This window comes from Haemaphysalis longicornis, unplaced genomic scaffold, assembly GCF_048455015.1.
Source record: "Haemaphysalis longicornis isolate Haplotype H1 unplaced genomic scaffold, Haemaphysalis longicornis Haplotype H1 scaffold_9, whole genome shotgun sequence".
Taxonomy (NCBI): domain Eukaryota; kingdom Metazoa; phylum Arthropoda; class Arachnida; order Ixodida; family Ixodidae; genus Haemaphysalis; species Haemaphysalis longicornis.
The window spans coordinates 128,777,684-128,905,137 of NW_027526460.1; the positions used below are offsets into that span (position 1 = coordinate 128,777,684).

Sequence of the window (127,454 nt, forward strand, 5' to 3'; positions counted from 1 at the left end):
ATCGACCTCAATCACGCCCCCAAAAAAGGCTGATTCCACCTCTACTTCCATTATTGCACCTGCAAAGTCGGCCCTCCGCAATCCCCTTCCCTCCACGCCTAAGCAACGAAAAAGTCGCATTACTATATATAGTGTCAAGCGTACCCCCACCTCGCAAAAAGCGACCAACACGAACGATATTATGGAGATTCTAAAATTTATTCGCGCTGACATCCAGCAAGAACGGCGCGCTCGAATGGCTGACATGGACAACCCAAGCAGCAGAAATTGCCAAGCCCAAGCATGGCAAATCATCAGTGGCCAATGTGTCCGAGCTTGGCAATACCTCGGCCGCCAATATTGGCTGGTGTTTGGGAAAGGTGACAAGCCAACAATTGGCCAAGCCCTGGAAGGCCAATATTGGACAACGCTTGGCAAAGTATCTTGCCATGATAATGCCAATGGGTGGACCCCACGCTATTTTCATGCACATTTTTGGCTTTGTGGCCAGTCCTTATGACCAATGCTTATTTTATGAGTTGCCTCGCGGCCCGATTTCTGCTTTATACATGCCAGTATACAGGAAATTATTAAACGAGTGCGCATTATTTATTTAATGCGCACTCATTAAATAATTTCCTGTACAATGGCATGTATAAAACAGAAATGGGACCGCGAGGCACAATAAGCAAACTGCATCAACTTTGCGAAGCAATTATAGATCAGTGACTTGCCAAAAACAATTGAGCAACACAACACACCGGGCCTCTCTGTGTAGCCTTTTTATTATGCACATCAAATATACGAGAAACCTGGCTTAACAGTGGCAAGAATACGAACACATACATGAAAGCAAACACAAACACAACAGTCGAGAAAAAAATTTAAAAAGCGCTGCTCATGAAGCGCGAACCGATTATCATTCGTTTAACTGCTTGAGATGCCTACAAAACAGAAGCATTCAGGTAAATGAAAACAGGACCCTCATTCCCGGTAATTCGCCGACGTGCCAAGATCACAATATGTTGTTGAACAGCACTATTGTAGAATAGCCCAGCTTGGAAAGCTTGTCACTGCTGCACCCGCCACTTGTCCACGGGAAACACATGTGCGTCGTAGCGCCTGTAATAAGTAAAAAAAAATAGTTCACTATAATGCTAAATTCACGCTGCTTACTAAATACAGCACCTATACAAGCCTTACCGTGTGAAAATATTCCGTGTGAAAATATTCAGCCTAAAGTTCTAGCTTGTTAACACTCGCTATGAAACAAAACGTACTGCACTATTCATTTTTCAATACTGCGTTTTACGGTAGCAGTTACTTGGCTCGTTCTTGAGAAAACAGTCCGGAATTTCACCGAAAATGGGCTTCACTCGTATTGCAGTCGCGCAAGGTAATATAAAAAGTGCAATAGACAAAGCAACACGCCAGCGGTTCCGTGAAATTTTGTTGTGCCTTCGCTCACTTCTGCCCCGTCGACGCGCAAGACGCGAACGGAACCGACGGAGAAGCCCAGCGGTAGTGTAATTACTTTGTCGCTCGACAATACCTTTACGTTGCCCAAGAAAATAATGAAACGAAAGCTTCATTAATAGCTAGAGTTTAATTAAGCCAGCTTGATACATCCGCAACTCTTATACTGCACACGAGTCTTGCTTCAACGCATGCTGAACGTCGTGAACTTGCAGTGGGAGCACGGCTGCTTGTTCGGAAAACACAAAGCCGGAAAAAGGATAGCTAGAACTGGCGTCACACAATTGGAAGCACATGTATGTGACCACTTTTTTCTTCGCAAGTGCTGTCGTTCGCGAGCGCCAGAACTCGCGAACGACAGCTGAAGTTTTGGCGGGAACGAGCGCGAGCACTCCCGCACCGCGAAAAAATGAAATGGTGACTTACGTTTTTAGCGGCGGCCGTAGCAGGCAAACGATGTTATTACACCAGTCAGGTATACTTCACACAGCCACCGACACCAAAACGCACCTCACAGACACGTACAGGAGTACTACCGCAGTTTCAATGCCACAAAAGAGACGGAGCCGTCGGCGCAACGCGTACGTCCAGCTAGTCCAGCGGCCCCGCCGCGGATTCAAAGAACGCGCAAAGGCACAACGCTGAAGTAGTCCGACGTTCACCGTTGCGTTAGGACACACAAATGACCAATTCCTACTGAACGTTTAACACTCTCTCTCACGCTGTTTTGAATAATCTGCACTTTAGTTTAAGTACGCTTTGTTTCGTGGCACGGTGCCGTGGCTCTTTAGGTAACTACTTTTTGCTGCGTTTTGGCCTGTTCACCGCGCTCTAACCGTCATAATCCGTCATGTTGGGGAACCGCCGCGGGACACGACCGCAGTGCTGCCCTCGAGTGGTGCTGCTTGCGCGCCGGGTGCGCATGTATACACGCAAAATAACGCACACGAGTGCTCTACAGTGACACTTCATGCAACGGTATGCAACAACAGGTAAGGCTGTGGGCATTTGCACCTGCCAATACTTTTTATTTAAACGTGATACTTGACACAAGCTTGAAAATGATTTGGAACTACTTTTTGTTGTGCGCTGCGCGTGAAAACAAATTCAAAAACACGGCAACTTCAGTAATATTTTGAGTGAACTTGAGTGGTCATTCAACTAACAAGAACATGCCAAGACGTGTGTAAAGGCACTCATAAATACCTGCGTCGCATATAGGCTACTAGTCTTCATAAAATTTTATGATCAAAAATTACGTCTGAATGAGCGCGCTGTCCAGTGCGATTTTTCGCGCACCGGCCAATGCGTGTCCTCAAGGCCGGTCGTATAGCGCGCGTTGTCCACGAATGGCTTCTGCGTACAGGCCGGCGTGTGGCCAAGCTATCGGAAGCCAAAGGGAAGCCAAGGGGCGTCCAATGATTGGCTATCGGCCAATGCTGCTTGGGAAGCTTCGCACCTTCACAGAAAAATATGCTGAACAAACTGTATACGGCCATGATGAATTACCTCCAAACCCGGTCGACCAAATGAAGGCGATGAACCGCCTAGAAAGATAACCCTCTGTGCTACCCTTGGACAATGAAGCGGTCCCTTTGCGTTTTACAGTGGAACTGCCGTAGTTTCAATCAATCGGCTTCTATTCTGTCCAGTCGAGTATCCCAAATTCTTCCTGTTCTTATTCTCCTACAAGAAACCAGATCCATGCCCAAACTTAGAGGATACACCAGTTATTCAGAACCATCAATAACTCACCGTGGCAAGACCACACCACTCTCCCAGCCTCTAGTGGTCGAACAAGCAGCTGTTTTGGTACGATCGGACCTAGGTTGCTGCAAGCTGTCCGTCCCAGGTCAATGCTCGAAGGATCACGAGGTGGTTATCGTGCAGGTTCGCCTACATGACGGGAAACCAATAATTGCAGCATCCGTGTACTACCGTCCAGTCACCGGCTCGCAAAAATCCATCAACTATAATTGGCTACACCACCTCATTTCGCAGTACCCCCGCACTCCCATTATCATCGGCGGCGACTTTAATGCGAAAAGTACCACATGGGGATATGCCTCTACCGACAGCCGAGGCTCCTGCCTTGAGGCGACCATTGACGACTATGGCCTCTCCCTTCTCAATTACCCTACATTACCCACGAGGGTGGGTCTTCATCCCAAGCAAAATAACAGTTCACCTGACCTCACCATCTCTACTACTGGGGTGGTTCGTGAGTGGAGCACCTATACCACCACTTGGGGAAGCGATCATTACCCGATCCTCCTTACTCTTCGAGGAAAGCGCTTTCGCGCTCGTCAATGCCTTTCGCACATCAACTGGACAGCCTTTCGAAGCAACGTTGATATCCCTGAAAATGCTACCCTGTCGCAATTCACTGCGTCTATACAGTGTGCGAAATTGCAGGCTACAGAGAAAATCATTTGCGACTCTTCGACATCTGCCCTGGACGCACATTTCACTAACCTCTGGAAGCGCGTGCAATCTCTCACCACTCGTCACCTCACCAACGGAAAACGTCAGCAAGACCTGATCCGGATTCGTCGCCAATATCAAATCATCAGGGAATACCAACGATCCCTTTCCAACGAGCATTGGCATAGCCTTTGTGAGAAGCTTGGTAAAGAACGAGGACTTTCCAAACTATGGAGCACATTTCGGAGCTTGTCGGGCAAGTGCAAGCAAAAACCCACGTTGTTTGCTTCGCTCACTCTCCGAGACACGCCAGAGGACGTTGAGCGTCGCCTTATTACGGCGTTTTTCCCTCACGCCTCTCTCAGTCCCCACCCCCCGCTGCCGACCATAATGGTTCCAGACGTGGATAGAGATCTGGACGCCCCATTCACCATGGGGGAGTTTAAAGCGGCTCTTCACCAGGGCAAACCACATTCTGCACCTGGTCATGATGGTGTGACATGGCAGCACCTGCGTAACTTGGATGAGTCGGCGCACTTAATACTGCTTGATATAATTAATACTTACTGGGCCTCGGGTGACGTTCCCAATGACCTCAAACTGACGCTAGTTCATCCGATACCCAAGCCAAACAAAGACTCCTCTGTCCTGACTAACCTTCGGCCAATTTCACTCACGCCCACCATTTGCAAACTTATTGAGCGCCTAATCAATAACCGCCTTCAGTATTATTTGGAATACGTGCGTCCGTGGTTTCACCCGTCTCAAACTGGATTCCGTCCTCACCTAAGTACGCACGACTGCCTTTGGCTGCTCCGACGTGTTCTCAATCGCACATCACGGGCTGGCAATCCGGATTACGTCCTCACTTTTGACGTGCGAAAAGCATTTGACAACGTTAGCCAATCGGCGATCCTCGAAGAGCTCGCTATGGCCTTCCCCAGCCAAAGGGCCCAAAACTGGATACGAAATTTTCTTGAAAATCGTCCAATTCGGCTCAACAGCACGCATCCAGGATGGAACCCAAGAACATTTTATCTAGACAGGGGTGTTCCCCAGGGTTCTGTCCTTGGACCCGTTCTTTTTAATTTGGCTATGGCACGCGTAGCCCGCAACCTGGAACGGGACACTGCGGCTCGTTTTGCTATCTACGCTGACGATCTAACAGTGTGGGTTGAAGCCGCCGACTACAAATGCACTGAAGACATGGCTACAGAATTGCAGGCGGCGGTAAACAGCCTCTCAACCACTCTACCAACCCTCGGCCTTGAGCTGGCACCAGAGAAGACAGAATTTCTCCTAGTCCACGGTCAGCACCGACCGCCCGCCAACATGCATCATACTATCTACATCGGCGACACACACATTGCCTCACACTGTGGCCATATCCGTCTACTAGGTGTTCCCCTCGCTAGCCACAACAGTGCTCGGCAATGGATAACGCAGCTGCGCAAAAATTGGAAACCGATGCTGCGCCTAATCTCTCGCCTTTCCAACAAATTTGGTGGCGTCAACCAATCGGCGTGTCTCACACTCTCAAGGGCAGTAGCCGTCGGTCGTCTGACTTATGGCGCCCCGGCTTATGACCTCTCTTCGGCTCACAAGAAGCACTTAGCGGTGCTTTACCGGGCCATGCTTCGTACGATCACCGGACTTCCGAGGCATACTCGCATTGACGCTCTTGAACGAGCTGCCCCTGTCCCTCCGATGGAAGAGCTCCTTGCGGAAGCCGTGCAACAACATCGGTTTCGGCGGACACTAACACAACAGGGGACTGCACTCTGTGCGTGGGACGAACGTGTACCTCCAGTACTTCCATCGGCCTCACCACCCCCTCCCCTTTGGGTAAGCCCGCCGGTTACAGTTGCCCACCAACGAACCGGAATTCCGCGCTCCCGTCGTACCGCTCGTGAAAGGGCCCTTCAGCGCGTCCTCGCAGCGAAATTGCCGGACGAGGTCGATATTTTCACGGATGCTAGCCTCTCCCCTTCCCATATGGGTCTGGCCTGGCGCTGCCCAGCTCGACCGGACCTGGACGGCTCCCTCACACGTCACGCTTGTAACGCGTCCCCCCTGGAAGCGGAACTCCAGAGCATCCTTAGCGCACTGGATCATTTGGCCTTCACCATTGCAAACCCGCCACCTCCACGCATCCGCATTCTCACAGACTCTCACCAAGCCCTCCAAGAGCTGCGCAAACCCTTCACCGATCATCCAACAGTGCACAGAATCCAACATATGACCGCCATTTTGTCGCGTAATGGGATCACTACCCGTTTGGCATGGGTTCCGGGTCACACAGATCCGGATGGGGGCAACCAAGCTGCACATGATGCAGCACGGGAGCGCCTTGATAGTACACCTCCCCTGGTTGACAACGCGTCGCCCTCCCCCCCCTGCCCTCGCCTTCAACTTGATCACGCACGCCAGGCACGGAAGTGCCGTCTTTCTTCCGTTACCCCTCCTGGCTACCTGGCTCTGGCTCCCCCGATGCCTCGCTCTGCGGAAGTATTCGTCAACAAAGCTAGAGCCAACGCAGCTCTCATACCCCACATCACAAGAAAATGGATTTATCCGACAGGGTCTCCACCTCCTTACTGTCCCCACTGCCGAATGACCGTATTCGCCACCCTTGACCACCTAATCTGGCGCTGCTCCGCGTTTTTGCTGTACCGGCCTATCCTCACCAATGCTATGCCTCCCGATGCCTCAGAAGATGATCCTCCATTTGAAGATCCGAATTTTATCAGAGCCCTTGGGCTGTTCGGCGTAGAGAGTGGTCTTTCAAGATTAGTGTAGAATCGGGCCTACTCCGGTCGTGAAAATCCCCTAATGGTAGATCTACACCTTAGCCTGACCTCCGCGGTCTGAAGGGAACCCCTGTGCCGTCTTCATGGACGCATCATCTTTTTAACTGGGCTACTCCTCCCTTCCCCTCCTTCCCCTACCCCTATTTTGGCCGCATGGCCTTCTCTTGCCTAATAAAGGACTACAACAACAACAATTCTCTGCTGGGAAGTCACCATGCCGCAGCCGTCGATGATTGGAGGGGCCAGGATGACGTCGCTGTAGACAGGAGCATGCAGACCATCAGCTGATGGGGCGATGAACAGGCCAGGGCTATCTTCAGTGAAGTAGATAGGGTCGTCCAGGCCCGTCCAAGCCGAGTTGTCCGCGAGCAGAAGCGTTGTCGAAAAACGGTTGACTATCACACTGGCATCAGGGCGAAGAATGCGGGTCGGGTCCGGCACGGGAACAACAAGGGAGGCAAGAAGCTGTGCAAAAAGCAGAAAGCGGTTCAGCATCACGCAGCGCGGCTGTGTTCCTGCCCACTGAAGAAGGTAGCTGCAGGGCGCTTTTTTATTCTCTGCTGGGAAGTCACCATGCCGCAGCCGTCGATGATTGGAGGGGCCAGGATGACGTCACCGTAGACAGGAGCATGCAGACCATCAGCTGATGGGGCGATGAACAGGCCAGGGCTATCTACAGTGAAGTAGATAGGGTCGTCCAGGCCCGTCCAAGCCGAGTTGTCCGCGAGCAGAAGCGTTGTCGAAAAACGGTTGACGATCACACTAGAGAGTTTTAGTATAGCGGCTCCCGTACGCTACGCTAAGGTTAGCGGGTAGCGGGAGCGGACTGCGCATGCGCGCGCGGGGAGTGCGAGGAGGTTGCCCCTCAGCGGAGGGAAAGAGCGGGCATGGCGAAGGGAGGCCGCGCGGAACTAATCCACCCCACCGTGACGAATTTGCTCTTCCCAGTCGCGCCCCGCTACCCGCCGCCGTAGCGTTAGCGGACGGAGCACGCTATGCTAAAACTCTCTACTGGCATCAGGGCGAAGAATGCGGGTCGGGTCCTGCACGGGAACAACAAGGGAGGCAAGAAGCTGTGCAAAAAGCAGAAAGCAGTTCAGCATCACGCTAGCGCTGCTGTGTTCCTGCCTCGCTTATGATAGAATCAGGGGTCTCTCCGAAGTTCTCACAAAAGCTATATGTTCACGCGTGAAAACAGAACAAAAGGCACGGTTTAGGCATTGGCCGAATCTACATCACTGAGCGGTTTGTCATTAATACCGGATAAGGTTATCGGCAAGATTTTTCTTTGGTTTATTGTTTGCCAGAATTTCCTGGGGTTATTTTTGAGCATGTCTGGTCGTGTTGTTCGAAAAAAATCGCGTTTCCCGTTTTGAATGCTAATCGAGAGGCATTTTACGGACTCGGAATATTCTTTCCATAGGGACGGTTGGTTCGTTTTTTCGGGACGTCCGAACATTCGCTTTTTCCGGTTTATCAGTTTTTTAATCGCGTTGTTAAACCAAGGGGTGGATGTTTTGTTCGTAATTTTTATGCTTGGTATATATGCATCAGTTAGTTGGTTGAGTTTTTCGACTAGCAACTTCCAATTGTTTTCTATGGTGAGTTTGTTGAATCCCTGTTCGTATGAAATGTAAAATTGTTCAAGTTAGGTGTTAATTCTTTCATAATTGCCACGGCCGTAGAGTTTTATCTTCTTTGGTGTAGGCTTATCTTCTGTAAAGGTAAAACTGAAAGATCGAGGCAAGAATAATTTTGTGATAGCTTATTTCTTTAAGGTATACTGGAGAGACTGCAGGCTTCTTGGATCCGACATTAGAATAAGGTCTAATATATTAGATCTGTGTGATGTTTCTCTGGTGGTATGAGTTATTACTTGTGCTAGTTGGTAGTTTTCTAAACAGGCTAGGAATTCGCCGCATTCACCGCTGCGAATGGAAACGTTGTTTGACCATTTTATAGACGGATAATTGAAGTCCCCGCAAATTATGAACTTTGCACGGGGATACATTTTTTGCAGACTGTCGAGGGTGTCGTTAAAATTGATGTTAAAGTTGGGCTTTGATTTGAGGGGACGGTAACAGACACCTAGTATGATCAGCCCACGGGAACTTTCGCAAGCTACCCAAAGGGGTTCCATTGGACTGGTAATGCTAATAATAATTTAGTGACGGATTGTATGTTTAATAGCGATGAGCACGCCACCACCTCGACCGGATAAACGGTCCTGGCGAAGCAATGTGAAATTGGTTAGGTATGAAAGAACTTCAGAATCTTTGATGGACCCGCCGCGGTGGCTCAGTGGCTAAGGCGTTGCGCTGCTGAGCACGAGGTCGCGGGTTCGATTCCCGGCCGCGGCGGCCGCTTTTCTGATGGAGGCGAAAAGCAAAAACGCCCGTGTGTACGAGATTTCGGCGCACGTTAAAGATCCCCAGGTGGTCAAAATTAATCCGAAGCCCTCCACTACGGCGCGCCTCATCGCCTGAGTTGCGTCGGCGCGTTAAACCCTACAATCAAATCAATCTTTGATAGAAGGTGAAAGCCATGTTTCTGTCAACTTCACGACGTCATAATCAGATTATTGAATTATGGTACATATTTCGTCGCGTTTCGGCATACTTCTTATGTTTGTGTAGAGAATAGAAAAGGTGACGTCATTTGTATGTTTGGTGAGGTGATTCTGGATATGGCGAGAGGGTAAATGGCGATACATTTACTGGGATGCGAAATTGCAAGCTGTCACGTGGAAAAATTTCTTTGACTTCTTTTCGGGTTGCATCATAGTGGTACGGTTTTTTTCCGATAACCACCTTCTTGTAACGAAGCTTGAAGGGGCCGCCGTGCTCACGTGCGAAACGTAGAAGCTCTCTCTGGGCAGTGCGGGTTGCAAAACAGTAATCCTGAGCTACACTGTACGGCGTATCTTTCAGTTTGAAACCGTTAGATAAGACTGCTTCTTCTTTTTTTTTTTTGAACTGGGAAAAGTTAACAATTACTGGACGTAGTTTTTCCGGTTGATTTTTTCCGATTCTGTGCACAATTTCGATACCGTTCGGCTCAAGGTTAATTTTGATGTGATTTTTGCAAATGTCAGCAACTAACTCTTCACTGTCTGCCCAAGTTTCTTCTTGTTTTTTGGGGTTTCGATAAAAAAAGAAGATTACACTGACGCGATCTATCTTCGGCATCATTCAGCCTGCCTTCCATGTCGGAGAGCTGGATTGTTGCGTCGGTTGATGATTTTGTTAAGTTCCTACGCTGGAAAGGAGTTCCGGGATAGATGCGCACATTTCTTCAGATTTTGTGATACGAGTTGCAAGGTCTGTTAATGTTTCTTCAGTTACTGCTAGTCGGTCGACAAAAATAAAATATAACATGTAAACATAAATGTAAATAAATACGAATATAAATACAAATCTATATATAAAATATAAAAGAGTAGTGGATTTTTATTTTTTATAACTTCAATGGGAAACCATGCACATCACTTCGCATATAGCGTATATTCAGACAGTGTTGCGCTTCGCGAGATTCGCCTTTCGTTGCACCAGTATAAGAGTAAGCCCGCAGTGATGTCCACTAGGCGCCACAGCAGCTGCCGCGAATATCAAAAACGCATCTCGGGGCAGCGAGTGACCAGAGATGCCTGACAATGAAATAAGCACAGTAATGCACAAAGTGGGCCTGGTACGCAATTTTTGTGAGCCAGGCCTCGAAACGGCAGTCTGTAGATCTTGCAAACTTTTGCGGCTGACCACACGTTGAGCTGCAGCAACCAGCAGACGACATAAGACAAACCTGATGTTAGGCCTAAAGTTGGGCCATTGCATGTTTGCATCACCCACTCCCTCCACAACTGCGCAGCAACCTTTGAGCACGCAATACATCATTGCTGCCGGGAGACTTATATGCTAGCTGATTCTTACAATCATTTATCTGGCCCTGCCCCTAAGGAGCATAGTTTTTTTATCCTTCGTTAATTTCCAATTCTAGAGAACTCTTTTTCAATAATTGGACAAACCTCAAGCCATGGCCAGTCACTCACAGTGGGTACGTGCCTTACCAAATGGAGAAGAAGAAGTCGGGAGGCTTTTTTGAATAAAGCTTCAACCCGTTCACATGAAATTAGTTGAGGTAGACTCTTCGCACTTTCCAGCAACGGTGGCGCCGCCGCGCGCCTTTTTTCCGAAGCTATTTGTAGATGATCGGCGTCCCGGGCGAAGGCAGCCGGAGCGTTCGGTAACGTGGGGATTGAGAACGCAAAACCAAAAAGCAATCGAATGTGCTTTGTACCGCAGTATAGAAATTACTCATTGCCGGGAAAAGCCAACGTTGATACCTTTCCCAGAGATAAAAAAGCCGCCCGCATCTTCCCACAGGGGGAACTCGAGTAAATGCGTCGCATCTACTCGAGTCAAGCAAAGCGTCACGTCAAGCGAAAGCCAAGCAAAGACGTCCTTGATTGAATTCCGAACGCGCGCTCCGCCGCTTATATACGTTGAGGGGACTGCGTAAGCCGGTCCCAGTCGATGACGTCGGCGTACTTGTAAAGCGGCGTGGACTCTAGGTGTTTGAGCCAAGAGCGGATGTTGCTTCGCCGGAGAACGGCACACCGGTTATATGCGCAGCGCGCCCGAAGGAGAGGAAACCGCGGAAGAGAGAGTACTGCACATGCGCCAGCCCCAGCGCGTCTGCCGCGGCTATGACGCAACGTGCCGCGGCTATGACGCAACACAATCCACTTTAATCCAATCCAATCCAAGCCAATCCAATCCAATCGAATCCAATCCAATGCCCCTCGCGAGAGAGTGTTCGAATCCAATCCAATGCCCCTCGCGTGAGTGTTCGCTATCGCCTCGACTCGACGCGCAGTGAGCGTGCGGACTACGGACGCCAACGCGGGTGACATCGTGAGTTACTGAAATGCTCTGCATTTAAAAAGCCCGAAAGACTTGGATAACTATGCTCCGCATTGGAAAAGGTGTCAGCAACACAATGGGGTTTGCAGTAGACTACTTTCACGAAAGCTGACTTCTTCTCGAGCAATATCCGTAAGTTTAGTTCGCTCTCTCGTTATTGATGATGTGTTTTCGTGCTAGTTGAGTGTGTCGTTTATTAGTAGATGGTCTGCAGATACTGAAACCACGGTTGAAGAAAGGCGCCGTGCCGCCACATAACATTCCTATGCGCACGCACGAGAAGAAAGTGAAGCCAAGAACCAACAGGAGAACGTCATTGTTCTTTTATTAACGTGCTGGTTTCTGCTAATAAATGCTGCGTTCCAGTTGCATTTTGTGCTTTGTTGGGTTGTTTGTGCTTCGTTCTCTTTTTAGCATTATGTGTGAATACTGTTTTGAACTTGCGGCTTTTTTTATTTCTCAAACCCGCCACAGGAATGGGCGATGTAGGTATTTGTAATAAACTAATAAATTTGTTATGCGGCATCGTCGTTTCCGACAGCGCGCTGAAAGCACAGCGCAGCTGATGCAACAGGTCATGCCTTTGATATTTAGTTTCGGTATTTTTATTATTACCTGTAAACTATATACATAAACGCCGTTGGATCTTTCCTTGTAAAAACCGCCCACAAAATTATAATTGACTCGCATTATTCGCACTTAACCCGACACAATTGCGCAAGTGGCCATAACAAAACGCTGTGCTCGGTTGCGCCTACCGAGCTGTGCTTGGCGCCTAATAAACATTCGTAAAGTGTGCTTGAACAATTTTACGAGCATGGATGGAAGTGTAGCATCCTTTATAGAACCTGCATTGCCAACAAACGTTCACGCAGTGCGGTTGGCTGGTGACGCCATTCGGTTGCAGGCACAATCCTTCGATGCTCAGCATGTCATCATCGGTGGCCTCCCTGATGCCGCAAAACACTGTGTGACTGGCGTTGTAAACTGCTTCGCCTTCGACAAAGCACCTTCGTGTCTCATCGGCAAGGGAAAAGATGGTCTCAAGAGGAACTAATGGGCCCGAATCGGCTTTTTCCTCCTGACGCGCGCTTACGCGACGCCCCGATCATCGTCCCGTCCTCCATTTTGGATACCCCGTCGCGCCACCTATATTCGCTGGAAAGTGCGAATTCCTCATTCACACAGTCGTCACCTTCCCCGTCACTGCATCGTAACGTCAAAAAACCGCGACGGAGAAGTAACGGAGGAGCGTTCGTTCTGGAGCTCTCCGTTCGTCTGCCTAGTGATCAGTTTAGCCTAGAATTGAGCGTGCTTAATCTGAAAAGCAAAGAAAATGGCTTAGATTTTTACATGTGCTCACTTTTCGCTAAATTTAGCCATTTGTTTTCTAATTGGCTCGTTTACCACGGAGCGTGGTCCCGCTGCGTTGACGGAACAAAAACGTAGAGCTCGGCTTCCCATCACCATCGCACCGTTTTCGGCGAGAAATCACCCGAGAAACCGTCGCCCATGAAGGAAGACGGTCACGTCGGGGTGAAAAACGGCTGTGTGAATGATCCCTAACACTGCTCCCGAACTAGAACACAACACAAATCGTAGACGTGCACTGCAAAAATACAACCAAATATATAATTTCGAAGGACCCCTAAGCACTTCGCACAAGCTGTAAATGCGGAAGCATCCGTTTGACTGCCATTGGGTGACCCATTGAGTTTTGAGATTAAATTCGTGCTAGTGATGTCTTAGACTTTTTACATTAGCATGTTAGTTGTCGATCAGAATAATTTGGGCATTGCTGAGAATTCTACTGCCGCACAGAGCGGCCTGGCTCACTGGTGACTGCTGTGCCACTGCGCGAGGCTAGTACCGCATGCCTTGACGAGTCGCTGCCGCCGGATGCCAGACAACGGCCGCAGTGCCGCTGCACCCCACTTTTTATGTGGCTTGATACAACGGGGAATAAAAACACCGACCAAAAAATATTTCGTAAAATAACATACGTTTCGGCTCCCACAAGGGAGCCTTGTTCACAAGGCTCCCACATATATATTTCGTAAAATAAAATACGGTATTTTATTTTACGAAATATATATTGTTTGGTCGGTGTTTTTATTCCCCGCTGTATCATGACCCACCCCGACCAGACGGGATTCCGTCCAACCATAGATTTCTTTCCATGTGGCTCAGCACACGGCCAGCTATCATCCATCAGCGCAGTCCTGTGCTTGTGTGTCATTAGGGAGTTTTAGTATAGCGTTTTAGCTGTAGCGTTAACGTTTTGCGGGCCGCAATCGCGAACGGATAGCGCCTCGTTATGCTACGGTTAGCGTGCCCGCTAACGCTATGGGCGCGCTAAAGTGGTGCTTTCCGCTATACTAAAACTCTCTATTAACGCGAAGAATGCACCGCAGAAGGTGTTGCAGTCTTGTAGGCTTATTTTGCTGCGGCGGGTGCCACACGTTGTACGCTCAGTGGGCCATATAATGCTTTCGCATTAGAACACAACGTACAATTTTAAACTCCCACATATTGTGGCATCCTTCTGGACACAGGTGCAAACTGCAGGTACGTAGCAAACCTATTTATTTGGAGCCGCGCCTAATTGGAGAAACGAGGCAGAGCGGGCACTTGAATGGCAGCTCTCCAAAATAGCGAACTGACCAGCCACATGAGTGTGAGGCCGGGCACCTTTAGATATACTACATGCAGGGACTCCGGAACCGGGGGGGCAGGGGGGGGGGCGGTCGCCCCCCCAACATTTTTGCACAGGGGCAGGGCCCCCCCACTTTTCGACCGCTTACTCTGAAATCAAATTTTTCACAAAACCTATAGTTAAGTGTTCAAACTGGCGGTTGTGTGGTCCAATGCTTTCCAAAAGTCTCCCTTTGCGAGCTTTGCGAGTCTCTCCCCAGGCTCCAGAGGCTCTCGCACTGCGCACTGCCGCGTGAGGTCGTTCTTCACAAACGACAGAAGTAAGTCAAAGACCCCCGGTGTCACCCTGTAAAACTTGAAAAAAAAAAAAAAAAAAAGCGTGGTCGCCCTTCGCATGAGCCGCATCTGAAAAATAAGGAAAAAAGATCTGTCTGGAGGGTAGGAGAAATGTGCGGCATCGTAAAATGCACCCCCTTTCAAAATGTAGAATGAGAATAGGTCTGCATAGCCGCCGGCCAAGTTTTTTTCCGGGCAAAGCAAGTGCGAAATGTAGGCGAGAATATACTCATGCAAGGCAGAATTGGATGCATAAAAGGAAGGTTATACTAGTGCCGTCCAGTAGACCCCTTCCCGTTTCCTGGCAAGGAAAACCGGTCGGACCCAACAGCCCGGCAGATCACGTGTGACAAAGTCGCATATCCTCCTAACTGACGTTGTTGCTTCGAGCGTGCGACCATTAAAGAAATTCGCGTCTAAACACCTATCAGATGCATGGGCTTACAAATAACGAAGCACAGCAATCAAAATAATTGCGGAGGGGTGCAGCCCCAGGCGACGGCCCCCTCGGGTCAGCTCAGCCCCAACCACGCTCAGCGCAAGGGACGCCAAAGCCACGCGTTTTCGTTTGTAAGGTGAATTCCTTGTACAGAAAACTGCAGTTTTCTGTACAAGGAATTAACGGAATTCAAGGAATTCAATGTGTGGTCGGGTCACAACATACATGAAAACAAATAAATATACTCCACCCAAATACCTCTTCAAAGCTTCATAGCATAGCGTACCCTTTATCAGAACTGACTAAATTTGGCCATGAACGGCAGTTATACAGAAAATGTTTCTTTTAAAATTTTTTTCTCCCCATGGCGCACCGAAGGTCGTGCGTGGCCTTGGAGGGGGAAGCACCAAGAAAACTAATATTCAGCTTTCCCCGACTTGGCCTGAGAAGAATGCCTCGAAATAATTTCTCTCGGTGTCAGTCACCTGCGACCTTCCGAGGTATATGCGGTGGTCTTATGTTTCGCAGTGTTAAGCTAATGGGCTGCGCTGCTTGACATCAGGACGTCATTGTGTGTCGGCGGAGTCATTCCGGGAGGTTTTGCGTTTCACCGCTGTAAATGGTATGGCACTGCCCAAAGGAATTTCGCAAATAACCCCTCGCGCTTTTTCTTATGGTTTTGTGGGCTACAAGAAGGCCTTCCTTTTTGGGAATTCGGGATATCGTCTTGCTTTCCGCTTCGGCGTACACGTAAAGCAGACGCGGGGAGGTCGTCGGGAGATGGGCTTGCCTGGGCGTCATTTCCCCGCTTCTTGTAATATGTTGTGCCCGTACTGACCGAGACCCGTCTGCGCCTGCGCGCGCGGAAGGGCGAGGAGGCGCGCGCGGAACTAATCCCCCAACCGCGACGAATGCCCTCTCTAATACCACACCTCGGCGACGCTACGTGCCACCGGACATGCCCAGAAGGGAAACGCAAGGCTTCATCTCAGCCGGGAAAATTGGCGCGTCACGCTTTGGAGGGGGAAGCAAGGAAGCACTGGAGTAATTTGAGGCGGGGAAGAGAGGGACGCTTGTCATTGATTGCTGAAGAGCGTTGTGATATATTCTCCGAAGGGGACAGGTAATCTTCCCCTGTCTATGCAGCACTGCGTGAAGCACAAGCACACTGCAGCACAGGCACCGGCAGACTGTTACAATAAGTGGCCAATTAGCTCTCCCAAGCGGCAGAACAGTGATGGGTCAATGTATCCTGCAAATGGGTGCTTTAGCTGGAAGTGAGTCGAGCGCGGGCAAAATTCATGGAGGTTTTGCGGAATAAGCACGCAATAAAAGATGCCCGTGTTCGTTGTGTGTGTCACCCCTGAACCCCTCTCTCCCGTTTCTTACGAACCGGCAAGGGTGCTGTGCCCGTGTTGACTGCACCATGCGGTTCCCACATCCCCGTATGGCGGAACCTCTCCCGAGGACGGTTTTGCAGAAAGAGGCATTTTCATTCTTGCGATTGGGTAATTTTGTTTTGCTGCGTTTATCCCTAGCCTAAGAGTCTAGGGAACGGTGCTATAAAATGGGCAGTGCCGAGGCTCTCCGGTCCGCAACAACGGCAATGTCTAAAAAACAGAAACGCCTCTCCGAGTTTTTGGGAGAGCTCATCATTAAAGCGTCCACGTACAAGCGATGCCTCGACCTGTAAGTCAATTTCTTCAACTGATCTTACTTTACATTGTAACTGATGTCTTGTGTTGGCTGGCAATGTGCACAATTTTTCTGAAATATATGCATGTTGACTTCATGATGTTTACGCGAGTTCATAGTAATTTTGAAGTTCATTTATTTTGCCTCATTTTACTTGTTTCTATTCCACCACTTCCACATTCTTTTGTATAAATATTGTCATTTCCTCTTCGGAGAGACATCGCCTTTCCTAACAAACTATTTCAATGGCTTTGTTCGTGCTTTCGTTTTCGTACATGCATTTTGTATTTTTCCATGACATATCGCCCGTATACATTCTTTCACAACCTGTTTTACGATGTAAGAGGTTTTTCTCACACTTGTTTGTGTTGATGGTCATGTCTCGCCCTCAATTTTTAACTTAATGTCGTATCTTTTTGTTACACATCGCATAGCATTGTATTTATTCTCTTACTTATATTTTAAAAACTGCATTATTTTTGCCATTGCCCCGCCACCTTCCCCTAGTGGCTTTTCCACATGAGCGGTGCCATGAATGTTTGAATTAGAACTTAACAATTCTTTTCTGAACGATCGCCATCTGCGGGAGATTACAACTGCGCACGGCAAAATACAACCACAATAATCAACGTCACCAGCATAAGAGACCCGAAACGCGCTTTATAAACCCCCGAGCGGACGGTTGAACCTTAGCCCCACCCCCCCCCCCCCCCCCCCGAAAAAAAATCCTGGCTACGCGCCTGTTCACAAGGTATATTGCGTCACATTTTTTTTTGTCGCCAGTTTGATTATTAATGTGTTTATAATGACCCTTCGTATTTGTGCTTGGGCTGGCAGCAGGAAACAACTGTCATGAAAGTCAACCAGATGACCACGCGAAAGGAGCAGCGAATATTGACGGTACGTCTTTGCGATGTTTTTTTAAGTGCGAATCGACCCCGAACCTTCCGCCGTCCGCATAGCAACAGCTGCGGGTGCGCGCGCTTTTCGTCTTCCTTAGCAACGGGGGGAGATGGGCGCGCGCTGCCTGGCCGCTGACATGGCACATACCCACGTGGGAGATTGGCCAGGAATAAGTGCGAATGCACTTCTTAAGCGAGCCTGAATCGTCGCGCTCGCATAGCGCCTCCTCTCCCCCCTCGCCTACTCTCCTAAAGCCCCTTTACTACTCTCCAGCTCGCAACACCCTCTCTCGGCGCGCCAGCCAGGCCACTACACTATATATAAAAAAAAAAAAAACAGCATCCGGCGCCAGGTTTCGATCTGCGGACTTTGCGGCCGCAGCGCGACGCTCTACCGACTAAGCCACGGACGCGATTTTTTTTTTTTTGGTAACAATAACTTTATTTACAAATATATACAGAACAGTATGCAGTGATTACAGTGGTTTCCGAGCGCATCAGAACATGGCTTCACTTAAACATAAAAATGAGGCGATCGGCTATCATGCGAGGAGAGGGTCAGAATGCTTTGCCAAGTAACTGTAAGCCAATCGGGGAGTATTGCCCGCGAAGTCACAGAGCGTTTGTGAAACTTAAGTAAGAGAGATTGCCAACAGGGCTACTGTGTCATTGCACAAAGTTTGAAGTGAACGGGATAGAGGGAAGGGACAAAATAGAGCTCTTGGGTAAAGCCATTTCTTGGTATAACTGGACACCAGCGTTACCCGGGGCTAGCCCTCAAATTGCGTCCCATCTCCTCTGCTGTTGTGACTTGAAATCCATGAGTGCTCGCGTTCCCCGTTCCAGTGCGTCGCGTAGCTCGGAGTCTGCCTCATCCCCGTCGAGGGCGGCAATTGCCCATTGTGCCTTTTGGACGAAGTGTCGCCACGCCGGTCGGGGGCGCTCAGTACATTCGACGGCGTCGACTCTCGCCCTCCATAGCGAGTGGAGCCCTATTACGTGGACACAGTCGCGAAGGAGCGGGCGTTCCGAGGCCGCGTCTAGGAACTTCAGATTTGTCCAAGTGATTCTCCAGCGCGTGTTGAAGGAGCACTGCAGCTCATCCCAGAAGTAGAACGCCGTGTTCTACTTCCATGAATACGTGCTCGGCCGTTTCCCTCCCTCCGCACAGCAGACAGTTGGCCCCTCCTGGCAAAAAAAAAACCGCGTTCCTCCTGTCTTGCCTTTGTAGGCAGTATACACGTGTGAAAGCGGAAGAAAAAGTCCTTCGAGCCGGTCGGGATAGGGAGCTTCCGTACTCGCCGCAGGACGTCACTTTTCGGCCGACCAAGGGGTGGCAGGCGGTACATGGGCGGTGGGAGGGTCTGCTCTACGAGGTCCCAATACAGCTTCCTTGGTTTCACTGAGCAGAGGTATTCCCACGAGAAGCGCTCCTGTAAGAGGACCACCGCCCCCGCCACTTCTCTGTAAAAAGCTGTTGCACGGGCACCACCTAGGAGCTCCGCTGTTGTTGCGAGCCAAGGGGCGAGGTGCAACGCGCCTACATTTTGCACTGCCGCCTGGAGGAAGCCATCTCGGTGATCTCGGAAGTACAAAAATCGTTGCACGGTTAGTTTAAGCTCTAAATTAACGAGCCCAAGCCCCCCGGCTTCAGCGCTCCAGAAAACGTTGGTGCGGCGCATGGGCTCATACGTGGATCGCCAGACAAAAACAGCGAACAACCGATGTAACTTGGCCACTGAGCCTGCGTCAATGGTCGAGACTCGGGCCGCGTACAAGATGGCTGGGTATACCACGGCGTTGCAGACATGTGCCCTAGAGAAAAGGGCAATATGTCGCGCTCTCCAAGGTTCCAAGTTCCTTCCAGCAGCTGCCAGTTGCGTCTGCCACCTGGGGGCGGTGGCTGTGCGGTTTTCTAGGTTTACCCCGAGGTAGGGGGTGATGCCCTCCCTCCATCGAACTCCGTAGAGTTGTTGTGGTTTGGTGGGCCATTCCCCTAGCCATGCGCCCTCTGATTTCAAAAGATTGAGTTGGGCCCCCGAGAATCGACAAAATGCCTCAGCCAGTGCGACGACCTCCCCTGCCTGCTCTCTCGAGGAGCACACAAACGCAACATCGTCCGCATAGGCCAACACCTTGAGCTCTTCGTCGCCGAGAACCAAGCCTTTGGTTGACTTGGACGCTATTGCCATCCTGCAAAGTGGTTCAATATACAATGCGAAAAGGATCGGGGACATAGGGCAGCCCTGCCTGACTGACCTTCCGATGTCAATGGGCGCCCCCACCTCCCCGTTTATGATGATGCTGGTGGTGATGGCGGTGTAGCAAATTTTTATCCACTCGACCATTGTATCCCCTACCCCACATTGACCGAGGAGCGTGAACAGGAAGGCGTGGTCAACCTGGTCGAAGGCCTTTTTAAGGTCGAGTTGTAGGACAGCTAAGGGGTGAATGCCTGATTCCGCCACCTCACAGATGGTCCGCATGCGGTGCAGGTTGGTGTTGATGGAGCGTCCCTTAAACCCGCATGTCTGGTGAGGACCCACAACACTACTGAGGGCTGTCTCGAGGCGTTGGGCCAGGATGCGGGCTAGGATTTTATAGTCGGTGGAAAGAAGACTGATAGGCCTGAAGTCTTCCACGTTGGGTGGTGTGTTATGGGAGGTTTTTTTGGGAATGAGTACTAGGTTACTGCTCCGCATTGAGGGTGGTAGCAGTTTGGTTCTTTTGATGTTTTCAAAGACCGCCTCCAATACCGGGCTGATCTCTTCACGAAACACCTGATAGAATTCCGAGATTATGCCGTCAGGCCCCGGTGACTTATTCTTTGAGAGTTTCTTGATCGCGCGCTTGACCTCTTCTACCGATACGGGTTCGTTTAGTGTGGCCTTTACGTCCTCTGCAACCGTTGGCAGCGCGCCTGTGACTTCCGGTGGAGGAGCCTCAAGATGAGCGTGCGGGGAAAACAGCCTTGCGTAGTATTCACTGAAGGCCGTCTCCACCTCCTCGCTCCCACTAGCAAGACCACCGGCGTGGTTCACCTCGGGAATCCTTTTAGTGGCGGTCTTTGCTCGTTCGAAGGCGCCGAAAAGCTTCGATGGCTGTGCCTCGGACTCCACTCGTTGCTCCCTGCTCCGCACAAGAGCCCCCCAATACCGTTTTTCGAGCTCAGCGCGGATGTCGTCTTTCACGTTACGGATGTCTTCAGAGAATTCCCCCGGCCTCTCCTCGTCCGCTTCTACGAGGGAGCGCAGGCAATCCACCAGTCGATTTACTTTCGCCCTTCTGTCTCTCGCCTCTTGTCGCCCGATTGTGATTGCTGCATCTTTGACATGCTGTTTGAAGCGCTCCCACGCAGCTCCATCAATGGGCGCAGTGCTCATTGCTTCAATTTCACCTCTTACGCGATCGACGAAGGACGCGTGTTCGAGGACCGTGGAGTTCATCAGCCAACGGCTGCCGGCTTTTTTTCTGATTTCACGCTCAGCTCGGATGGTACATGTCACCAAGCCGTGGTCCGAGAACGCGACAGGAGTGACGGCGTAATCGATCACTAATGGCAACGCGTCCCCCGTCAAGTAAATCCGGTCGAGGCGGGCCTGTGACGTGCCTCGCCATCTAGTGAAGCGGGTGGTTGACCACCCACGCTGAAGGGCCACGTTGGCCAGGTCGCCCTCTCGAAGGACCGCTTTCAAAATCCGCGCCGACGCATCCACTACACCCTTAGCACCTGCTCTGTCGCTGGCGTTTACAACGCAGTTAAAGTCGCCCGCTAGGACAACACGGCCCGGGACCACTAGGATGTCCCGAATAGAAGAGAAGAAGTCGGTCCGCGCCTGCGTATCATTCCCTCCCACCAGGACGTCGACGGAACAAAAGCGTCCGTCCTTCGCCAGCTCGCAGTCGATTACTGTTAAGAATTCGTGTTTCCGGATTAGAATTGCGGTACCACCCGCTCGGGTGGGTGTGAGGGTGTAAAAACACCAAAACTGGTGGCCGAAAAATCGTACAAAATTTTGAGCGTCCTCTCGAGAGGCAATTTTGGTTTCCTGTAAAAAGGCCACATCTATTTTTTTTTCATTCAGGAGGTCAACTAGCCAATGTTTCCTTTTCTGTGAGGTTAGACTTACCACATTTAAAGTGGCAAGCGTGACTGCGTTCTGGTGTGATGCCATGGTGTGAAAAGCGCTTACCGGTCAGGACGTCAAGTCGAGCTTCCCCCAGCGGTCGTTGACCCGGTATCTCCATGGCTCGGTTTGTTGGTGACTGCACCGCCGTGTTTCCCGCGTGCCTTCCGCCGCGTCTCAACTCCCGTGATGTTATCGGGTTTGCGCGATGCTGCGGCGGCCTTCGTCGGGAGCTCGTCGTCCGCGTCGTCACAGCTGGTCCCTCCTGGCTGGTCGTTCAGGAGGGCCGCCTCCTCTCCCTCAATGTCGGCGGGTTTCGCCTCCTCACTCCGCTGCTCGTCGTCCGCCGCGGGCTTGGCGTTGGTCAGGGAAGCTTCGCCACCCCGCTCCGAGACCGTTTCCTTGAGTTCACGGGGCGCGCCGCTCTCGTGGGCCCCGTCGCTGACCATTTCTCTACTCACGCCCGGCATCGCTGGCGTCTCCTCCTTTTCCTTGCAAGGCGTTTGGGAAGGGGCCACTTGCTTCCTGGTGTTAGGGCGGCCTCGTTGTGGTTCCTTCTGCCTGCCGGTCGCCTCGGGGGGAAGGGGGCGGACGTCGTCGACGCTGCTGCCATTCTCCTCTGTCCCTTTTGTTCCCACCGTCCTGGCGGCGGTAATCCCGGCTGCGAGGGGTGGGGGGCGGTGTGTCTCGTTTCCGTTCCCTCTCTCGGCGTGCGCGTTGGGCTCGGAGCTGACTGAAGGTCGGAGGCCGGACGTCTCGTTCTTCTCTTCTCTCTTCCCCTCTGCCTCGTGTAGCTGGCCTGCTTCTTGCGCCGGAACGTCGGTGTTGACTGGAGGCGAAGGCACGTGCGGGGATGCCTGGAGAGGGGTTGGTGGGTGAGCGGCTGCCTCAGGTCCCTCGGTGCTCATCATCGCCGCCATGTCATCGGCGTCCATGTACTCCTCGAGATTCCTCGCGGGCGTTCTCTCCTTCGCTCTGGACGCATACGACTGCGTGCAGTTAGTTTCGTGATGCCCGTAAGCGCGGCACGCGCGGCACCATGGAGTTGAGCAGTTTTTCCGATAGTGTCCGGTGTGGTAGCATCGGAGGCAGAGCGACGGCCGTCCGGGCACCTCGATTAGAATGGGGCAACCGTTGAGAGTCGCCTGATGAGGGATCGCCTCCAGGGATGTCGGGGTTGAGGGAATCACGTGGAAGATCCTCGTGGTGCCGGTCATGTGCGTGAGGCCGGATTTCTGCCACCCCTCACGAACCACTCTTTGCACTCGGCCAAAACGTTCGAACTGCCGGATGAGCAGCTCGTCTGGGACTTTTGGCGGTACCCAGTGCACCCTTACCGCGATTTCTCGGCGGTTGGGGTTGATCACAAGGCACCGCCTACCTTTCACTGTGATCTCCGTGCGTGCTGCCAGCTCCTCCATGTCCGCTTCCGATGTGAATGTCACCATCCATAGGTGATTAAACTGAAAGGGACCGAGGCATTCGATCTTCTGTAGGTCCGTGATGTCACGAAGTGTGGACGCGAAATCTTCCACTCTGAAAGGCCGTGCAGACGGGTCTCCATGCAGAAACAGGGAGTTTTCGGACATCTTTCCGGTGGGAAGCGGTGGCAATAGGGTTCGGTAGGCAGCCGAGGCGGACGGTGCCGGCGGGTCCCGGGGAAACCGGTCCGACGCGAGTGCGTCGCCTACTCGTGGGGAGCTTTCTCTCGACATGACCGTCCCCGTCGGTGGCTGAGAGGGGGACCCAGCCACGGACGCGACGTTGATATCAGTGTTAGACGTTGATATCAGTGTTAGTAACGCGCCTTATATCTTTAACGCATTCAAACTACGTCGTCAGCGGCGTGCGTTGGCGACTCAGCGGCGTTATAGCGGCTTGATAACTGCGTGGTGTACACGTGATACTACAAACCCGCTAGTTCTGCATTCTCTCACGTGACTGCGCCTCCTCTCCCTTCACTCCGGTCGGTGCTTCGCAGCTGCGGTGCGCTGCGGTGCGGTGCGCTCCTCCTCTCGAACATACACGTTAATTCACCAAGATTTCCGCAGAGGGACAAACGAGGCGTGTTAAGCCGAACGTGATCACGAGGGGGTGTTAATGTAACTAACGGGCAAAATACCACCAAACTTCAACAAACTCCCCCTCATAGCATCACCCCGTGCTTCGCACTTCCTCATACTCCCCTTCGGGGAAATGCGGGGGAATTTTTTTTTTCTACCACGCTATTCATGTGTTTTTCATACTCTTTTGTGCGTGTCACGCATTTTTAGCACTTCTCGCTATTTTTTTCAACGCATTATTAAAACGACTCATACAGTGTGGATCGACTAATAATTATTTTTATCTCACTTGTTACAGAGACCCCAGAAATGGTGGCACCAGGTGGTGAGGCCCGCTCGGCAACAGACTTCAGTCAGGCAATCTCGAATTGCGGCGCCTGCGCTCCGATGGAAATGGCAAGCCACAACGACTCGCCCCCGCATGTTCGATCACTGCCGCCAAAGAGCTACAAATTCCCAAGCAACCACAGTGGAAGGCCCTGTAAATATGCATGGTTTGAGAAATTCACGTGGCTCTCGTACGACTACGAACGCGACGTCGTGTTTTGCCATTTCTGTCAACTAGCCTTCAAGGAAACAGGAGAAAAAGACGTTGCAGCAGTGGAACAATGTTTTATTCGCAACGGGTTCAATAATTGGAAAAAGGGTATTGAAAAATGTCAGCGCCATGAGAAGAGCCAATTTCACTGCCTCTCCGCGAGCCGCCAACTGTCGAGAGAAAAGGGAATCCGTGTAGTGCAGTTGTTATCTCAACACAGCAGCAGACAGCAGGAGGAAGCCAGGCAGGCTCTGCGCGCAATAGTGAGTTTAGTGCGCTACCTATGCCGTACGGGACAAGCTTTGCAAGGGCAAACCAAGGATGACGGAAATCTTCTTGACCTGCTAGATGAACGATCACAAGACGTGCCTGCTTTGAAGAAATGGCTGGAGCAGCGAGATAAATGGCTCAGCAGCGACATACAGAACGAGCTCATTGAATCATGGCGCACACTGTGCAGCGGGACATCATCAAAGACATCAAATGCAGTCCATTTAATGGAATCATAGCTGACGGTACTACTGACGTAACAGGGAATGAGCAATTCACATTTTGTGTGCGTTGGGTAGACGGAATAACACTGGAAGTTCGCGAGGAATTTCTTGGCATGTACAATGCACCCGACAGCAGGGCTGAGACCTTGTATAAAGCCGTGAGGGACATGATTTTGCGTCTGGGCTTGGACTTCCATAACCTAAGGGGGCACTGTTTTGATGGGGCCGCGAACATGGCAGGCAGATTTACTGGCGTGCAGAAAAGGATTACCGAAGCGGAACCACGGTCAATATTTGTGCACTGCAGCAACCACTGCCTAGACTTAGCACTCCAGGAGGTAGCAAGCAACTGCGGTGTCGTCGGCGACGCCCTGAACATTGTAAAGGATGTTTCCAATGCAATCCTGGAATCGAAAAACAGGAAGACTGTTTATTCAAGCGTCGTACTTCCTCCGGGTAATGATGGCGGTGAGCAGGATTGTTCCGGGCCAAGCACCCTACTGTTACCACTGTGCCCAACGAGGTGGACAGTAAGAGTAAAATCAATGGAAAGGTTCGTTGAGAACTATGAAAGGGTGCAGGCGACTTTGAAGGAACTGCTAGAAGTTCAAAGCTCTCTAAGTGGCACAAGCAAGACAGCCATGAAGGGATATGAGAAGGTATTAAAGAAGTTCGAAACTTTACTAGGGATTAGCCTTTCTATAGCACTGTTTGGCCCATGCGAGCAATTAGCGAGGATTCTTCAATGCCCAGTTTACCGCGCTGCAGGAGCCAAAGAAGCAGCAGAAGTCCTTTGTGACCGCTTGGCAAAGTTACGGTCTGACGCATCATTTGACGTCCTATGGCAGCGCACAAACTCAAGGGCAAGAGAGTTAGGTCTAAAGGAACCTAGTGTGCCTAGAGTTTCGCAGCCGCCCAGAAGGCTTCAGTTCACAGACAAGCCTCGGGAGCCTGCAGCGCTTGACACCAAGTCGTCACAGAGAAAAGAGTTTTTTGCCGCTATCGATCGTATTACCAACGAGATCCGACGCCGATTCGAACAGCCTGGCATGGAGCAGCTGATTGGCCTCGAGCGCATTTTCGCCGACGCTGGTGAAGGTCGATACTTCGCGGCAGACGACCTAAAGGATCTTTTAGGAGTACACGCTGCAGATTTTGACATCAGTAGGCTTTCAGCGCAACTCGTGCTTCTCCCAACGCTCCTGCGTGACGAGGGTCCGGCAGCAAGTGAACGCATTCTACAGATACTGCAGGGTAAGTCTGCAGATCTGCGAGAGGAGATGGACCAGGTTGTCCGGTACCTGCAACTCGTGTTTTCTGTGCCTGCGTCAGCTGCTTCAGGAGAGCGATCTTTCAGTGCTCTGAGGCGAGTAAAAACATTTTTACGCAATCGAATGACGCAGAGGAGGCTGACACACCTTCTTCTGCTCCACGTGCACAAGAAGAGAGCTGCGGAACTGCAATTGGATGCCGTTGTGAGAGAGTTTGTGTGTAGAACGGCAGAACGAACCTCAACCTTCGGCCGCCTTTAGGGTTGCCACCTGGCCGGTTTTTGACCGGCCCGACCGGTTTATTAGGCAGCGGGCCGGTTGCCGGTCCATGGCCGTCATTGGCGGGTTTTTTGGCCATCGTGCCACGATAATGATCGTTTTGACGTTTTATAAGCGTCAATTCAGCGACTGCGACAATAAATATGTGCCGGCAAGCTGCGCAAAGACACTTGAGCAAACAAAAAAATTACGTCACGTGTTTCCAGAAAATCAGGTTTAGGTTTCCTGTTTAGACACTCATAAGCACTTTCTGCGCAAATTTTTTGTTGATTTCTCACTAGGAAAATGCTACAAAATCCGGCATTGCATGGCAAAAAACACGTGGCGTCTGTTTTCCAACACAAATTCCATTCTATATACCCCCCCCCCCCCTCGGAGGGCCGGTTTTCTTTTGGGGGAAAGGTGGCAACCCTAGCCGCCTTTGAGAGCCTCCCCTGCCCTGCCTAGAGTGAACTAGAATAACTAGAGTGAACTAGAGTGAACTAGCTAGAGTGAACTAGAATCTAGTTCACTCTAGCCCTGTCCCTCCCGTGCCAGCCATGAAGCTCGTCTATCAGCGCTAATAGCTTTGTAACTATAGTGTCTACGTTCTTGTTTATTGTAGCATTTCTGGAGTTTCGCCCGTTCAAATTTACTTCACTGCAGGAGCGAATGCTGAAATATTAAAAAACATGTTTTTCCAGCTTTCGAACCCGTTTCATCATTTGCGCAGTCTGCGCAAGCATTCCTTACTTCTGAAACTATTTTATGTGTATACCAATGCAGAATAAACGAGGATACAAACATGTGAAATAAAGACGAATAAATTTAAACAAAAAATAATAGACGTCAATAAAATTATACCAATTAATAAAATAATGAAATAAAAATATATAAAATGGCCAAATATGAGAAATAAAAAGAAAACAAAACATACAAAGCCGACAGATGAGATCAAGAAGCTTGCGGGTATAAATTGGTCGCAGTTATGGGAGAAGCGTTGCCCTGCAGTGGGCGTAGACAAGCTGATGATGATGATGATGAAAAATACGGCAGTACTTGCCCCCCCACTCCCAAAATAGTTCCGGAGTCCCTGACTACATGTAGTCTCCGTGCTATCGGCTGACCACGATATGTGGCGAGTCACTCATTGAGAAATTGTACAAAGCACGGCGACCTGTCGCCGAAATCCCTCGCTTGTTACACAGCTCAAACAAAACTTGCTAGGCCTAACCGGTATTCATGCGGCGATACACGCACACCACTACCATAGCCTCCTTTATACTTAAAGTATAAAGGAGGCTATGCCACTACATAGCAGCCATCTTGTAGCTGCTTAATTCACCTTTCATGAAATTCATCTTTACTAGTTCCATAGCACTTAACCTCTTTACTCACAATTCATTTTTACTGGTTACATAGAAGGGGCTTTCAACTTACCAAAATTACCAAAACATCGTTTTTTTGAAAGACACATATTTGGCTTCTATGTTTTCTATTCTGTGCGTTTGCAAAGCTTTTCCGCCGAAAACCGTCGCAGAGTGGCATAAAAAACACTTTTGCCAGCCGCGGTGACAAAATATCAGCGCAAAACGGCAAAAAAACAGCGATTTTCGGAGCGCTGTATCTCCGGAACGGTGCCACTGGCCGCGGCCATTTTGGTACCATCAGATCGGCCGAGCGATCCTCTTTCCGTTCCCGCTAGACTCTTTTATCTTCGTTCATTCACAGACGCACGAACGGCAGAAAAAGAACGACGCGCAAACGAAGCCCAAAATACATTCTGAAGCGCGATTGGCCCTCCGATAGGCACGCGCTGTAACGGACCTCTTGATTGGGCGTCGCTGCGGCAACGCAAAATAGCGGTTGCCCGAACTGCGTAGTGCGCGTTTCTGAGTTCATTTTCCTTACTTCGCTCGGCCAAGTTCCTGTTCAGTCATCATTGCCTGCTGCGGTATTCAACACAGACGATATCACGACGGGAATGCCTGAGATCACGAGCCAGGTTACGGGAAGTCAATTGCGTGGTTCGGTAGGCGGAGGTCATCGAACGCTTCGTGGTGCGCGCGACTTAACCCCGGAGGGTGAAACGCGGTGTGCGCGCTTGTGATAGCGGTTCACGAAGTGAACTTTTCGTCTGATGTGCGATGCTTAAACGCTTAGTTATTGCTATGTTTGGCAGTAGGCTCGCTAGCCTTTGTAAAGAAACGGCCGACGCGTCAAAAGCTCCGGCGCGCACGCCATAGCTGCTGCGCGTTAGAGCATCGCCTGACTGCGCAACCGAATCTTAAAATCGATCTGAGGAGCCATGTCAGGGTTAATCAAAGTATATGCTGTGGTAGTGTCACTAAATAAGGGTCTTAGTGACACTAGTTGCGGTGAACGTGCGCCGTGATGCGCGCGTGCCATATCGCCTTTCTTGCGCAGCGTTTCCCGTGCACTTCAGTAATCATGAAAAACAGGTCCGAGTTGGGGATAAAAACCTGTTCGCGGCGTTAGAAATGTACCTTACTATCGTAGCATTTACCAAATTGAATTCGGGAAATTAATACCAATGCATACGTCTCTAGTTTAGTGCATATGGCTGTGCTGCGAGGATTATTGTATGCCCTGAAAGTCGAGAGTACTAAAAAAATGCGCAAGCATTGAGTTAGAGTTATGCAGAATATTATACCAAACTTCAAAGTAGCTCATTTGTATCGTTGTGGTATGCAAGTTTTTGGCAATGAACACCTACGTGTACGAGTTAAGTTGCTGCTGCAGACGAGGTTATGAAACATAAAAGAAGCTGCAGTTTTGAAAGTTACGTAAAAGGCACTCAAGACGAAGCTACGAAAAGGCACTCGGACTTCACGGCAAGGCCTTGCAGAAGCCCCATGTTCAAAAGGACACGAAAGGCTACAACCCTAGCGACCTTTGATGAGTGAATCTATGTTGCAACTTCGAAAGCTATCTTCTCAAAAGTTTTTTTTTTTTTTTTTGCCACCTGTGTCGCTTGTTCCAGATTGCTTTGTGACCGCTACGTCTATTTTGATTACATTCCTTGATGAACAGTTCAGGTCATGACACTTTTGGTTTTCCAGACATGCTTTTTGTGAAGTTTTAATTCATGTAGTCGTTCGCAGTCGACATGCCTGTTGTACGTTCATTTCTAAAGAACTGAAACTAAAAAGAATTGTGTTGTAAATAAAAAAATGTAAGACTGTCACAACCTTGTCCATTCATTTGGGAATGCAAAGCACTTCAAACAAGTTTTATATCATGTTTTATAAGCCGCTCAAGCTCGGTACAAGGTGAACAGAAAAAAATTTTGGTAAAAAAGTTTTCAAAATATTGCTTCGAAATTTTTTGGTGTTATCACAGAAGCATTTCCAGTTTCTGCACCAATTCTCATCAAAATCCTTAAAGAAATAAAAAAAGTTGAATTCTAAGAAAGCTATGTCCCCCCTAACCTATTTATAACACAGCTCAAAAAGCGTAATTACCAGTTTTTCAAGGTGGGGTGTGCTTCCCTTGGAAAAGAAAATAACTGTCCCAGTAATTAGCTTAAAAAAGCAAGTGGCGACACGTTAGCGAGGCTCTGTTGGCCTTTCAAATTGCACTTTCAGTTCCAGTGAGAACGATGTATTTATTGAGGCAAAGTGTGCAGGCTACGAATGCTTCACGGCAAACATACAAAAGGTCTCGCTTCCACAGTGCGGGTGGTGCAGACGGGAGCGGCTTGAACTACGGCTTGGGAACGGCTTAGAGCTCGTTACTGGCTGCGCGCCTTCTGCAGCCTCTCAGCGACATTCTTCCAGTTGGCAATGTCCCAGATGGCCTTGACGTAATCGGGACGCACATTGCGGTACTGCAGGTAGTATGCGTGCTCCCAGACGTCTATCGTGAACAGCGGCACCAGCCCTGCGAGGTGAGAACGAAAGGTCGACAGAGTTTGCGAGCACATCAGCGGAGCTCACGGCTGCCATCATCCCTTCCCCAGGCTGCCATCATCCCTTCCCCATGGCCACATGCCATGCTCAGCAGCCCTGCTGATGTTCTTTAGTGGTATTCCGTGCAACGAGGGACTTGAGGTGTCTAGCTACTGCAAGAACCACTAGTGATGCCCAACTGTGCAAAACTAGGGGCGTGCAAATATTTGAAACCTCCGGATATTGAAATGAAAATACTCAATGCAAAATATGGTTACAACACAAAGCTTTCTCCAATGCAACCCAAGTCTAAAACCCAAACTGCCTTGACTGTGTCAGAATATGGCGCAATCGGATGGACGTCGGCTTCGCACTGCGAGGGGCCCAGGTTTGATTCCACCCATGTAAACCAGTTTTGGGCTGTCGGTGTCTCCTGTCGTCGTTGTCGTATCTCATGTGATGTAGTCATGGTACTAAAACACCGTGACACTCGGTTTTCAGCCCCTCGTGATAGAACGCTTAATCTCAATGGGCAAAAATGCGAACTGAAAAAACGCACTGGGACACCCATTTTCTAATGCCTCGTGCTAGAATGCTTCATGCTTCAAAGACAGGAGACATTTACAGCAAAGCTGTATACACGTTTACCCCCCAACGGTTTCATCTCTGTGGGCAAAAACGCCAAGGCACCAAGAATACATTTATACACTGCATGCTTCGCCCCTCCGCAGGGTCTTCACGTTAGTGGAGATGGCCCGGGATTTTTTTCTTTTAGGCACTTGGTGTGCCTTCACTTATCATCATCATCATTTCGTGAAAACAATCGCGTAAAGTTGGCTATCCTGTAGTGCGCTTTGGCGATACATGAAACGACATCAGCGGGGCGTAGAAAGCTTCGCTTCAATAACGCAACATTAGATTCGGATTCAGATCAAATAGCTCTATTCAAAAATATTCAAAGCATTTTCGAAGTAATTTTAAGTCTGAAAATGCAAATGGGCCGTTTCTGCTAGCACCTATGGGCCTCCCGCAATGCATCGGTGACATGTGGCTACAAGCTCATTATCACGCGCCTGCAGTCTGGCTTCAACTCCTTTTATATACACTTAATTAAGCAAGAGACTAATTTCCTTGGCATTGCAACAACCCCACCGTCCTGCCTCTCTTCGCTTATCCTGCGGAGGAAAATTTGGCATCCACCTGGAATTCTGTCATATGGCTACAAAGGAAAGCTAGACGGCTTTCTTGGACACTTTGCAGAGTAAGAAAAATTCGTCCTGGTCCAGGATCCTCACCCTGATGACATGGTCACCCTCAAGGTGCCCCCGCCAACATTCCCTAGGTAAAAAGGCCCAGCTGCATACTGACAGTCTCCAGTTTGCTGATCAAATGACAAGCAAAGCTGAGCTTCTCGTTACCTGCAATGTGTTTTTTTTTCCATATAGGAGATCCGAAAGACAGTTATCTTGCCTAGTTTATACTCCCAGAAATCATGATAAAGCTTCCTTCACAAAAAGATGTTGACACTGAATGACCGATTGATTGTAGGGTGTAGGGTTTAACACGCTGACGCAACGCAGGCGATGAGGCGCGCCGTGGAGGAGGGCTCCGGATTAATTTTGACCACCTGGGGATCTTTAATGTGCGCCGAAATCTCGTACACACGGTAGTTTTCGCATTTCGCCTCCACCAGAAAAAAGCGGCCGCCGTGGCTAGGAATCGAACCCGCGTCCTTTAGGTGTTGACACAGAGCTCTGGCGAAGCTAGTTTGTCCACGCTACAAGCTCATTATCACGCGCCTGCAAAGTCTGGCTTCAACTCCTTTTATATACACTTAATTAAGCATCGAATGCCTGCCCTTCACACAAACAATATCTAAGATTCTTGTGCGTGGGGGGCAAGTGTGTTTTGAAAGTGAAGTTCATGCCCTCTTAGCACAAAGTAAGGGGTCCGCAGGAAACGGTTGGAAAGCGGGGACGTGCACATTATGAGGGCATGCCTATGAAGTTTCAAGAAGTGGGTTAATTTTTCATGGCTTGCGTTTCGCGACATGCCTAATTACACTAACACAGTGAAGCACTTGTGGTTGACCACGATATTGTTACGGTGCACAGGGTTTATTTACAGCCGTAAATAGGAATAAGAGCGCTGAAGGAGGCGGCCACCGATCCTGCGGTCAGTACGAGTGCGGTTCGTCATCCACTTCCTCTTCTGCTCCACCCCCTGACGCATACCCAGCTTGGGGATTGGTCGCGACTAGTTTAACGCTGTACAGTTTCGGGCGTGACAATATGAAAGCTGTCTATACAAAATACAATGCCATCAACAAAAGTTAAAAGCAGCAGAATAGCTTCTTTGCTCACGGTTGGCAATCATCGTTAAGCATCCGTCCTGGAATGCTAGTGTGCCCAAGTGCGACCTTCAGCCTACAAAACTTGAAAACCTAATGCTGCCTATACACACTGCCAAACAAAAAACCACTTGAGATACTTGGCCTGGGATGTTTCATACCGTTTAAAATGCAGGCAAAGTGCAGAGGACCATAATCGGCACTCATAATCAATGAAGATATACACACACGCACGCTGCCCTGGCACTTTCCAATTTATGCAGCCTCTTGTCGGGAAGCCTGCACACCAGGCTCTGGTTAATTACTTTTCTCCTTGTGTTCCGTTCTGTTACAAAAATTCTGGGGACACCGAGGCCCTCCTTCAAGGTGTAAATGCTTTTCAGAAAGCATTATAGTCCAACCGAATGCTGCTGAATTCTCCTTTGAGTCTGGCACTGCTAGCTACGTTTTTAAGCGTTGCTGCAGGGCAACGCAACAGGTGGCATGGACGGCCACCTTTCCCTGTTGCCGGCATTGTGGCTGCAAACCATGTAGATGCTTCAGACTGTATGGCTGTACCGAGCTTACTGACAGCTTCCACTCAAAACAGTACCGCTTAGTGTGTGTTACCGACTTATTTTGTATGGAAGTGCACGGCACCTTTCCACAGGAATGGAAGGTCATTTGGCATGAGGTACAGTCAAACCCACTTATAACGAATGCGATAATTCCGCGAAAAGTTGTTCTTATAACAGTATCTCGTTCTACCCGGACTTTCCGTTAAAATTACGGAGAAAGACAAATAATGAGGTGTGCTACCCTTTTATTGCAGGGACGAAGCGATCGTTGCTTGCTTTCACACAGTAGTTCGCACGACAGTCTTTTGCAGGCTGTCCAAGTGGTTGGCGTGCTTTTTGGATAGTCCCCTCGCAAAAACGAGTATCTTGAGAGCTTCAATGTAGTCCAGCGCCTTGGCAGTACATATAGGCTGTAGGGCCGGTATGCCTCCATCGTAGTCGTCCTCTGACCACAAGGCCGACTCGCGACTAGCTGAAGCTCTCACTTGGCAGATTACTGACGTTCAGAAACCACGGGTCTTCTACCTCCTTGTACGTCCCCTCACGTAAATGCTTCCGTTTCTTCTCATCGCTGTTGACGTCTGCCGATTCTATGATCTTCTTTTCCTCTTTCACGATGGTTGAAACTGTGGACGTCGATCGACAGTCCATATTTCTTAAAGACATCAGCATTTCTCGCCCCTGAGCGCATCTCGCGAATGGCTTCCACGTTGGTGCCGACATCAATGGCTTTTTGTTTCTCTAACGCGTGACCCTCGTTTGCAGCCATTACGCTCTGCTGGTAGTTGCCAGTCGACTAATTCAACCTCAAAATATGAAAGAAGAGTGCGCACGCCTGAGAAAGAACACATATGTAGCACTGCTGCCACCACAGGCCACCACTGTAATGTAGCAGGGCGGCCAACGAGCCCTCGTACAAGGATGCTGGCAAAGGAGTGTAGCGGTTTGGCAGTGAGGCTATGAGCACCGCAAAGGCTTGCGCTGGTATGCCTGCATGGCGCAGGTGGGCTAGTGAGCGCTACAGTGAAGTCGATCAATCGTGCACACGCTACGGGAGCGTGTTTTGAAAGCCAGCGTGGATGAAATAAGCAAGTGTGCGGCGCTCTGGAGACCTGAAAGTATGCTGTTGATGCCGTTTTTTATCTCCCATGCGTGCTTTTTTTTGTGTTTTTCCCACAAAGACGGCTTTGAGTGCTCGTTGCAACAGTAAGCAGCCACGAAATGTGGTCTTTATATTTGGACGCAGTTTCAACGGGGAGGACATTGGATTTGTAATTTGAAAAAAATCTAGTCGTTATTGCCGATACGTCATTATATGTGGGATCGTTATAAGTGGGTTTGACTGCAGTAATACGACAAATGCGCTACAAGGACAACGCTCTTTAGAAGCCCTTCCTGCACATGCGCAACGTCTCATGCGCTCCTTCTTGAAACAGCACCGAACACAAGCCATTGAAGCTGCCACACAGTGCAACTACGTGGCAGGCCTGGTTGGCTCATTTGACCTACCCTCAACATCCATGAGGGAGTCCTGGTTGCCGGTGGTGGTCACCTGAAGCCTCTGCGTCTTGGGGTTGTATCCGAGCCAAGCCCAGCCAGAGCCCTGCACCCCGACAGCACGGGCCGACATCAGAGCCTTCAGGGCCTCAAAGCTCCCAAAGTCCTTCTTGATCGCATCCAGCAGGTCTCCTGCACGCACAGACAACAACAGCCGAGATGTAGTTTCTGCAGCAGGATGTGTTTCTCAAAAGCACACACACCTCCAACCACAAACACACCACGCTGCGTATGGGCAAATGTCCCCAAGGTTTCATTTCCCTTGGTACATACACATAATCACTGGTCGCTGATGTGCCCTCTGTTGGTAAAAGTACACACTACATTTTTGACCGTATACAGCAACTGAAACTGCATTTGCAAACAGGCATCCTTCATTCATACAGCCAATGATGAACGCCAAGTCAGTGAAGCACTTTAATCCTATATTGCCCACACAACGCACTGAAAATGCAACACAAAGAGCTATCTGTAGCCTTAGCTTGGAAAAAAACCTCCCTAACAAAAGCCTCAACGGGAAGTGTTTATTTTAGTGGTGCACAGCACAACGCCTTTAGGGGCGTCTGTGTGTACGGCGGACATGCCATAGGCTACGGTCAAAAGCGACGCGCAAAAAAAAAAAAAAAAAAAAAAAAAAAAAAAAAAAAAAAAGCACAGACACAAATATGAAAGCAGGACCACATCACTGCTGAGCGTAACTGCCCCAATGGGATAATGTCTCCCTTCAGTCTTCTCGTGGCAGTACTGCATTTTAGCTGCATAAGTGGTATCGGGTAGGGCTCAGTGGAAACCTTCATGCCCGACGTCATCACTCTGGCCACATGATCTAGCTGTGGAAGCTGCTCCACTCACAGTTCCTCCTCCTCCACCATTGTTCTCCTTATAATGCCAGGCATGTTATCCACCACTACATAATTCATGCCATCCCTCTCCCACTAGAGGCCCCTACACAGAGTGGCCATCCACTTGCCTCTCCATTAGGATTGCTTCATGGTACCGACAAAAACTGAGCAACGCTTTTATTAACTCTTTCGCGACCGCGCCTATTTAAAATCGTTCAATTTGAACAATACTTTGGGAGAGCTTTTTCATAGCGTTCCAGGCGTTGCTTGAACAAGTAAAGCTGTTTGGAGTTAGATCAGAAAATGGCCCTTCAAAATCAGTTTTGTTTTCATTTTTGCATTTTTCAACAAAAACAATTTTATCACGTGTTTGAATCACCTGGGTGTGGAAAAGGGGCATGGTCATCACGCATCCCTGCTACCAATGAAGAATGCGTGCCACTTGTGATTACTCTGCACCAGCGTTTGTTTTTTGCTAGGCATGAATGGTGAAACAGCAAACAATTTTCAATTGTCAGGTTCGCACTCTGACAGTAATAATCCCAAAAATCAGCTGAAAATGTCAAGCAGTGCCTGTTTGCAAAGCTATTTTATGATTTTAGGCAGTTTTATTGCCTTTGCGCACATTGTTATAAGTTGTGTGGTAGTTCTACTTAGCCCAGGACCATTCGAGAACAGTTTACAACAGTTTCGGTTTCGTTTCTGCACTGCAAAATTCATATTTAGCGCTACTACGCAGTTACCCAACTTCAAGGCTACCTGCCATGGCGCCTTGAGCATCCGCGACTGATCCTCGAACAAAGCACGCTGCTCGATTTCCCCTCACCCTAACCCGATTTCTGCAATAAGAACTTCAGAGGCAAGTCAAAAGATCACACCCAGTTGCCAGATATCTGTTCCGATGAGCACAGCGCTTAAAACCGGCCTTACACACTGCCAGCTATTCGCCTTCCAGTTTTGTTTCCATACGAGGGTATCTCCGGGTGTTTAGTATTGCTGCTTAGTTGAACTGTCTACTCGGACGGAGACTCCGATAAGTTTTTGTACTGTTTCATTCCAAAAATGTTAGGTGGCGCTGCAATGAAGGAGGCTGGTTGTGGTGATCTTTTTTATTGTGCAACAGCTACTTGGCCAAAGCTTGCAGGGCATGATTCTAGCCTATCACACCTTCCTGCAAGCAAGGCTACAACTGCGAATAAGAAGATGATAATAAAGCTCAACTTTATGTTTTGAGAGATAATTGGCCTGGAATATCAACAAGCAACCACAGAGTTCCGTTTTGAACTTCATGCATGTTTTTTCACATTGCGCGCTTGTCCCAAATATTATGTTCACTGTAAATGCAAAGCCAGTCATTGACAACACGTTTTTACGTTATTTGGGGGCTAATTGGTTGATAATGTCAAACCTCCAGATTTCTTCCAGGGAACCACCCGAAATCGCACATTTTGAATTGGAAGTTGGGCTTCACTGCATGACACGAGCACCGCGTGTGCTAAAAATTTTTTTAATATCTGGCAAACTGTTCCGCGCAAGTCGACATTTTTTCTAGGGCGTGTTTTTGAAATGTTTCCTTACAAAATGTATATTCAAATTTTTTTCTACTACCGGTGGTTTGATATACACAACTCATTTTTTATCATTTTTTCGACAGCTTGACAAAAATTTTGATTTTGATATTCATGTTGCAACAATGATATATGAAAACATTTAAAAACTGGTGTTATTGGAAAGGCCAATAAATAATCTGCATTTTGTGTTCCTGTAATTAGTGCCTAACAATTTTTTTTAGCAGAAAAAAAAATGCTTTCTTGGACCCCTAAAAAATCGGTCAATTTTCTGGCGGTCGCGAAAGAGTTAAGTAGAACGCCACATTCTCAGTCGGCTCGCAGTTACCCCTTCTGGAGCATGCACTCATCGACTAAGCATTTACCACCCTAACTACAAATTGGTTTTATGTTCACTGAAGCTGAACGAAATGTTAAAACCGAAAAGAAAAAAGAAGTGTGCCACGCGACAGTTTCGCTTGCATGGCCCACTTGTGTGTTCGGACAGAAGAGTGGCCCCCAATAATTTCTGCCAACAAGCCAAGCCAGCTCTCTCAGCTGTTCTTCTTAGGTGTAATCGCTCGCAACAGGCTGGATACCTTCCCCCAGATAACATCGCTGTGCTCATTGGCATGATAGGCGTCGCTTGCCTTGGGATTAACGAGCAAAATGCAGAGTTTGCCAAACAAAACTACCATGCCACCACAGGAGGATACCTCTTAAAGGGGCTCGCCAGCACTTTCCATCGACTACTGTGAATGTATTCTGGCGCAAAGTCTATTGCCCCAGCAATCTCCTCCCGCAAAGAATTATGAAAATACGTTCACTATAACCGAAACTACGCGCGACGAGAAATTGCGCATAATTGTTCCCTCTAAACTCTACCGTGGCGCAACGAAAGCTGTGGGCTCTCTCCTGGAGAGGGGAGGGCGGCTTGCGGCAGTCCCTTCAGCGGCCTTTGATATATCACAGGCCGGGGAGTTTTCTTCTTTTCTCCGCAACATAGAGGGGTCTATTTCCAGTCTGGCGCCACAAAAAAGCATGCATGGCTGCCTGCTCGCAAGCGTGCGCTCAGGCTGGTACAGTGATTTTTGAAGCAATAAACGTTTGCTGTCGAGTGGTCTCGTTTGCTGTTGAGTAGTCTCCAACTCCACCCCCACTCAAAACCCAAAAGAAACGCCAAACCGTGCATACAGGTTCACGCACAGAAGAGGTTGGTACACAGTGCCAAACAGAAAATGTGAGAAATAAGCTGCAAAGTTGACAAGCGGCAGCCAATAGGACAGCCATGACCGCAATGACGTCGTTTAGGTCATGCCAGAGGTGCATAATGAGGAAAATTGAAGAGAGCGCGGTTGGTTTTTCCACGTCTTTCACGGCAATTTGCACGCTCACCGTTTCACGTGCACGTGTAATATTTGGCTCCGGTATTCCTGGCAGTGTAATCCAAACGTCGCACTGGTTTACTTGCAGTGATCAAAGAGTGTTCAAGGGTACTTTTAAAGCACACATCTGTGATAATTTTCAAAACACAATACTCCATGTGGTACCCTTTAGAGTTGCTGCTGCAGGTCACATCAGCTTGGGGTGATACTCTGAATTCAATTCATAATGCAACTGCAAAAATGATTCAAGCAACCGATACTGGCATAAGGACTTACCCTGTGGTCAGTGTAATAAACCAACATGCACTTTGTGGGCCAAAAGCCAAGGCCCATCGTGAGGACCAAAGCTACGCAGGTGCCACTCTCTATCATCAGTAGACGCATGTTTGTCACTCGAGTCAGCTTGAGGGTTTCAGTTGCAAGCACTGACAACTATACGTGATTACGGATGTAGTGCAGGGCGTGCGTGCATTGGCAAACCATTTGTATGAAGCCTATTTGCTGCATCTATGCAAGAGACTCTCGCAGCAATGTGCTCGCTGATGGGTGCGCAGAACACAGCTCAAGTAAGCACGGTCCAGCTGTCTGAGATCTCGTTTCACACTGCAAGTGTTTTTTTTTTTCTTCTAAAAAAAAATTCACTCTTTCCAGCTGCCGCGTGCTCGGGCAAATCCTGAAGCCTACTCTCACAGAGAAATGCATTATGAGAAAGGGCTGTGTGGCCAATCGGCACAGAGATGTTTGCGACTTTTCAACCGAAATGTGGTTTTTCTGAGCAGTGGAGCTGGCCTTCCGCTGGTGGTGAAACCCTGGGACTAGCAGGACAGTCTTTGGGTGGCCACTTCAAGGCTGCTCTGCATGGCACTGCTGCAGCACAAAGTACGATTCATGTGTTGCCTGCTGTACTTACTACAGCACATGGCTTTGTGCCGTGCAACTATGGGCTGCAATGCTTCATTGTCTCGTGCAATACAAACAGGAGCGATACATCTAGCAACCACTGATAGAGGTCTTTCTGCTACGTTTCACCTGTCTTCAAGGTACTTTAGCTGAACAACACAATGAGCATCTTCAGCTGAGAGTTGAGAATATCCTGAACAGCTGGCATTTCTTTAGTGCACTTTATGTGGCATTTATAAATTACAGCCCTTTAGGCGCAATTATTAAATGCACATTGCCACGGCTGAAACTAAAACGTTCCGGCTTTAGAACAATACGCTTCACGTGTACAAGATGCTGTATCTGGAGAGATCGTGGAATACCTGACAAACATGCACTGTTGCCAAGTGCTTGTTAACTCGCTTCTGCCACTTCCCCACCGGCCCCTTTGGTGTAGCAACCGTACCTTCAGCACTGCATTACTAGGGTGGGCAGATGATGCGTACAGAAAAGCAGATAGTGAGTGTCCACACTGACATGCACTGCAAAGAGTTGCTGGCCTCTTGGAAAGTGGTAAAGGGTACAGCAGCTACGAAAGCACATACCGGTAGGTTCTCCACCCCCATTCGGCGACAGGTTGGTCCAGTAGATGCTGTGGTTCAGGTGCCCACCACCGTTGAACTTGATGGCAACTGAAGCCGAGATGATGCTCTGGGTGCAATCTGTCGGGGACGACATACCTTGGAATAAACTTTTTCTACCTTTCCCCCCAAATTGAAATGCTTTGCTTTCAAGCGTATGCTACGAAGCTCAGACTGAGTCATGGAGGCAATATTCAGATGCCTGAAGACTGAATGGGACACCACAGGCAACACCTGACTGTTTTCCTATTTTTAACACCAACATTGACCTGATAATTTTTTTCCCGATACCTTTATTGCGAGACAAGGTGCACTCTGTTCGTTCAGAAATTAGCGGATATGACAAGAACTCTCCCAGTTTCACTTTCCAAATACTCTTCGTAACAGTAAGTAAGAGTACGCCCCAACTCGTGGAAATAAGCGGGCACTTGCGTGTGCTCAAAAACGCCGCTGCTTTTTAAGACCACACTACTGGACACTCCCGCTTGCAAAAGCGGCGGCGGCGGCGGCGGGCGAAACCAGTTGTCGCCCTCTTTCTCAAGATAACTGGGGAGAACGTGAGGATTCCCGCGTGTTTCAGCCGCTGTTCCCCCCCCATCTGCTGTGACCACAACTGCCTTGTACTGAACTCGCAGCTCAAGCTCACGTGACCCAAGCACTGTGATTGGCTCGTTGAGTTTGGCACAAAGTGGCGGGCCGCAAAAAATGGGTCCAAGACCCATCCTTGCGTGGCATAGGAATGCTGCCGCGAAAGGGCGCTTGGCGGCGCGTGCGCGTTTTTGAGGGCGCGATGCTGCGCGTGCTTATTGCCGCAAGTGAGGACGTACCTTAAGACACCACAAATAATCACCGAAGTGTGAGCCGTTCTAGCTAGCAGCAACCACAAACGCTCCCTTCCTAAAAAAATGTAGGGAGCACTGCTCACATCCTACAAGCACGTACCATATTTTCGTCCGTATAACCCGTCCCTGCATATAACCCGCACCCCCACTTTCAGTCGACGAATAAAAAGAGAAGTCCCCACATATTTCCTGCATATTTTATACATGAAAGGCTGGACCAGGGCTACTACTCAAGAAATATGGCTCATTTATTTATATATATAAAAAAACTTACCCAGCTGACTAAGTACTTAGATGACTTGCGATTTTTTTTTTTTTTTTTCAGGTTGGTATATCGTTGAGCTTTGAGTGCTAAATGAGCCCTGTCAATGGGATAAGAGTGGCTTAGTCACTATTACAGCATTGCAGTTAAGTTGCACCGAAGAAAATACCTCGCATATAATCCGTACCTATGCTTTATTCCTGAAATTTTCACATTTTCGGCTTGGGTTATACGTGCGAAAATAGGGTACATTAATGCTCTTTACTATAGGTGTCTCCACAAGCACGACAATTCCCTTTATACCAGTCTCTCTGCTCCAGTCATTTTCATGGTGCTGAGTGCGGACAAATTAGGCATCACTACGATCAGTCAACTTTTTACTCCTCCTTAGCAACCCTCTGATGCATTTCGTACACTTGCAGACAATTTTTATAATTTGCACCTACGAAACTTGACAGCAATTTTATCATTTTGAGCAATGCCCCATTCAACTATGTGATAAAAGATTATGGCAAAGTGCTAAGCAATTCCGTTATGTACGTGAAACGGTTGGCTACTTCCACAGCGCTGCATCCAGTTAGAGTATCAGAGAGCTCTGTTCCCCACTCTGCGAGTGACCTTGTCATCCCTTCTAACTGCACAAGCACCCAAAATCCGCGGCATGACCCTAGACAAGGGTGTGCTCACACAGCCAACAGTACAGTACAGAGCTCGCACTGTCAGATTAAAGTCTGGGCAGGCTCACACAACCCGTCAGCCAATCAACGTCGAGGATTCGAGCCACACCGTTTTTTGTTTCGGCTTTGAGAAATGCTCGACAAGTAGCTTACGCTAATACGGTGGAAGGTGTGCTCATTTCGTGCAAGGACAGGCAAAAGAAGGACACACACGTGCCGGAATTGCGCCCCTCGTCACCACCAACAATACACTACGTGTGGCTTCAAGTTACTCAAATACTGCCGTCTTGTAACAGCAACAGTGCTACCAAAATATCCACACTCTTTTCTCAAATAGGAGCACAGGGCATTTATGCCTTCCACTAACAGTGGGCCACTTGGTCTTTGTCAGGTGGACGATTCAGTTGTGTAGTTTTTCAAATAGTTTTTCACCGCCCGGCTACCCCTAGCTTACTTTTGGCCAGTGCCTCGGCCATCTTCTCCTCGGCGGCGTTGAGGTTGTTCACGTAGGCGGCGTGGTGCTTGTCGTGGTGTACGTGCATCAGGTCGGCCGAAATGATCGGCTCCAGCGCGTTGTAGTCGTACGGGAGGTCGGGCAGCGTGTGCTTGCTCCGCACCGAACGACCCAGCGTCGCCAGGCTGCGATAAACGGCTCAATCGCGTCTGCCCTTCACACACTAATGGGGCACCGAAGGTCGCCCAGCAACAATTTCTCAAATATCACAAGATTTGAGTTAAGTCGAGTCTTTGGCTTCCTCAGCTTTGAAACAAAATGTTCGAAAGCTACTCCCAGACGCCGCGGCACAGAATAGCGAGGATTTCGGCTGTGTGAAGCGCCGAACTGCGCTTTTTTACGTAAAAAAAAACTTTTTCTCTCAGGAAGTGTTACTCGACGTTACGTAAATACGCAACAGAAACTGGTGAGACTTGTGCTACGGTATTCAACCCCTATGGCCCGAGTTCAGCCAGCTCTTTTGCCGGTCTCAATTTTGCACGAACGCCCAACATCTACAGGACGCGACACAGCGTGCACGGTCTCTGAGAAGTTATCGACTGAACGGAAAAACAGAAAAAAAATAGGAGGCACATGAAAGATAACGCTGTCGCACGTCCTGTGCTTTGTTCAAATAAGTTCAAGCGAGGCAGCATGCACCAACAAGCCACACCATCATGCATGTGCCTTGCACGAAGCGGGGGTCAGTAAAGAATTTTTTGTGAACATTGTTCTAGCTAATGTGGCCACCCTGCGTTGAATTACAACGAAGCAGCGAATGCACTTTCTGCTTTCTTTTTTGTTGTTGCTTCGATAAAAACAACAGCGGAGTCCACTTTTGCAAACGCGTCCACCTAAGCCACAGTATGCTTACCTACGGAGGGCGAGCTTCGCGGTGCTGGCTGCAAACATTTTCGAAGTTTGAACCCAGTAACTAATAAATGTTTAGGTCGATGGTATACTCGGCAATAGGTCACTTTACAAATCCTAGCGAAGTGAAAGCGGATTGACCTTCCTCTCTGGGGCTCGGTAGAGCACGATTCGATGCCGAGCCGGCTGGACCAATGCGGTTGCCGGAAGTGGCTCTGTTCATGCGAAGCCCGTTTGGTTTCGGTATCTAAAACGAGCCGTTTTGGTTGTGCGCGTCAGCTGTCTTTTTGCGCAAACAAAATACGCCGTATAATTTGTGTTCCCTGTGAATATAAATTATTGAGCGCGTAATTTTCTAGCAGATGCGGCGTTTCCCGCGCTCGCCGGGCCGTCAACAAGGGAATATCTTGGGATTTTCGGGGAATGTTTGGGGAAATCAGCGCGCCTTCTTTCTCTTCGCCACCGGCGCAACGAGGGTCAGCAACATTGAAGAACGCGAACCGCGATGGCGTCGTACGCTTGTGCTTCGGCGATTCGGACTGCTCAAGCTTGCGATTAGCGGCCAAGTCGGACCTGTGCTCCAGACTGACTGCCTAAGTGAGTCCTCTTCAAGCGCAGCGACGCTTTGGGCAGCCCCTGCGGGACCTGCGTCGGCCCGGACAAGTACTGCCACGTTCGATTCGTTCCCGAAGCGTCCGATAAGCCTAAAAAGAGGTTTGGCTCGGCAGCTTGACTGATTTCGGACCCCTCATGTCGAACTTGCCAATCACTCGCGCCTCCCAGAGGTGAAATAACGTTTCCGCGACCCGGCTTTGGCGGCGCCGTCTCCCTTGAACATCGGCGTTCAACCTTTGCGCGTTTGCGACCAGTGGCTGCCATTTATGCGCCGTCGGCGGCGACTCGGCGAGTCATGCATCCACGGAGCGACTGCGGTTCGTTGGTCCCTGCGGACACCATGTCGGAGTCCTGCGATCGCCGCTTCCCTTGGATCGCTTGCGGTTTGCCCGCAGCAGCGGCGCGGATCATTTGGGAACACTCGAGAACTTCCACGAGAGCCCTGTAGCCGGATGCTGCCCCGGTTGCCACGGAAACTGGCGCTGCAGACCCCGCCGCCCTGCCATAAGCCCCCGAAAACTGCCCACGCTTTTCGGCCGCGGGACGCTGCTTCTGCGCCGAGGGCGTGCGGGAGTTCCACCCGCCCCTGACTCTTATTACGCGAACTCTTGCTTCTGAGCCACCCTAGAGGCAGGCTGAGAGCGGAACTAGAGAAAGAGAAGGGCCGCAGAACTGGAGTGACGATTGATCGCGCGCTTTTGGGGCCTCTGGTACGGTCAGCACCCTGCGCGCGCGCTAGCCTTTTCGCGAACGGCTCTCTTTGCAGGCCGTGCTTAGCAGCTGGTAATCGTAATTTCGGCACTGAGCGTTCCTACTTTCTCGCCAGCTGCCCAGAATTTTTTTAAGCCACTGCACCTTGACTCAACTCGTACGCGATGATCGCGTTCCCTGGTTGCAGAAAGATCCGTCGACTTCTAAAGGATCATGTCTGCCAGCTTTGGCAATCAAGGAGGAAACAGGAAGCACGATGGCTCGTAACGAAAATCGGGCTCGCCTTCGTGTTTTTTATTCATGTAGTACAATGTTGAGACCCTTGGCGTCTGCTGATTTCAAGTGCGAGGTTCGCTGTGGCCAATTTCTGCGTTTTGTGCTGAAAGAGGAAAAATGCGGGAAGTTTGTGCCTCGTCCCAGGAAATCTGCCGTCTCAGTCCATCCTAATATCCTAGCAGGATTGTTGTGCTTGAAGAGAAAAAGATTAATGTGCTGCCAAGATTCTGGAACTCCCAGGACCTCTCACCTGGTACAGTCCAGACCCCCCGCTGGAGTGGTTGCGTTTTGCAGCAGAAAATGCTCACTGCATACGGCTTGGGTTTTGGTGCAGTGAGCGCGTAGCGTGCAGTTCATGCATGCTCAGAGCCGCGCGGTGTGCTCGCTGATGTGGCTAACGGAACGGCTGGCGTCGTACGGTGTGTGGACGTTACACTTTGTCTGTTGTTGTTTTGCAGGGGACTAAATGAGCATGGTAGGTTCTGAAGCACCGCCGCCACAACGGGTGAGTTGGTGTTCCGTTTTGCACATTGCGTGGACGCACTCGTCGCAGATCCCCCTGCATTGCGGACGTCTCGATTGCAGCGAGCAAATTTTGTGTTTTTCCTATGTTGAGCTCCGTCGTCTGCGGTTTGCTGTTGAAACTCTGGCAGCACAAACCTGAACGCATCAACCAAAATTTCCCTCGGTGGCCTTGTGGCTAGGCTGGTCAAGTGCAGTTTACTCTTTGGATTTGTCAGCTATACGATTCTTGTGTAAAAACGTGTAGAAACAAGGTGCGTGTTTTAAGAAAGGGCGGGGGTGGGGGGTTGAGTGTGCACTGCAAACTAGGATTAGCATTATTTTATTTAAATTCTCATTTCGAATGTACTACTATTAGCCTGGTGTACCAGGCCATGAACACATTTTTTGCTAGATCATGTATGGGGGAAGAAAAATCGATGGCATTAAATGATGTGCTGCCTCTTTATTCTGCCTTTTGGGTTGCACCAGGCAAGAGCAGTGTTGTCGTTCAGGTTAGTTTGGTTTAGGCCAGCTTGGTCAGCATTGAGCTTGGCTGTGTCACATGAACCTGGGCACTGTTGGCTCATTGTGTTAGCGCCGCAATGAAACCGTGGGACTGATTCCACTTGTTTGTGTAATCCTTTGGACTTCGTCCAGCTTAGCACCAGCAGCGTTTCGATTCAAAAACCAGCTAGCCCCATTCCAAGCTCTGGTTAACCGATTCCTAGTCTCGCTGTTTCGCGCGCACCTGCTGATGGTCGGCAGTGTGATTTGAATTCAAGCAAGCGAACCAAATTATGTGTAACAATATTATCCAGTTGATGCTTTTGGCTCCTTCGTGTCGTACATGATTACAAAAGGCGTTCACGTCGTTCAAGGACGGTGCCAGAAAGTTGAGGCATTTTGTAGGCAAAAAAACTATCTTGAAAACATGTAGGACCCAGTTTGCTGTTATTACCACAAGTTCATTACCTGACATTTTATATTGTACGAATCATGTTATGTTCTGTATAAAAATACCACTGGTAGCCGTTCAATGCGGCAGCTTGCACAGACACTTGCATTAAGCGTACATGAAGCTTGTTTCATCCAGCATGACTCTCGAAACAGTTTGCTATATCTTTGATGCCTTGTCTCGGAGACCTTGTGTGAGATTTTTTCGGCCCGAATGAGGCTGGTGGGCTTACATGCCTGTGTAGCATGGAAGGCTGCTTTGCTTGGTTTCATCCCAGCCTGGCAAATAGGTAGCACCTAAGTTCTGTCATGTCCACCCAGACTGGAAAGCTAGCCGGTGCCTTCTGTGGCAATGCCTGCACTGCTCCAAATTGGGCCTTCACGTTTATTTATTGGAATAGGGAACAAGCTAAGAAGGATTTGTGAAACATTGTGTAGATTGACTTTTCCCTTCATTACTTCTGTCCGTGTTTGGCCCTTGGTTTTTCTTGGTGGTTTCATTGATCTCTCTCTGACTCCTTCCCTACTCTCAGGTGCAGCTGCCCAAGGAGGAGTTGGAACGATTGTCCAAAGAGGAGCTGATTGCAAAGTGAGCCGCATTTCTTGCACTTCTTTAGAGGGTTCACAGGAAGGGACGAGAATCATGCATGCATTACAACCACTGCTGACCAGAACCTTGTGCAGTAAAGATGAGCTTCACGTAGTCAAATGCTGCTTGAAATAGCATGTGCCATCAACCATGTCATCTTTGGCTAACTCACCAGTGCATTTGAGTTTGCTTTCAGGCCACTTGCAATGTTAGTCATAATGGGCGTGCACCACCCACGCATAGTTGAAATGCGAGACAAACTCTTTCTGAAGCATTTCTACTGTGGTCTTTTGTTCCCTGCTATCAGTGCATTGAGCTCTTGGTTTTATGTCTGTGTACTGTTGTCACTGTGGCAGTGCTCTGTCAACCATGTCTATCTTGTGTAACGTGTTGCCACCACCAGTATTCATTGGTGCTTGTCTGGTCATGAAACTGGCCAAAGGTTGATATAGAGGCAAAAGCTTGTGCCAGGGCACTGCCGGGCATGTGGGGAGGGGTGCAGTGCAGGAGTTTTATGCGCATGCCGCTGAAGTTTTAGACGGAATGATTTGCATGAAATTGTTGGTGCTGTTATTTCTCCTCGTGTTTTTTTTTTTTTTCAATGCTATGTGAATTAAAATTAAATTGGGAGGTTTGATTCACCTTGGCTAGGAGGCACACCGTAGTGGTGGAGGCCTCCAGATTAATTTCCACCGCCTGGAAACTCCCGCGTAGTGCATCAACACCGCCAAGTAAAATACGTTGAACCAGGATTCAGGGTCACGAATGAGTGAGGACCCAAGAGCTGTTCACTTAGAACTGGGGACATACCTTATGCCCTGGCTACTGAACTGCACGGAAGGGCTACCTGTGCAGTGGCACCTACTCCACTTGTACGGTTGGGCAGGCGCGGATCACAGGCCACTTCGTGCCATCTCAGTGTCGTCCCCATGCGCTGATTTCCTTATTTCTTGCGTTGCTTCAAACGACCGCCGGTCGAGTTGGGAAAATCTCTCCACCCAAGGCTGTGATGATATTTTGTGGTGGTGGCGTGTGAGACAAAGCGCTGGTTTTACCGTGCCACCCAGGCCTGCTGCGCACTTCTTGAGGAGTGCGAGGGACGGGGTGGTGCTTTGGCGTCAGTGTTCTAACGCATTGAACGCGTGGTCGTCCTCCAACTGAGTTCCCAATGAAGCTGAGCGATTACACAAAGGGTCTGGGGAGGGAACGATTGCGAGATACTTACGTGATAAAACTAGGTGCGGTGACTACGGCATAGATTCCACCTGGGGTGACAAAGATTCCATTGATGATTTTCAAGTGCCTTTTTTTTTTTTTTTTTTTTTGTGTACACGAAGCGGAAATTATAAGCAGAACAAGATCACAGAACATGCTTTGACTACTTCATAAACAGTGCAAAGACAAGTGATAAACAAAAGCACTGTAGTTTGTTACTCCATACATCTTCATCTCTGCGCTGTTTTTGAAGTAGTCAAATTGCATGCCCAATGTCAAGCTTTGGTGCGTTATCACGGAACACACTTGGTCACTAGAGAACAGTCGAAGAAAACAAAAGAGTTAGATGCCCACAATTGCCTGACAAGTGGCATTGCACGTTTGTGCATTCAGCACGAAACCCGCCCAGGTTGAGGCTGGGTGCTTAGTCAGGTTCATCAATCCATAAAGTGCCCTGGCTAGCTTAATTAGTGACCATTTCAAGCATTACGCAATGTTTCAAGCATGTTACGAGGTGTGAGGTGAAATCTTCGACGTCCTTCGTCCCCACTTGAAATGAAACGGGCGCAGCAGTTTCGGTACTGATTAGCCCCATCATCAACAACTCCTTTGCGAATTTGTTGCGTGAAGATCCTCTTCACGCACTGGCCTAGCCTTCACTATGAAGCAGAAAAAAAAAAAACGCATTTCTTTTGTTGTGCGGCCTACTTCGCGTCTGCGGTTGTAGGAATTGTGAACAGTGCAGTCCAGAATTTAGAAGTAAAACCTACGCTTGCTACTCCTTATGACAAGGCATTCGCAAACCCATGAATTGCGGATAAAACACTGCCCACACAAACGTTCGTGCCAACACCATGCTGCAAACCACGTTTCATGTTGGGAAACGTGGTGCCCGCGTGGCAGAATGCAACCAAACAAATGGCGTTGGCGCTGCCGCGCGGTCAAAAGCCCAGTGCATAACACCTTAGGATTTCTTCGTGTTGTTTTTTTGGTGATCAATTATGCTTCTGTGCTTAGATCAATTATGCTTCTGTGCTTAGAAAGCTTTCTATCCTTGCATTGCGACAAATGTGGGAAGGAATTTGAGTGCGGGAAAATGCAAATGGATAGTCGCTTTCTTTAATATCGGCTTTGTCTCTCGCACTGAAAATTCACATTCATTAAGTGTTCAAGCAAAGCTGCCTGTATGACGTTGCTGTCGGGTAGCCAAAAATGGCGAACCACTCTCCTGTATCCACCTTTTTTCCACGTGTTCTTGGGCAGTGAGCCATTTGGCAGTGCCGCTTGGTGAAAATATTAAACAATCACCAGGGTTTTCCTACACATCATAAGGTAACACTCCTGCGCCTTAGTTTCGTCAGTGTGTACCTATCAAGCTCGAAGAGTGACGTAAGGTGGAGCACCGCTTGCGTGCGTCGCCCCACGGATAAGCTGCCGAAATAGGCGTTCCTACTGTTACCTTTGGAATGCGGGTGACGCGGCAGGTTCAAGTTAGCTAGGTGGTCGAGCAACAAGTTTTATCCCAAGCCTTTGAACTGAACCTTTGTGCACGTATCTCTTCTTTGACGGGGGAGCTTCTGACGTGAGCTGAGCTATTTCTTTCCTGTGTGTCCCGGTCAAGAGGGCTTCCCCAAATAATCTCGGCCACTTGTCTCAATATACGCGGGGCACCCATTGTGCCTGCAAGTGTATTGGAGTATTTGTAATATGAGCCTATAGACCAATAGCATAACTTGGTCTTGTAGGCCTTCTTTGCAATGCAATTTCTAGTGCGCGAACTCCTCATTCATGGAGTGACTGGGTCCAGTGGCTCACGTATCGTTGCCGCCTATGAGGAGACCAACAGCTTCTCTTTTAGAGTGAGCCAGGGGGGTTGAGAGCTTCAGCACGCGGTGTATCTGGTATTTTCCAGACTGGCAACACATTTCTTTCGGTGAAGGTGCAAACTATCGAAGGCAAATTTATCAGGTGCGTGCAATGAGTGGAGAGGTAGACAAAACCACGATTTATTTGCGGTGCCTCATTCACTCTCTTCTCTCTTCTAGTGACAGTATGCGCCTCCTTACGATGTCCTCGTTAGTTCTAGTAATGTCAGTAGCATCAAAACGCTGCTCGCGAGCATGCGCTTTCTTGCAGTGAAAGCTTAAAAGCGCCAGCTTCCAACAGTAGTGTAGCCTTTTTTCCCTGTTGCATCGGTAAGGCCGGCAGATTCGTTACTGCTGTGTTGCGGCCACTCTTGGCGACATACTGAGCTCTCCCATACAGTGGTGAAGTTTTGTGACCTGAAAAGCATTCAAGTGGAACCCAGTAGTGGTTCTAAGCACACATTTGTGGGTTGAGCGCTTCACAACAGGCGTGTATTGTGTTTCTGTTGCAGATGGAAGGAGCAAGAGAGCTATGTGGAGTACCTCGAAAGCCAAGCAGGAAGTTCGGCAGCCAGCAGTCGTAAGCCCTGTTCATTTGTCCTTGGAGAGAGATACGGGGAAAGGTCGGGGGAAAGTGTTCCCTGTCAGCGGTGGAGCTAGGTACCTCCCTTCCCCAAGCTGGCATGGGAGACGGGGTCAAAGATGCTGGCCTTTATTGCCACGAATGGGCTTGCAACAGAGCAGGCCTCGTGAGACTGCTGGTAGTATCTGAATGCTATGCTTTAGCTTGGGATGTGGCGGGAAAATGCCAGAACGTTTAAATTCAGCGGAGTACACATATGTACTTTACAAGGAAAATAGAATTAGAAATGGGCAGAATGGCTCCTGATTTTCAAAATGGAGACGGAAAATTTTTACACAAGTAATGCCATTGCAGTTGGTAGCAGTTCTCTAAGACCTTTGACAACAATAACTTGCATAAAAGTAGCAGAAAGCAGTCGCCGTCTATCGTAATAGTGCAGCACTGCTTGTTGTAATTCACCAGCTTTATGTAGGAGATGTTTTTATGTTTTTTTTCTATTGCATGCTTGTGGTACCAGGTATTTTATGCTTTTTTGTTTTGTTTTGTGAACACTTGTGTGCAAGAGAAAGCAACGCTACTCATGTTGTTAATTTTTTTGTGATCCTAACCAAAAACTGCCATGATGCCATCGATAGTCCTGAACAGAAATAGCTCGCCCAAGTACGCAGCTTCCATTGAAGAGAAAGAAGTTACCAGTTAAAGTCGATTTCTACTTCAAGTTGCACATTCCTAACGCTAATATGTCTGTGTGATGCCCAGATGTTACTGTTGCTTCTATCGCGCGTCACCAGATATCTTGTGTAAAAGTATAGGGGCATAGTTGTTGGCCTGCACTGAGCCCGAGTCACCTGGAAGGGTACTCTTCCCTTCCAGTTACTACTTGGAGGATGAGCCAGCAAGGCCGGGAGGGTACGTAACCTTGGCTTTCATTGTAAATACTTACTCTGCATTCACACGCCTTGGCGTTTGTAGGTCGAGCTGAACCCCTAATCGCTGCTCTTGTATCGGGTGTCTGCATTTTCGTTGCAACTAGGCTGAATACTAACCACTGCAGTTTGTTCCGTCAAAGCCGCTGATAGTTGCAGAGGTTGAAACGTGCAGCATAATTTTGAACAGCTTCCAGGGCACGTGCTAGCGATTTGGTATTCGGTTTCCATGTTGAGGCTGCGTACTCAGCTTTGGAGTAACAAATTATCTGGAAAGAAGCAGTGTTATGTCGGCTGGTACCATGGAACAGTGATTATGCTATACCATAATGATAATAATGTTATATTATTATAACATTATAATGGCGTTATAATATAACATAATGATAATGCGTTACATGTTCATTCCAGGAAAAGTGGGATGTTAAGAAAATGCCCAGATAATTGTATCATGTAACAGGTGGTGATGATTTTCTATGCATGTTAAACAAGGATAGGCACATGCTTTGACGATGCAAACGCCTCGCTGCCCTGCATTTGGAGACGTTCAGGGTTATCCGGTACAGATAGCACCAGTTGGAAATAGCAGCAAGATCTGGTTTTAGGGGGTGGTATAACTAGAACTATCTATTTCTCGATAGGCAGCACAATCACCTGCAAATTGTTTGACAACATAACATTTTAGGCAAATCATTAAAGGGACCCAGAAAAGCTTTGTGAAGGTGGCAATGAAATGCATTCAGGTGGTAGAACACATAACGGGATTTTTGAGCCAAATGTGAGCCCCATACGTTGTACGGATAATTTGTAAACAATTTTTGAAGATGGCTTTTCTCAGCCGATGAGCGCGCCGCCGCAGCGAGCCGACCGCGGCTGACGCAATGGCAAGGCGCCCCCCTGATTCGGCCGATCGTCGGTCGCCGGCAATGTCACTGCCATTGGCTTCCAGTTGCTCTTCCTCCTTCCTGCGCGATCCCGAGGCAAAGGCGGGTCTGCAGCGATTGACGCGTACCTAGGCGCAGGAATGTAGCTAGCGGAGAACGGAAGTCGAGCATCGCGATGTCACATGGCTATTCCCAGTGTTTCCAGCTGCTTTGAAAGAAGCAGAGAGGGAGGAGGAATCAATCGGCAAGGGGGGAGAGGTGCACTTAATTGCTTCTGGCGCAGCTAATACTGAATGTAGATCAATAATTCCAACGGCATTGCATCGCTATATTGGTACTACGCGACAATAAAGGCATTTTGTAACTTTTACAAAAGGCTTTTCTGGGTCCCTTCAATGGGTATGTGTATGAGGAATAGAAGAGAGGCAATCACCAACCCCTGTGGTACACCATGTGTTACTGATATTGGTGTATTATGGCTGACAGAGGGAAACTGGGAACGATGAGTTATTACAAAACTTTTATGCACATTAAAATGTTCTCACTGAAATGAAGCTTGCTTAGCTTATAAAGGAGCAAGTTACGTGACATTTAATCAAAGGCTTGTTGAAATCTAAGTAAATACAATTGTCCCCTAACCCTTGATACAGGAGGCAGTGACTCTTATTAGTGACCATTATTAACCGTGTTTTGCTAGGAAAAAAAATTTCTACAAGCTGTGCTGGTAAGCCATATAAAAGATGACTCGGAGAAACAAGCCATAAAAGATGACTCGAAGAAACCTATTAGATTAGAGAAGCTTTTACATTTGGTAATCTTGTGTGGAATGCTGGTTAGCAATATTGGCTGATGGTTACGTGTGGAACGTTTATTGCTGGATTTATGAATAAATCTAATCTTTTCGAATATCCCAGCTAATATGATTGCAGAAGATTAATACATTAGTGCTTTTCAAGATTCTGGCAGTCATGTCGTCGGCACCACATGGTGAAGAAAACTGAGCAGTTGACCTTTATAATGCCAAAAGAAGCCTATTCTAATGGTGTTCAGGGGAAATTGAAGGTGGTAGTCGAATTTAGGAACAGTTGCATCAGTAGCACAAGCACAGGCTTTTCCAAAAGTTTAGTTTAGATGGCACATTTAGTGTGCGAGATCCTCTACAAGTGTGAGGGATAGGGTTGCAGTGGAAAACAAGAAGGGGCTGGGGGGATAATTCTTGCGGTTCATTTGCAACACTTTAGAATTTCTTTTGCTTTTCTTTGAATTTTTGTGTAATCACTGGCCATTTCCCTCAGTGCCCCGAGGCAGGTTCAGCTGTATGAGTCAACTTTGCAGTACGAAGCGATAGCCACTTTTTCTTGGCAAGGCATTTTAAGACACGGGTATACCATGGACATCATTGATTTGTTGGAATTTCTTTTTTTTTCGATGATTGGATAATTCTACAAGCTCGTGCAGCTTGTCTCAGAACAGTGCCTATTATCCCAAGCCACCTGTTGGTTAAATTCGAATAGAAATTGATGACAGGAAAGATTGCCTTGGTGTAATTGTATCTTGTTTTTGCTTTGTTAGGTGGCCTCCAGACAGGTAAGGGCATTGTTACCTACAATAAACCGTGTTCGCTAATGCCTGGCATGTAGAGGATGTTGGGAACAAGCTCTGGTGTGGTAGCTTAGTTGACGAAAAATCCAGCGTGTGTGACACAATGTTAACCTCGTTGACTAGGCATTCGTTTGTTAATCTGTGTTAGTGGAGACTTTCAACGCATTGACAAAAACCACGATGATCCTGACGTGTCATTAATTGTGGTAGCAGCAGTGCAAGTGAAATAACTTCAGTAAAATTAAAGTTCTTAAAACAGAAAAATTGAAAGTTTAGAAAACTTGGCAATAGCAATAGCTGAGGCGTGGGGAGATAATGGCAAATACAGTTAAAGCTCCATGTTACGAAGTCAGTAAAATTCGTAATTTACTTCGTTACATTGAAATTTCACTACATTGAAATTCGCGGCTTTAATGAAGTGTTCATCCCTTGAAAAAAGAAAACTTGGCGTGCATACACGGCTGGCGCATTGTTTTTGTTTCTGTCGGAGCTTAATCGTCTACGCGGGCATCTTCGGGAACCGCATGGAGCGTTTTCTCCCCGCTAAAACGCACTCTGCAAGCCACAGGCGCACTGATGCAGCTGCAGAGACCACCCACGCGATGCGGGTAGCTCCAGCGACCGCTTCTAACTGCTCGCTGAAATGCAACTCGAGGGGCAAATGAGAGGGGCATGCGAGAAAAAAAGCGGGTAATGTGGACGAAATTTTCTCTGTAAAGCGTCGGCGCCACTTACGAAAGCAGCCATCAAATATCCTCCGCGGCGGTAAGCCTAATCGTCTCTGGCGGGGCCAGCCCGCATCCCTGAGCGCTTTGAAGCTCCCGCCATAGGGTGCGTGCCTCCCCATTGGTGAAACTGGTCAGGCTCCTCCCACTGCCGCACGCAGCGCGAGTCACTTCGTGGCCAAGGCAGAAGCCGCTGCCGGCGCGCAATTGCGGACACGGTGTGAAAAAAACGCGCTTGCAAGGCTCATAAAAATTCACAAATGCTTGCTGGAACGATGAAACCCAACAAGCATGAGCGAACTCGAACGAAGGGCAAAGCGGCGGTGGCCCTGCCAGAGGCAATTAGGCTTACTGCGGAGGAGGATATTTGATGGGCGCTTTCATAAGTGGCGCGTGTGACGTTTTACAGTGAAAGTTTCGCCCACGTTATCCGCTTTTTTTCTCAGGTGCCCCTCTCATTTGCCCCTCGAGTTGCGTTTCAGCGAGCGGTAAAGAAGCGGTTGCTGGAGCTACCCACATCGCGCGGGTGGTCTCTGCGGCAGCGTCAGCGCGCCTGTAGCTCGCGGGGCTCGTTTTGCGTTTTTGCGGGGAGAAAACGCTACATGCAGTTCACACTGATGCCCATGCAAACCATTAAGCTCCGGCAAACAAACAGTGCGCCAGCCGTGTATGCACGCCACGCAGTTTGTAGGCAATGGGCTCGCTGCACCCGCAGCATTAGGCGGCCCGTTTCGCCGTTCACGTTTTTTGAGACCCTATTTCGCCGCTTGCGTCTCCCAAAATCTACCTCTACAACTTAAATTTTGTGCCTAGTTCTCCGTGAAACTTTGTTACATTGAAATTCCGGCAAACGAGACTTCGTTACACAGAGGGTAAAAATACATGGTGTGCATATACTTAGTTACAAAAAATTCCGTGGTTCGGTACATCGAGGGTTTCGTTACATTGAAGTTCGTTACATCGAGGGGTAACTGTACATGGCAAGTGTAAATGGTGGACGATAGCAGGCGTACAATATCATTTGTGAGTGATTAATGTTTATATAAGTCTGCGCATACTCTAAACCAGTTGCAATATCAATTTTACCTCGTATTGGTGTTGCTATAAAGCACTTTTTGGGTTAAACGGGTTTCTGGGCACAGGAAAATTTAGTATCGCAAATTGTGCTGCTCAAACACGTTCTAGTTAGCATGACAATATCTGTGGATTTATTAGAGGTGCTGGAAAGGTCGTCCGTCCTGACTGTCGACCACACTGTGTATAATAGTGAAAGGTGTGCTTATCCTTGAATGTTAGGTAATGTCGGTGCAAGCATTTATTAGCCATCGCAGTGCAGATGTGCTTGTAATGTTAGCGGTGCCATGTACGCATGGGGGAGATAGGTGGTATTCAAAATTGCTTTGTGAGTGGTACACATAGCATCTTGTATTTATGAACAGTTTTTCATGCTGCAAAATAGATATTTTTTTAGTAGTTTGCTTTACGAATTCAGTAAGCTTTTTTGTGGACCTTCTGATTACCAAGAAAAGCCTTTGGCAACCACAGTAGGTATCTGCACGTTTAACCCTGTGGGGTCCGGAAGTTTTACCCACTTTCCTGCCATTCCGGTCTGCAACTATTCTGTCAGCTTCTGGCGCCGTGAATAAAAACACAAGTTGTGCAAGAACAACTCGCAGGATATTTATTTTTTCTCCTGCATTCTGCTTGCAACTCTTTTACTGATGTTTGAGCAGCGTGTGAAACCGCTCGAACTATTTTCCTGGATGCAGGCCAGGGTTGTTACTGCGGGTTTTGCAGAAAGGCACAGTTTCTCTCTGGCTTCCTTTTTTTTTTCTATTGCTTCAAAGAGTACAGTCCTTGCTGCTTTGGCCTGGGAGCTTGTAGATGAATAATAGGCTTGTCCCACTTAGCATTGATTGATTTATTAACGCGCCGACACTTCACAGGCAATGAGGCGCACCATAGTGGAGGGCTCCGGATTAATTTCGACCACCTGGGGATCTTAGTAATGTGCGCCAAAACGTTGTACGCACAGGCGTTTTTGCTTTTTGCCTCCATCAGCAGAGCAGCCACCGCAGCCAGGAATCAAACCGGCGTCCTTGTGCTCAGCAGCACAACTTCTACAAAAAGAGCGTGCGCTAACTGGTGTATGCTAGCTAAAGTAGACCTGCTACCTGTGTAAAGTTTATAAGCCAAAAACAAGTCTATATAGTGGCATGATTGAGGAATTAGGAATTGTTACTCGCTGGTTTGCAGTAAAGTCGTAGCAGCCACTAGAGAATGCCTAACCTCTTTTCAACGACTGGAGGGACCAACCAAATATACTTCCTTTATTCACGGCATATGGAAGAACCTGCATTTCTTTGCGGCAATGTATGCCAAATTTTTGCTCTACTGCTCATCCATCTTGACGTTATCTCTTAATTTGAATTTTTGTGTGGCATTTTGTTATCAAGCATTAGTACATGAACACTTAGATGTGTTACGTCCCGCCTGCCTAAGTTATGTTTGACAAGCTTTATTTACAGTTAGTTTTCATCGTCATCATCAACAGCCTACTTAGGTCCACCGCAGGACAAAGTTTTTTTCCCCACTGACCTCCGACTGTTCCTTTCCTGCAGTACGCGAGTCCGTTCTTTGCCTCCAAACTTTCTTAATTCATCTTTCCAACAAGCTATGGCTGCCCCCTTCTAGTCCTGTCTGTCCCTTTGTATCCAGTCTGTGGCCCGATGGTTCACCGTTCATCCTTTCGTCTCACTACATCGCCTGCCCAAGTCCGTTCCTTTTCTTAATTTGAACTATGATACCTTCCACCTGAGTTTGTTCCCTGATCCTGGAAGCACATTTTATGTCTCTACGCATTACTGCTACTATCCTTTGTTCCAATGTCCCGTTGAGTCAAACTAAGCTTTCTTTCCAGTTGTGATCTTCCCAGTGGGGGCCAGGTTTCTGCCTTCATTTGTCGGCACCGGCAGCGTGCATTGATTGCATACCACTTTTTTGTGGTAGAGATAACCTGCTTTTTATTATTTGGGAGTGCTTGCTAAGTGCATCCCCACCCACACCTATTCTGCGTTGGATTTCTTTCTTGTGGTTCAGATCGGCACTGATGGCCTATATGGGCTTTCTGTATGTTCTGTTCTTTATTCTGCTGGTTCTAGCATTTTGTTATCTCGACTAAAGAGGGCACTTCCATCATGTTTGGCATCACTTTAGATTTATTCATGTTTATCTTGAACCCTACGACCAAGTTTTTGGCCATGAAGCACATCAAGCAGGTGTTCTCCAGACTCGCTGAACGAGACTGTCATCCAGTTTTTGTTCAGTGAATTGAGCAAACTATCTGGTCTAGAACCAAGTTGCAGTGACGACATTGCAGCCTGAGAAGCAAGTGGCTGCTGCGTTCCAAGAACTAAGGGGACCAGTCTGCATCCAACAGACAGACGGTGGTGACCACCGTGAAAATCAGCGCTAAGCAGAGCTTCCGCTAGGATTGCTGGGGTGCATGGAGCCTCGCGAGGCAGCACCTGACGTTTTCAGCCTGGGCTTCTGATAGCTGTTGGAGAAGCCTACAGTGAAGGCGGCGCGTTTCCTGCCAGAAAACTGTTGTACGGGGTGAAAGATAGACAGCGGATTGGAGAGCTGTTCACACAGCATATACTCTTTGGAACAACTAAATGCTACGATCAACAGTGGTGCTTTTTTTTTTTTTATCGGAAAGCCGTCGGTTTTAACAGCCGATTTGCGTCTCAGTATGAACTTCGACTTGGAGTCACATTGAGGCACAAACGTGATGGCCTTAGACCCCGTGAACCCCAGGATTTGCACAAGAAAGGGCGCAACTTGAAACGTGGCCGAAGGATGGTCTCTTGAGAAGACGGTTGGTGCAAATGAACTTTACCCTCTTGGAAATCAACCAATTAGACTTGGGGCTGAGAGGAAACTTCACATGATGGTTGTACAGTACGTGTCTTTATATGTTCAAAAGTGTTTGAGGCATAAGGTAGGAGAAGATTCGTTAAATCTGCTTTTGATGCTTTCAAGTGGTACACATTTTGTCCTCCTTTTCACACCATGCTTATTGCTTTGAGGCAACAAAAAAAGGAGAGCAGAAGGCATAGGAGTGTTGGAAGGTTTATGTATTAGGAAATGTAGTAGTACAGCCCCAAGGAACTTTGCAAGTCTTTGACGTCGCTTGGCATTGGAGCCGAAAGAAAGGCAGAAACCTTGTAGAGGATTGGCGAGATCCAGCCCATCAATGTCAAGCCAAATAGGGCATGTGACACTCATGTCTAATTGGAATACGCTGCTACATATGTTGGCCTATGCAACAGGTTTTCCATTTCCCTTTAACACAAAGCTGGTGCATACGAGAACTCACACAAATAAAAGTGCACTGAAACAGTCCCAGAGTAACATTCAGCACTAGCATCCACTCAAGTTTTTATTGCAATATTGTCGGTCAGGTCTAACTTAGTGAAGGATCCTCCTTCAAAGAGCAGTGTTCACAAATCCTCGATTGAAATTGATGCTCTTCCTTTAATGCAGCTGGGTGTGCAGTCAAGCAAAAATTATTGCAGGTCCTGATGCAATCACCCATTTTACATTTCTTGTGCGAGCTCAATGAAGAAATCTGTTAGTCCACCACTTGACGCGCTGTGCAGTCGGTGCATGAGAAAATGTGATATCGAAAAAGTGAAAGCAATACGTACAAGGAAATCAGTTGGTGACAAACAAAAATTAGGGGTGTTGAGATTCGAACCTGGAAGTTCTCAGTTTGAGCCGGCACCTTGCTCACTGCACTTTTGGCTTGTTCTCGTAAGGTCCACAAAAGAAGGCTGTTTCTATTACGTTGGCCGCCAAATGGTGCCTTGGGGCTCTAGCACCTGGCCGTGGCCACCAGGAACAAGACAGAGTCAAGCAGATCTATGCGTTACTGCGTTCCCCTGGGGTACGGACTCGTCCCAGTTCAGCCGCACACTGCCTCAGCATCTCCTCATGGCACATAGCATGGTCCACCCAATGCTCACTAATCTCAGACGTTCTCTTCCTCGCCACATCTCGTTTTTCACGGCACTAACCGCTCACTGATGAAGAGCGAAGATACAAGCGCCTTACAAAAGCAAGAATCGGGTCACTTGCGGAAGAAGCAACTGAAGGAGGCGCAAAGTGGTGCACCTGCCACCAACACTGACAGAACGAAAGAGGAGGAAAGGCGACATGCGGCCAGACTGGGGCACAGAGCAGAGCAAGCACTGGAAATGCAGGCACGGGAACCGAGCATCACGGGTAACAAAGAACTCGCCTGCACAAGTAGTGCAAGTGCAAAATACCAAGCGTCGCTGGGAACAGACAGCTCGGCTCACTGGGGAACAAAAGACGCAGAATTGCACCTTCAGCAGCACACTGATGCCCACCACCAGGAACAACAGCGAGTGCAGCCTTGCAACAGTACTTTGGGGAGACGTTCTTCAAGGACGAATTTCAAAGCTGGTGTAATGTCTGTGACATAGTGTCGTTGTGGTTCGAAGTCCCAAAAGGGCTGTCAACAGACTTTGATATGCTTCATTAAGTATTTCCCGAAAAAAACGTAACAAAGTTTCTCTGTGCTCTACGTCCAAAGGTTCCCTGTGCAACAGCAAAATTCCTCGACTTTCCCGCGTCAACGGTTGGCAAGCATCCCTTGCCATAGAATGAAACCAGAGAACGCTACTTGAAAGGAAAAAAAAAAAAACAGCGCTTGGACGCGGACGAAAGAAAGGAAAAAGACAGCGCGAGTGCTGGCTAACTACTGGGCGTACTCTTTTGCGTTCAGTAATGTATACGAAGACACAAGTGACGTCACAACTCTACGATCAATCGTACAGAAAAGGAAAGGATAAGAAAACCAGTAAATAATGAACTGTGTACACACCGCTGAGGGCAACATTGATACTGCTATCTCTGACATGCGCCATCTATGTAGTCAAGTTCCTTCTGTAGCAATGCAACAGAGGGCTGACTGCAACAGAGAAGAAGACACAAAAGCACACTTAGGAAGCTGGGAGGTTTAAGGAAAGCTCTCGTGTACCAATCACTTGATGTTTGAGGTGGTATGAAGATTTACATTGCATACACTGGTGCCTAGCTCATGCACCCACTTGTGTCCAAGATCGGTAGGTGGAGCATGTGCCATTAGGGAACTAAGGGCAAAAGGTCTTGTCATGAAATTTTACAGTGGCATCTGTCGTGCGTGAAGCTTTGACAGTTCTCCAGTGTCACTTTGCAGAAGCACACTTGAAGGTGTGACGAGAAAAGGGAGTAGCATCTGTTGTGGGCAGTTCTTGAGCATGGTGGATGTGCTTGTTCCGGTATTGCCTTCCTTGCGGAGTAGCTCTCTGAAAACGTCGACAGTGACGGTAAAAGGTGATGCCAGCACAGTGGATACTTCTCCCAGCTCCATAGAATAATATGCTTGGCTTCCAATACCACACATGACTTGGTGTGCTGTTTCTTTATTTTTTGAGCATCTTTCCTTTCATTTAGGGTTGCGGGCCTTCTGTGGCAGTAGTTGTGTGTTCATATTTTCACTTTGTGGCTTTGTGGTGACGTGTCCAGCTTTGCAGCAGAAATGGCGTGCGTTCTCAGTGGGGACGTTGATACAATCGGTGTGGGAAAACTCCTTTGGCTGGGGGGGTGCTGGATGCTGGAGACCAGCATCCTTTTTGTGCTGCTTCCATTCCCTGGGCTGTGCAGACAACTTCTTTGCCAGTGATGCTTAGCTTTACCAACAGTCTTGCTTGAATCGCTCGGATGGTGATGCTGCAAGTGATGCGGTCCTGATGCATATCCCCTATATTGGCAGCAACACTGTCTTGTTGCCATAAACTGTTTAAAGAAAATGGCTGGGCAATCCTTCTTTTGCATGAACACAAGTGTTAAAACAAGTATTGCACGACAACAGAAGGCTTTGGGCGTAGCGGATCCTGAAACTGACAGTCCAGTTGGGTAGGCCAGAAGTGACTGTGTCAAGCGTGTTGCTCGTTTGGGAACCAGTCAGTGGTGTCTTCCTCATTTTCGACACCTTGCGCTGTTTTCCTTAAATGACATTTCAGTCCTTGGTTACACTTCTTTCAAGCAGTTGCCTAGCAAATTTTGTGCAATTTCCTTTTTTTTTACTTTGCAAGGGCTAATATGAACGCACACAACAGTTAGGCAAATTGTCGTCCTTGCAAAAAATGGGGAGCTGTGGGGGAAAGTGTTTGCGGTGGCGCCACTGCACGAGCTTTTCTCGGTCTCCTTCCGCTCTTGCAGTTGCATTGGAAGGGTGCATTGGAAAATGTGCAAGCATGATGCTGGTCGTCATCAAAGTGATGCGTCAAACAATCAGTTTGCTCATGGCTTGCAAAAAACTGTATTTATGTAGGTAAAATCAAATAGGTGTTGTTTTCGCTTTGGCACTGAAAATAACCTTCTGCTGAATGTTTTCCAACTGTTGCATCCTAAAGCACTTAGGTGGACCACAGTAGTGTTGGCCCTTGCAGAATTTTCGCATTCCTGTTGTGCAGAATGCATTTTCAACTAGGCCATGGTAGCATAGCCAAGCATACAAGAACTCGTGCTAAGCACAGTCATTAACATGTTTTGTGCTGAATAGAAACCCTGCTAGTTATCTGGTAATAATATTTGTGACAAGCAACACTCGTGCACGCAAACTCAGCCGTCATAAAGGCAAGCAGTTATGTTTGACTTTGGTTGTCAGGTAAGAAATTTTGTCAGAGAGAGAAGGGGGTGGGAAGAAAAGAGTGCAGATTCACAAGTTGGGGGGGAAAAAAAGTAAAGTAGACATGTAATGTGTGTCGATAGGGCTTTAACGTGACGCTGAAAGCTAGAATTTAGGGTTGATGCCTGTATTATTGAAGTGTGAAGGAATGTAGAAGGTGTGAGTCCTTTTTCAGACCTGAGGAACAATGTGTTCGTCACTGCCGCAAAATATAGATTGTCGCATAAACACTAGTTGGGAACTGGTAACATGTCGAAATTGTTAATTGTGCGTCCTTACCATGGATCTGTGCATAAATCTGTGTAGCATTCCTTTCAGGTTGCTTAATATTGCAGACAGATTTAAAATTGCACAAATTGTGCCAAGTGGTCAGTGTTTTGATGCTGGGACAAAGTTTCCTGGGTCCAGTGTAAGTATTTAAGAAGTTGACATTGAAGCATAAAATACCTGGTAGTGTGATGTAAATAAATTGCACTTGTTTTAAGGTGGTAGTTAATACGGATAATAGTTGAAAATTAATCTAGTGAGCTTTTAATACTATTTTGCATAACTTCAGCCACTCCATGTGCTGTTTATGCTTCACCAACTAGCCGACAACAAACTTTATTGGTGTGTCGGATAAGCTAAGTTGTCAATGTAAAATATAAAAAATGAAGAGCAAGGGCCACAGCATTGAACCCTGTGGCAAACCTGACACAACATGCTGAGGTGGGCGGAAACTCTGCAAAACAAACGCATTGGGGCTGGTTGCAAGAGTTATCTTTTTTGAGTTATCGTTATACAGAACCCAAGAAACCAAATTTGTCTACCTTTAGCAGCAATTTTCAGTGATTAAGAAAGTCAAAAGTCTTTTGGAGATCTACAAACACAGCCTGTACAGTTCAATTTCTGTTGGTTTTGTTGCTAAACCCTACCCCAGCTGTTTGTTGCCGCTGCTGTGTTCTATGTGCTATCAAATCTGGTGTGCTATCCACTCGCTCCAAGCAGTGAATGAGTTTGCCACCGCGCCCCCTGCATTCTTGGAGCACGTTGTTTGAGCACCTTTTATTTTTTTTCCCTGCTGTGCCTGTGCGAATCCTAGCATTCTGCAAAACCCTAATTTGAGAACCATTTGTGCAGTTATTTCAGTGGTGCTTGTGTCGTGCTGTTATCCTTTTTAATTTTTTTGCTTTTGCCTGTAGGATGATTAAATGAAGCCCAAATTTGGGGCTTCAATCAGTGATCCAGTGTTAGGAAATCAGCTCTAAAAAATGGAGACATTTCAACCATGATATGAGGAGGGGGGAGTAAGAGCTGTAGCATCTTAACACAGTACTTGCAAAATGATTATGCTTGCTGTCATAGTCATGATTGGGCTGAAATATTTCCAGGGCTTTAAATTGATTGTTTTCAAATCACAACCTCGGAAACTTCGGTGTTTATCTACTTAAGAAAACTGGCTGGAATCAGCGCAGGCACGAAGGCTGCAATTTGTTCTGGTAATTCGAATTACAATATGGCATGCAGCCACATTGCTAAAACTTGTGCAGTTACAAGATTAGAAGGGAGGGGGGCCGGGGGCATCACGTTATTCTTTTGGCATCCCATTATGCTTTTGATAACTGCGCTGCTTATCTTTGGAGAGGCTTGAGATGAAACTCAGCATGGCTATAAAAATAGTAACTGTATTAGTAGAATAATGTTATATTGTGTGCTAGGACTAATGTTGAGAATCTTGTAAACAGACAAGTTTTGAGGTATGTGTTGTGAAGCACAGGTTAAAAGTCGTTAAAGAGTTGAAACATGGCGGCCATACTGCTCTGTTTAAAGGAGCCATGAAGACGAATGCTACAACCATGTTCACTTTTGAAAGTACTAGCATTTGATAACTCACTCAGCTCCATTCCAGTTCCGAAAGACTTTTTTTTAACCTAAGAAATGCAAGAAATGTTGAAAAACTTCAAGTTACAGGGTACATGACAGCAGCCGTAATGCAACAGAGGCCGACTCTAAAAACATGATGCGAAATGGTGTAGCATTGAAGTGATAAGGTCAAATGGAACAGAGGCCTCACTACAATCACCCAGTTATGTTTTGTAGTGGTGGCTTTGGTCGGTGGCCACCAATTGCACAAACTGTGTGACATTGTAGTGAACTTGTCAGAAAAAGGTAAGGAGTTGCCACGGCTTCATCTCTCCTCCTTAATATACAGATTCTTTGTTTGAAGTTTTGCGATAGAATTGGTGCCATTGCTGTCGGGTCAAAGCAGTCTTTTTAATGAACTGAACTTGTGTTATATCTTTGCGGCTCCCCTTTAGGGGATCCCTGTTGATGCTCCTTGTCTAGCTGATGCCCTAGCATCAGCACAAGTTGTGCAAAGTGTCCTTTGCACGGGTAAAGAAGTGCGATGAGTGAGAAACCCAATTGTGGGGCATGCCACACGGACGAAGTGACGGTGTCCCGGCTGTTGTGCTGTGCAGAGGAGCTGGTGAGCCTTCGGGAGTCGGAGGAGAAGCTGAAGCAGCAGCAGCTGGAGGCCACACGGCGTGAGAACGTTCTCGTGATGCGGCTCACCACCAAGGAGCAGGAGATGCAGGAGTGCGCGGTAGGTTGTCATCTCTCTCTCTCTCTCTCTCTCTCTCTCTCTCTCTCTCTCTCTCTCGCTCACTCTGTGTGTGTGTGTGTGCGCGTAACAACCCTGCACTCTCCAATTGCAATTCGTACGTTTGGCTTGGAGAACATTGCCATCTTACGATTTGCAGTAAAACCATATACGTTTGGCTGTCAAAGGGGTTACAACAATTGTAAATGTTCTTGCATTGCAGACTTGTAAGCATGCAACTGTTTGTGCACACTCTTTCCATGCTTAATTTAGAAAAAAATGAGGTGGAAACGTTAAAAAGCGGTGGGCAAAGGACTGAGCCTTGCGGGGTGCCGCCTCTCTCTCCCTCTTTTCCTCCAGCACCAAATCCAAGAGCTGAAGGGGGCCAGTGCGGCGACCGGGTGGACGCGCCAGCTGCGGGCGGCCCTTCTGGACCCGGCAGTGAACCTGCTCTTCGAGCGAATGCGACGCGAAGTGGAGGCTATGCGCACCCGGCTCGAGGAGACCCAGAATGAACTGAGCGCTTGGAAGTTCACCCCTGACAGGTGCCCGCTTCCTCCTCCCCTACTACGGGCCACGGCACCCACTCTTCTTCCCCAGGCTCTCTGCTCTCTCTCCTCCCTCTCCTCCCCTCCTTCCCTCTCGTTCCTCCTCTCCCCACCCTGCTGCTGAAGACGGGCTGTGCTTCGCAGCTAGTGCCCTGACCACCCCCTTCTTCCACCTCTCCCATCTCCTCCCGATCTTGCCTTCCACACACACACTCTGGCTGCGCCAAGAGACTGCTGCTTGCCCCCCTTCTGTTCTCCCCGATTCGACCCCCTCGATTGCCCCTGCCGCGGCTGTGGACTGCTCCGCGCTATGGAGGAACCCGGCCAAGAGAGAGCGAGAGACTGCAGGGGAGGGGGAGGGAGGGCTGAGGACACGAGAGACTGGGGAACGGGGACTTTCTCGGGGACGTTTTGGGGACTTGGGGGAGGGGAAGGGAACCGGGTGGTTGGACGCAAGACTTTGCGAGCGAACTTTGTGGGCCCCAAAACGGGGCTCTGCGAACTCTTTTTTTTTTTTAACCCCTTTTTGTTTTTATTTGAGAACTTTGGACTCTAAGAGACTGCGTGGTATGGGGCTTTGGAAGAGACTTTAGTGTTGTTTACATGAATGCAATAGTTTTTCTTTTGCGTTGTGCAACAAGGCCACCCTTCCCTTCGGAGTGGCATATGTAATTGGTTGGCACATGTTGGAGTAGCTTGGAAGGAGCCTTCTGGCTCTAAAGTGGTACTTACAGAGCGTATTTTCAGTGCACTGCTTTTTTTACGCCATTGCTGCTGTGATGAGCTGTTGTCTGTTTGGGGGAGGCTCTTACGTGGAGAGTATTTTTAGCTTGTACACTCCCCATCTTTTGCAGTGTTAATGCAGGGCTGTGTGTGCTACATATTGCTTTCTCTTTGCCATGAGGGATATGAAAAAAAATTGCAGCATTCAAATTGTGTTACTGCTCTTCGTCCACACGTCTGTTGCCAAATCAAACTGTCAGACATGGCATATCTAGTCGGTCCACTCGCTACTTAAATGTTCATTACGTAGCCTTTTATACAATATGTTGTATTTGTAACTTACTCTGTACAAATACTCTTTGGGGGCAGGACAATTTTTTTTAACCTGCTTCTTGTGGTTTGTTCGCAGCGAGTGCGAATTGTTCTTTGCTTGTCTGTCTTATTAATGATGCGAACATTTTTTATTAGTGCGTAAGCATTCTTTGGCGTGTACCCCACTGAAAGAGCATGCCTTATAGTATCTGAAAAATAAATGCATAGTTGGTATCCTGAACAGGTGTAGTTGACTAGAAGGGATTGAAAAACAAAATCAGCACTGCGTGGCACAATGTACTTCAGGGCTGAAGTTGACTCGTATAGCGCGTCGAAGAGATGTATGGGGCATTGATACTTGCAAATAAGACTGCTGATAACATTGCCCCTTGTAAGATGTCTACCTAGCAGTGCATCAAAGTACAATAGTGAAACCAACTTTAAGGGGGCTCGTATAGCCAGGTGGCTATAAAGCCTTAGTAGACAGTTCTGAGTTTTTGTACCATTTTTCTTAGCTTGAAAGCACCTGATTTTCTTTAGAACTGGGGTCCTGTAAGAGCTTCTTGGATCATTCTTTCCATGGACTCTGTTAGTGTGCATTCCGTTTCACCATATTGCTAGTCAAATGCATCAAAATGCTTGTCACTTTAGCTGGCACGTTTTTTTTTTTTTTTTTTTCCGAAGTGTAAGTTGTGCGTTGTTTGCGTGTGAAGTGTAGCAAAGGAAAGGTAGTGGATCATCTCTGCCTTGTATCTCGGGGCATGCTGGTGACAAGGATTTGCGGCAAGTGACTGTACTTGCCAATCAACAGTTTTCTGGGTGGTTTCAGTCCTGTTTTGAAATGCAAAGTATATTGCACGATGAGAAACTGTTGTGTGGAAGATTGTTAGGAAAAATGCTGTGGTGTGTATGCTTGTTATTTTGCTGTATGCATTTTGGGGGTTGGACGTAGAGTAGAACCCCGTTCATACGTTCCTGGTTCATACGATTTCTTGGTTGCTACGCTCTCTGTTGTGAACAGGAAAAACGTCCCATGGTACATTTATTTCCAGATAGTACGTTTTTCCCTCGCGTTCTTTTAAAAAACGTATCAACGAGGTTCAGCTGTAATGAGTTGACTAGACTTTGTGTTTTGTCTAGGGGAAGACTGTAAAAGACATTTTCTTAAACAACAAATTAACTGCAAGATAACAGGAGTGCTGCATCTTTTACCACGTTGCCCACTCATTCCTATATTTCTTTTTTTGATATTACCAATGCTGCTTGCCACATGCAATGCATTCTGTTCACAAATAGCTGTTCCTGAAACTAACTTTAAAACTACCTTGGCCAAATGGAATAAAAAATTTGTTAGGTATTCGCCATTTTGAAAACTCCATGCTTAGAGCCCCGTAGTAAATGCCCGTCTTTCACTGCTCCCTTTTTTTTTTCTAGTTAACTTTTGCCATTAGAAAAACTGCTTGGTTCTTAGAAGTATGATTCTTAAAAGTATGATTCTTAAAAGTATGATAAAGTTTGTTTCTGTTTCTATATCTTGCTTTTATTTTATTTTTTATTATTAATAACAGTTTAGCATACAGGGCAGCAGTGCAAAATGTACATTGTGACATTTCCCTTTTTATGTTAATCTTGCATCAGCATATGTAGGTGGTTCCCGCAACAATGAAATCGAGGGGGGAACGAAAAGATTTTGAATCTCGGAAAATTTTAATGTGCAGCTTTAAGGAAAACAGACTAAGCAACAAAAGGAGAGCCCTTTATGCAAAAATATCAGTCATCTTGGCTTGCTTCCATCTCGCAGTTAGCTGCAGCATCATATCGTTTTGCACTCAGTTGCAAAGCTTGGCGATACTGTCCATGGATGGCAATTGTAGCGTCAAAAGTGTCTCTCGTTTGCCAAAGTGACTGTGGCTAAGGGTACGTCCTGTGCAATTTCCCTTTTTCACCATCTGAAGGATTGTCGTCGTCCTAGGCGCAGTTTTCTGTTTGGTCATTGCTCACGTCTTCGTAAACCGAAACGCAAGCGTCAACTTCTGTGAATGCTGGCAGGCACATTTCCCATTCTACTAGTCGTGTCCAAGCAGCAGGGATGTCTGGTTCCGGTGATGCTTCTTCCATTATTGCCTTCTGTGACGTCTGGTGCGGCCGTGTCAAGACGGGGAAAACAACCTGAGTGTCATGTTTGTAAGCTTGACTTGATCTGTGGGGTGGGCCAAACAGTTCCGGTCTAGTCTACTTGTCTAGTCTACTTGTAACAGTATTCAAGTGCCAAGGAAATTCCGTCATTATAGTCAGTAATTGTTATAAGTGGGTTGCCAGAAAGAAAAAACAAAACAGAGATTGAAACATTTTATTCACGTGCAGACAAGGTCGTATACTGCATATTTAAGAAAGGGAGCCATAGTCGGTCAGCTTTGTTTTTCGCACACAAAGCTGGTGCACATCTTTTTTTAAGAGCATCTATAGGTGCTTCACCTAGCTGAGTGAAAGGTCCTTGGTGGAAACAAGTCCCGCAGGGACTGTATCATGCTTTGGATCTCCTGCAAAGAACCTACCTGAGTAGGCTGTGCGATCGCGTCATTAGAGTCGTCACTGTCACCGCTGTCCACAGCACGTATCCCCGCAACAATCGCCTCTTCATTGAGGCACTTGGGCATTTTTAAAAACATTGGCCCTGACGTCCCTTCCATGCAAAAGCGGAGGTAGTTGAAAGAGTGCAGTCTAATTTAATGCGGTACACGTGATGCCACAAGTGAAGGCCCGAGCGAGCAGGCGCGGGGACGATGCCAAGGTGTGGGGAGGGGGGTTCAGAGGGAAAACTTCTCTCCCCTCGCTTTCTTGTGCGTGGCCCAGTTGACTCATTTTCTGAGGGGTGGAAGGGATGCGAGGGGCATCGCAGCGTTTGCGCCTCACAGTGCATGCTGTCAGTGTGGTCACTGTGGAGAGTTGGCGGCAGCTCACATTTTCGGTGCACGCTGTAACTGGATTCATTCGTTGTACCCGATATCGCGGCACTGGAGCATTGTAATAAGCCGTTTATTTTGCCATAGAAAGCATACAGAAGTGGGAGGTGCCATAGTTGTTCATCGTTATATTCAATATGTTATGAATGGTATCGTTATAAGTGGACTCCACTGTATCAAGAAGCAGGAAAGCAAGCTTTCTGGCCTTGGAGCCCCACATTGTTGCCAAAGCCAAGTCCCACTTCAGAGACACTGCACATTGCACTGGCTCCTCTACTTGCCATGTAAATCACAGGAGGGTTTTGGTTTTCTCTAAAACAGCGCAGCTTTGCTCTTCTTGTATGAGCCATCCAGAGTTGTTAAAAGTGTCTCTGTCACACATGCTGTGCTTTTCTCTGTGACAGACCACAGCTGGTAAAAGAGGCCAATCATCAGAGCTGTTAATAAGTACTAATCTGCGTCTCACACAGATCTATGGTAAATAACCTCATGGGAAAGTTTTTGAATCAGTCCCATGTTGCACTGTGTGCAATCCAAACTTGTCATTGTGTCTTTCTTTGCATGCATTTTGTTGTTACGGGCCTTGAAGCAGCTCAACCAGCCTGGGCTGATTTTGAAACTCAAGGCCAAGCGGGCACCATAAACTGACCTGAAACCTTTCAAACTTCACAACGGTATACATAAAAAAATTGTAGGTCACCTAAGCACTCTGATGTAATGAATGCAAAATCTTGGTGTTAAATTGTCAAATGGAAATTCCTGTATTGTTTGCACGACTGTGTTCTGTTGGGGATGATGCTGTTGCATGTTTCATTCACCTTTTGCATGATACGGCTTGCACGCCATCTGTTGAGGCGGTGCTGTACGATATTCTACATTTGCCGTGAAGGTATACACGTCGTAGTCCATTGCATTAGATTCAGCTCCTGTGTTGTCGCGCCTCCTGGTCCTCTGCCGCTACGCTTTTGGATTTCTTGGTGGTAGCGATTTCGGAACCCGTGGCGCCGGGTTGGCCACTGGACTGGCTGTCTTCGCCGCATTGCCGTGGGCGACCACGTTTCACAGTTGCTGTGCATGTAGACGGGCGAGAGTCCGTCGTAGATGCCACACTGATGAGATTCGAAGAACAAGTGTCACATGGGAGGCATCGCGTTTGTTTTATGCTGTCATGGGGTAGTGTCTACAATGGTGCCACCTTCTCCCTACACGCTGTGACAGCCTGAATCTGGTTGTGAGGCTGGGTCATCTCGCTCTCGGTATCATCATCATCATTATCCACCCTTTGAGTCTCTTTCTTCCTTTCTTCGTTGCTATGGCTGAGAGGCTTGGTACGTCACCCTTGTCAGTGCTATTAGTGGAAACGCGTTTTTCTAGTTTGCTGCTTGTGTAATTGCAGGCTGAAATCGTCACTCCTCTCGGCCGCAGTGCATGCCTCTCACTTTTTTCTAAGTGGAAGGCCGCAAGCCATTCTATGTCCACCTTCAGTTCGCTAGAACCATCGCGCTGTGGTGGGCCAGTGATCCCGTGCTTGTCTTGCATTCCAAAGGACACAGGCCTGAATCCCACCCATGGCCATACTTGCTGAATTTTGTGTTTCAACTCAATTAGATGCTTTCTTTATAAAAGCTTCCCTGAGAAATCATTCCAAGCATTGCTTGACCTGCTTTTATTACTTGAGCAGTCAGCCATTTTGAGTGCCCTTGACGCCGGATTTTTGAGTTGTATAGTTAAATACTGCTTTCACTTTAATCCTCATCACTGGAAATCTTTTAACATTATAAAGGTAACATAATAAAGGTAAAATAATTGTCTCAAAATGTCCTGCTGAACAGCTGCTGGCGTTCCGAGCCTGTTTGTGACTGTCGCTGCTGTTTTGATGAGCGGGAGGGTGGGGTGGTGGGGGGGGGGGACGATAAAGATACAATGGCAACCAGGCTGATAGTAGTGGCGCTTAGTGTGAAGTTTTTGCTGCGGAAATGAAACTGAAATTGCAGTAAAATGGAAAGTGGCAGCAGTAAGTTACTTATTAGGAACAGCATTCAGCATGCTGAATGCTGGAGTGCAATGGAATTGGAGGTGCTGGGACTCAGGAGCTGTGTGGGCTGGAAGTTGTGCATGTTTTCGGCCAATCACACTCTTCATCACTGTCAGAACGCAAATCAAGATGATTGACCACTGTGCACTGATCCAGTTTGTTGTCGTTCAAGTAAAATACTAACGTGCCAGTATTGTAGGCGGTACACTCTTTTTATGTAATAGCTTTCCCGACTGCTTTTGCATTTCAGTAAAAGCAAATTTGCGCTGTAAAATCAATTTTGCTTCAGAAGTGACAGCAGAGCTTATTGTGAAATGACAGTTGCTGAGCTAACTACTCCATGGCTTTACTCATCTCGGGAGCACCTCAGGCATTGTATGGGAGGTCAGAATTATTGATCACGGATGGACGGTTTGAATAGATTCATAAAAATAGTGTCCTCTTTCCCCAAGAAGCTGTACAAATGTATAGGCAAGAAGTCTGGGGCAAATTTCTTGCCTCACTCCCATTATTAGAAGAGAAGCAACCTAGTGGTTTGGGCTGTCGGCGTCTCATGTTGACGTTGTCTCTTGTAGTTACGGTACTAAAACATGGGGACACTTGTTTTCCAATACCTCGCGCTAAAACGTAACGCCTACTAAAAGAACACACCGGGACACTCGTTTTACGCCTCGCACTGGAATGCTTTGTGCTTCAAAGACACAAGACATACAGCAAAGCTGTATACCTCTACCCCGGATCGGTTTCATCTTCGTGGGCAAAAATGCCAAGGCCTAAGGCTCCAAGCGCTCAGCATCGAAACCACATTATACACTTCACCATAACTTTGAAACCGCATCATACATCAAAACAGTATAATGAAACCGCATCGTACAATTGTACACTGCATGCTTTGCCCCTCTCCAGGTTTCAGGTGGAGATGGCCCAGTTTCTTTACACTCTGTATCGCCAATGATTGCGTTAGAGTTCAGGGTGCGAAGTGCCTTCTGTTGTCCCTTGAAAATGCCTGTTTTGATGGCCTTGCTTCTTTGTGGATCGGGAGATTGCTGTGTTGTTCCAACAGAAAATGCTTGTGTTATGCACTATTTTCTCTTTTCGTCTCAGCATTACCTGCTTTGGATGCTAATTTTGTCAGCATACCATATTCAGGACTGTTTTTCCCAGGTTAGCAACGCTTGGTTGTGCATTGTTCAAGTGATACCTGATTGTGGTTGCTGCTGCTTAGTGGTACCATGCTGCAGTGCTCCTGTTTAGTGGTCTCTCTTCTGAAATCTAGCTGTAATCTGTCTTTGGCGTCATCCTCCGCAGACGTGACATTTTGTGGCTGTACGTCAGTACTTTTTTTTTTTTTTTTTTTCATCCTTTGTGCTATTGGCTTTGTCTTCTTGTGGCCACAGTTCAGTTTCTTGTGGTGCAGATCTTGTTCCAAGGCATATTGTTGTCCAATTCTGTGGTGCTTTACCAAGTTTTGCTGTACAGTGAACATCCTCTGACGCTGTGCTGCTTCGCATTGTCGCGGTGTAATTCCATCCAGTTTCTGTGACAAAGCCGTTACCTCAGTTTGTTGAACCTTACTCTAGTTTATTCATTTCGTGGGTGAGGCGTATCGGTGAATGTGCTGTCCTGTTGTTGACATCTGGTCACTGTGGTCTTACGGTTAGCCAGGGCAACCGGACGTTCTCGCCAAAATTTTCTGCTATAACTGTTCAATGGTGGTGATTGTTCATCAAGGTTTTCTAGAAAGGTTGCCGATGTTTTTATCTGTCCAGCTTCTCAATGTTTGCCTTGCAAAGTTTCCTGCCGTGTCTTTATCAGTTCACGAGTTTACAAAGTGAAGAAGACACCAGCTGATGTTTCTGGCTGTCACGTCTGCTCTGTATGTTCGTGTATCAATGCTGATCTGAAGGTCCTTTCGTGCAGGGATGCTTAGCTGCCATTAAGGGTGGTTGCTGTATTTGGCATGACTAGCTCGTTTCTTCAGTGCTGGTGTTGTCGTATTGCATTGCATTGCATTTGTCGCAGTATTTTCGTGTGTAATGCTGGACGATTCAAGCAACTTTTTCTTCGCCATTGGGTGCTGGAGGAGACAATGTGTGGAGGTTCACAATGTTCATAACCTCCTCGCCTTTAGCCAGGACTGTCTGATAGCCAGTGCATTTGATGCGTGAAATTCTCTTGAAAGATGTGATAGACAGTGGTTGATGCACTGTGTGGAGCTCTTGAGGTGTCCTTAATGCAGTGGTGAGAGTGGGTCTCAGTACTTCACTTCCAAGCCTGTTAGTCTGTTTCGTCGTTGTTATTGTTCTAATTGAGGTCATTTCTTCCTGTCATTTGCAAGCAGCATTCTGCCTTGCCCTCTGACTCCGAAGCCGTTGTCCGTGGTATTGAAAGTACCGTATTTTCACGATTCTAATGCGCCCCCGATTGTAACGCGCAGTAGAATTCAACACCTGGAAATCAAAAAAGTAACTTGCTGCCGATTCTACCGCGCACACTGAATCATGCCATGAACAGACGCCTCAAAATTGCACAAAACATTTAATTGAACATAAATTGGCGCACACAAACATAATCACGCGACGTCAACATTGTAGGCTACTCGCCGTCAGTCAGCACACACAATTATTCGATGTGGACATTGTACGCTACTCGCTGTCTGAGTCGGAGAGCTCTTTCTCACTGTCCACTGACCACAGAAAGTCATCCTCAGTGCCATCTAAGGCGTTTGAAATGCCACATTTTAGGAAGGCACGCACGACCATCGGCTGCGGGAGGGCCTTCCAGGCATAAAGAACCCACCTTGCGATGTCTTCGAGCGTCACCTTCTTGAGACGGCCTGCTGGCGTGAGGGCCTATCACCCAGCCAGTCGTTGTACGCTGCGCGCACACGGTCCTTCACCAGCTTACTCAAGCACACATCGAGCGACTGGATCTGGGACGTCATCCCGCCAGGGATAACCACAAGATCGGTGTGGCAGGCCGCAAGCTTCTCCTTCACGTGGTCGCTGATGTGGCACCTGAAGGAGTCGAGCACCAACATAGAGCGCACACCAAGGCTGGCTCCAGGCCTCTTCCTCCAGACCGAATCGATCCAGTCAATCATAAGGTCGTTGTCCATCCAACCTTTCTGTTGTACGCGGACGATCACGTTGCCGGGAAACGCTACGTTCACTGGCCCCGTCTTCCGCTTGAATATCAAATACGGACTCAACTTGTGGCCGGCTGCCGTACAGCACAGCATCGCCGTCACCCTGTTTTTCTCGTTGCAGGACGTGACTATTCGCACCTGCTTGGCGCCCGTCGACTCAACAGTGTAATTTGACGGCATGTCAAAGAAAATTGGGGTCTTGTTTGCGTTTCCCATCTGACCAAGCAAGTAGTTGTGCGAGAGGCGAAGGTTTATAACAAACTGCTAAAACGCGATCAACTCCTCTTATTGCATCATCTGCATCATCCTGGTAGTACCTCGTCAATGCTCTTTGAAGGCGGTAGATGTGGCAATGGCTGAACTGATGGACAGCATCAAGAATCATACTGCGACAGAATCCGTGACAAAAGAGAAGGCCGGTGTGAATGTGTAGAGGGACAGGGAGCCACCCTATGCGTGGCCGCAAAACATTGCGCACGTTTGTTTTGAGGGATGCAGGGGGTTGCACGAAGACGATTCATGGACCAGCCACCAGGCTAAAGTCACACCAGAGGAAATGTGCTGCAGAATTGGAGACATGGCGACGAACCACGTATGGGGCAGTTCTTCTGGCTGGACGTCGGCACCGGGGTTTTAGTTCGTTGGCGGAACTTCTTAAAATAATGAAAAATCAGGTGGATTGCTGCTGTGAAATGTTAGCCATGGTGAATAAGGACGAGAGCTGTTTTTGCGGGTGGTTGGTGACTGAAATAGAAGTCCAGGTCTTCTTCTGTGGCCCTGAGTGCGAGTCTGGGAGTGTTGTGCACAAGTGGTCAAAGCAAGGTCATTGGAGTTGAATGGAGCCTTTGGAACAGGGGTGAAGTTATAGCTTGCACATTTGTATGGACGGCTCCGTTGGCGAGCACAGAAGGGGATGTGCAGCCTTAGAGATCCATGCTCGGAATGCTATGTGTGGTAGCCAGCAGAAACCCAATGGCTTTTTGTACCCTTGCATGGCCAGTAAAGCTGAGGTCCAGCGACGTGTAACCAGTCCTAATTTTCAGCAATTCCAAGTAGGCTGTCAGCTCTTCAGCTTTTGCAACCGGGTACCCTTATAGAAGAACTGTTCAATGCCCTTTATGCCTTATGTAAAACATCTCCCGAATGACTATTATGGAAAAATGGGAAATTTCAGTGTCTCCATAAGGTGGTGCAGAGGACTGCGGTCTCCCTACAAGGACAGCAAGAGGGCCTGTGACCACCAAAAGCCTCCGAGACTGCCAGTATGTGATGAGCATCTCAAGCCGCTCCATATCAGCCTGCTGTGAAGATGAGCCCGGGAAGGGCAGCAGACATGTGCGTGCCTTATCACGTGAGGGCAGCTTCAACATCGGTATCGGCTTTGCTCTTCAGGATCAGCCTTGGCTCGTCTCTATTGGTCCTCTGTGTGTGGCGTGCCTAATGGTGTGGGTCACTTATTATGAACTGACCAGACCACACGCAGAAGCTGGTGGCCTTTTTCATGGCCACTTCTCTATAGTTCCGCAGGCTTCAGTGGGTGCACAATCTTTTGAAGAGGATGTAAGATGCTGAAAGGTGCTTTGCACCCCGCTGAAGTTTCTACGAGGCACAGAAATTGGTTTTGTGACGGTGTGTTGTGTTGCTCGGGTGCAACCACGTGCCGTCGATGCCTCTGCGGAGAGGACACATTCACGAAGACAAGCAAGAGGGCGTGGCCCGCAAGACAATGGCTGTGCTTCGCTGGTGGAATTCAAAACTGCCTCTGCAGGGAAGATAGTGACTGCAACTTATTGGGATGATGGCGGCGGCATTTCGCTCGCTCATTACCTCCCACCAAAAACTGTGGTGGGTCGCTGCACCTAAGTGCTGCAGCAGTTGTGTGCAAGATGGGGGGGAAAAAAAAAGAAACTGCTGGAGAAAATTGGGCGAAAAAAATCCCGTATTTGTGACAGTGCTCTTGCCACATCTCGCACAAGATACTGTCACGAGGAGACGAAGAAGGGCGCAGTAGGCTATGCGCCGCTGTGTGCCCGATGAAGAACGACGAAGAAGAGCTGTGTGTGGGGTGGGCAGCCTGGGTGAACGCTCTGCAACAGCTGCCTTGTAAATAATGTAAGTAGGTCATCTCGTACTGTAAATAGATCGCGTCGTCATCCTCCATGGTTCCCCTCATTCCTTCTGCCGCCACATAACAATACTGTACAGGAACGGACATTTCAGGCCACAAATGACCTCGACTCCTCTCCGCGTCTTGCTCCCGAAATGGCTTTATTTTATTCTGCTCTGAAGTCTGGAGAAAAAGCTGAAGAGGGTACAGGTAGCACTGTTGTCTCGAGACAGGTGAACAATGCCCCGTGGAGCCATGGGCCACTGACGACAAGGGAGTGGCTGGTACCACTCCCATATGTACCGTGTGTACCATATGCACCATCGGGAGTGGTACCATGTGTACCACTGTACATATGTCGATGGCATCTCCTTGTAAATGGGTTGCTTCACCATCAGTCATGTACCGTCTCATCAGTTCTGCTGCCACGTAACACTATTTCCAGGGTTTCAACTGAAGCTTCTCTTGTGGGACCAGCGAACCTTAAGGCTATGTGAGAAGTGCATTGGCTCTTGAAGAGAGCAGCAGGTTAAAAATGGGTTCTTAGTCGCACCATTCCCATCTCTATGTTAGACTTTAAACCCACTCAATGCCCCTTCAAAATGGACATCATCAGTAGTGAGGGAGGTGTAGGCAACGATAGAAAATTATTGAGACATAAAAGGCACATTCGCAATTTTCCTAAACGTCCTGCATGACTTTGGCAGGTCCTCCCAGGATATACTGAGCCAAAGTTCACGCCTGTGATGTTGATAGATTTTTCTCTGGTGAAAAGAAGGCACTGATTGTGAGGAATAATCAGTTAGCTGTCACCAATCACGTCAATACGCACGTGCCGCTAGATATGGTCAGAGAAGCCACACCAAGTTGCTGTGGTTTGGTGCAGTTTTCTGGCATCAGCAGAGCATGTGCCTTTGTGCGAAAGCATTGCATGCAACTTTGAACGATCTTGCAGTAGGTTACACCGCGTTTGTAATCATTCTATGTATTGTGAAGACTTGAAAACATCAATTACGGCTCTTCAGACTCCTCTATACCTGCGAACTCTCCCAGATTTTCTATAGAATGTATGAGTTTGGACTTGTACAACAATTTTATGAGTTGTGCCCAAGATTCTACTAATATATTGTCTTAAGAAAAATGTTCATTGCAGTAGAACCTCAATAATACTATCATGGCGGGTACAATTTACGAACAAATTACGAACACATCTCTCCTGCAACTTCTGCCAATACGTTTTCTGCTGTATCATTGCGTTCGAGTGGCAAGGGCAGGCTTGCAGTTGCAATAACGATAGCATAACTCTGCACATTAGAAACCTTAAATACGTTAGTAGTATGGCAGCACCGACAGCACAAGAAGCTTGGCTCTCGGAACAATAGTGGCACAGAGCGAATGCAGTGTGCTTTCTAACTTAGGCAGGCTTGTGTAAATTGCTGTAGCAGATAATGCTTGTGCACTTATAAGACTGCCAAGATGCAGCACACATTCTGTTCGTCATGGTTTATTTTATTTAATGCATGCTTAGAAATAATTGTACCAATTTTGAATTCACTGCATGCGGGTTCAGCTATATCGAACCACTGAATGTATGTATCCAGCTAAGTGTAGTACATCTTACAGTTCATTATGAGTGGGTTTGGCTGTGTAAATGTTGCATCGACGTGATCCCTTGCCACTGTGATTAAAAGCTGAGCCTTTCCCTGCATTTTCGTCCCTTTATGGGCAAACAGGAGCCTTGAAAAATTATCTTTATCATGTGTGAACGTTGGGTTTATGCTGAATAACTGATCTTACGACTTTTAAATGTTTACGGTGCAACCAGCAGATACATGATCACAACCTCGTTTGGGCTTTGCCCAGCCAAGGTGCAGGTGTTTTGCAGGCATGAATGAAGTCCAGTTTCTGGTGGCTATTTCTTCCCTTTTTTTAATCGCCTTCCTTGTCACGCTTGCTGTTTTTCAGTTGGAATTTATTGATAAATCTTGCATAGCACACTTCTACACATGCTTAAACCACATTTATTGTTTGCGTTACACCCACGCAAAGCTGAGCTGATTTCACATTGAATGCATACGGGCTTTCTAGTGTTGGAGTTGTTGTGTCTGTATTGTTTCATAGATGAAGTGCATTTTAGCTAGTCAACTTCAGCTGTCAAAGGTGGTTGTGATACTGCTCTTGGGGCCTTGGTCGGAGACTCTTCAGCGTTCTTATCTGGACAGCCGCCTCAGTGAGCCTTAAAGCGTTGTTACAAGACAAGGAAGAGGAGGAGAGGCCTCGCATCCCCACTACGACTGACCCGCCATTTCTCTCTCTTTCAAAAGACACTTTATTTCCTGCTTGAAGGACACTTGCTTTTGCGTGTTCATTTGATGTATGTTGTTGATGCAGTGTATTGTGCCCTCTTGCTGATGACAGTAAACTTGCATAGAATTGCACTCTGCTCTGCTGAAACCGCCTGCAATGTACAAAATGTTGGATCATGTTTTTTTATTGGGATAGCTTTGGAGCGTCAGTTTTGAAAATTGTTACGCAGTATTAAAGGCTATGTAGCTAATGTAGCACCAGTGCTCCAGGCCGTGGAGCAATACCTTTTTAGCGAATCACTGCAAAGGGGGTTACTTTCAATCAGACGCTGCCACATTTAGAGGCATAGGTAGCTAAGCAGAGTTGAAAGACTATGTTGTGAATGGGCCAAGGAAAAGGCATCAACACAAGAGCTGGCCAACAGCTACAGTATGTTTATTTTGAGCAGAATTATATATTCCTTTCGTAAGGCTGAACTAAAAAATAAGAGATGACTGCTGAAAAACAGATGAACAGTGGTAGTGATAAGTTTCCTCCTTGTCTGATTGGATGCCACTATTGCACTTGGATTCTCATTCTTTGGATCGTATGTGCTACAATAATTGTTGGGAACATTGCACACTCAGCAAGCGCAGTGAAACGTGCAGTGTGCCTGTGTGTGCTGGAAGCTGCCCATGTAAGCAGCAGCAACCCTTGTTGCATGTATACAACTTACTGCTTCAAGTTGAATGTAGTACATGTGCTTCGCACTCAACCAAATTGGCTCAGTTGAGTGCATGGTTGCTGCCTTAACCTGTTTTCAGCAAGCCCAGTTGTGTGGTAGCCTCTTCCTATTCCCATTGCAACTGCTGCTGTTTTCCTCTGTTAGGTGCATCTACCAACTCTAGTCAACAGTTAGAGGAACAAGGCTTTTGCGACAAGACAGGCGTAACAGGCGTAATAATGTCGCCACCCGCGGGGAGTTTGAATTTCTGACGAATACCCCAATCAGTTATCTCTAATCAGATAGCTGTAATTTGTTGTGGTGCTAGTTTTTAATGGTGACTCGGAGTAAACAAAAATGAAGAAGAGCGCTTGTCTGCAGCGCGAGGTTTCTGAACAAGGGGGGTTTGCGTGCGTGCTTCTGTTCAAAGTTGCCATTCTCTTTTTCTTAGAAAGGCTTGTTCCTTTGTCTAGAAACTGCCTAGGCGTTTCTTGTTTTGTGTTCAAACAAAATAAACTGGGTCATCACTAATCTCTTTGTGATTGTACTGAAAGGATGCCTTTAGGCAAGCTTGTTCCAAATGAGGCAGTGTTGTGAAAAATTTTTTTTCTTGTGATACTTTTTTTTTTTTTGATGGCAGGAGGTTTCTAACAGTGATATTCACAGTGACTTCACTGGAATTTGTACGGAAGTTCTCACAGCTTTAGTTTTCTATTGCATTCTCCCAAAAGCAATTTCCCATGTCAGCAAGAGGAAGAAAGAACACGGCATAAAAGTTTCACCCCCAGAATTGATATAGCTGTAGTGGGCTTCAACTTAGCTTATTCTTAATTAATTTTTTTGCTTGGAGATTTTATTTTCTTTGTTGCCGAAAATCGATTCAAATATTCAAATTTTCTTGCATGCGTAGTCTCTTACAACTGTTCCTTGCAAAAACAATAAATGTAGGATTTTTGTGGACATAGTGCAGGTTTGTTTCTATAACATTAAAACCTGTGAAAATGTGGAAGCATCTTAAATTCTTCGGATGAGCCCAGCTGTAGATCTTGCATGCTGGGTGTTTCTTCTGCATGACGTATGAGTGTTTTTTCTACTGGAACTAAATACAGCCTTTTTCTTTTCTGTTGTGCATACATGACTTGGTTTGGACAACGGAATTCTTCCGTTTTACTTGATTGGGAATGAGGAGCGTATGGAAACATTGTAAGGAACACACTTAGCACCGTTTAGTCAAGCAGGCTTCTGGTGGAAGCGTGCCGAGGTTTGAACAAAGTGATCTTGCTGTGGGGTGTAGGGGATGGAAGAAGTGGAAGGATTGTCAGAATGAGCTAGTAGTAAGTGTGGCAACCATGTGGGGGAACCATTTCCTAAAGTAGGGAAAAGGCTGCTTTGGTTGCGCATGGTTCAGTGGATGTGCCACAACTACCACAAAGTTCCGAGTGAACGCCCGCCCACCCTTGAAACATCACCCACGCCTCCTGAGGGGTAAAATATTCAATTTATTAAAAGACTCCAAAGATTGCCCACCCCATAAAATAGATAGCTTTAGCACCACTGAGTGAACAAAATAAACGTGAATCGTCTGTTCATGTGTTGATGCGGTCAGTTATTTGTCCTTTCCGCACTTGAGTCGAAAGTTCGCCCATGTGGTATTTTTTCTTGATATCTCCGTAGTTTTGGTTGGCGGTGCGGCCACTTCTAGTTTTTCGCACCTGTCCTGTAAGATTGCATATGCTGTATTTTTCATTTGATATCTCTGTACTTTGGGTGGTCGTCCTTTTGGAACTTAACGGTAGTGCTGGTTTTTAACTCTCCACTGGCAAGCATGGCATCATCACTGTTGTCCGACCGCTATGCAGCACCTCCCAAAGAAGTGCAGCATGTGCGATCGCCGACATTATTTTAGCGGGGCTATGCTTTGTTACAGCTGCTTTTTGGCCTAGCAGTCTTTTTTGTTCTTTCTTGTTCTTTTTCTTTTTTTATTGATTATCTCTATCTTTTTAAAGTTTAAAGTTGTGCATCCGACTTCTTGGTTACGTTTGGTGAAAGTGGACTGCGTCTCCAAAATCGGCAACCTTGGGTTCAAGTGTTGGCAAAGCTTAGTTCTGTGTGCAATTTTTACTGATTTACAAGTATGTCTCTAAATATTTACTGGGGGCAGGTTGCTAGTGCATAGGTTATGCGAGGCTTTGGCTTACTGGTTTCGATTACCATGTTGTATGATTTAAATTTCTACCACCGAGACAAAAAATTGATTTGGTATGTGTTCTAAATATACAAAGATGCTATAAACGAAAAAATTTGAAGAGCAGAGGTTAAAACGTAACAATGTGGGCTTGAACACTGGGGTATCCACTTTACAGGCTGCTACTGTGTGTAGTTCTTTTGTTAGTTGGCATATTAGTTGAACTTAATGCTTGTGTTAGTTGGAGTTGTGTCTGAACATAGAGCCTTGCCATGCAGATAATAAGTGAAGACATATAGTGTGCAGTGTATGTGCATAAAGAAGTGCATGGGTACTTGCACGCTTGCTGGGAAATTTAAGAGAAGGCCATTTCTTGGCTGTTTGACTTGCCACATTTGTTTTACAAGGCTGAAAGTGGTGACTGGGAGACCTATTTAGCATTGACGCCAGAGACCACTGGCTGTTTTGTGTTCACAAAATCCAGCCCATTGCAATAAGTGCAGAATTCATTGATGTGCTGTTCACAAGGGGAAACTTTGTTTTCTGGACGACGGCCTTGCAAGAAGGTGTAACCAGTAAGTCTATAAGCAGCTGAGGCTGTCAGGTTCCAGCAAACCTGCTAAAGCTTGAGCTTGTCGTGGAATGCAAATGAGGTGACAGACAAGACTAGCTGCTAAGCCGTGCATGCCAAGACTTCACGAGCTCTGTAAAGATTTAAAATGCGTTTTAATCAAAGCAGCCTAATTGAAATTGCAAGCATGTCCTGCCAGAGTGGGCCTCGTTAGTCTGCACGGGGCTGTGTAGCAAAGATATGCCGAAGATTGCTTCTTCCGAAGTTGTGCTCCAAATTATACAACGCAATGAGTAGTCGCATTTTGTCTTATGTTTGTCTATTTATCTAAGTGTATTGCTTGCCACTTCAAACGTTGCATTTTGAAGGGACCATGGACACAGCATAGAGTTTTGCTTTATTCGGATGATTGGGCACTATGTGCATCACTGCAATTTTGTTCGGCGGGAAATGTTGCTGCCATAATTGAAAAATTCGTTTTTAAAGGGGTGCATTTGAAGTTACTTTCTTGCTACTATGTGATGTGACAAAGGCCCTGTTACATACTGTTGGGAGCAAACCAAAAAAGGGGGCTCATTATGCTGACTCGGTGCTGTCGTGAAGAAACTGAATTGTGGAACCAGTGATCAAACCTAGTAAAACAAACAAGCATTACAGTATGCAGTGGCCCTATACCGAAAAATGGCATTGCCAGGGACGGAATTCTTACTTTGAGGGATGCAAGTGGCTAGAATTGGCCATCATGAGCCCATCTCAACCCTTGGTGCCTAGTAGGGAACTAGCGGGTATGATTTGTTCGTAATTCTTTGAGTTTTAAAAGCTGTCGTGCCGTTGTGAGAGCCACTCAAGGGACGGCGTATTGTCACCACTATTTGTAGCATTCACCTCTTGGTTCATGTTCATTTTGGGTAAGTTATTTCACTGTAGCTTTTTTTTTTCCTTTTTGCTACAGTGTAACACTTCTTTTATTTCACACACTGACCCCCTGGCTGCGATCCCAGAAACCTATTTTAAAAATCTGGGATTTTGGTCTGCATTAGCGAGTTGCACAACTAAGATGTGAACCATCACATGTTAAGTGCAAGAAAGTAGCTACTGAGTAGCCACTGTTTCTCCCGTTTTCCTTCAGCATGTAGCTTCCTTGATTGAAGTTTGCATTAAAACAGTCACAAGTGATATCACAACAGGGAAATCGTTTGATTGGAGCAAAGTTGTATGCTGTCTTCATGTTAAGTTTGTCATTCGACATAATACGGAGGATAGTGGGGTGTGCTGCTTATGGCTGCATATTGGTAGCGGCAGCCCAGAGAGCACGACATGTTTAAATGTCTGTCAATTAAAGCAAGATTTTACAAGATTCATTGTTTATCGTGTGACCTACAAGTTTCGTTCCACAAACAGGTTGTTTTTAACCATTCCGCCTTTGATGTGGCAAGCACACCTCCTTTGTTGTTACTGTGGGGACTGCTATGGTAGAAGAGTCTTGATGCCTGCTCTACAGGAATGGTAGTGAGTGAGTGCGACATTTACTTTGCATCAGTGTGAAGCAAAAGTTTTAAAATGTGTGCTTACGAAACCCCCTGTAGTTTTGTATGGTGCAAAGGGGAAGAAGGTCATCACTATATTGCAGCGTTTATTCCTCACTCCGCTGATTGGTTTAGCAAGTAATTTTTCAATTGCCAAGTGCTTTCTATTATATAATTGCCAAGAGCTTTGTGTTACATCCTGCGGTAAATTTCTTAGAAAGTTTCGTTCGAGCCCCTCGATGCCCTGATTTGTGAAAACCCTGTGCTGGCAGCAAGCTGGCACCATCCAAGGTGTAGGCAGAAATCTGCCAGTGTACTACTGCGCATCTCATGCGGCCATTTTGGCTTGGCCTAAATCGACCGCCCTCGGAGCGTCGGCAGTGTGCCAGTAGCAAGCGTGGTGCAATGCAACTTGGTGCGGCCCGCGGGACCATGCTGCCTGAAGGTCCCAATTGGAAGCCCCGTCTCGCTTGAGACGCCCAAAAGTTCCTTCTCCTCCCAAGTTCTTCGATGCGTCTTCGGCAACACCTGCGTGTTCGCTCCAAGTTGCGTCGCCCCGACGCGTGCTGTGTTGTTTCTAGTCTGCGGCCGTCGATGGTGTTTCTTCGCCCGTGCGTCTCTGCTGCCCAAGCCCCCGGCTACGTCGTCTTGGCGCCGATATGAGAGAGAGGTGGCCCATCACGGCATCGCTAGCCCAGCCTTATGTTCTTCTCGTGTGCCGGCCTCGCTGTGTGTGTGCGTGCGCGCTTGTGCTGCCCACGGATCTGGAAGGCCCCCTCTTCTCCTTCCCCCCGCAGCAACACGGGAAAGCGGCTGATGGCCAAGTGCCGGCTGCTCTACCAGGAGAACGAAGAGCTCGGCAAGATGACCTCCTCGGGCCGCATGGCCAAGCTCGAGGGGGACCTCGCGCTGCAGCGCAACTTCAGCGAGGAGATGAAGAAGAGCCAGACGGGTGAGTGGTGCCGCGAGAAAGGACGCCTCTACGCGCAGCGGTCGGGCTGAGGTTGATGTCGGTCAACTTGGGCCCCCTCCCGCGGTATTCTGGCGAAGGGAATGGAAGCGCCTGGTTTTGCACAAATTGGAATGTACAGGACGGGGGAGTCGGTGACGGCTCCCACAGCACAAGTGTCTGATGTTCCGTGCAAGCCACACAGAGTGGTTGCTACTCCACCTGCCTAACTTGAAATGTAGCTTCCTTGTCAACATTACTTAGACATCTTCTTCTTTGGAGGAGCAGAGGCCGGCTGAATGTTAAGCCACTTTTCAGACTAGTTAGAACAATAATGCCCGGCTGTCTCGCCTGTTGACTGGTTCCAGAAGCACACATGGGTGCAAAGGGCTGGCAAAGCTTTTTGCCTGCACGGAAAACAGTGTGACAGCATCAGTCGCAAACATGAGTAAAGTGCACTGCCTCAGTGTATGCTTATTTTTTCACAATGAGATGCCAGTAGAAACAGGCAGACACACACAGAAGGGTGCAATGTACAGCTGCAGTAGATAATATGCCGAGTTGCAGAACTCGACATGAAAGCAGGCTGTGACTGTGCCCACACATGCCAGCAGGGGTGTGCAGCTCTAATCAGAGCTTTTTGCATATAGATAAAATCGAATTTTACACATGTCATTCGCAATACTCGCAAAAGTCCATCCAGAAAACAATAGTGACACAGTGGAGTGCCAGCACATAAGAGAAGTGAAGCAAACTACGTGTTCGTGTATTGCTGGTGCTGTTTTATGAAAAACAACTGGCATTTACTTATATTGGACAAAATATTAAAGTACAGAGCTTGCAATTTTTAGTTCGCCCAGAAACCTAGCACTAACCGTTATTCACCTCACATGCATGTGCCAGCATCCTTGGGTGTTGGAGAGTAAATACTCTTGTGGTTGAGGGAAGTTTGCTGCAAAGGTGAACTGCGTGTGTCCCAGCATAAGCGCGCAGGAACTGTAATTCCAAAATTTTTTGTTCGTGAACTCTATCGATAATTTCTCTCTCAATATCTACTACCTTGCAATTGTTTTCAGGAACTCTACAGATAATTTCTCTGTCATAAAGTCTACTACCTTGCAGACTAAATGCTTTATTTCTCAATAGAAAATAACTGCTTTTGTCTCGATGGAATTAACGTTGCTTCAGCTTGACTGTCAAGCGTTTTGAAAGAACATTGTAATTTTATAATGTTGCATTCTGTTAATACTGGGGCCAAAAAAAACTATACTACTACTATCAATGTATGTTATAAATGTAATTGAATAGCAAGGGGCCCAAAATACTTCCTTGGAGCACAACTTTTGCAACAAACAGAAACTGACTGAAAATTGTATGGATGCGCGCGTAGCCTGCTCCTTTATCCGCTGTGAATGGAATGGCTGCGTCCTGATTGTAGATAGGCATTCCTAAAAATGGAGGAGGGTTGACGTGTGCGCAGAGCAAGACGAGTTCCTGCTGGAGCTGGACGAGGAGGTGGAGGGCATGCAGAGCACCATCTACCTGCTGCAGCAGCAGCTGCGCGAGGCCAAGGAGCAGCTGGCGCGCATGCAGCAGCAAGCAGACCGGAGGCTCACCAACGGCGCCGAGGCCCCCCAGCAGGCGCCGCCCTCCGCCATCGCCTCGTCCAACCGGGACGTCGCGGAGCCCGTGCTCAACGGACACGTGGGTGACGACGCGCGGACTGCGGCCTCTGCGGCCGCCGCCTGTGTTGCAGGAGGAGGGGACGTGGTGCCGCAGGCAGCGCAGGCTGCCGCGGGCACCGCAGCGGGCGGCGGCAAAGGCGGCAAGCGAGCGACTGCACGGGCGACGCGGGCAACACCGCGACGCAGCGCTGCTGCACCTCGGACCCGAAAGCGCGCGCGCGAGCAGGAGGCGCCCGACGGTGGCCCGGACACCAAGGTGGCCGCCTCGGCACTCGAGATCGATGCCGACACCGAGGTGCAGGTGGCGCAGACGCTCGCCTACCTCTTTGTCGCCAACAAGGAGCGCCAGCAGGACGGCTCCTCCGACTCGGCGGCCGCCGAAGACGCGCAGGAGTTGTGAGGGAGGCTCGCGCGGCCGGCCGGGTGGGGGGAGGCCTGATGGACCGAAACCGGCCGCTCCCCCTTCTCATTTTCTCTCTTTCCCTCTATGCATCCCAGAACGAACAGACTGCCATGTCGCGCTGGCCGCTGTTTGGCAGGCCGGCTGTGTCCGCACGAAGCACGTGTTTCTCTCGAGCACTCTTGCAGTGCCGCCGGTGACATACGTTTCCTCAGCATGCCCCGGGCTCAGCCCCTTGACAGTTCTTGCGCCCACCGACCAGTAGCCCCCGTACAGGGCCACGGGTTTGCCCCAAGCCTGCCTCGCTTCTTCCCAGCGATTTCCCCCTTGCCTTGCATCCCTTCCCTACATTGTGTGCGCTGCCCCCGGTGCTGTGTAAATTAGGGTCCTGAGCATCAGGGGGGCCGCCGCCACTGTAAATGGAATAGCCGAAACTATCGTGGAGCTTTTGACGCCGATTTCATCGTGTGATTGTGGCATTGGAGCTGTGCACATTTTATTTTCAGTCGCGAAAAGTGTGAGTGTGAGGTAGTTGTCTTTAGAAGGGTGTTTGGGAAACCACTTGTTCACAAATTGTGGCATCATTGTGCAAAATAAACTGACTGTTGAGTGGCGTTATGGCCGGCAACATGCACTCGTTTTCTTGCCCGTGTTTGTGCGGAATGGTGTCACTCACCTGGTGCGGGGTGTGGGGTCATCCCTTTTCTCTGGCTCCTAAGGGTTCCCTCAGATGTGTTTTGAGCCTAGCACAAACACAGAACCTGTGAGCCTGTTTTTGGAACAGCAAAAGGCTCACAAATAAGATACGAAGTTCGGAACCCACTTTGTGTGCCCTTTTGGGTCCCTGCCATTTTTCATGTGGCATTTTGCTGTTGCCACGGGATTTCTGTCGCGAATCGGAGGTTCTGGTGCATGGTTTAGACAACTGAGATATCACTTCACACTCGCTTTAATGACTCCGTGCTTGTAATGAAGAAACAGGGTTCAACGCAAAAGCTTAGGCCCCCATCCTGTCTAACCATTCTTCCTCATGTCCCTGTTCTTTCGCTCTTTTTTTCCATGTTGAAGCAGAAAATGCAACCTCAATGAAAGACAAGCACCTGAGAGGAAGCGAGTGCAGGTGGCAAGCTTGTATGTCATGACGTCTCCCCTGTTTGATGGCTAATGCAGCATTAGAAGTAGAGATAGGGGACACAAAGTGAGGGTGATGAGTGTGGCCTGCATTTTAGCTTTGGCTTGACACAAGTGCTTGCTTCATGACATCGTCGTCCCTGCTGCTCCAATTTTAAATAGCTCTACACTGCATGCTGAAAATCACAGCTGGTAGGTATCTGCGACCTATATGGCCGTGATTATGGCTGTGTTGCGGACATTTCGTCCGCCTTGTGGGAGTGGGGTTAGGCTCGGTGTCAACTGTGTGCACCATGTACGAACTGCCCAAAATGTTTTTATAGTTTGCTACCAACACCTGCAACACATTTGTGGGCTACCATTCACCTATTTTCACACCGCAGCTTGTGCTGCTTTGTCGCAAGATAGGGTGGCTGGTGTGGTATTCGTGAAGTGGTAACCACTGAAGTTACCTTCGTCAACACAAGGGGTTGGCTAAGAAGCGAACTATTTTTTCTCCGCCATCACTGTTGACACTTGTGCACTCTGCTGGAACGATTGGCGTCAACAGAGGGAATTTGCCAGTAAGCTGACTAAACCGAATGCCACCTTTGTCAACGTGTAACAGTTGAACACAATGGTTAATGCTAGTGATGGCTCAAACTGTGTAGCAACATCCCGTTCACAGTTGAGTACAAGTCTGGCACTTTCTGTGCACACCCCAGCGCCACTTACTGGTTCAATTGGAACACTTGTTTTCTTCTTTGGTCAACAGCTAAAGGAACTCCAGTTTTCTGCCTAAAGTAGCCCAGGGGTAGATATACGTATACAAGGTCTCTAAAGTGTTCTTTTGCTCAGATATAACGCATTTGTTTCATAAATAAGGGTGGCACGGTACTTTTTAGGTAGGTCTAGGGGTATGGTATATCAACACGTTTCTGCATCACACTGGAAGTGCAAAAAGTTGAAAATTTTTGAATATTTCTGGAGTTTTTTTCAGTTAAAACATCTTTTGTGGCTGCAATGGAAGTGGAAGTGTTACTAAAGGCGTAGTTCTTTCAATCTGAAAAAAATTGTGTTTTGTCTTTATGGCCCTGTTAATTAACACTTCACCTGTAAGGGGGCCATGCAGACAAAATATCTTTGTTTTATTTGAAAGATTGTTTTATAGTGCCCCCAGAACTTGTCCGGAAGCAAACGATGCTTTATTCACTGAGAAAATCAATTTCATTTGAAATTTTGATTCTCCCGCCGAGCCACGTTTTCTCGGGAAGACTGCAGTGACGTCACAAGAACAGGTCTTCAAGCGAAACCTAGCACGCCATTAGGCCCAGCAGCCAACTGTGGAGTTTTGTTTACCCCCAGTTTTCTTAGAGGCTGCCACAATACTGCACCGGCTGTTTTCTGCCTTTGCTTTTTTTTTTGACCGTATTTGCATCTGGCTTGTCTTTGTTAAGGTAGAAAATAATTGTTTTGGGAATCATGGTGTTCGCTTAACAAGTATGGTCGCGTAAGACACTGTCACTTATGCCAATCGGCCAATGCACCGCACTGCTGTGCAGCTAAGACAAACATAGTGCGTGCAGTACCAACAGCAGTACGCATCAGTACTTCTACGCTTACGTGTACTTTCGTAACTTCCACTGTTTACCCCACCATTCTTACTGCTATAAAAAGAATGTGCGCTAAAATTAAGTGTAAATAGCTGGTTCAGCAGGCTTATAATAAGCCCTGCCTATCTAGCATTTGCTTTTGCCGACCTCAGCCAGCTGCAGAGCTGGCACATATGACATCATAGCCACTGTAGTTGCGGGAAATGAGCTGGTGGGTCACATGGCCATTCCCTTTTTTCCCCAATTATGTAGCTTATTTGAGTGAAATTTATGTTAAGAGTGGTGTCAGTATGATTCTAACGAGGCAATCTTACAAATGAACCAGAGTTGTGTTTTTGCTGCATGGCCCCTTTAAGCATGGAACATGGCCGTGTAATTAAGCACTATTTGCGCAGCATGAAAACTTTCTGCTCTTGCTTGCATGCCATCTGTTCAGGAAGTGCCTTATGGTTCGGGGGGGAGGCAGGGTTCGCACAGGTCCTTGAAAACCTTGAAAACCCTTGAATTTGGAAGTGTCAATTTCAAGGCCTGGAAAGTCCTGGAATTTTTAAATGGTCCTTGAAAACCCTTGATTTTTCCGGAAAAAATCAATGGCTGTCTTTTCACAGGAATTGAAAGTGTTTGTCGTGGATTTGAGGTGCTAACAAATGTAAAGAAACAATGTAATAATCAAGTTTCAGTGTATTGCGTGAAATTACAAGTTTGGTGCATGGACTTTCATTATTACACGGCAAAATTGGGAGCAGGCACTTGTCGATCCAATCCATGTCACGATACAATCCAGTGAAAGCCAGCTTCTGTTCTCTAACTTGTATCTTCCATCTAGTCTGTGGACGCTCGCTCCTTGCATGTTTGCTGTGCCTCATACGCTCTATCTGTGTTTGCTTTTACGTGCAAATGGTGGTCGTGTACATTGTTCATCCTGCCTTGCAGCAACACTTGCGGATTTAATTTTAGTTGATACTCTTGCTGACAAAGCAGGAGATGCAGGCAACATTAACTAAGCTTTGAAATCAAACAGCCTCAGCAAACACAAAGGAAAAAGAAAAACCTCTAAATACCGGCCATGAAATAAAAAATAAAGCTGGGGAAGCATTTACAAACCCGTTAGCAACTATCTAAATGTGCACTAATGTGCTTAGGTATTGTGCAATAAAAAACTTTTGCATTGTGTTGGAAAAGTTAAATAATCTCATATAAAACGTTTGATGGGGACCTTGAAAATGTGTTTCCTGGTCCGTGAAAATCCTTGAAAACCCTTCAATTCTTGCTTTTCAAGCCTGTACGAACCCTGGGGAGGGGTTTCAGTAGACGCTACAAGTTGCTGCTAAAGGATTTTTCGCTAACTGTCAACAATGCTAGTAGCATAAAGCACGTAATGCTGCATGCTTGAGATCCTAGGACACTTAACTTGTGAGCGGTAAATGTGGAATTGAATGTCAAAAAGGATTCATTGAGTGGGTATGTGTTGACATGGCAGTGTCATGAGCCGGTTTCTTGGAGTGGCCTTGAGTCCACAGTGGCCATGAGGAGGTGAATTGATTTGATTGATTATGGGGGTTAATGTGCCAAAACTACACGGGCTATGAGGCATGCCATAGTAGAAGGCTTCCAATTAATCTTGACCACCTGGGGATCTTTAACGTGCGCCGAAATATCAAACACTGGCGTTTTTGCTTTTCGCCTTCACCAAAAAAGCTGCCGCCACGGCCGGGAATCGAACCCACATCCTCGGTGGGCTCAGCAGTAGAACATTTTAGCCACTGAGCCACCGCGGTGGGTCGAGGAGGTGGAGGCAGACTCAAGACATGAAATTTTGAAATACTATTTAATAAAGCCCACGGGCTTGATCTCGCTTGCGGCTCGCTGGTTCCGAGTTGCGTCAGAGTGATGCCACACAGACTCGAGCGAAGTGCTGGACATTTACAGGTCTGGCTGCAGTGGCAGGGGCTTCGAATGAAGGGCTGGTCGTTCACCCAAATAGGAATGCAGTGGCGCTGACGAGGAACGCGGAACTTTTGCCACGGTCAGATTGCAGTAGGAGGGGTTGGAATGAAGAGATGTGTTTTCACCGCTATTAGGCTATGGCGGCACGGCTTGAACGAAGAGTTGGCTGTTCGCTAAGGTCAGGTTGTGGCAGCGGAGACTGAATGAGAAGCTGGGTGTTTGCCACGGTCAGGCCGAAGCGGTGGGGCTTGGACGAAGAGCTGGACATTTGCCGTGGTCAGGCTGCAGTGGCAGGGAGTGAATGAAAAGCTGGGCATTTGCCATGCATCGGGCTGCGGTAGCAGGGCACAAATGAAGAGCTGGACGTTGGCAGTGACTAGGCTGTGGTGCAAGAGCTTGAATGAAGAGCTGGACGTTTCGGTTAGGCTGTGGCCGCAGGGCTCAAACGAAAGGCTGGGCACTCCCGCTGTAAGGCTGCAGCGGCAGGACTCTGAGCTGGACTTTTGCTGCTGTCAGGCTGCTGTGGCAGGGTTTAGAACGAAGGGCTGGGCATTTGTCGCGGTCAGGCTGCGGCGGTAGGGCTCAAACTTAGCGCTGGACATTTTCTGTGGTCGGGCTGAAGCGGCAGGACTCGAACCACGGTCAGGCTGCAGCGGCAGGATTGAAACAAGGTGCTGGACTCGTTCACCGTGGCGAGGCTGTGGTGGTGAGGCTCGATCGAAGAGGTGGACATTTGCCGCGGTCTGCTGCGGTGGCAGGAGCTGGAACGAAGGGCTGGAGAGAGAGGGAGAAAGCATTGCGAGCACGATAGTGGGGGTGGAACCATAGTTTGGGAATCCACATGTAGCTTTAGCCACCTTTGCCTGGGTCATTGGACGTTGGCAAAGTTCCCAGGTGTGTAAGCGGGTTGATGAATGCTTCACCTGAACGATGGCTGGACCCCGGTCTCCCAAGTCCCCACTGTTCTGCCTTGTTCTTCCTGCGACCGTATCGTCCGCTTCCCCAATTGCTCTTCCCATTCCGCCTACCAGCCTTCTCTTTTAACACCTCCATTTCACCGTTCCGCTGCCTCTTCCACCACCTTGGCTGCCGCCTTTGTATCTGCTAGAATCCGGTGGTGTCTTGGCGACTGGGCCAGTCAGGCCATCTATGAGGGCAATCGTTTTTATTCCATCGCTCCAGGTGGGGTCCTAATGACCACTCACTGTACAGGATGAGTCGGTGGCTCTTCAACGTGAGCCTCCTTTTGCGCTGGCTCCAAATATGGGAATCATTGGGCCAAGCGATACGGCGTTAGTATTGTGCAGTGAGTGGCTCCAGAGAAAAACCACCGACCGGACCGCATTCACGAACATGGCCTTCGCAGGGGTGAGACAGCTGCGCATATTGCGCAGTTTTGATACAAATGTGTTTTCCTGCGCCAGACTGCTCCAAAAGCATGAAAATTGCAAAAATTGCGCCAAACTGCTCCAAAACAGTCTGAGAGCCAAGGATTTTACGCTCCCGCGGCAGTATTCAGTGGGGAAAAATGCTTACTGACGGCATAATTTTCCAGCACCCCTAAGGCGATGCTGTATGTTAAGGTTTAATTGATTGATCGTTCAATTAAAAAACGCATTAAGTTGTCCCCGAGATAGTTTTTTCGAAAGTCACAATGTCGGGTTGCGCACGTATATTCTGTGAGTTTTTAAAGTTTTGTCATCGAAGACCATTGCAAATTCTTGTAGAAAAAATACATATGTGTACTGAGGTGACAAACTTTCTGTAAGTTGATGAAAAAAAACGGCAATTTTCGGAGCGCCGTATCTTTGGAACGACATTACTGGGCGCCGCCATCTTGGTGTGGTGAAGATAAAAGAACATGGCCTCCGGGTGAAGCAGTTGCTCGTGGCATAGAGTTAATACTACTGCTCGTGGGTCAGGCCGAGTGCTCTGCTCTTCACCTATTTCTACCGTGGTTTTGGTTATGGGAATGACTTGGATCATTTAGTCGTTTGGTCTGTTGCGGGAAGTTGCACGACTCGAAAGACGGGAGTTCATCAAAAACAACGTGGTGCCCGCGAATTCACCGTGGTTCGGCCTGTCGAGTGCGAGGCGCGGTGCGTGCTTGAAGTGAAATTTCGGACTCATTGCGGTGTTATAAAACGCTGAGTTATTGCTGCCTTTGACAGCGAGCTTGCGAGCGCCGGGAATAGGACGATGACAATCCAGAAGTGGCGGCGTAGGCGACATCGCCGCAAAATGTTCAAGCAGTGTCCGATAGCGGGACGGGCTATTATTGCACGCTATTAATAATGGTTCATCTATCTGAAGTAAAATTTAATGCCAAGAGGGAGGCTAAACATACCAACGTTACTCAGATTACGATCGTAGTGATCGAACGTGTACCTTGGGGATTAAAATGGGAGGGCCGGTGGGGTGCGACGACTGTCACCTTGCTTTGCGCAACTTATGCCTTGGCTCTACACTTGTGCGTAAAGCCGAGTCTGGGATTACAAAAATAATTTCGGCATTCACATGATAATGAAAATTCCTTACGATTGCTTAGTTCTTAATTCGATATTTTCAATGGCGCTCCACGCTATCTATGCATACAGCCTAAGAACTTAAAAATAATTTGTAAAAAGGTAGTGCAGTTCGTACCTTGTGATGCTCTGGTAGAAAGAACTTTATTGAAAGGCTGTTTCAGTGTTATATAGGTTCAAAACCGATTAAAAAGTGCACTCCCCCCTCCGCGAGTTGCCAAAAATTTGATTTTTTAGGCTCTTGAGGTGAAATAATAAATGTCGTTTTTCTGCTCCAAATCAAGGTCCTTCTGCTCCAAAATCGAGATTTCGTTGCTCCTAAAACTGCTCCCAAACCTGATGCAGGTGTCTCACCCCTGCCTTTGCAGCAGCCATGGGAATGGGTAAATCAGCCGTGAGCCTTTGACTGGCCAAAGCTGCTCTCTCGCAATGCAGTCTTCCCCATTCGGGGATCGATTTGCACGTGAGCCCTGCGTTAATCTGCACACATTGTAGGTACATATAATCCCCTACTTTGAAGGGAACCGCCCTGTCTCTGGTGTCGTAGAGGCTTTTTCTGTTGGCTGCTTCCCATAATGCTTCTGCTGTTCCGTCATGGGTCATTTGCAATCTAGATGTAAGTTCAGCCTGATAATACGCCACCCGTCTCTCCATTAACCACCGTGTTTGGCAGGTTAGGCTCGCGATTATGTAATGGGTAGAAAGAAGAGTCGCCGAAGCTCCCGTACACTTTCGTGTTGTTGGCAAAAACAGCAAAAAGATCCCAGTACCTCTGATTTCGCCAAACTTGGTGGGACATAGTAATAATTATAATTTATGTTAAAGGTGCACTGACACAAAATTTTGAAGGCGAGATAACTTCGGAGATAGATTGGTGGGAACACATATACATCATCTGCAAAATATCAGCGGCGAATACAGCCTAGAACATATTTAAAATCAATTTTAAAGTGCGTAACGCAACCGAGCAGCCAGCAGAGGACCACGCGCAATCGACATCCCGAGGATATCGTGTAAATAAACAACATCCAAACACGTCACGAGTTTGTGTTTGCCGCTTCCGCACTGCCGGCGTTTTTCGCCGGCTCACCCGGCTCGCCGCTCCAATCGGAGGGCCGGAGGGCGGAGCTTCTGCTTTCGAGAACGAACGACCCGATCGCTGGCGGCGGAGGCGCCGTGATTTCGTCAGCTCATGGGGCAGCTGGCCGCTACCAAAGTCTACATTGATTCCAGGCACTCTGTTTCTTTCTATTACTGTTTATTACCATTGGATGCGAAAACGCGCCGGAGGCACGGAAAGCCCACTGAGCTAGCCGCACGGTCGCTGTGCAGGCGGCCACGGCCGCGAAGTGGCCCAGGCCGGCGCAGGTATGATAGCTTGTTACCGCTGCACGAAATTGTCCCCAAGTCCCGACCATGGTGGCTTACATGAGAAAGGAGTTAATGATGCGATGGCGGGTTGCATTAAAAATTGTCATCTGCACCGCTTACGAGAGCGGCACTCGAATATCCGCCGCAGTGCTAAGCCGAACACATGTGTAGGCGGACCTGTAGGCAGACCGGCCGGCTGCACCCAGCGCGCGTCTTGCCACCCACCGTCTCGAGCGTCGCGCGTTGCTCGCGCATCTGCACTCGCAGCGCCTGCGTCACATCCACGGTCGCTTTTTAATTAAGCGCCTCACGAGATCAGTACGTGGGGGCATTCGCAGAAACTGCCGTCTATGCGGATTCGACAGTGCTACGGCGGCTCTGCTCTGTGATATCCCTCCGACGGTGACGTGGTCACTTTGTTCACACAAAATCCATCGTTTCGCGGCACTCGCTGAAACCGAAACTGCGACTGCCCGCATTTAAAATGCCTCTAATTAAACAACCGTCGCACGCTGAAGCAAATGAGGTGTCTACAGATTATAAGTAGGTCGCTAGCTACTTATCGCAACAAAAAAAAAACAAGATGCAAAATTTTTGTGTCAGTGCCCCTTTAAGATACATGATGCAGGAGAACTGCAGAAAAAGCCGGCCTGATGCTGGCTTGACAAGGCCGCAGGCTTCCCGAACACCGTCACACTAACATACAAAATTCGGGATCATACGCATAAAACATGGAGGTCTATGAAAAAAAAAACGACAATCAGAAAATAAAATGTGTAATAGAACAAAATCACTTTCACAATGCGAAAAAACTGGCATTCGCCTCGCAAGCAAAAACAGCATAACAAAAATGCCTCAGTCGCTGTGACAACCGCATAATACGTACTTAACATAACATAACATACTTAACATACATAACATAAAAACAAAAAAAATACATATCGTCAGTAAAATGGTATACAAAATACACTTCACAGGAAATTACGGGTAAAAAGAAAAAGTGACTAGGAAGCTAAGAGAAAACGTCTTTGCAGTTTGAAGGTGATGTTTATGTGAAGGTGAAGCATATGTTCACAGGTAGTTGGGTCGCCATCTTTTTCTTGGGTATGTTGCAGAAAACCTTAAAGGCATGCCCGTCTCACTTCAAGGCATACGATTACTTTATGCACCTAGTGACAACCGTGTACCATATGATCTCATCATGGTTATAGGCCTGCATTCCATTTGGAGGTCTGGGATAGCAGTCTGTCGCGTATGGGCCTTCTCCCTACGGCATGCCAAAAAAATGTGGCTTAAATCCACGCTGGGAAGGTGGTTGGAAAGCAAAGCTGACACCCACAACAATTGCCCGCGTGACGCCACTTATTTATTTCAACATACTGCAGGCCCTACAGGGCCCATGCAGGAGTGGTTACAATAAATTTAAGTTTTCATCGTAAGGATAACAGGTATTCAAAAGGCAAGAAACAAGAACAGTATAGAATACACATGGACAGAAGCATGCTATACAGTGTAAACGTTTAGTTCACAAAAAGAAGTTATATAAACACTAAATATGCAATTTTTCCTTTTATCACGTGTTAAAATTCTAGATCATTTATGGCTCTTAGAAAACACTACAGATGTGCTGTTGAATTCGCACACGTGTCTACAAAGAGTGAAACCAGTGAGATCTGCTAGCCGTTACCTGGGGCCCGCGCCAAAAAGCGCCCTCCCCCTCCTCAGTCGCTGAATCAACACCAGCGTCTGTATCCATGTGCGGACGTACCTTGGTCGTTAAGACGACCGGCTCTCGCTCCACTTCTCTTCGGGCCCAGGTTTTACTTGAGATTCGCGATGGCGGCATCCCGAACGCAGCAGCGCCGGCCACGGCCAGGCTAAAGCGGCGGACGCTGCCGCTCAAGCCCGGGCGTGCGTCGGCAGAAAGAAAACGGACAGGAACGTCTTTTGAAGGGTGAGAAGGAGGACGGCACGCGTGGCATCTTTCTCACTGCCTCCCCCTCATTCTTGTTTCATGTGTCATCTCCAAAAAGCGCCCTCTCCCTCCCTAGCCGCGCAATCAAATTCAGCGTCTGTCTCCCCCGTCTCCACGTGTGGGCGTGGCTTCGTCGCTAGACGACGGGTTCTCGCTCCACTTCTCTTCGGGCCCAGGCTCGATTCCTGGCGGTGCCAGTAGTTTTATTTAGCCTGATTGGGAGTTTCTTGTGGCGCACACAACGAAACCGTTGGCTGGTAGAGGTAGAAAGCTTTGCTTTAAAAGAGGCACACTGCAGTTCTCTGACACGACCCTTTACTTGCATCGCTGAACGTGATATCTGTGGGATGCCACTAGTACGGCCACTGGATCGGACAACCCGTCTGCGGCAATATTGATCCTCACTGATCAGAGCCCGAAACCATAGAGTCTGCCCGCCTGCCTTCACATTCCACCACGCAACCCCAACCCGCGCACCTGGCGCCCATAGAGTTCCTTGCTACACTAGAGAGGAATCTGGCGCTAGCGTCTATGCGGCTCACATCAAAACCGTCTGTGTAGTCATGGGCCGCCATTATACCACGCGCTCGCCTTAGTTTCATCATTGGCTTGGATTGAAACGTTTTAGTGGCCGTATATTCGAACACAGTGCCGCAAAAACGCAAATAATGGCATGTTATTAAGTAGTTGGGAAATAAAACAGGCTGTTTTAAAGCTAAGGAAAAAAGACGTAAATCGTATTTTTGCCGGAACGGTTGTGCCTACAATTTTCCAGGTAGTGCTGGTAGTTAACAACGTCAATATTTTGTGAGAAACTCTTTAGAGACTCTCATTTTATTAATTTTACAAATATTTGAAATAAGTTGTTCGAAAAGCGTGGAAATGTTTTTGAGCGTGCCTATGAAAAGTCGCCTTCGTGGTCAATCGGTGCACCGACCGTCAGCTACAGTTTAACAAAACCGTTTGCTGAGCGAGTTGGTTCATACTTGAAGATAAAGGAAAACAGTCCTGAGCGAAGACAAGATATGGGCGGCCGCAGGCGCTGTCCCATCTGGTCTTCGTCGAAGTACATTTGGTTTCTTTTTTTTTTCGTCAGCTAAAACTTTTGAGGTGGCATATTGCACGCTCAGTCATACGTTCCTTCGACTCCGGCATGAGTCGCGTGACCAACATTAGGCATGATCACGCGCTGCCTGCTCTTTCATCAAGCACGTAGTTGCCACGGCTCACGGCTACCGCGAAACGGAGCATTTCGTCTTTTTCGTAGATCGTAGACGTGTTAAACATAGTAAAGAAAGCAAATAAAAAAAGAACCTCCGACGAATCCAATCGTAACGCCAAGCCCAAGCCAGAAGCGGGGGTCTTCCCATAACCAACCATGACGACATGGATTCCCAGGTGCATTTTCCTCCCTAGTATACTTACTAAGAAACCCTTATGCCTGGTGCCATCTCTAGAACGACGGCGGCCCGACGTTGGGCGCCAGTTGTGAGCTTGCTCTCTACGGCATGCAAAAAGTGAGGCCCACTGTGGTTCTGTGAAAACAACTCTTTACTTACATCACCTAGGCGAAATGAAATCTCCCTGATGCCACTAACAACCCGTGCTCGACACCTCACCGGCACCTCACCGAACGAAAAAAAAATCAGCTGGATCGACAACGCCTAACTGTACACGCGTAGATTCCCCCCACCCGCGCTAGCTACATACAGGGCGCGGCAATAAAAGCCCACTCTGAAATTTACAATGAAAACAAAGAGGCATCCAGGCGATATATGACTAAAACACTGAGGTAAAGGCACATCAAAATGCCCAAGTGACTTCCTTCAAAACACTACATACCTCCCTTCAAAACGCTACATACACCCGTAACCCTTTAAGGTAGGTCACCACTTTCGAAAACTAATTGTACAAGTATAGCTCAAACGTTACAATTATATTTTTGGCTTGTAAAGCTTATACAGTTAGAAACTCTAAAATGATAAAATTGTTAAAATGTCTGACCAAAAATTTATACAAATAAAAATGAGCGAAAATATGCATGTTGCACGAACAGTCACAACTACAAAATGGTAGGTGCGATTCAAACACGACTGGGCAGGAACGTAATGAGGTCAATAACCTGTGCATCTAACCTCCGCGATTTCACATCTTTAGGTTAATTAAGTTGCGTAATCATAAAGACTGAAAATTTTAATATCCTACAGGTTTGGTTTTCCCACAATTGGCCTCAATATAAAAAGTTACCAATATTTTTCAGTCATTCTGTTTCATTGTGTAGTTCTATATATAAAGAAAGAGCACGCAAATTTTCGTACGAAAATAATAACTAGAAGCAAAGTTATCACTGTTCGCGTAACTGATGGATGCAAAAAATCAAGCTTTGAGAAAAATGTCTTTAAAGGTTTAGACCTATTGTACACATAATCAAAAACAGTCAATGCGCCTAAAATCCGCCAGGCTCATAGCTTGCTCCCTCCTTGTAACCGGCAAGATCTCCTTTTGAACGAGCTTAAGCGCACGTTTTAGGGGCGAAGCTCCTGAAGCCATGGGTCTGTCCATCCCTTGTGTCTCGTGGTACGTGACCGCCGCATGCTTTCGGAGATGTCGCAAAGTGGGCCGCGTTGCACGCGCAAGAACCGGCTGCAACCGGCAGCGCAAACTCGGCACCGGGAGCGCGAGCTTTTCTGTGTTCGCCAACGGAGGCACGAGCGCACGTGCACTGCGAGGGGGAGATCACGCAAGAGATCAGGCCACGAACGCAGGCAGTCGTTCTCGGAGATCGAACGAGACGCAAGGACCTTTGCTCGTTTCCTCTCGTCTTGTTCGGGCAGAAGTTCGCCCTAAATAAAAGTTCTTTCTTTACCGTTGTGTCCCATCCTACGGGACCTCATTGCCGATGACTGGATCGTGCAGCACATGCTTTCCAAATACGCACTCAGATGTATCCATATGAACCCTACCACGGTCCGAGGAACGTGTAGAGACTTGGTGTTTGCAACCTTCCCATTGCAGCCAGTACAAGAACCTCTCTCGCTTCATTTCACAGATCATAAAGCCGTCGTAATGAAGGGACCTCGCAATCCAGTCATGACAACGACGAAATGAAAAGAACAAACGAAGAAACGAAACAACAAACGAACAAGAACAAAATAAAAGAACAAAATAAAAGTTGATTTTTGTACGCACACAGTCTTACGTCTTTCTTAATGGTGTAATGGGCGAACTTTCACGGGAGAGTTACGGTTACCGATGATCTCCCCCTCTCGAGCTTCGCCCCACTTATCATCATTCATTCCGTGGATATGGCGTGAAGTTTTTTTTTGCGTGTTTTGCGTCTTACAGTTGGCTCACGTGCGGCCTTCGTCATACGGTGAGTCCGTGGTTAGGCACACCATCCCCGTTCTATAACTGTAACTGCAGATTATGAAGTACTATAACTGTCTCCTTGCAAGGCTGGAACTAAATCCGGGAGCTTAAAACGGCATGCGAGAAAGCACAGACAAACGGACACAAACTCAAGGCAACGCAAATGCGCGCAACGTGAAGAGCGTGCCACCCACTGCTCTTTATTGGAAATTTAGAAATAAATCGAATGTACAATATCCCGAAAAATGCGTCCTAAAGCTTTACAATGTACCTAAATAAATTAGCATTAAGTAACGTATTTACGATGAGACATTTATGGTGATATGGCAGATGCTGTGGAATCGGAAACCTTCAGTTTCGGTCTAGGATGCGCCTCGGAGGGGTTAAAAATTCATTACTTTTGAACTGATTAAGATAACAGCATATTTTTTTGCTAAATATTCTTCAATTGACAGCCATGTTGAAAATTCTCATTTTAGAAAAGCCTCTTTTTTTCAGAAAATGCGTTCTTGAGGGTGGTGACCTACCTTAAGCCATTACACAAACAGAACAAAGGAAAGACGCTGAAAAAAGCTTCAAGCCTCTGTAGCCATCGTATAAAACTAAGCAAAATGAAACACTGACATCAAAACTAACTTAGCACGCATGCTTCTATAGGCACCGGTCACTGCCCAGAGGGCGACAATGAGCCAGCGAAACCCAGCGCCGCTTTCGGCAGATACGTGCAACACTGGGTCGGTCACCGTGCGCCAGAACGTTCGTTACTGGGGCGCGCTCCTTTCTCGCCGCATCGGGTGAATCATAATAGCAGCCCATTTTATGTTAAAAATCAATTGTGCTTTTCTACGTTCATTCTGCCACACAGTGAGGAGAGCGAGGACGGATTTTCTCGGTTGAATTCGCGTATGAGACGGAAGGTCGAAACAAATTGGCGTGCCGCCCAGAAGGGAAACGCATGCACGGGATAGCTCACACGTCTTCTGACTGACCCACACGACTTTCTTATGATCTGCGCGTTTTGGTTCAAAATAAACAGTACTTTATTGGTTTAAAGTTCCCTTAAGAGGATGTTTTGTTTGCAAATACGATGTCAGACTTTGCGCGATGCTTCCGCGCGTTAGCCTATCCATGTGAGTACACATGTCGAAATACGTCGTTGACTGCAGAGCTACGGACTCAGCAACATGGTCGTTACATTTGATTTGAATATGGTACTTGGCATATGCAGCACCAGTATTAACTGCACAATTGGTTCTCTGTATGAGAAGTGGTGACGTTAATGAATGGAACGAGTCTTAGAGACGTCTCGAGAGCTGAAAATATAATGCTCATTTTGGAATCATGATTTACATTACAAAATCTAATAATTACAAGGGTGTCTATAAATCACACCGTGGCATCATCTTTTCATGCCTCTTTGTTCGCTACTACCGGAGCAGTGCACGGCCGATATCTCTATTTTTAACGGATAAAGAAAAATATGTCTATGTTGGCCCCTGCACCAATAAAATTTACGGGTTTCTTAGTGCAACCCATCTCGCCAGCTGTATAAAAACATGCCGGGAGAAAAGAAACTCTTCGCGAGAAGGCTATCAAAGAATTTTCATTTGTATGAGAGGTCGGAAAGGGGGCAGAGGGGGGAGCAGGATACCCATTAAGCATATTGGAGTTATTGTAGAATATTCATATTTGGCGATATTTTTGCTCTACACTAACGGCTCTGGTGTGAGAACTGTAATTGTATCGCTTTTATTCCCTTCAATTTTCAGCAAAAGCTTTAATCTGAACGAAAAAAAATAGTTGGAACGCGAACATTTGGCCCTGCGTTTTGCTTATGTCCAACTTTTATCGAAGCCGATGTTATCTGTATTTTTCCTACCAGTTCACTGGATTTGACAACAGTCTTTCACAGTTTGTTTTGCAAAAAAAGCCAAGGATATGTTATGATATTCGATAGCTGAAGAAGCATTTAGGAACATCAACGCCTAAAGAGTGCACCACATGTTCTCTGTATTAAATAGAGCGATAGCCCCGTGAAATATTAGATCTACTATAGAGTGGAGCCGCTGAATGATAAACTATCCTGTCATAACTGCGTTTGAGCGTCCTCGTTGAGAACAAATATACTGCGCAGTGCGCGCTTATGCGTATTTACAGCCTGCTAACCAATCTCATAACCACCTGCTCGTATTTCACAGCAGCCCGTAATCCGCTCACTTACTCTGTTTTTAAAATGCAGTAACTAGGGCTTCGTACCCGCAAGAGAGAGAGAGAGAGAAAAAAATCTTTGAGGAAATCCAAAGCCTTCAAAGCAACCTTCACAGTGTGCCAGCCTACGGCTGGCTCGGCAGGAAGACGATATTATTTCATCAGCGCCGTCTTATTTGGAGGCTTCTACCTGCTACACCATTTCTTTCTGCCGTATTTGCAGTATTTTGTAGGTAAGCACCCCAATTAAAGTTATGCTAGACGCCTTTGCGAAGGCACGTTCGAGGACAATGAAGGCTGTCGGCGCGGCTCTCCGACCCAGAGTTGTGCGCGCCTGCCGCGGCTGGCGCTGAGGTCGCCCGACCAACTCGAGTGTCCGGTACCTATACGGCTCAAAGCCCCGGGTAGCCTACTGCCAAAATGGCGCTTCTTTGCCAGAACAAAAGAATGCCGGCGCAAACCGCAGTGAGCCCCACCCCAGCAGCCGCAGAGAGCAAATGCCCACGGATGGGCTTGGAATTAGCCCCACGTTGGGCGCCAGTTGGGGAACTGCTCCCTACAACAATGCGGCTCTGTGAAACAACTCTACTTACATCGCTGAGACGAAATCTGCCTGATGCCACTAGCACGGCCGCTCGATCGAACAACCCGTCTGCGAAACTACTGATCCTCATTGTCTTGGAGTCCGAAACCATAGAGTCTGCCCACATACCTCCACATTCCACCACGCACCGGCGCACCTGGCGCCATCTCTCGGACGACGGCTACCCCAAGTCCTTTGGGCCGGTGAACAAAGAGAGGTTTGTGAGCGGCAGGCAAAGAGGAGGTTGTGGGAGAGCGCCGGAGCGGGGCGCCGGGCAGCAGATGCGCAAGGGGGACTAAGCGGTTCCCATACTCGCTGACCTACATGCCCTCACTGTGAGCAAACACTTTGCACTGAGTATGAGTTTGCTTTCCGAAGCCTACAGGTTGCAAGAGCCATTTTGGAAAATACTACTTGTTTTAGAATAACTGTGTGCGTTTGATGTTTATTTTAGGTTTTTGCATCATCCAAAGTTCAACTTTGATGTTTATGTGTGAACAAAAAGGTAATAAAAAAGAGAAAAAGTCAGTGCCTTGTTAACGCACTTGGGTTCTCCTATGAAAACCCTGGTTAAAATACCACATGACCCCGAATGTGTTGTAATTTGTGTTTTCTCTTTCGTCGGCCATTTTGATACCAGTCGTACGACGACAATCATTTTTCGTGTTTGATAATTTCTCCTAAATAAAAATAAACCAACGATATTAAAAGAATGTCTATCTTACTTATACACCACCATCACATGACCAAAACAAAGAAAAAGTTCCGAAAACCAAGCAGAAACTCCGGAAAAATAGGTAAAAAGCACCAAATATGTAACGCTCTGAGTTTGCTCAGAAAATGCATAATTGGCGAATTTAACACATTTAATTGTTATAACAGTGTAAATATACACTCTTTGTGGAACGAAATTACTTAAATGGAGACAGGCGCATTGGAATGCTTAGAAATTAGTGGGCAGTTTTCTGAATTTTTAGTAGACATTGGTATACGATAGTTTTTTTCAGTATGTATGTATATAACCTCAGTTCTAACATATTTATGGAGCACAACTGCTATTCTTAACATTATTACCGCTGCCACAGGCACACTGCCAGGTTCAAAATGCGATAAATTTCACGTGGTTCTTTCCTCTCTTAGCTGCATTATAAAAACAAATTGCATGATATTTTTCTTGTAGCCACAGCGGTCATTCTTTGAAATCTAACTATATCGCGAGCACGAATCGTATCCCAAGGACATCAATAAAGTTATAAACGCAAAAGAACATTATTGCACCTCCGCTAAACATTTTGAGCACATTTTGGCATTTCCTGAGCTTCAGAGTGTGAATAAAAGCGTTTACAATTGACGCAGGACCAAGACAACTTTATTCGAGAAACAGGCATGACGTAAAGCTTTTCGGAAAAGGAAAGCAGTTATTGGCTGGGGACATAAACTAGACAAGGTACTTCACTTTAACAAGCACAGATACTAACGTCGGTTAAAGGGTTAAGAACTTACAAATCACGCAGTTAACAAAAATCATTTAGTTGTATTCGATGCATGATTTTGTGAGGGTATTGCGGCGTACAAGGTAATCTTAAACAGCATAACCAGGGGGTCTGATGCACTAGCAAGAGACCCCCGGGTGTTTTTTCTACATTTCAATAAACGTTGAAATAAAAAACAGCATAACCTAGTGCAGGCCTTTGAACTTAATTTTATAGCCATTTATCTTTTTTCCTTGTATGACCTCTGACAAGGGTGTGGTCATCTTTTTCCTTCCCGCGGTCGTGAGGATACCATCAACATGACAAACGGCCTGCAGGGTCTCCGACCAACGCGTCCGGCTTTGCCGCGACAGTTTCACGACTCGCCTCAAATGAGTCCAACTTAACGTTCCTGCGCGCACTTTCCCGACACAGCGCTCGATCAAGATGGACCTTCGCTCGCCTTTTCTATCAAGTGGCTGTCACGTTGCAGGAAAGAAACTGGACCAAACGGGCGCCCGAGGCGTTCAGTGTGTCATTTATCGCATACGACGTCCGCCTGACTGGACTGTAGATACGCGTAGAGTAAGTAAGAGCTGCGCGTCCGTTTTCTCCTTCTGCATTTCTTCTTTTGCGAAATTCCCGCACTTGTCAGCGCCGCCTTCCCTGTCGCCGAAGCACGAAATCAAGCAGCAGCCTCCAAAACCGCCCAGAGACAAGCAGTCTAAAACAGGGGAGAATAGGTCCATATGGCGAAGGCGCCACTGTACCGTGTGCTCGACTACGTGTTCCTCACAATCGTGTTCATCCTCGCCGCCGTGTTTGCGGTGCCACTCAGGTTAAGCCCCCGCCTGCACCAGTGGTTTTTCGTGCGAGTTTTCGCCGTGATTAAGATGCTGTGGCATGAGGCATTCGAAGGAGTCCGGCGAGAAACCTTGGCCGCTGTGGACGCCGTCGAGTCTCACGACCTCGAGCTGCGAGCAGACGGTGCGGTACGACTGCTGGAGGTCGGCGCTGGCTTCGGCGCCAACTTTGAGCACATGCGAAGGAGGGTGAAGTACTGGAACGTTGACCCCAACACCGAGTTTCAGAGCGCCTTCCTGGAGACCTTAAAGAAGTTCCCCAAGGTTGGTGGTCTGACTCCTCCATCACATTTTGAGTTCGGAGTAAGTTGTATCGCCGAGCTATCGAAGACGTGCATACGGATTGAGATATCGCTTGTCGTATCTGTGGACTTTAAATAGATAGTTTATTTCCGACATGAATACAGTGAGGTAAACTGCCCACGAGATGTGGCTAAACGAGACTTTGTTGCCCACTGTCGAGGCCAGCATTCCGGGTGTATACAACAGGCAGCATGGCTATATGAACACAAATAACGTAACACGCGTACAGTACACCTAGTACAAGCAGATTCTAGTGACACATTACAGTTCGAATAATAAACAGAACTCATAACAAACAAAACGTGGAAAGAAAAACATGACGTAGGGGAACAATAATAAGCGGCGCGAAAAGTAAAAAAAAAAAAACATGCATTATACAGATGCTACATAGAAAATTATTCTGACGAACACTGAGCCGCCCTGACATTAACGAAAATTGCAGAGGTAAAGCAGACAAAAAGAAAAAACGAGGCATACTGTAATAGGAACGACAGCGGTTTGCGTAGATGTGGTGCAGTTAAGTGCGATTTGCGCTTGCAGACAGCAGTTAGTTTCATTTCTTAATATATTTATCGATGAAATTTTTAAGTGCTACAGAACGCTACTCTCTGGTCATCAATTCGTTCTGGACCTCAACCTAACTAATCCATTGGTACGCAGGTTGTATGCATCCCTAAGTAAATATTTGTTGAAAAAAAAGGTAAAGTCATGTTTTAATGATAAATTAGAGTTTATAAGGAGAGCCAAGATGCAGGTCATAAAACGGTACCACACTCATTGACTGAATACGTTTAGGTCCCCCTACCCGTAGGTTTTTGACCGGCGTGCATCGGTTAGGTTTCCAAAATTTTCATCTGTGGCCTATTTACTTACCACAAGAGCAAGAGCTTTTATTCTCACCGAATAAGACTTGAAAAAAAAAATGCTTAAGGCTGTATGCATTTCTTCTCTTGAAATTCCTTTGAACTGCGGGCAGTGTGTACATAGGGCAGACAGGGCGCTGCCTCAACGACCGGTTGAGGGAGCATGCAGCACCGGAAGCAACGCGGCGCTACATTGCAAGACGCAATTCAACGCAGATGGTTTCACGCCAGCATTGGACCCAGTGTTGTACACGTTCCTCTAAAATAGGAACGAAAGCTCGTTCCTCGTTCCTTCCCAATTTTGTAACGAGTTCCCGTTACAAGTTCCTTTATTGCGAAAGGAACGCGTTCCAGTTCCACTTCAAAAATTGGAACGTGTCGTTACATTAACGTTACAATTAGGTTTTTAAACTAAGATATAGTTTCGGATAATTCTGGGGCGAAATTAAGTGAGAAATTTAAAACTCACATCGAACTACGTATATTATACGAATATTAACACCTCCGGCAGCAGATTATCTGGAGATAAAAATAATCAAAAGAAAATCTCCTAGGCGAATTTTTTCAGGGAGCACCGGACAAACTCCAGGCGGCGCTAGGACATTTCGGTGCAGGATGTTTCGGTGCGAAAATTTCGGTGTGCGGGCATTCCGGCGTACGGAAATATTGGTGTACGGGCGTTTTAGTGCTCGGACATTTCAGTGTACGGACATTTCGGTGCGCAAACTTTTCAGCGACCAAATTATCCAGTGCTTGCCTGTTTGCGAGAGCCGTTATATTTTTATTTCCGCTTAACGTGGGTTATGGACAACAATCTGGAGCAGTGAATTTATTTATTGATTGATGCCATGTTTGATCTTTGCCAGGTATATTTAGAAATTCTACATTTATATATTTTTGTTTAATACCTATTCCTAGGGACACCTGTTATGCAGCCGATTGAATTCTTTAGCACACGTTTTTTTTTTCATTTACGATTGGTTGTTAATATATTCCCTCTTTTTTAGCTAAGACCGGTCTTTACGATGGTCCGATGCCTTTCTTGTATTTTTTAAAAATTACACACCCCGAAAATTACATAAATTACATGCACACTCTCAATATCCAAAAAGTAAACATTAGCAAGCCCCCAGAATGCAGAAAACCTTATGAAGTATATTACGTAGCCTGGGCTGCCTTGCTAAAATGAATTTGGGAACACTGGTCTAGGATATTGTCGTGGAGGAAGAACGGGCCTTTTTGAAAACAGCCGCAGCTTCTAATGTCCTAAATATTGATTAATGGCGTACGGGTTGTGCATACAAATTCCACCCATCCTGTTCGGGAAAACCAACCTTCATTTTGTGTTTACATGCCTACATTCCCCACATTTTAATTCCATGTCCTAGCCCCCCCCCCCCCCTTCCCGCCTGCGCGCTCGAATCTCGACCCGATTTCTTTTTCAGTCATATTATTTTCGGTTTTCCCTGAAAATCCTACAGGCGTGGCGGAGTTCACGCGTCTGAAGCATCACCGCAGTGATACACGAAAAGGCTTTACATTCACCAGGAGCTCACGAAACCTCTATAATGTGCAACAAAAAGCCACCCAAAAAGCCGCAGAGAACACAATGGCCACTATAGTTTGCTGGCTACGCCCTTCCGCGCGTCGCGGTCATACCGATGGCGCCCCCAATCCAGGAATCGCTCTGTCTTCGCCTTCAGTCTCCCCATTGGGAATCAACTCTTCAAGTGGCGCATGTCATGGACACCCCAGGCATACATTGCTTTCTCTCATTATAAGGAGCAAAAAAATTGAATATGGTAGTGTGACGAGAGCGGCAACAGTCGTGTTCAAGTTTTCGAAGTCCAGTTGACGCAATGGTGAACCACAAGTGACACCCCTCTCTCTCTACCAAGGGGGCTTGTAGCCGGCGGGGCTCAGCCTTCCCCTCCCCTAAGTAACGCCGCCGTAAGTGCGATCGTTGGTTGGTTAGTTTTAAGTAGAACCGACACCGAATGAAACGAATACGACATTGATGGAGAAGATAATAAAACGGAATGCACACGCGCTTAATCTACCTCGTTTTTCTGTTGCTTTTTTTTCGCGGATGTTTTGCGGTGTGCGTGTGGAAGGGGGAGGGGGGACTAAAAGCAGCAGCGTCTTGCACCGTTGGGTGAAGTGAAATCAAAGCGCTTCGGTAACACTCAAAGTAGTAAGGTTGTTCACATGAGCGTTAAAATAAAAAACAAGGTTGAACGCATGCAAATTAACAACGTTAATTTTTACCATCTACTACAGAAATTGGGTTTTAGGTGGCAATGCTCGGCGAGGGTTTAGCGTTAGTTTCCACGCACGGCGGCGCAAGCACTAGTCTCGAAAGTAAAATCATATCAAGTCACAAAATTGCAATATTAAAGCTAAAATGTTCAAAGAATGCCTGGGACATCCGTGACTCAAAATGTCTGGGCCAAGACGTCGTGCACCAAAATGTCCGTGCACAGAAATGTCCGCACCTAAACGTCATCACCTAATGGTCCGACACCGAAATCTCCGGATCCCGTATTAGACAATCTTTCCCCGCCAGGGACCAATTCTATCGGCCAGACGCGCGTCCTGGCCTCCCCAGGCAAACGATGAAAGGTGAAAAGCATTCTCGCGGCTACGCTATTCACCCGTCGAACGCCGCTAAGTCCAACCAGCATGAAAGCCACCAAAAGCTGCGGCCTGCTGCGTGGTTATTCTTCTGCTTTTGACCTTCGAAGAAGCACTTACGGCTGAAGGGCGGGAAAATTGACCAGCTTATAGGAAGGGAAACGCAGTAGCGCCTTGTGGATTTTTGTACTCGAGCCTTGGAATCAAAAACAACCAAATCATAGCTATGTAACGGTAGGAACGCCGTTCCTGCCGTTCCTTCAAAAACCTAACGAGTTACCGTTACAGTTCCACCGACCCTTAATGGAACGGTGGCGTTCCTCCGTTCCTCAAAAAAGGAACTAGTTCCAGGAACGCCGTTCCTTGTAACGCCGTTCCGTACAACACTGATTGGACCACACAAGAGTATCAAAGTCGTACGTCAAACAACAATAAAGGAGCATCCTCGAGGCCTACGTGATAAACATGATGGGAAAGAAAAACACAAGCAAGCCTTTGGTGGATCTATTTTCATGCAAGATGGACTGTCTGGACAATTAGGTAGAGCACGCAGCCGCTGTCATGCCTTTACACGTTTCATTGGTGGAGTATCAGATTGCGTTTTTCCATAGCTTTATAATCAGTGGGAACGCGAAAGAAAGCGTAGTTGTTAGGGCGCCGCTGTCCTGTCTATCTCCTTAGTCCTGGAGTTGTGCTTGGCGCTTAAACCTATGTAGTGAAGATATTTTAAGGTTTTAGTTACTTTGCGCCTCCAAGAAAATCCCGTGAACGTGTTTTTTGATTGATTGATTGAGGGGTTTAACGCGCCGACGCAACGTAGGCGATGAGGCGCGCCGTAGTGGAGGGCTTCGGATTAATTTTGACCATCTGGGGATCTTTATCGTGCGCCGAAATCTCGTACACACGGGCGTTTTTGCTTTTCGCCTCCATCAGAAAAGCGGCCGCCGCGGCCGGGAATCGAACCCGCGACCTCGTGCTCTGAACGTGTTTTTTACCCACTCTACTAAGCTAGCTCTATTCCACCCCTTGATAATTGTGCTCACCTATTAGCAGGAGAAATGTCTGTATTAAAGCCTTCATCCGCATATAGGCTTGCTCCGTATATAAACAAATAGGCAGCATGGATATGCTTTGCTTGCCGCGTTACTGAGGCAGCTACAGAGTACTCCAATGTTTGCCTTTTTGTGCACTCCAAAAAGATTACGGAAGTCCTGCTTACTGTTTTGCGTTTCTCTTAATATTATTATAGAAAAGGTGAATTCTGATTTCACAGCAGTTACCTTTGATTTCTTTCAGCAAAGAGTGTGAATTTGCACAAGCAATTTAGAGGGTAAACTTTCAACCATACTGGTCAGCAATGATTGTTTCATAGCTGCGGTGGTGCTTTAAGTGCGCTCACATGGAAACGTTTTGACAAACAATCTGTTTCAGTTTCTGGTTAAACAGCAAATGCTTGCGTCTACATTTACGCTTCGACTGGGGTTCACTTTGACACACTGAAGACACTTTCCCTGCGCTTCATTTGGTAACACCCATCGCCACACAGGTTTGTCTTATTGACCCAGCGCTGACTCATCAGTGCTTGACTGCAAAGAATCCACACCCGGACAACGGAGGCCTCATCTAACAACGCTACCAGTAAAAGCAATGGAGGGAGCCACAACTGCGATTCCGGGCATGTTAGCTGTGATTAATGAAGAACTATTAGGCCTTACGCCACTGCAATCTCAACTGAGCGCTCACGCTGAACAGAACTATCAATTACTCACAAAGAACAGCGTACAAGGCAACTGTAAATTACGTCGTGGGAGTTCGTAGTAGCAAAGACGATAAAAACAACAGGGTGAATCAGTATTGAAAGCTGGCTGTGGCCTAAGACACCGTTTTTAACGTTTACTTAACCCCAACCAGACTCGCCTAACTCGCCTCACGTGGAGTAACTCTCCCTCAGCCTCACACGCTTCCCTAATCTCCTCGTCACCTCGCCCTTATCTTCATCGTGGGAAGATGATGGAAAATGAGAGTATAGAAGTATTCATGACGAGAGCCATCATGAGGTTGTATCTGTCTAACCCCGCGAGCACGTAATTACTCTTAGATTGGATCAAAACTGGCGCTTGCAATCGCGTGTACGAATGGCGACACCAACTGTGCCACCATCATGTGATCTTTCGACTCCCACCATGGTCGAATATTACATCTTGTACTCATCTCTCTTTTGTGTTCCGTAACCCTTTCTGTCCTTCACTGTAATTGTTAAATTTAATAATCTAGAGCCGAGAAAGGGTATAGATTGCACCAGCCTTCTTTATTCCGTGAAGTGAGATAAGAAGGGATAAGATAACAAGCGAAATACCTGTAAGTACTCCTTAGACCCGAGCAGTGTTCACTACAGTGGAGAGGTGGATTTATGATTAAATTGTAAACTGATCAAATGATACCTGACAAGTTACCGGGCTAACCATTTCGTAGTCAACAATAGTTGACAGTACGGGGGCGAAAGGTGTGGGAAAGTTCCACGTCTGTGCGACACCACTTAGCCGTGCCACCAGCTTGCGTGTGCTTTCACTTTACTGTCGCGGTGGCCCCGTGCAGGTGGAGATGGAGCGCTGGGTTCCCTGCTACGCAGAGAACATGAAGCAGGTTCCCGACAATCACTTCGACGTGGTGCTCATCACACACGTGCTTTGTTCTGTACACAACGCCGAGATGGTCCTGCAAGAATGCAAGCGAGTCCTGGTCAAGGTAGGGGCGTCAACAACTGGCGCTCTACTGTTTACTTATTTCCTCAAACTCTGGTAGCTCTCTCATATTCGTTTAGTTTAGAGGCAACACTTTGCTGTGGAAAATTTGCCACCAGATTTGAGGAACGATCGAATTATATCGCTTTCTGCAGCGATGCTACTTTCGCCAATGTCTTCGTGATCCCATGGTTCGGTGTCCCTGGTCAAGAAATCCACCATCCGCGCGCACAAATTCAGGGTGATCGGCGAATGGCGATGACACTTGTCATCAGAAGCCGCAGGAGTGTTCGGTTTTTTTCAAGGAACATCATCATCCGTAAACCACGCCAGGACAAATTCATCTGCGCCTCACTAAAATTAACTGCAGATAGGGGATAAGCGAGCTGCTTCCCTGTCCGCTGCTGTCCCATTCTTCCCTTGTCCTTTCCTCACTCACCACTTCCTCCGCTCACTGAAATGGCAAGTCACTTCACCATCTACTCCGTGTGCAAAAACCCACTCGAGGTCAATGACAATGACAGCTGCAAAATTACTGTCGGTGTAAGGGACGCAAACTGATTTTGGCGTGCTGTTCAGGCAGGATAATGCGTTTAGTTTCTGTAAACGCTATATGCGATAATTGGTTTTAAGGAGTAACCACATGGAGCGATTTTTGCGAGCGACGCGATGAGCGATGCGACAGGGATCCGCAACCGCTCGTCCCAATCGCTCGCTGAGGAAGCCACATGATCGCGCGAGCGACGCGACGAGCTATCCTAATATTGCCGCACAGCGCCCAATACGATTATCGAAGTACACACAGCCGCAATGTTTTTTTATGTGTGCATTTGTCACAAAAACTGGAAATAAACGTATTTCAGTGAGCAGAGGGTCGTACTTTTCTAGGATGCACTGTGTCGCCGCTCACCCCTTTCCCTCGTTCTCTCCCTAAGCCGGAAGTTGCGCCCCTTAAGGCTCTCCTATTGGCTTGTCGCTCAGGCCATTTCCGGGAGGTGAGTGACTTCTTCTGGTGACCCAGAACACAGCTACTAACACAGTGATGCAATGAGCGATCTGGTCCGCGGCGAAAAGTAGTACGTCGCTAGTCGCGTCGCTCCCGAAATCGCTTGCAAAGTCGCTCCATGTGGTTAGCACTATAAATCAACACTTGAGTGTGGATATGCATAACAGGCGTGACAAAATCTGGAAAGATGTAAATATGATCGAATCTTCTGAAATTCCACTTTCACATAGGGAAAACAAACGGAGTGGGTTGTAACTTTATCGCGGCTCCAGGAGGACCATGTTCGACATAGGCTTTATGTTTTTTACTGCGTCAGTGTACAAACAAATATTTTCTTGTCGAGAGGCGTTTATGACCATGTGTGCACGCGTTAAGACGTTGATTCCTGGTCTATCCGGACATATGATCTGTAGCTGTAGAGTTTAAAATTATGTCCATCTTTGTGATCTGCCCTTGAGCTGTGTATTCGTCCTCGTACAAATAGGCGATTAAAAATCTTGGTAAATTTTTATCATCATATCCGAAATTTTTGTTGCTTCTTCAGTTTGGGCCCTTTCGCGTTTAAACTGTATGAAACTGTCATTATAGTTTTATTTCTATTTTTTGTTATGATTTTGATCCAGGTAACAAGTCATTAGAATATTTTGAAACATTTTTCATTAAAAAATGTGGACTTTTGTGATCTTAAATTTCTCGAAAAGAATGCAAATCAGACGTATTTTTATTTTGCTACTATAGTGTAATATTTCGGAAGGAAATACTGGGAATTTGTTTAATGCTGCTATTGCAGTTGCATTATAACTGGGGTTAACTTCGTTATTGCAGATCGAATTTCGTGTTTTTAGGTCTTTTAGGCTATGTTAAGAACTTCTTAGGCTCTTCAACTTCTGTACATTCAGCCTTGCTGTCGATAAAAATCGTCCGCAATTGCAACTTGCGTTTAACGTGTGTATTTTTAATGTGTTAAATTCGTGCAGCTGTTTCTAATTAAAATAATTGATATTTGGTTCCTTTGATGTATTCATTGGTGCTCTTGAAATTATATTCGGGTTCTTTGAATGGTAATGATCACATGCCATACATTAAAAGAAATTTGGAGATTATACGTCTTAATGGATTCTATGGTTGAGATTTCTTGTGGTTTTGCAATTAAATTTGGACTAGTCTGGTAATTTGAAAGATTTTTTTCTAAAATCCTTGTATTTATATTTTATAACTAGTTAATCTTCGTACGCTGCTTCTTAGTATTTTCCATGAATAGAAACAGATAATATTTAGTGGGGGCTTCTTCTCGTGTGGTATTCTGTCTACGAATCCAGTATTTTAATTATTATTGCTATTATTATACATTTTCTTTACGAGTCTATTAGTTATTAGGGCACTATACATAAACGTTCGTCTTCAATCGCCTATAGACGAAGGCAGAATGTGAAAAAAAATACCCGAAGCGCTAAACTTGGAAACTTTGAGATGCAAATTTTTCGCAGTGACGTTTGTTGTAAAGCTTGTAATTTTTTTCCTAGATAAGAGTGATCCTTTTACCATATTTTACGCCGTACAAGATATTTCAATTTTCAGTTGTGGAGTACTTTAGGTTGAGACACAGTTGGCACGTTCGAGGCCTACGGGATAAACAAAATGGAAAATAGGCTCATAAGCAGCCTTCGGTAGATCTAATGGAGTTCTGTCTGGTGTTCCACCGGTTCCAGAATCGACAGACCTCCCTTAATGTGATCCTCCGGCGCGGTGCCGATCGCCCTCGCCATATCGTCCCTCTGTGTTGCATTGAGTAAAACTATCCTTGAACATGGTGCATGAACGGATGTGGTTGATGTATAAGTCACAGTCCTTCCAGCAAGTGTGGAGCTGATGAAGAGTAATTACGCTGATAAGGTCTGCTTCGAACAAATTTTTCAACTAACGTACTGATTCAAATTTGCCAGTGGCTCACATTTGCGTCCACGTCTGACCCAGGGGCAGAAAAAAAGAACTCCAGTTGAGTGCTTGTTGGACTCAGAGGGAACATATGATAGTATATGTGCGTGCAGCGGCTACAATCTCTGTGCAAAATATTCGGAGCAAGTTGGCTTTGATGCTTAGGAACTGGAGCTCATATTACTAACCGTAACGGTGGCTCTGCGGTCAATTTGATTGCATCGTTAACCCTTGAAAATGCCGAAACGCCGTCCATTAACCCAAGGTGATTAAACCACCATCAGAAAATTGCGCAATACCGATGCTGTGCTCTGATGAAGGCGCTGCGGCTCTATAAACGCTCAAATGTATAACACAGATAATTATACAAAGGTATTTTGCTGGAGCAGTACAGTCTTTCGACCTCGAATGCACGTAATTAGTTTTGCGTAAAGAATGAACGAAAGAATACGAAAGGAAGAATACGAAATATTACGAAATGGACATGGAAAAGTCCCGGTGCTACAACAAAAACGAAATTGACTTCATTTTAATTGACAACCCAGGTATTTAGCAAGACATAGACGTGCCAAGTAAGATTCGGAGCAGCGATCATAGGATGGTGAGATGCAAGTTCAGGCTGAATTTCAAAAGAGAAACTAGGAAATTGGTGAAAGCAAAGGAACCCCCCAAGGTTTCAATCTGAACCAGATCGTAGAATTTTAAAATAACTTCAAAACAAATTCCCGCTTCTAGACGAGCAGAACGAGGTCAGTGTAGACAGGCTAAATGACAACCTAACATCGGCAATCAGTGAATCAGCAGCAACTGTGGGAGAAACAACATGTAAGGAAAAATCTGAAAAACTAATAAAACGAAGGAACTGTTTGCCAAACGTAAGAACGTGAAAGTGTAAAGTACGGTAGATCAGATTGAAGCAGCCGAGCTGTCGGAAACGACATTCATGCATTTAACATGGCAGTGATCTTGGAAACGCTGCAAGCAGGGGGAAGCTTGACAGCAACTAGGACAAAGCTAGCGATCGGCAAAAACAAGGTGTACGCAGTCAGAGACGAGGAAGGTAACATTACGCACAGCTTGGACGAAATAATAAATGTAGCAGAACGATTGTACGGCAGAGTGTATACCAGCGACTTTAAACCAGGAAAAACTACTAAGAGTAGAAGCTCAACTTGCGATGTTCAACTAATAGCTCAAGAGGTGGTAGGAAAGGCTCTTAAAGACATGAAAAGAGGAAAAGCTGCAGGTGACCACGGCATAACCGTGGATCTCTTAAAGGAGGGAGGAGATATTGTACTGGAAAAGCTTGCTGTACTATTTCCGGAATGCTTGAAGACTCAAAAGTACCAATAGCCTGGACAAACGCCAACATCATTCTGATTCATAAGAAGGGAGATCCCAAGGACTTCAAGAATTACAGGCCCATCAGCCTACTCTCAGTTGCTTACAAGCTGTTTACCAAAGTTATAATTAGCCGCATAGGTGACAGCCTGGATTTCCAAAAACACAGAGAGCAGGCTAAGTTTAGGAAAGAGTACTCAACCATGGATCACATCCACGTTGTCAATCAAGTGATAGAAAAATCCCCACAATATCATAAACCCCTTCACATGACATTTATAGACTATGAGAAAGCGTTTGATTCCGCACTCACCCCAGCCGTGCCAGAAGCACTAAAAGACCAAGAAATAGCGGAGACCTGCATAAGACATCTAGAAGACACATATAAAAAATGCACGGGCAGAAAAAGAGTAAGGCAGGAAGATACCATCTTGCCAAAACAATTCAGAGCAGGTCGGAGGGGGTAATTAGAAAGCTTGAGTGGGAGAACATAGGATTAAGGATAAACAGGGAATACTTGAGCCATTTGAGGTTCGCGGACGACATAGGCTTGCTGAGTGAGGCTACAGAACGCCTGCAAACAATGCTTGAGGAACTACAATCTGAAAGCGCGGCCGTGGGGCTAAAAATAAACATGAAGAAATATAAAGTAACGAGGAATGAGCATGCCCAAAACGTCCTCGTCAGCTTAGGAAACAAAACGCTAGAGGAAGTAAAAGAATATAACTACCTAAGGCAGATAGTTAGTGCTGACCCCAGCCACGAGAGAGAAATCCGGCGCAGAATACTTATGGGTTGGGGAGCACTAGGCAAGCACTCCCAAATAATGAGAGTAAGCTACCTCTGTCACTCAAGAGAAAGATCTAGAACGGAGTAACACTCGGATATACGAAGCTGGCGCCTTACTAAACAACTAGAAAGCAAATTTAGGTCGGCTCTACGGGCCATGGAACGAATAATGTTAGGAGTAACACTCAGGGACAGCAAACGAGCTACCTGAATCAGAGAGCAAACTAGAGTACATATAGAAGATATCATATTTCAAATAAAGAAAAAGAAATAGCTGCCCATGTAGTGAGACGAACGGACAACCGGTGAACAATTAAGGTAACAGAGTGGATATTAAGAAATGAGTCTAGAAGATGGGGAAGGCCATTAACTCGATGGAGGGGTGAAATAAAGAAATGCGGGTGGCAAACTGTGGACTCGAGTAGCGCAGGACAGGAGCGGTTGGAGATCAATGGGAGAGGCCTTTGCCCTGCTGTGGACCTGAGTAGGCTGATGATGATGAAAGAATTGAAATCTGCCGCCGACATTCTAAAGTAAAAAAAGAGTTTAGCAAATTTTATCTAACAGTATGTTTATTATGCTGCTCAGAACGAAGAAATGCATGAATGAATGAATGACGTCACGACATACTCAGTGACAGCGGTGACGAGTTCCGTTTCTTGTTGTCTCGCAGGGTGGACGACTGGTGTTCATGGAACATGTGGCATTTCCCGAGGGCACCCTCGGCAGGCTGCAGCAGAAAGTGGCTTCCCCCCTGTGGTGGCTTGTCTGCTGTGGTTGCCACCTCAACCGAAGAGGCGACGAGCTCATCCGGCGTGCGGGCTTCGCCAAAGTGCGCCTACAAGAGAAGCGGCTCGACGTGCCCCTCATTGTGGCACGCCACGTCTACGGATACGCTGTAGCGTAAACGAAAACGTCCACTTGTACCCAAATCTAACGCGTGAGCAGTTTCATGCCGAAAAGGGCTTGCACTGCCTGCCACCAGGGAACACCACTTCGCCTCAGTAAATTGTGTTGAATGACAGGTAACATGCAGTTTGTACACACTACATGGCACCTTTGTGCTATTAAAACAACAAAAATGAGGAGCCAAAATGAATTGCAGCAATTCGCTGCTCACCGTTCCACCGTATACCGTTTATGAAACCCTAACGTATCCCTGTATTCGTAGCATGCAGCCCATTGAAGCTCTAGAACCCGCGACAGGCAAAGCTCTATCGTAATTTATAAGCTCATTCAAACAGTGCTAAAACTCTTCTGCAGCCCCTTCCCCCCTGTGAAAATAGTCAGTGTAAACCTTGTGCGGAGCCTTGAGCCAGATAGTGCGTAAGGCGCCACTACAAGCTGCACGCATTTAAATCATATGAAGTAACACAATTAAATTGATTGTTCATTCACAAAATATCAATTACCCCCAAGCGGGCGAAGTTCGTTACATTAAAGGAGCCATGAAGACAAAATACAAGTTTGTTTTATTCGATAGATTGTGTTTTATAGTGCCCCCAGCGCTTTTCCGGATACAAACGATGCTGTATTCACTGAGAAATTAGTGAATTTAAGTTAAAATTTTGATTTTCTCGCTAAATCGTGTGTTTTCGTGGTCTGCAATGACATCACAGGAACCGACCGCTCTGCAGCTTAGGGTATCTTTATTCACGCGTGTCCCGTACAGGATGGAGACACGTATACGCTGGCGCCGCCATTTTAGGTCACTCGCTCGCCGCCGAAGCAAATCATTGTATCAAAATCGCGCTTATATTGTTGCCGCAACGCGGTTTACTGGTGAGGTTTGAATAATCTTATCTGTTTAGCGTTGCTGGGTCTCATGGGAAACGAAAAGAAAAACGCGTTGAGCACGTTGACCCAATTGCGGCAGCACGGGACCATTCAAAGGGTGACTCCACCCTGTACGGCGGCGCTAGCATCGAGGTACCCTACGGCGATACACGCGTTTGTTTACATTACTGAACCTAGATGGCGCCATGCATAAGGTGGCAAGCCGTATTTAAGCCTGCCTTGTTTTTGTTTTGGAAGAAAATAAACGTCTCGTGAAACATAGTGCTCGCTCGACAAATATGGTAACATAAGACACCGTTGCTTGCGTAAATCGGCCAGTGTCGTCTGAGACAACCCCAAAGCCCGCAGTGCTGTGCAGCTAAACCAAGCATAGTGCGCGCAGTACCAACAGCAGTACGCATGAGTACTTCTATGTTTACGTGTGCTTTCGTAACTTGTACTGTTTGTCCCACCATTCTTATTGCTTTAAAAAGAATGTGCCCTAAATTTAGGCACAAATAGCTCGTCTTGCAAGCTTACAAGCTCAGCCTAAATTGCGTTTGCTTTTGCCGGCCTCCGCCAACCGCAGAACAGGCTGGTATGACATCAAAGGTTCTGTTGCGGGAAATGAGCGAGTGGGTCGCACGGCCATTCCCTTTTTTCCTAATTATTTAGCTTATTTGAGCGAACCTGACGTTAAAAGTGGTATCAGTATGATTGTAACGAGGTCGTCTTTAGAATGAACCAAACTTGTGTTTTGTCTTCATGGCTCCTTTAAGTTTCAATTTTTCTGCAGTACAATTTTTCGTCGATCGCCCCACCCTGAATCATGCCTGGAAGTTCTCGAGAAGACCATTGTACTCAAGGAAGTGCACGAACCTGCGGTATATCATCTTCTCGAGGAGCTTGCACAGGCAGCTCGTCAGGGCTATAGGACGGTAACTTGAGGGGGACGACGGGTCCTTTCCCTCCAAGAAAGCCACTACTGTGGCCTTCCTCCAATAGCGTGGAATGTGCCCCGAAAGCCATATTTTATTGTATAATGTAGGAGTGTTTCAGGTGTGTCTGCGTGTAGGTGTTGTATCATTCTATATGTGCTGTTGTCTGGGCCTGGAGCTGAGGGTTTACACGTGCTCAGAGCACCTCTCAGCTCATGAAGCGAAAACTCGGAGTTATAGGAAGTGGTTGATCTGTAATTGTCATGTAAAGGCTTCTTTTCGGCCGAGAGTTTGTGTTTCATGAAAGTGTTTGTGTAGTGTGCTGAACTGGACACGTGTTGAAAGTGTTGTGCAAGTGTGTCAGCCTGGTCTTCCAGTGTGTCCCCTGTTGTACTGACCAGGGGCAGGCTGTGTGTTTGTTGTCCTTTGAGTTTACGTATTCGTGCCCATGCCTTGCGTGTGTCTGTGTATGAGTTTACTGATGTTATGAATGAGCGCCAACTATGTCGTTTTGCCTCACGGCGCACACGTTTTCCCATTGCCTTTGCCCTTTTGAACAATAAAAGGTTTCCCGACATGGGGTACCGACGGAGGATACCCCACGCCTTTTTCTGGGCCTCTCGCGCTCGCCTGCACTCCTCATTCCACCACGGCCTTCTCTGGTTACGCGGGGCACCACAGGCGTGGGGAATGGACTTTTCGGTAGCGTCGAGGGTGTGCGCCGTGAGTACTTGGGTTGTCTGTTCAACGTGTAGGTATCTTATGAACGGGAAGTGTAGTTCGGATGTCTCTGTAAATGTATTCCAGTTTGTTTTTGCTTCATTGCATCGGTTCTGGGAAGATGGACGGCTTGGGCCTCTACCTATATGTTAGTGATGTGGGGAAGTGGCCGCTACCCTCTCAAGACATGGAAAGAGAACTGCAGATCCAATAGCCAAGTCAAGGTTTGAATAAGAGTTGTATCCTATGCTACAGTATTTAGGCTGTTCTTTGTTGAAAGGACATGCTTCTGACGGTGTTAAGAATTTCTCAATGAAGCGGCCTCGGGCATACGTGCGAGCAGAGTCCCAAAGAGTTATGGGCATTCAGGTCGCCTACGAGAATGAAAGGTTCGGGTAACTGATCTACCAGACCCTCGAAATCTGAGCTCGAGAGCTGGAAGTCAGGAGGGATGTAAAGAGAGCATAGTGTTGTAAGCCTATTAAAGATTATGGTTCGAATGACCACAGCCTCTAGTATGGTCTGTGGTTGGGCCGCGTAGCACGCCAAGGATTTTCGGGCAATGACGGCTGTACCGCCTGAGGATGTGCCACCACCATCCCTGTCCTTCCTAAATACCATGTAACTATTCAAGAAATTTGTGTGCCTGCAGTTTAAATGGGTTTCTTGGAGACACATCACACTTGGATGATTGGAATGCAATAACTCATAGACAGCATCAAGATTTTTAAGAAGGCCTCTGCAGTTGCATTGGATTATGTTTTCTCTTCCCATTATGATGTGTTCAGAGCTACTGGGGTGTGTTGTTTATGTATCGTCTTTTCTTATGGCTTGTACGACTTTCCTATAAGGCTTTCAAGAAACTTGAAAATCAGAAAGACAGACTCGGAGGTGATGGGTGTTCACTTATCCAAGGATACCATTACCTGAAAGCGCTAGAAATTATCGGGCTTTGGAAGTGAGATCGAAGGCAAAGGAGTGAAAAACTTTGGTGCGGCCCCTTTTCGGGGACCGATCACATTTGGGGGGGGGGGGGGTTGAAAATGCCATATGCTGTAGTGTAAAAGCAGGGGACGGGGTACCTCCTCCTCAAACCTTACCCTGATAGCTTGCGCGGTCCCGGAGCTCCCTGCGTGAACAGACAAGGAACCCATCCGCCGGAGATTGACGACTCCGACGGCCACCGTTCGTGCTTTCTCACCATCCACCTATAAACACATCGCCACGGTTGACTACAGCTTGTTTGGGGGCTCGGAGTCCGCGGTGTCGCCAATACCTTCAGCAATATTACTCAAGGTGCCCTGTGGGGAGGGGGGGGGATGCTTAATCAGTATCCGCGCAAGTGGTGGACATCACAGCGGGGGACAAGTACAGAAGAACCCAAGAAGAACCGACCGAGGTAAACCCAGGGTTGCTTGCTGTGTTTGTCTTCTCTGCTATGTGTGCGTATGTATATATTGTAAAGGAGATAGCCGGCGTTCCGGTAGACGGCTGGGCTCGTTTATTCACGAACGAGGCGTCGACGCAGACGGGGTGAGCTGAAACGACCAGCTTTTCGCGAGACAGACGGTGAACGAGCGCGTCCTCTTCCTCGAGCAGCATCCGGCGCAGCATGTCCACGTAGGGGTATTTGCCCGTTGTGGCTGATGCTCATCACAGTTCTCATGGGCGCAACATGCTTACTACAATACCCCCGGCGGAAAGGGGAGCCATCCTGGCGACCTACGGGGAACACAAGACGAGCGGGTCATAGTATGGCTTCAGCCTCTGGACGTGAACCGTCTCGCGACCACGACGTCGGCGGTCCGAGGTGGACGTTACAGGTTCAACAACATAGTTCACTGGTGACGTTTGGTCCAGTACTCAGTAAGGCCCTTGGTATTGAGAAAGAAATTTCGACGAAAGACCGGGAGCCGGGCACGGTACTGAAAGCATGACCAGTGATCCTTTCGTAAATGTTGGAGCTGTAATGGAGTCATCGTGACGCGCCTTTTGGCGTTGCTGCTCTTCCGATGTGAATCGTCGGCTAAGCTGGCGACATTCCTCGGCGTGTCGAGCGATGTCAGACAGTGGTGCGTACTCGGAGGCGTCAGGTCGGTACGGAAGTACTGTATCTAGCATGCAGGAGGGCTCGCGACCATAGAGTAAAAAGAACGGCGAGAATCCTGTGGTCGCCTGCGTGGCCGTATTATAAGCATACGTCACGAAAGGAAGAACGAGGTCCCAGTTAGAGTGGTCCGAGGAGACGTACATGGCGATCATATCGCCGAGTGTGCGGTTAAACCTTTCGGTCAGGCCATTTGTCTGGGGGTGGTAGGACGTGCTCTTTCGGTGGACCATGTGGCACTCGGCTAAAAGGGCCTCCACGACTCCAGATAGAAAGACGCGGCCCCTGTCGCTCAGTAGTTCGCGAGGAGCACCGTGCCGAAGAACAAAACGGTGTAGAAGGAAAGACGCAACGTCCCGAGCCGAGGCGGCCGGTAGCGCAGCTGTTTCGGCATACCGCGTTAAGTGGTCAACGGCGACGATGATCCAGCGGTTACCGGCGGCTGTGCTTGAGAGTGGGCCGTAGAAATCGATGCCTACCCGGTCGAAAGGCCGCGCTGGGCAGGGCAATGGCTGGAGTGGGCCACTGACGTGATGCGGTGGAGACTTGCGACGTTGGCAGTCCGGGCAAGATCTAACAAACTTGGCGACAAAGGTGTACATCCCGCGCCAGTAGTAGCGGAGTCGGAGGCGCTCGTAGGTTTTAAGGATTCCAGCGTGAGCACTTTGCGCATCGGTGTGAAACGTGGTACAAATGTCCTTGCGCAAGTGGCGAGGAATCACGAGTAGCCATTTTCGACCTTCGGGGAAGTAGTTCCGGCGATATAGGAGCTGGTCACGAATAGTGCAGTGGGCAGCTTGACGGCGCAGTGATCGAGGCACCGGAGCTGCCCGTGAGTGCGACAAATATTCGAGTATCGAAGAAACCCAAGGGTCTTTGCGCTGCTCAGCAACCATGTCCGTCATGGCCAGAGAGGTCAGGCTGTGGTCTGCTGCGAACAAGCTATCTATATCCGACGCAAGCGGGGATCGAGAAAGAGCGTCGGCGTCGGTATGCTTCCGTCCAGATCGGTACACAACACGGATATCGTACTCTTGAAGGCGGAGTGCCCAGCGGCCAAGACGGCCGGCGGGATCCTTCAGCGACGATAACCAGCACAGAGCATGGTGGTCCGTTACGACGTCGAAAGGGCGACCGTACAGGTAAGGACGAAATTTGCTGATTGCCCATACAATAGCCAGACATTCTTTCTCTGTTACGGAGTAGTTGACTTCGGCCTTCGTGAGTGTACGGCTCGCGTAACTCACCACGTATTCGTCAAATCCGTCCTTTCGTTGAGCGAGCACAGCACCTAAGCCAACACCACTGGCATCAGTGTGGATCTCAGTGGGCGCATTCGGGTCAAAGTGCCGCAGTATCGGTGGTGACGTAAGGACCCGACGTAACGTTAAGAAAGCGCTCTCACACTCGGGGGACCATTCGGAAATGTCTCTACTTCCGCCGAGAAGCTGTGTGAGAGGCGCAGTGATGGAGGATTGGATTGGATTGGAAAAACATTTATTGTGCCTGCGGTTGAAGTCCAAGTTAGGACTTCAGACTTGGCCAGTGTCGTCCTCGCTGTCGCCACCAGGGTTAGAGGCCCCCCGCCCGTTACCGGGCTGTGAAGTCTCCTGCCTGGCCAACGCCACGATGACCCGCTGGACGGCCTCGAGTTGGAGGTCTTGGTTGCCAGATCGCTTAGCCTCTTCAAAGGCGGGTGGAAGCCTTCCTGATGTAGAATCTTCTGGGAAGTTCAGACAGTCCCAGACGAGTGATGGAGGCAAAGTTTCGTACAAAGCGGCGGAAGTACGAACAGAGGCCGATGAAGCTTCGCAGGTCCTGCAGCGTTGTTGGCTTCGGAAACTCCGACACGGCACGAAGTTTTCCCGGGTCCGGGAGGACACCTTCTTTCGAGACAACGTGTCCTAAAATGGTGAGTTTTCGAGCAGCGAAGCGGCACTTCTTAAGGTTCAGCTGCAGACCAGCGGAGGCAAGGCATGTTAGCACTTGTTCGAGGCGTGTGAGATGGGTTGCAAAATCATGCGAAAACACGACAATGTCGTCTAAATAGCAGAGACACGTTTTCCATTTCAGGCCCCGCAGTACGTTGTCCATCATTCGTTCGAATGTGGCCGGCGCATTACAGAGTCCGAACGGCATGACGTTGAACTCGTAAAGGCCATCGGGCGTCGTAAAAGCCGTCTTTGAACGATCAGCGTCGGCCATGGGCACTTGCCAGTAGCCGGATTTCAAGTCTAATGACGAGAAAAACTCGGCTCCCTGCAGGCAGTCGAGCGCGTCGTCTATGCGGGGCAGCGGGTAAACGTCCTTGCGCGTGATTTTGTTCAGGCGGCGATAATCCACACAGAATCGAATAGAGCCGTCCTTTTTTTTAACCAGAACCACAGGAGAAGCCCAAGGACTCACGGATGGTCGAATGACGTTGCGTTTCAGCATGTCCGCGACTTGGTCATCAATGACACGCCGTTCGGTGGAGGACACGCGATAGGGTCGCTGTCGCAACGGTGCGTGCGTGCCAGTGTCGATCTCATGACACACAGTCGACGTGCGGCCCAAAGCGGTGTCGTAGCAGTCGAAGGATGGAGTGAAGCGGTGTAGAAGAGTAAGTAGCTCGTCACGTTCGGCCAAAGGAAGGTCGTCGTCAATGGCGCTTCTCAAAAGGGTGTCATCAGGTGGAGACTGAAGACCAAGTGCGGTGATGTCAACGGGCGTCAATTCCTCAAATACACTGACAAGTAGACCTGGATGCACTTCTTCTACAACGCCAAGGCATTCGCCGCGCAAAAGTGTGGTAGGGAACGACGTCGGGTTTGAAATAAGCATTGTGCCGGCACCAGTTGCAATATCAAGAACGGCGAACGGCAGCGACAACCCTTTGCGAGCACAAATCAGACCGGATGGCTCGAAGACGATGGTGGCGTCAGAAATACTGTTGCACGACAACGGCACAAGCGCAGATGAGCCAGGAGGAATGTGCGTGTCGTCATTGACACGTAACTTGGCGGTTGTCTCGTCCTTAGGGTTTTCTACCTCCGGAAACAGCTCAACTTCGGCGCGATCACAGTCAATGATGGCGTGGTGGCGCGACAAAAAGTCCCATCCGAGAATCACGTTGTGAAAGCACGCGGACAAAACGATGAGCTCGACTACATATACAACCCCTTGAATTGTGACCCGAGCAGTGCATGCGGCCAGCGGCTTTAACGGTTGCGCACTAGCGGTTCGGAGAGTAAAACCACTTATAGGTGTCGTCACTTTTCGTAGCATTCGGCAAAGTTTTGCGTCAATAACAGACACCGCAGCTCCAGTGTCAATAAGCGCCAGGGTAGCAACACCATCAACACACACTTCGATTACATTGGACGGCGAACAATGAGGACTTAGGCATTTCGACGTTGACGCAGTTTGTGCCTCCGAAACTGCGGCGTCTAGTTTTCCGGGTCATCGTTGGTAGTACGACGGCGCATCGGAGAGAGTGAGCGGCGTCGTGGGGAAAGCGAACGACGGCTGACGAAGTCGCGGTTATCTGACGGAGCAGTCGTCGGCAGCCGGGTCGGAGCTTGCTCCATGGGCGGTGTTGGCGTATAGGGTAAGGGCCACGATGCGTTTCGCCCACCCCTCATGTCACGACGGCAGTAGCGTGCAACATGTCCAGCAATCCCACACGAATAGCAGATAGGGCGGTTATCCACCGTGCGCCAAGGATTCGCGAATGTAGACACTGGATGCGGGGCGACACGCATGGACCGAACGCGTTGAACCCCGGCAGTGGCATGACTCCCAGGGCTTGCAGCAGGCGCAAAGAAGGGTCCCGGCATAGTTCCAGTGTAAGGTTGTGCCACGGTCTCGGCATAGGTGAAAGGCCTATGTGGTACTGGGTCGACGAAGGTCAAAGGGGCTGGCATCGTAGGTTGCGGCGTTATGTCGGCGTATACCACTGGAGCTACCGCGGAATTGGGCGATCGAGTGCTTGGTAGTGCGTCAGCCACTTGTTGTTGTATAACGCTCCTGAGGGTTGGGGCTAAATCCGACTGAGGTGGCTTCGCTACGTCGCTAACGAGAGACAGCTGACGAGCCACCTCTTCGCGAACAAACTGCTGAATTTGGGCGAA

At 47.7% G+C, this 127,454-nt stretch overlaps 3 protein-coding genes across 8 annotated transcripts; 2 read left to right on the top strand and 1 right to left on the bottom strand.

Annotated features, from left to right (window-relative positions):
• Positions 1–29,994: 29,994 nt before the first annotated feature.
• Sod2 (superoxide dismutase 2) lies at positions 29,995–43,419 on the bottom strand. Its single transcript, XM_077685496.1, has 5 exons — positions 43,204–43,419; positions 42,291–42,475; positions 40,020–40,136; positions 34,714–34,893; positions 29,995–30,289 (listed from the first exon to the last, which is right to left on the bottom strand). Exons 1-5 carry the CDS (start codon positions 43,239–43,241, stop codon positions 30,141–30,143), a joined length of 669 nt encoding a protein of 222 aa, XP_077541622.1. The 5' UTR covers positions 43,242–43,419; the 3' UTR covers positions 29,995–30,140.
• A 200-nt stretch (positions 43,420–43,619) lies between these two features.
• On the top strand, positions 43,620–87,787 carry LOC144153771 (pre-mRNA-splicing regulator WTAP-like). 6 transcript variants are annotated; one of them, XM_077685492.1, is made up of 10 exons: positions 43,620–43,913; positions 45,260–45,306; positions 46,793–46,848; positions 50,441–50,508; positions 51,385–51,420; positions 53,894–53,908; positions 64,870–64,994; positions 65,352–65,536; positions 84,917–85,071; positions 86,549–87,787. In XM_077685492.1, exons 2-10 carry the CDS (start codon positions 45,268–45,270, stop codon positions 87,151–87,153), a joined length of 1,284 nt encoding a protein of 427 aa, XP_077541618.1. In that variant the 5' UTR covers positions 43,620–43,913; positions 45,260–45,267; the 3' UTR covers positions 87,154–87,787. The 6 variants fall into 6 exon arrangements, with proteins under 6 accessions (XP_077541618.1, XP_077541619.1, XP_077541617.1 ...); XM_077685493.1 differs by having other exon boundaries at positions 43,620–43,862; XM_077685491.1 differs by having other exon boundaries at positions 43,621–44,524.
• Positions 87,788–105,665: 17,878 nt separating this feature from the next.
• LOC144152101 (thiol S-methyltransferase TMT1B-like) lies at positions 105,666–120,794 on the top strand. Its single transcript, XM_077683313.1, has 3 exons — positions 105,666–106,453; positions 112,585–112,734; positions 118,475–120,794. Exons 1-3 carry the CDS (start codon positions 106,076–106,078, stop codon positions 118,706–118,708), a joined length of 762 nt encoding a protein of 253 aa, XP_077539439.1. The 5' UTR covers positions 105,666–106,075; the 3' UTR covers positions 118,709–120,794.
• Positions 120,795–127,454: the final 6,660 nt, after the last annotated feature.

Bases quoted from the DNA above. Each gene is read 5' to 3' on its own strand.
- LOC144153771 (XM_077685492.1), top strand. From the start codon at position 45,268: ATGAGCATGGTAGGTTCTGAAGCACCGCCGCCACAACGG. The intron at 45,307-46,792 runs GTGAGTTGGTGT...CCCTACTCTCAG, and splicing joins AAGCACCGCCGCCACAACGG to GTGCAGCTGCCCAAGGAGGA. The intron at 50,509-51,384 runs GTAAGCCCTGTT...CTTCCCTTCCAG, and splicing joins AAGTTCGGCAGCCAGCAGTC to TTACTACTTGGAGGATGAGC.
- LOC144152101 (XM_077683313.1), top strand. From the start codon at position 106,076: ATGGCGAAGGCGCCACTGTACCGTGTGCTCGACTACGTGTTCCTCACA. The intron at 106,454-112,584 runs GTTGGTGGTCTG...GGCCCCGTGCAG, and splicing joins CCTTAAAGAAGTTCCCCAAG to GTGGAGATGGAGCGCTGGGT. The intron at 112,735-118,474 runs GTAGGGGCGTCA...GTTGTCTCGCAG, and splicing joins GCAAGCGAGTCCTGGTCAAG to GGTGGACGACTGGTGTTCAT.
- Sod2 (XM_077685496.1), bottom strand. From the start codon at position 43,241: ATGTTTGCAGCCAGCACCGCGAAGCTCGCCCTCCGTAG. The intron at 42,476-43,203 runs GTAAGCATACTG...CGTTTATCGCAG, and splicing joins GCGAAGCTCGCCCTCCGTAG to CCTGGCGACGCTGGGTCGTT. The intron at 40,137-42,290 runs GTAAGCTAGGGG...CGTCCCCGACAG, and splicing joins GGCCGAGGCACTGGCCAAAA to ATTGCACCCAGAGCATCATC.